We start from the raw sequence: 144179 nt of genomic DNA on the forward strand, positions 1-144179 counted from the left end.
CCTCCTTCTCCTCTCCTCCTCCTTTTTGTCTCTCCTCCTTCTCTTCTCCTCCTCCTTTTCTTCTTTTTCTACTCTCCTCGTCTCCTCTTCCTTATCCACTCGTCCTCCTTCTTCTCTCCTTTTCTCCTCCTACTTCTACTCTCCTCCTTTTCTCCTCCTCCTGTCCTCCTTCTCCGCTCCTCCTTTTTCTCCTCTTCTCCTCCTCCTTCTCTCCTTCTCCTTTCTTCCCTCTCTTCTCCTCATTCTCTTCTCTTTGTCCTCCGCCACTTCTACTCCTACTGATATTTTACTGCTCCTCCTCTTCTTCTCCTCTCCTTTCTTTTTCTCCTCCTTCTCTTCTTCTCTCCTCTTCCTCCTCCTTTTATTCTCTTCTCCTTTTCCTCTCCTCCTCTTCCTTCTTCTCTTTCTTCTTTCCGTTTTCTCCTCCTCCTTCTCCTTTCCTCCTCCTCTTTCTCCTGTTCTCCTCCATCTCCTTCCTCTTCCTCTCCTCCTCACTCCCTCTTCTCCTTCTCTTTTCTTTCTCCTTGTCTCCTCCTCTCCTTTTCCTTCTTCATTCCTCCTTTTGTCCTCTCCTCCTACTCCTTCTTCTACTCTCTTCCTCCTTTTTCTTCTCTTCTCCTCCTTCCCCTCTCTTCCTCCTCTCCTCCTATGCTCCTTCTCTTCCTCCTTAACTCCTACTTGTTTTCCTCTCCTTCTCCTTCTTGTTCTCTTCTTCTTCTTCTTTTACCCTCCTCTTCCTCCTCCTCCTCTGCTCCTTCTCCTCTCCTTCTCCACTCATCCTTCTCTTCTCCTTTATCATTCCTCTTTCTTTCTCCTCTTCTCTTGCTTCTTCTCCTCTCCCTCTCCTTTTCCTCCTTCTCTTCCTTCTCCACTCCTCCTTCTCCTCTTCTCTCCTTCCTTCTACTCCTTCTTCTACTCTCCTCCTCCCCCTCTCCTCCTCCTCTTCTCCTCTCCTCCTTCTCCACTCCTCCTCTTTTCTTCCTTTTTTTTAGTACTTCTTCTGCATTCCTTCTCCTCTCCTTTTTCTCCTTTATTTTCTTCTCCTCCTCACCTACTTTTTCTGCTCTCCTCCTTCTGCTCCTTCTTTTCCTCTGCTTCTCCTCTCCTCCTCCACTTCTTTTCCTCCTTCTCTTTTTTCCTTCTGCACCTTCTTCTCCTCTCCTCCTCCTCTCCTTTTTCATCTTTTCCCCTCCTTCTTCTCTCCTCCTCCTTTTCCATTTCTCCTCTCCTGTCCTCCTCCTCCTCTTCACCTCTTGTCCTCCTCTCCTTCTTTTCCTCTTCCTCCTTATCCTCTCCTCCCCAACCTCGTTTTTCTCTTCTCCTACTCCTCTTCATTTTTTCCTCCACCTTTTCTTCTCCTCCTCTTCTCCTCTTGCTCCTTCTCATTCTTCCCTCCTTTTTCTTTTCCCTTCATCCTCCTCCTCTCCTTCTCCCTTTTACTCCCCTCCACCACCTCCTCTCCTACTCCTCTTTCTTTTCCATCTCCTCTCCTCCTCCTCCTTTTCCTCTTCTCCTTTTTCTCCTCATCCTTCTCTTTCTCCTTTTTGTCTCCTCTTTTTCTCATCCTCCCCTCTTTTTTCTCTTTTATTCCTCCTCCTCCTCTCCTCCTCCTTCTCTTTTCCTTCTCCCCCTTCCTCTCCTCCTTTCTTCCACCTTTTCCTTCTCCTCTCCTCCTCCTATCTTTCTCCTCTCCTCCTCCTATCCTTCTCCTCTCCTCCTGTTCCTCCTCTTCCTCTCCTCCTCCTTTTATACCTCTCCTCTTTCTCCTCCTCCTTTTTTCTTCTTTCTGCTTCTCTCCTCCTCCTCTTCCTCTTTTCTCCTTCTCCTTGTCCTCCTCTCCTCCTCTCCCTCTCCTTTCCTCCTCTTCCCCTCCTCCTCTTCCTCCTACTCTCTTCCCCCTCCTTCTACTTCTTTTCTTCGTTTTCCTCCTACTTTTCTCCTTGTCCTGAACCTTTTCCTCCTTTTTTTCTCCTCTACTTCTCTCTGTCCTCTTCTCCTCCTCCTTCTCTCTTCCTCTTCTCCTCATCCTCCTTTTTCTCTCCTCCTTCTCCTCCTCCTCTACTCTTTTTCTCCTTTTCCATTTTCTCTGCTCTTCCTCTCCTCATCCTCCGTTTCCTTTTTTTCTCTCCTCTTCCTCTCGTCCTCCTTTTCCTTCTTCTCTTTTCCTCCTCCTTCTTTCTCCCCCCTCCTCTTTCTCCTCCTCCTGCTCTTCTCCTTCTCCTCTCCTCCTCCTTTCCTCCTCCTCTTTTCCTCCTTCTCTTCTTCTCCTCTCCTCTTCCTTCTCTCCTTCTCCGTTTCTTTCTCCTCTCCTCCTCCCCTTTCTCCTTTTTCTTTCTGATCCTCCTTCTTCTCCTCCTCTTCTCCTTTCCTCCTCCTTCTCTCCTTTTTCTACTCCTCATTCTTTTCATCTCCTTCTCTTTCATCTTCCCTTCCTCCTTCTCCTCCTCTTTTGTACTCCTTCTCCTCTCCTACTTTTCCTTTTTCTTTTCTCCCAAACTTTTCCTTCTCCTCCTCTTCTTCTTCTCTTCATCTCCTACTCCTCCTATTTTTTCTCCTCCTCTCTTTTCTCCTCTCCTGTCTTCTTTTCTCCTCCTCCTCCTTCTTCTCTCCTCCTCCTTTTTCTCCTCTCATCCTGTCCTTCACCTCTTCATCTCCTCCTCCTTTTTCTGCTTCCCATTCTCCTCCTCTCCTCTTTTCTCTTCGTCTTCTCCTCCTCTTTCTTGTCTCCTCCTCCTGTCCTCCTCCTTCTCTCCTTCTTCTTTTCTTCCTTTTTTCTCCTCCTCTCCTCCTTCTCATTTTTTCCTCATTCCCTTCTTCTCCTCCTCCTCCTTCTCTTTTTTTTTTCCCTCTACTTCCTCCTAGCTTCCCTTTTCTCCTCTCCTTTCCTGGCCCTGTTGTCCTCCTCTCCTTTTTTTCCCTCTACTTCCTCTCTTTTTACTGTCTTCTTCTCATTTTCTCTTCTAGTTCTTCTCTTTCCTCCTCCTTTTCTTCTCTTCTCCTCCTCCTCTTTCTTCAGTCCTCCACTCCTACTCCTCCTCTTCCTGAGCCACTGGTCATGCCAAACAGCACCCAGCACACGTAGTGGCAGCCTCTTCAGTGCTGCGCTAGAAAGACCTGATGTGCATTTATATTAGCTTTTGGAGGATAGTAGTAATCCGGCCTAACTTGTTTTTTTAATATATATATATATATTTTTGTATATATTTGTATATATATCTATATATAATATAGATATATATATAAATGAAAACAAAATCACATTCTTCCCTTTACAATTCCCTTTCCCTCACCTTCCACTTCTATTAAATATACTTCAGTAACATTGTGTACAGGTGCAGAGACCACTACATATCTAAAACAGAAAAAAAACTCTCAAATATATGGGAATGCACTGGCAACTCTGCCTTTGCAGAAATCATTTTGTTTCCTCCAGACAGAAGTATCTCATTATTTTCAGCTTTCCTATCTGAAAAGCAAACTTTGTTTCCATTGACTTTGAAAGGGCTAAGTTTAAATCTAAACTCTTAAAGAAGAACGAGGGTTCAATTTTCTATTAATGAAAATCCCAGACAGGTTTTTCAGCCTACCAAATCGTTATACTTTTTATTCACTCTTCTCTCTCTCTCCGCAACCACCATCACCACCCACAAAAGAAGAAAATCCCTCCAATGTTCCCGGTTGTGTGCTGCTGCTAGCTCCGATGCTGTTTAGAGTTTTGTAATGGAGTGTGAACTGCTGCCCCAGATCTGGGCTCGTGCTCTATCTCCTATCCAATAAGGAGAGAAAAAGGACAAATCCGCTGAGCAGGGAAAAGTTCTTTCTGCCTCATTTATAACCTCTCATGGATGCAGAGCTGAGGTGCACGGGGCCCCTGCCAAGTGGCCCACTGGCCAGCGCGTTCTGTGCCGGGCGGGGTTCCCGCGCCCAGCAGGTCTCCGCCCTGCCTGGAAAGGAAGTGGCCCCGTCAGGCAGTGGGATCGGTCGCTGTGTTGTTGAATGTATTTGAAAACTCCATAGGAAATAAGAGTTCTAGAACTCATCAGCTTCTACAATAAATGAAATGCATTGGCTCTGTAAAGCTGTTTTGGTAGGTGGCTCAGTTTTCCCAGTCACCGCCTCAGTTATTTAGGAAATTCGCTCTGATGCTGTCATCTGCCAGTCTCCCTCATGTTTTCAGGTTTGTGGAGTATATCTTTTAAAAAAATTCTTTGAACAAGCTCTTACTTGCTTGACAGTTAATGTTTTTGACCATGAATGCAAAATTCTTATTTTGCATATAATATTCCCTTATTTTCATTTCTCAAGGTTTTGCAAAATTCTGTAAGAATTCTGTAAGAGTTATGTAATAACTATCTGCCCTTTTCAAACAGCAGTGTTTGTGAGCCAGGTCTTCTGCCCATACATGTCCTCTTGAGAGTGGATGTCAGCCAGCTACCCTAGCTGAGAGGGATGGGGATAATACAGGGATGCAATAAAGGAGATACCAATAATTTCTATGATCTGGGACCCCTGGCCTCATACCAGAACTGTCTAGTATACTTTTAGCAAACAAGTGCCACTGATCTGCGTTTTCTCCTGCCCTCCCACTTTCCACTTTATTACACAAGCAGGAGGTATGCAAGGGAGAAGGCAGGAAGATGAGGAGACTGAATTCCAGAAAAGAAAGTGCTGCCTGCAGTAAGCAGACAGTTGCCCCCAAAGTGGTGTGGGCCCCCACTTACCTTAGAGACATGTGCAACACTTGAGAATAGTTGTTTTATAATTCTTAAATCAGTGAACAGACTGTAAGCATCCCATTGATGTCAGTTGCCAGGTGTCCAATGCCTGTTCTCTGCAGCAACCTTTGTGGTCCCATACCTGGGAGTGAGTTCTGTTCCTGCAGAATGCCCTGTGCATTCTGGTGCTTTTGTGCCCTCTCTTCTAACCTATAAACTGGCAACTCTAATTCTGTATTTTCACTTACAATTTTTCTGAAGCAGTAATCCTTTGTCATCCTGATCACACTACAAGTTCCTCATCCTGCAAGTACTTGTAAAAATAAAAGTAATGTCCATTCCTTCTGGAAGGTGATTGCCATGCACACAATCTACTAGGCCAGAAACATTACTGCTGGCTGTCCTGATGCAAGTCTCTCTCACCCCCATGTCCAATCAGTCACCAGGGTCTCCCCAAAACCAGGCTCCAGTCACTGACTTTGGCTGTTTAATCACTTCAGATCTAAGGTCCTCATTGAGTCATAAGCACCTCTTAAGTTAATTTTCTGCCACCAGTTTCTCCCTACTGCTGTTAATCTTCCACCCTGCTGCCAGAGTCATCATCCTCAAAAACTAAAGCTGCTTTCATTGTTTGCCTGCCTAATAACATCTCTTGGCTCCCTGTTGTCTACAAAAGGAAAAATCCAAACTCCTTCACTTATTTTAAAAAGACCCTCATCTGCTTCCAAACCAAATTGCTAGTCTGGGCTCTTGTCTCTATCTTCCACATCACTGCCACACTGAGTAATTCTTTACTGCCTCTGCTTTTGCATGGTTTGTCCTTTTTGTTGTGTCTCCATCCCCTTCCCCCAGCAAAGAACATTTACTCTTCACTCTTCTGTTGAGACCCATCTCAAATACTACCTTTTCTAGGGAGAATTCTGCCTTCTGTTCCTAATAACTTTCACCCCCATCTATCAAGTATGTCTGCCGTAATTCGTCTGTTAACATGTTTCTCCCACCTCAATAATATTTTTTCCATCTTCTGTACCTAGCACAATTGCATGGTTGGTGCTCACTGACTACTGCATGTTTGTTTATTTATTTAATTTATTTGAGAGATGGAGTCTTGCTCTGTTGCCCAGGCTGGAGTGCAGTGGTGCAATCTTGGCTCACTGCAGGCTCTGCCTCCCTGTTTCAAGCAATTCTCCTGCCTCAGCCTCCCAAGTAGCTCAGATTACAGGCACCCACCACCATGTCCAGCTAATTTTTGTATGTATTTTTAGTAGAGACAGGTTTCACCACATTGGTCATGCTGGTTTCAAACTCCTGACCTCAGGTGATCTGTTGCAGGAAGTCAGGGACCCTGAATGGAGGGACTGGCTGAAGCCATGGCAGAAGAACATAAATTGTGAAGATTTCATGGACATTTATCTCTTCCCCAATCAATACGCTTGTAATTTCCTATGACTGTCTTTACTTCAATCTCTTAATCCCGTCATCTTCATAAGCTGAGGATGTATGCCGAGACCTTGTGATGATTGCGTTAACAGCACAAACTGTTCATAAGGCATGTGTGTTTAAATAGTATGAAATCTGGGCACCTTGAAAAAAGAACAGGATAATAGCGATGTTCAGTGAACAAGGGAGATAACCTTAAAGTCTGGCTGCCTGTGGGCTGGGCAGGACAGAGCCATATTTCTCTTATTACTGAAAACAGGTAAGAGAAGTTTCCCTGAATTCTTTCCCCAGTAAGGAATATTAACAATTAACAGACCTGGGAAAAGAATGCATTCCCAGGAAAAGCTTCTGAAATGGCCGCTCTGGGAGTGTCTGCCTTATGCAGATGTAGATAGGGATGAAACACGCCCCAGTCTCCTGCAGCACCCCCAGGCTTGCTAAGATTAGGAAATTCCAGCCTGGCAACTCTAGTCAGACGGGTTCTCTGCTCTTCAACCTTGTTTATCAATGACAATGCATGCACAGCAAGACATGGAAGTCCATTAGTGATTCTAATTTCACCCTGACCTTGTGATCTTGCCCTGACCTTCTGCCCTGTGATCTTTTGTTGTGCTTGAAGCATGTGATCTCTGTGACCCACACCCTATTCCTACACACCCTCCCCTTTGAAAATTGCTAATAAAAACTTACTGGTTTTGCAGCTCAGGGGGCATCATGGAACCTGCCGTAATATGATGTCTCCTCTGGACACCCAGCTTTAAAATTTCTCTGTTTTGTACTTTTCCCTTTATTTATCAGACCAGCTGACACTTAGGGAAAACAGAAAGGGACCCACATTGAACTATCGGGGGCAGGTTCTCCCAATAGTGATCCACCTGCCTTGGCCTGGCAAAATGCTGGGATTACAAGCATAAGCCACTGTGCCTGGACTTGCATGCTGATTTCTAATATAAAAATGAAATTTTTGAAGATTTTGGAGAATACCCTCATGTAAATTGGAAGCTAAGGCCTAACTATTACTGCACATTCAGCAAAGGAAGTGGGCATAAACTAGCAACTTTGGCACATCTGTCATGCAGTAGTTTGCTGCAAGGTGGAAAAGATTTAGGTGCTTTGGTGGAAAAGACTGTTGAATTACAGAAATTCTAAAACAAAAGTTGGCTCAGTTTAAAGAGAAAAGAAAATGCTTGTTAATGCCTGGTTGCACTGAAAGCTGTCACACTGTGGCCTTTAATAATTATAAACATTTTTAATGGATTTTGGGTTGAACTTTAAATTCAATTGGAAAAATAAATGCACAGATAAAGAACCCAGATCATTTCAGAGCTCCAATGTGTGAATCCATTTTCTCTACTTATTTAGAGTTTTATTTCATTAGTGGCATGAGTAAATAGGAGTGTTGCTTTGTATATAATTTAAATTCTCTTTATTCCATTACTTCTTGGTTTTAAAATTGAATGCAAAACCAGAAACCTACAGGGTATAAATCTTGCTTGATGTGTGTGTGTGCAATGTACATACTTGATAATAATTGATTATATATCATATTTATAAAAAGAATCATTTGTACTGTTTTAGGAGAACAAACTTTACCCTGATACTTTATTGTTAAAAAAAACAAAGCACTTCTCTAAATACTAAAAATCCAAATTTTAACTTTCTTTTAAAAGAGGTACAGATATCTTCAGAAATAAACGGGATACTCAGAAGATAAGGTAGGTATTCTGAAACACAAGGTGAAACATTTGAATGGGTTTTCTTGTCAAACAACAAATTTTTAACAAAGAAAAAGTTTGCATTGTGGGTGAAATGTTCTTAGTATCTTTTATACAAGATGAAATCCTGACTGATTAAAGATACATTACTAACTTTAAATGTCTTTCAATAAGTGCTTACATACTAACTAGTATTTACACTTATACCTGGCAGATACACTTAGATATAATATTCTAACTTAGTTTCATGTCTGAGGAGGCTTGTATATTTTCCTCTGTGATACAGAAAATAGACTTTTTAAGCCATTTTATCTTTCAGAGTTCTAATTGATCATTCAGTGGTTTATAATGGTTTAATTAACAACCCAAACAGGTTTTCTGTGATTGGGTTAGTTAAATCTATATGTATTTGGTTAAAATATTCTACTTCAAAGTTTTAAACCAAGAGTAACTAAAAGATGTCTTAACTTGTGTTTCTCTGAATTTGATTTGTATTTATATTATGAAAATACGTTTTCAAAGAACCATTTTTGTGTTCAAAACTTATTAAGGTTTCACAACTTAATTTTCCTAAGTACAATTTTTTTTTTTTTTTAAATCAGACTTAGGCTCCTTTTAGAAAACACACTGTTTTTTACTACCAAATTTACCATTCCCTTTTTTTTTTTTTACATTTAGAGATTTGGATTTATTCCATAAATATTAAAATATCTGCTTGTGAAGGTTCTGTCTTTACCACCAAGCCTACTTGTATGGCAAAGACAGACAGTTGCTAATCTGATGAAAGATCACATTGAAAGAGACTCATCTAGCCACGAACAGGTCACTTCTATCTGTATTAACTGCTCAAAGTTAAGTGTGACAAGAACCTATAAAGTAAACTTTGGCCTTTGTGTATGGGAGAGGAATGGAGGATGCCGGGATGCAGGTCAAGGAGGGTATCCTGTGGAAGTAACATTTCAGCTAATATCTGAAGGATGGGTGACAGGAGAAAAAAGAAAGCTTCAGAGAACAGCCGGTACAAAAGCCCTGAGGCTGAAAAGGTGGATGTGTCCAGGGAAACGGGGGAAGTACAGTGTGTTTGGAAGAAGAAAAGACACTGAATGAGGTGAATGACAGGAATGATGAAGTAGGTAGGGGCTAGAGCCGATTGTAAGAACTCTGGAAAACTTTGAAAACTGTTGGGCTAAACAGAAGTGTGATGAAATTTGCATGCTAAGGACTATTTTTACCCAAGTAGTAAATAGACCTGGTAGAAGGAAATAATGACTGGCCTTCTGTTTGGAAGAAGATCAGTTAGAAGGCTAGTTTATGAAAACTTTGAAAAGCAATGGTGGCCTGCAGCATAGTGGCAGTAAAGATAGGAGCTCAGATGGATCTGATAGAGGTTTAAGAGGTAAGAGAGGCTTGCCGATGGGATGGTGTGGGGAAGGGATAGATAACTTCCTGATTTTGGATTTTATAGCTGGATGGATGGTGGTGCCTCACTGAGATTGGAATGCTGGATTAAGCAATGTATATGAACAAGGCATGTTCCCCACCCTTTAAAGAGTTATGTATGTTTTCCATGTTTTCAGCTATTTCTCCACTTATAATGTGTTTTAGTTGGTTAAAAATTATGTACCTGGCATGGATGATGCATGAAATGTACTTATGTAACTGATAAACCAATGTTATATTCTTACATATGAAAATAATTAAATGGCTTTCTCCTATTCTTTTCCTTCTTTCCTTTTAATTTATTGATACTAAAATGCAAAGGAAAGATTTCTTGTAGATGGCCTGAGCTTTTGGATGATTTTCAGATGAGATGTACACCTAAATGTTAAGAGTGCTGAAGTCTGTGTTTGATTTAGTGATGCTTTATCTGTTTGACTTCTAAGCATAGGATTCATGAGAAGAGACTTTGAGGAAGAAGCAAGCTAGGACTCTCAGGATGGCTTAAGCCCATCAGAGCAGTTCTGATGCTAATTAGGAGCATCGGAACTCCTTTCAAGGCCTGATTTTTCAAGTCATTTCTTCATTGAAAGCCCATAAAGAACATAAGTGGTCTTGTACCCTTAATGTCTTAGAGATACATCAATATTTTGCTTCACCAGTAATCTGTGAAAATGAAGTTTATTTAGTAAACAGAAGTTGTTGCTTATCTCCTGGATGCTAAGATCTTCACTAGCTCTGTCAGTGCCAAAGAAAATGATTCATTTTACCCCATCACAAAGAGTGAAACTTATTTGCACAGAGTGTTTGTCTAGCCAGCATTTAAATACTTCTGGTGATGAGAGACTTGCTACCTACCCCTAAGCAGTCCTTGAGATTCTACTATATTTTTTAATGGCAAACAAAGTATTTTTGAAACAAAATAGTGATGTGTTTTCTGCTGAGTTGGTACATGCTAGAAGCTGGAGTGCAGGCAGGCTGTCCTATGCTTTATGCAACTCAGGGAGACAGTGTGCAATCTGACCCCCAGAGAGTTCCATCAAGGCATGCCTCAACTACTCAGTGAGTGGCCATCTCCTACCTTAAGATTTCTGTTCCTGAGAAAAAAAAAAATCTGTTTCACTTGGCTACACAGCCATCCTCTTCCGTGTGAGCTGGGCCATCATCTTCTAAGACCATCTCACATAAAAGTTTTACTGGGACTCTCGGCCAGGCACAGTGGCTCATGCCTATAATCCCAGCACTTCAGGAGGTGGAGGTGGATCACCTGAGGTCAGGAGTTCGAGACCAACTTTGTCAACATGGTGAAACCTTGCCTCTACTAAATATATAAAAATCAGCCAGGCATGGGGGCAGGTGCCTATAATCCCAGCTACTTGGGAGGCCGAGGAAGGAGAATCTCTTGAACCTGGGAGGCGGAAGTTGCAGTGAGCCGAGATTGTGCCACTGCACTCCAGCCTGGGTGGCAGAACAAGACTTCATCTCAAAAGAAAAATAAAAAAGAAAGTCTTCTAAGACCATCTCACATGAAAGTCTTATTGGGATGCTCATTTTGGGTAATGCCTGTCTCTGATGTCATCCACATAACTCACCAAAATCGGAGGTGAGCCCCACTGTGCTCCAAAGATGTCCTCTCTTATGGTATTAATCCTGACAGATGTAACCTGAACATCCCTTTGGGCCCCAGGTAGCACTGATTTTCCCATTTTGGGGAGAATATGATTTTTCATCTCTTGCTTGAGCCCATGGATATTTCTGCATCACCACAACCATAAATATCATTAGGACAGACACCACACTTCATTCCATTTCTATATGGGATAAGATAAACTGAATATGAAGGAATAGTATTTTAAAAAGCCCTCCCTACTCCTCACTTTTTAAAATTGAAATAACTTGGTGAAGGGTGCTGGGAAGAATACTTCTAAAACTAAGGTAAGTATGTTTTTTGAAAAGCTAAATCTTAAAGTACTCTACAAATAACTCAGTTTTTTGCCTCACTGTGACCCAAGCATGTGTGCATTTAGAAGTCTAATTACAAGTGAGTCATAAATATGTCTTACCAGATAATTACCATGTTGTGAATACCCAAAATTGGAATCAATAGTATGTTCAGAAACAATTTGTGGTGACAAGTATATATGAGACAACTTTTGGATAAGCCACTCACAGCTACTTATTTTGGAGAGTGCTGGATAGTGGTGACCACACATGCTATCTGTTGGGTGATGTAAGTTTTCCTAAATATTTGTGTATTTGCACTGTTATGGTGCTGCTTCCTCAAGGCCCTGGTGTGTTACATTTTCTATGCTTTGGAGTATGGGCATGTCTTACATATGGCTGTCTCCTGGATATGTTGGATCATCTATTGTGGTAAGATTAAGTGAATGAAAGTTGAATATATTTGCTGTGAAGGCCATGAGGAAATTAATAAGTTAAAAAAAGAAATACATGTTTGAAATTTGAGTTTACTTCAGAGAAATTAAAAATTGTATCTGGTATTACAGGCCATGCGATGTGTCTTATGGTTGTCTGTAGTATGCCTATTCTTTGCATGCCCAAAGCCAGTGTCATGTTGCTAAGAATGTGAGATCAGGATATATGCTGTAAAATTACTCTTTCCTCAGGAAAGTGGATGCTCTGCCTTGGAATTCTCGAGAGAGTGTGTATGCATGTTTGGTCTTTTTGTAACAATAAGTGCTGAAAACCGTGTAGTCACTCATCTTCTCAGTTTCTCATTGATTTGGCTTATTTTTTAAGTGGCTCCAGATGTAGATGTGGTGGGCATGGTGGTCTGTGTGTTCTGAAGCTTTGTGCCTTTGTTACTCTGTTCTGCACTGGAGAGTGGATACTGTGCGGTCATGTGTTTGTTTTGTGTTATGCTAAGGAAAAGGGAGAAGTATCAGTGAATTGGAGAAGTGGAGTGGTTAACAGTGGTCAAATTCTTTTGTTTAGAGATTATTTCATTATTATCTTTACAGTAAATGGAATTTTGTAAGGGTGCCATTTGCACAGCTTGTTTCTGGGAAGTCTGATAGTAGCTAGGGCTGTCTCTGGTGTCTCTTCAGAAAATTAAATAAAAAGAAATCCACTCATAAACACCAGAAACTAACAATGAATCTGTCTAGAATACTTTTAAATAAGTTTAACCTACAGTATTCAAGTTGCAGACAAACTTTGGTGAAAACCATTTCTTAGCCAGGTTTGTCTGTATTTGCATTAAATCATATAAACCAGAAGTTAAATCTTTCTGTTTCTCTTCTACCTGTGCTAGACCTATTAATAGATAGGAATCCAGTCTGGTAAGTCAATAATCAAAAGTTGTACTTTAATTTTCACCCTTTGTTAGTTGTTAGCTTTTTTACATAGAAACACACTCCGCATGATGGCAGTAAGAGCAGAAGTCATAAGATCTACAACTACTGAGCACTAGCTACCGGCATCCTAATTGTTTTTTTATGCATCACCTTTTTCATTCATTACAATTCTATGACAGAGGGATGTAGATGTCATTATTATCCTCAGGATTCATGTGAGAAAATAGAGACCCAGAGAGACGGCCAGCTATTAGAACTCAAACTATTAAGTTTGTTTCCAGGGTTGTGCTTCTGACCCCTGCCAGACTACTTACCATAGAGACACGATTCGTTCACCAAAAAATACTAACTGAAAACCTCCTGTGTGCAGAGTTCTCCCCATTAGGCACATCAAGGGAAAAGATGGGCACACCAAGGAAAAAGTGTAAGTGTGCCAGGACAGGGTTCTGGTTTCCAGAAATAAATCACAGCTTACCTATTCAATGGCTCATTTTAACTAATATTTGATGACGTAAGTTAGACCTTCCCTTGTGTGATGATCAGGAATGAAGACTGGTGTTCTGTGGACTGAGGGGCTTGCAGAGGTCGTGTTAGTACATGAACTGACTGACTTGGATTTGTGTGGCCTTAAAGAGGGGGAGTTCAACAAGACACTAAAGCAGAATGCTGGCAGACTGAGACCCACTGGGAAAGTAGAGTGAAACCCTGAACAAAGCCTATCAAGGATCAAATTTTTACTATGTTCTCATTGGAAAGGATAGTGTGTGAAAAACAGGTGGTCTTTCACATGGGGGGAAATATTCCAGAAGTGAAAAAGGGTGGGCATGGACTCTGCGATTCTGCTGGTCTTCTGTGTGGTGGGTAGTGGGGGACTCTCTTATCTCTTGAAACCGTTTCTGTGGACACCCACTTTTAACCTCACTGAAAGTGCTGAGCCCTGTTCAAGAACTCATATGAAACCTACTTTTGAAGAGACTTGAAACTGTAAACTCGTAAGTGTTTGAGAAATTTAGTTTTGCTTTGGGTAGGGCCAATGCCTTGAGAACAGGTCGATTGGTTTGTTATAATAGGTTATTGTTACTTTACATATTATAGAAACTCAAGATTTTGCCTCAGAATTTGCATTGGGATGATCCTAAGAAGTTCATAACATGTGATATGAGCCAAGTAAAGGCAACATTTGAATTGACTACTAATCTAATCTAAAGATTTGTCCAAGATCAACTGTGATAGCCTCTGGGAGGTATTATTTCTTTGTTGTTTTGCTTTTTAAGCTGGAGGAGCAACATGTACTGCAGGACAGCGAGAGGAAGGCCTGTGTGTTTTGAGTGTGTTTGAGATGAGGTCACCAGTGCGCCTAGATTCTTTTATGCGGGTGCCTGAGCAAGTTATGAAATTGGCAAATCTTGCATTGTGATAGGCACTTGAGGGTCTGTTTCCTGTTTCTTCCTATCTGTGGATAAGGACTATTTTGAAACCAGGAATACAGAATTGAAGTCATGCATGCTACCAGCTCAATTTTAACTGACTTATCTTCTGTATTTACTACTAGTATTATTATTATCATTGTTATTTTTCTCATGACATTGGGAGAGTTTCAGCAAAACAATAGTGGAAAGCAATCTGGATGAGTAGACCAGAATTCTGGCTCCTTTCTTTTCTCATCTGCTGAATATTGCTTTCAGCAAGCTTGCATTGGGAATAATTTTTTGACATCCAAACCTAGTCCCAGGCTCTAGAACTGCAAAGATGGATATAATATGGTTCTAGTTCTAAAATTCACCAGTGCCTCACAACCAGCAAGAACAAGTGGAGAACTGGCAAGTGAGAAGCTGCAGTGGAAATAAAAGGTGATACCCTCAAATGTACAGGTTTTTCATGTGTAGAAGAAGATTGTGGGAAAGAACAAATGTAAATTCAGGCAAAAAAGCAGTTTAAGTACAGGACTTGAAGTATTAAAATATAAGGCTTGAGGACAGGGTAGGACAAGAAGTAGAGTGTGACAAGAGAATATAGTTTGGGAGTGTTGTGTAGAGATGGCGTGATAAGAGATATTGGCCTTAGGAAAATGGATGGGAGCTCAGCTGTGTAGGCTGTTGTAAGCCATCAAATGTTTTGGAGTAGGGCTGTAATGTGAGCAGCTCTGTGTTTCAGAGAGAACACTGCTAACCTTTTAGAAAGTTTAAGCTTGAAAAAAGACAATGTGTTCAGCAAAGTGCAGTACAAACTTGTACTTTGGTACCCTTTTTGAAAGACTACATTTTCCCTTTTTTAAAAGACTTTTCAGCCCAGAATATATGGCCTGCCTTCCTACACATGTTTAAATAATAATAGAAAGGTGAGAACATTTATTTTCCACAAATCAAATTCAATTAGACAATGGTTAAACTTCCCTAATTGTGTTTACTAATTGGTACTTATTTAAACTCCTTAGAGAGTAGACATCTTTAGAAGGGAGGGACTTCCTTTCTCTCAAAAACATTGAATATGAACACTAGGAGCTGAATGGAGATATGTGTAAAATAATTTTGAACAAAATGATTACTATAACGGGGATACCAAAAACTTACACAAATCAGTAAAAAGTTAAATAATTCAGTAGCAAAATAAGCAGAAGATCTTACTAGATAATTCAAAAAGTAGTACACTAAACATATATAAAACCAAGTTACCTAGTTACTAAAATGTGTATTAAAATAATGAGATGCCAGTTTTTCACACATTAAAAAGGAATTTATCTTTAATTGGAATTAAAAAAAATTTTTTTATTAAACTTTAATTTCTAGGGTACATGTGCACAGCGTGCAGATTTGTTACACATGTATACATGGGCCATGTTGGTATGCTACACCCATTAACTCATCATTTACATTAGGTATTTCTCCTAATGCTGTCCCTCCCCCCGCCTTCCACCTGATGACAGGCCCTTGTGTGTGATGTTTCCCACCCTGTGTCCAAGTGTTCTCATTGTTCAATTCCCACCAATGAGTGAGAACATGCAGTGTTTGGTTTTCCGTCCTAGTGAGTTTGCTCAGAATGATGGTTTCCGGCTTCATCCATGTCCCTACAAAGTACATGAACTCATCATTTTTTTATGGCTGCATAGTATTCCACAGTATATATGTGCCACATATTCTTAATCCAGTCTATCATTGATGAATATTTGGAATGTTTCCAAGTCTTTGCTATTGTAAATAGTGCCATGATAAACATACATGTGCATGTGTCTTTATAGCAGCATGATTTATAATCCTTTAGGTATATACCTAGTAATGGCTGGGTCAAATGGTATTTCTAGTTCTAGATCCTTGAGGAATCGCCACACTGTCTTCCACAATGGTTGAACTAGTTTACAGTCCCATCAACAGTGTAAAAGTATTCCTATTTCTCCACATCCGCTCCAGCACCTGTTGTTTCCTGACTTTTTAATGATCGCCATTCTAACTGGTATGAGATGGTATCTCATTTGTTGGTTTTGGTTTGCATTTCTCTGTTGACCAGTGATGATGAGCATTTTTTTCATGTGTCTGTTGGCTGAATAAGTGTCTTCTTTTGAGAAGTGTCTGTTCATATCCTTTGCCCACTTTTTCATGGGGTTGTTTGATTTTTTCTTGCAAATTTAAGTTCTTTGTAGATGCTGGACATTAGCCCTTTGTCAGATGGGTAGATTGCAAACATTTTCTCCCATTCTGTAGGCTGCCTGTTCACTCTGATGGTAATTTATTTTGCTGTGCAGAAGCTCTTTAGTTAAATTAGATCCCATTTGTCTATTTTGGCTTTTGTTGCCATTGCGCTTGGTGTTTTAGTGATGAAGTCCTTGCCCATGCCTATGTCCTGAATGGTATTACCTAGGTTTTCTTCTAGGGTTTTTATGGTTTTAGATCTAACATTTAAATCTTTAATCCATTTTGAATTACTTTTTCTATAAGGTGTAAGGAAGGGATCCAGTTTCAGCTTTCTATATATGGCTAGCCAGTTTTCCCAGCATCATTTATTAAATAGGAAATCCTTTCCCTGTTTCTTGTTTTTATCAGGTTTGTCAAAGATCAGATGGTTGTACATGCGTGGTGTTATTTCTGAGGGCTCTGTTCTGTTCCATTGGTCTATATCTCTGTTTTGGTACCTGTCTCATGCTGTTTTGGTTACTATAGCCTTGTAGTATAGTCTGAAGTCAGGTAGCATGATGCCTCCAGCTTTGTTCCTTTGGCTTAGGGTTGTCTTGGCAATGCAGGCTCCTTTATGGTTGTGTATGAACTTTAAAGTAGTTTTCTCCAATTCTATGAAGAAAGTCATTGGTAGCTTAATGGGGATGGCATTGAATGTATATATTACTTTGGGCAGTATGGCCATTTTTATGATATTTATTCTTCCTATCCATGAACATGGAATATTCTTCCATTTGTTTGTGTCCTCTTTTATTTCATTGAGCAGTAGTTTGTAGTTCTCCTTGAAGAGGTCCTTCACATCCCTTCTAAGTTGGATTTCTACTTATTTTATTCCCTTTGAAGCAATTGTGAATGGGAGTTCACTCACTATTTGGCTCTCTGTTATTGGTGTCTAGGAATGCTTGTGAGTTTTGCACATTTATTTTGTATCCTGAGACTTTGCTGAAATTGCTTATCAGCTTTACTAGAGTTTGGGCTGAGACAATGGAGTTTTCTAAATATACAATCATGTCATCTGCAAACAGGAACAATTTGACTTCCTCCTTTTCTAATTGAATACCCTTTATTTCTTTCTCCTGCCTGATTGCCCTGGCCAGAACTTCCAACACTATGTTGAATAGGAGTGGTGAGAGAGGGCATCCCTGTCTTGTGCCAGTTTTCAAAGGGACTCCTTCCAGTGTTTGTCCATTTAGTATGATATTGGCTGTGGGTTTGTCATAAATAACTCTTATTTTGAGATACGTCCCATCAATACCTAGTTTACTGAGAACTTTTAGCATGAAGAGGTGTTGAATTTTGTCAAAGGCCTTTTCTGCATCTATTGAGAAAATCATGTGGTTTTTGCCTTTGGTTCTGTTTATATGATGGATTACGTTTATTGATTTGCGTATGTTGAACCAGCCTTGCATTCCAGGGATGAAGCCAACTTGATCCGGGTGGATAAGCTTTTTGATGTGCTGCTGGATTTGATATGCTAGTATTTTATTGAGGATTTCTGCATTGATATTCATCAGAGATATTTGTCTAAAATTCTCTTTTTGTGCGTGTGTGTGTGTGTCTGCCAGGCTTTGGTATCAGGATGATGCTGGCCTCATAAATGAGTTAGGGAGGATTCTCTTTCTCTATTTATTGGAATGGTTTTAGAAGGAATGATACCAGTTCCTCTCTGTACCTCTGGTAGAATTTGGGTGTAAATTTATCTGGTGTTGGACTTTTTTTGGTTGGTATAGGCTATTAATTACTGCCTCAACTTCAGAGCCTGTTATTTGTCTATTCAGGGATTCAACTTCTTCCTGGTTTAGACTTCGGAGGGTGTATGTGTCCATGAATTTATCAATTTCTTCTAGATTTTCTAGTTTATTTGCATAGAGGTGTTTATAGTATTCTGTGATGATAGTTTGTATTTCTGTGGGATCTGTGGTGATATCCCCTTTATCATTTTTTATTGCATCTATTTGATTTTTCTCTTTTCTTCTTTATTAGACTTGCTAGCAGTCTATCAATTTTGTTGATCTTTTCAAAAAACCAACTCCTGGATTCATTGATTTTTTGAAGGGTTTTTTGTGTCTCTATCTCCTTCAGTTCTGCTCTGATCTTAGTTATTTCTTGCCTTCTGCTAGCTTTTGAATGTGTTTGCTCTTGCTTCTCTAGTTCTTTTAATTGTGACGTTAGGGTGTCAATTTCAGATCTTTCCTGCTTTCTCTTGTGGGCATTTAATGCTATAAATTTCCATCTACACCCTACTTTAAATGTGTCCCAGAGATTCTGGTATGTTGTGTCTTTGTTCTCATTGGTTTCAAACAGCATCTTTATTGCTGCCTTCATTTCATTGTTTACCCAGTAGCATTCAGGAGCAGGTTGTTCAGTTTCCATGTAGTTGTGAGGTTCTGAGTAAGTTTCTTAATCCTGAGTTTTAATTTGATTGCACTGTGGTCTGTGGTTTGTTATAATTTCTGTTCTTTTACATTTGCTGAGGAGTGCTTTACTTCCAACTATGTGGTCAATTTTGGAATAAGTGTGATGTGGTGCTGAGAAGAATGTATACTCTGTTTATTTGGGGTGAAGAGTTATGTAGATGTCTGTTAGGTCCACTTGGTGCAGAGCTGAGTTCAAGTCCTGGATATCCTTAACTTTCTGTCTTGTTATCTGATGTTGACAGTGGTGTGTTAAAGTCTCCCCTTATCATTCTGTGAGAGTCTACATCTATTTGTAGGTCTCTAAAACTTGCTTTATGAATCTGGGTGCTCCTGTATTGGGTGCATATATATTTAGGATAGTTAGCTCTTCTTGTTGAATTGATCCCTTTACCATTATGTAATGGCCTTCTTTGACTCTTTTGATCTTTGTTGGTTTAAAGTCTGTTTTATCCGAGAGTAGGATTGCAACCCCTGCTTTTTTTGTTTTCTATTTGCTTGGTAGATCTTCCTCCATCCCTTTATTGTGAGCCTATGTATGTCTCTGCACGTGAGATGCATCTCCTGAATACAGCACACTGATGGGTCTTGACTCGTTATCCAATTTGCCAGTCTGTGTCTTTTAATTGGGGCATTTAGCCCATTTACATTTAAGGTTAATATTCTTAAGTGTGAATTTGATCCTGCCATTATGATGTTAGCTGGTTATTTTGCTTGTTAGTTCATGCAGTTTCTTCCTAGCATTGATCGTCTTTATGATTTGGCATGTTTTTGCAGTGGCTGGTACCTGTTGTTCCTTTCCATGTTTAGTGCTTCCTTCAGGAGCTCTTGTAAGGCAGGTCTAGTGGTGACAAAATCTCTCAGCATTTGCTTGTCTGTAAAGGACATTATTTCTCCTTCTCTTAGAAAGCTTAGTTTGGCTGGATATGAAATTCTGGGTTGAAAATTTTTTCCTTTAAGAATGTTGAATATTGGCCCTCACTCTCTTCTGGTTTGTAGAGTTTCTGCTGAGAGATCCGCTGTTAGTCTGATGGGCTTCCCTTTGTGGGTAACCCAACCTTTCTCTCTGGCTGCCCTTAACATTTTTTCCATCATTTCAACCTTGGTGAATCTGACAATTATGTGTCTTGGGGTTGCTCTTGCTCTTCTTGAGCAGTATCTTTGTGGTGTTCTCTGTATTTCCTGAAATTGAATGTTGGCCTGACTTGCTAGGTTGGGGAAATTCTCCCAGAGAGTATCCTGAAGAGTGTTTTCCTACTTGGTTCCATTCACCCCCTCACTTTCAGGTACATCAATCTGATGTAGATTTGGTCTTTTCACATAGCCCCATATTTCTTGGAGGCTTTGTTCATTTCTTTTTACTCTTTTTTCTCTAAATTTCTCTTCTTGCTTCATTTCATTCATTTGATCTTCAATCACTGATACCCTTTTTTCCACTTGATCGAATTGGCTACCGAAGCTTGTGTGTGCATCACGTAGTTCTCATGCCATGGTTTTCAGCTCCATCAGGTAATTTAAGGTCTTCTTTATGCTGTTTATTCTAGTTAGCCATTCATCTAATCTTTTTTCAAGGTTTTTAGCTTCTTTGCAATGGATTTGCACATCCTCCTTTAGCTCGGAGAAGTTTGTTATTACCGATCTTCTGAAGCCTACTTCTGTCAACTTGTCAAAGTCATTCTCCGTCCAGCTGTGTTCTGTTGCTGGCAAGGAGCTGCATTCCTTTGGAGAAGAGGCACTCTGATTGTTAGAATTTTCAGCTTTTCTGCTCTGGTTTCTCCCCATCTTTGTGGTTTTATCTACCTTTGGTCTTTGATGATGGCGACCTACAGATGGGGTTTTGGTGTGGATGTCCTTTTTGTTGATGTTGATGCTATTCCTTTCTGTTTGTTAGTTTTCCTTCTAATAGTCAGGACCCTCAGCTGCAGGTCTGTTGGGGTTTGCTGGGGGTCCACTCCAGACCCTGTTTGTCTGGGTATCACCAGTGGAGGCTGCAGAACAGCAAATGTTGCTGCCTGATCCTTCCTCTGGAAGCTTCGTCTCAGAGGGGTACCAGGCTGTATGAGGTGTCAGTTGCCCCTACTGGGAGTTGTCTCCCAGTTAGGCTACTTGTGGGTCAGGGAGCCACTTGAAGAGGCAGTCTGTCCATTTTCAGATCTCAACTCTGTGCTGAGAGAACCACTACTCTCTTCAAAGCTGTCAGACAGGGATGTTTAAGTCTGCAGAAGTTTCTGCTGCCTTTTGTTCAGCTATGCCCTGCCCCCAGAGGTGGAGTCTACAGAGGCAGGCAGTCCTCCTTGAGCTACAGTGGGCTCCACCCATTTCAAGCTTCCCAGTCACTTTGTTTATCTAGTCAAGCCTCAGTAATAGTGCATGCCCCTCCTGCAGCCTCGCTGCCACCTTTCAGTTTGATCTCATACTGCTGTGCTAGCAGTGAGCAAAGCTCCATGGGCATGGGACCCTCAGGACCAGGCACATGATATAATCTCCTGGTGTGCCATTTGCTAAGATTGTCGGAAAAGTACAGCATTAGGGTGGGGGTGTCCTGATTTTCCAGGTACCATCTGTCAGGGTTTCCCTTGCCTAGGAAAGGGAATTTCCCAACCCCTTGTGCTTCTCGGGTGAGGTGATGCCCCACCCTGCTTCAGCTCACACTCCATGGACTGCACCCACTGTTCAAAAAGTCCCAGTGAGATGAACCCAGTACCTCAGTTGGAAATGCAGACATCACCTGTCTTCTGCATCACTCATGCTGGGAGCTATAGACTGGAGCTGTTCCTATTCAGCCATCTTGAAACCCAGAAAATATTTTTTTTTTTTTTTTTTTTTTTTTGAGACGGAGTCTCGCTCTGCCGCCCGGGCTGGAGTGCAGTGGCCGGATCTCAGCTCACTGCAAGCTCCGCCTCCCGGGTTCCCGCCATTCTCCTGCCTCAGCCTCCCGAGTAGCTGGGACTACAGGCGTCGCCACCTCGCCCGGCTAGTTTTTTGTATTTTTTAATAGAGACGGGGTTTCACCGTATTAGCCAGGATGGTCTCGATCTCCTGACCTCGTGATCCGCCCGTCTCGGCCTCCCAAAGTGCTGGGATTACAGGCTTGAGCCACCGCGCCCGGCCAGAAAATATTTTTTAAAATAACATGTTCCACTGAACTCCTGGCAGATTTTGCACTGTGCATCAGCAGCCTTTAAAATGTGCTACATTTCTTAATATAGCAATTTAAACTAATATATTAATTTTGACATAATGAAGTAGAATCACTTGTCTGGGGTAAATACCTGAGGTTCACCATCTCATACCAAGGAAATCAAGTGCATGGACACACAAAAACTTGGTTTAGGAGCAGACGTTTAATAGGCAAAAGAAAGAGAAAGGAGAATAGCTCTCTCTCCTGAGAAAGAGTGGGACTTCCAGCTTGCAGAGAAGTGCATTGGATTTTACAGACTGCCTTCAAGAGGCAGTGTCTGATTTACATAGGGCCAAAGATTGGCTGGATCAGTTATGGATGTTTACACAGCTCACAAGGAAGCTGGCTTCCCCACCCTAATCTTTGATTATGCAAACGGAGCGTTTGCCAGCACTATGTTGCCTGCTTCTTACTCTACATGTGGTTTACAAAGAAAAGGGAAGATGGAGCCACCATTTTGAACATGTGTAGTTTCCAGGTAGCTCCTTTTCCTATTGGCAAAGGTGCCGGCATTTATTCATGCAAGCTTACAGCTTGCTTTTCTATGTCTGCAGCTCAATCTTACAGGCTGCTCTTTGTTAAACAGAAGAGCAGCTTTTTTTGTGGGCTTTTTATTTATAAAATTTGTGGGCTTTTTATTAAAAGGAAAACTTTACCAAGGACTTTTTTTTGCCCTCACTCACTATTGGCCTAAATAATTATTTTTAACTCCTGTATCAATAATAGTTAATGTCATGGGAAACATTTATAACGTATTTGTATGTATGAATAAGCAAGATAGCAAGCTCTAACTAGTGGTTGATTTTAATTTATTTATACAAATGTGTTGGGTACAAGCATAATTTAGTTACATGCATAGATGGCATAGTGGTGAAGTCAGGGCGTTTATGGTATCCATCATTCGAATAATGTTCATTATAGCTATTAAGTAATTTCTCAGCATCCACCCCCACCCTACCTTCTCACCCTTTCATGTCAGGTGTGCTGGTCCTCAATGACCAATACACCAAAGGTAAATGTATTGTTTTCTGAGACTTAGAATTAAAAATCAACCAAACAGAAAAGATGACCCCTAAGTCAATAAAACATTTGTTTTATATATATATATATATATACACACACACACACACACACACAAACAGACGTGTGTGTGTGTGTATATATATTACTTTATACTGAAGAAACTTATACAGAGTCTTTCCCATTGCACAAACCCAAAAGTAAAGCCAAATGGCTCTACATAATAAACATTATGGTAATAACTTCAAAAAAAAATTCCTCCAATGAATGTAAATTCAAAAATAAAGTGAAACAACTGTTTCTTCAGATGTGCAGAAATTAATATAAAGACACGTAAAGACACAGGAAACACAGAAAACCAAGGTTTATGACACTTTCAAAGGAGCATAATAATTCTCCAGTACTCTAAGAAGAAAAAAAATTTCATTTAAATGACTTTAAAATAGTTTTAAAAGACTTCAAAGCATAGATTTTAAAGAAGTTCAAAGAGACACAAGAGAAATCTGAAAACCAATACAACAATAAATAAATAAATGTAGAGTATGAATGGGAAATGTTCCAAGGAGATAGGTATCTTTTAATAGAAACTGAAACAAAAATCATGGAACTGATTTATTGAAGGAAAAAGAAAATACACTGAAAGATTCAATAACAGACTGAAACAAACATAAAAAGAATTTTCAAACCTTTAAACAGGTCTTTTAAAATAATATAGTCAGACAAAAATAAGGAGAAAAGAATAAAAAAGAATGAACAAAGACTTTGAGATGTTTCTGACCACATAAAGTGACTAAACTTCAAAATTATCAGTTTTTCTGAGAAAGAAAAAACATCAAAAAGTTTAGAAAACCCTGAGGAGTTGATGGGTCAAGCTGACGAGTTGATGGGTGCAGCACACCAACATGGCACAAGTATACATATGTAACAAACTTGCACGTTGTGCACATGTACCCTAGAACTTAAAGTATAATAATAAAAAAAAAGTAAAAATAAAAAAAGAAAAAAAAAGAAAACCTATTTAAGAAAACAATTGATGAAAACTTCCCAACTCTAGCAACTGAATTAGACATACACATACAGGAAACTCAGCAAACAAAATACAACAAAATACAAACACAATATATTGCAAAACAGACATCATCATGGCACATGATAATCAGAATATCTAAAGTCAAAGTGAAGGAAGTAATTCTAAAATAAGCAAAAAAAAAAAAAAAAAAAAAAAAAAAAAAAATAAAGTAATTTAAAAAAAAAAAAAAATAAAATTAAAAGCAGACTTCTCAGCAGAAACTCTACTGGCCAGAAGAAAATGGGATGGCACTTTTAGAGTGTTGAAAAAAAAAACTGCCAACCAAAAACTTTACATCAAGCTAGAACAACCGTCACAAGTGAAGAACATAAAGGCTTACCCTGAGAAATAAATGCTGAGGAAACTAATTACCACTAGACTGGGCCTATGAAAGATGTTAAAAAAAATTCTAATATAAAAACAAAAGATTGATATTCACTATTATTAAAACATATAAAAGTATAAAACTAACAGGTCTTAGAAAAAACAGAAAGTGAAATAAATCAAATCACAACATGACAGAATTTTATTAAACTACAAAGATAAAAATAATAAAACAAGAAAATAATTAACATTATGATACTAACAAAACCTTACATATTAATATTTACCTTGAATATAAATAAATACTTCATTGAAATGTATAGATTTGGTTGCGTGCGGTGGCTCATGCCTATAGTCCCAGCACTTTGGGAGGGCAAGGTGGGTGGATTATGAGGTCAAGAGATAAAGACCAGCCTGGCGAATATGGTGAAACCTCATCTCTACTGAAAATACAAAAATTAGCTGGGCATGGTGCTGTGCGCCTGTAGTCCCAGCTACTCAGGAGGCTGAGAAAGGAGATCACTTGAATAGGGGAGGTGGAGGTTGCAGTGAGCAGTGGGATGAGATCGTGCTACTGCACTCCAGCTTGGCAATGCAGCAAGACTGCATCTCAAAAAAAAAAAAAAATAGATTTATGAAATGAGTAAGAAAAAAATAATCCAACTCTATGTTGCCTACAAAAATCTCAGCTTACTTTTAAGAAACATACAGATTAAAGGCGAATGGGGGGAAATATATTAACACAAAGAGAAACCAAAAGTAAACAGAAATATCTATACTTACATCAAATAAAACAGGCTTTAAATAAAAAGCTGTAACACAAAGGATAAAGAAGATCATCATCCAATAATAAATAAATCATTTCAGCCAAAAGATATAATAATTCTAAATGTATACGCACCAAACATCATGGCACCCAGATTTTAAAAAGAAATATTAATAAATCTATACAAAGAGATAGACAGTAATACAATAATAGTGGAGAAATTAAACATTCTACTCACATTTGAGAGACCATTGAGAGGAAATTTGGCAAATCAACAAAGTATCCCCCAAAATCAAAGTTATATCAACTACCTACTTAGACCACAATAGAATAAAACTACAAATCAATATCAAGAAAAATTTCAGAAAGTATAAATTTACAAAGAATTTAAACAAAATACTACTCAACAGTGACTGTGTAAATGAAGTAATTAAGATGGCTGACCAGGGGTGGTGGCTCACACCTGTAATCCCAGCACTCTGGGAGGCTGAGATAGGTGGACCACCTGAGGTAAGAAGTTTGAGACTCGCCTGAGCAACATGGCAAAACCCCATCTCTACAAAAAAAAAGAAATATGAAAAAATAGCTAGGTGTGGTGGTGTACACCTATTGTCCTAGCTACTCAGGAGGCTAATATAAAATGATCGTTTCAGCCTGGAAGGCAGAAGTTGCAGCGAGCCAAGACTGTGCCACTACACTCCAGCCTGGGTGACAGAGTAAACCCCATCTCAAAACAAACAAAAAAAATTTTAAGATGAAAGTTAAAAATTTGTGGGAAAAAAGATGGAAATAGAAACACAATATAATAAAACCTGTGAGATACATCAAATATAGTACTAAGAGGGAAGTTCATAGCCTAAATACCTGCATCAAAAAAATAGAAAGCTTACATATTAAGGACCTGACATCACACTTCAAGTAACTAGAAAATTAGTAACAAATCAAATTCTAAGTTAGAAGAAGAAATAACAAAAATCAGAACAGAACCAAATGACATGAAGTCCAAAAACAATAAAAATGATCAACAGAATAAAGAGTTGGTTTCTCAAAAAGACAAAATTGGTAAATTGCTAGCTAGATTAACCACAAACAGAATAGAAATCTAAATAAACAAAATCAGAAATGAAAGAACAAACATTACAGTGGATACAACAGTAATATAAAAGATCACTAGAAACGATTTTAAACAACTAGACAGACACTCACAAACCTGAAAACCTAGAAAGAATGAATAAATTCATGGAAACAACCTCCCAAGATAGAGTCAGGAAGAAATAGAGTACCTGAACAAACCAATAATGAGTATCATGATTGAGTCGGCAATAAAAAAATGTCTTGACAAAGAAAAGCTCAGGACTAGATAAATGCACAGCAAAATTCTACCAAGTGTACAAAGAATAATAATCCTCCTGAAACTCTTACCAAAAATTGAGGATAATAAAATTCTTCCTAAGTCACTCAGAGGTCAGTATCACCCTGATACCAAAACTAGCCAAGGACACAACAAAGAAAACTATTATTATATTATTTATTATATTATTATTATATAAAATAGACAAATGTAAATCAAACTAAAAGTTTTGGCGCAGAAAAAAATCAACAGGATAAATAGGCAATCTACAGAATAAAAGAAAATATTTGCAAACTATGTGCCAACATGGAACTAATATTCAGAATTTACAAATAACTCAACTCAAAATATTACAATAATAATAATAAACAAAGAATTCTATTGAAAATTGAGCAAATAACATTACTAACCATTTTTCAATAAAGACATACAAATAGCCAACATGCATATGAAAAAAATGCTCAATCTCAACTAAAAATAAAACTACCATTTTTGTTTTATTTTCTGAGACGGAGTCTTAGTTGCCCAGGCTGAAGTGCAGTGGTATGATCTCAGTTCACTGCAACCACTGACTCCCAGGTTCAAGTACTTCTTCTGTGTCAGCCTCCTGAGGAGTTGGGGCTGCAGGTGAGAGCCACCACACCTGGCTAACTTTTGTATTTTTAGTAGAGACGTGGTTTCACCATATCGGTCAGGCTGGTGTTGAACTCCTGACCTCGTGATCTGCCTGCCTCCACCTCCCAAAGTGCTGGAATTACAGGTGTGAGCTACCATGCCTGGTCAGAACTATCATTTGATTCAGAAATCTCATCACTAGGTATCTACCCAAAGAAAAATAGTTTATTATATGAAAATGATACCTATACTTGCACATTTATTGCAGCATGCTCACAATAACAAACTGTATATACCAGAAAAGCTTAATATTCAAAATATATAGAAAATTCAAAGCAAAGGCAAGTATAATGATAACAATGATAATCCAACTAAAAAACAGTCAAAAGACTGAAAAAATATTTTGCCAAAAATATTTCCCAAAAATAACCAGAAAATTAATAACAAATCAAATTCCAAGTTAGAAGAAGAAATAAATAAAAATCAGAACAGAACCAAATGACATTAAGTCCAAAAACAATAAAAATAATCAACAGAATAAAGAGTTGGTTTTTCAAAAAGACAAAATTGGTAAACTGTTAGCTAGATTTAACCACAAACAGAATAGAAATCTAAATAAACAAAATCAGAAATGAAAGAACAGACATTACAATGGATACAACAGTAATACAAAAGATCACTAGAAATGATTATTTGTATATATTTGTATATTTGAAAATATTTGTATAGATTTATATACAATGACCAACAGATATATAAAAAAGTGCTCAATATCACCTACCAACAGGAAACTGCAAATGAAAACAATGATGAGTTATCACTTCAAATCTGTTAGGATTGTTAATATCAAAAAGAAAAAATAGAGAAATAAGTAACATCTGTCATTCATGTTCCTGAGATTTCTGAAACAAATCTTTTTTTTTTTTTTTTTTTTTTTTNAATGATGAGTTATCACTTCAAATCTGTTAGGATTGTTAATATCAAAAAGAAAAAATAGAGAAATAAGTAACATCTGTCATTCATGTTCCTGAGATTTCTGAAACAAATCTTTTTTTTTTTTTTTTTTTTTTTTGAGACAGAGTCTCGCTTAGTCGCCCAGGCTGGAGTGCAGTGGCGGGATCTCGGCTCACTGCAAGCTCCGCCTCCCGGGTTCACGCCATTCTCCTGCCTCAGCCTCCCGAGTAGCTGGGACTACAGGCGCCCGCCGCTTCGCCCGGCTAATTTTTTGCATTTTTAGTAGAGACGGGGTTTCACCATGTTAGCCAGGATGGTCTCGATCTCCTGACCTCGTGATCCGCCTGCCTCGGCCTCCCAAAGTGCTGGGATTACAGGCGTGAGCCACCGCGCCCGGCCCTGAAACAAATCTTAATATCACCACTGCTCTCACACATTTCAGACATGATGGGAAAAGAACACTTAAGAAATGATCTAACATGCAGTTCCTCAAAAATACTCAGAAATATTCTTATATTCCCCCGAAACAATGGAAGAGCAGGCATATCATACAGTACCTTATAAGCCATAAAGAGGACTTTAGCTGTCACAGTACCCTCTAAGGAAAATCACTAAATAGGAAGTAGAGTCCTTAGAGAATTTAAGGGTATGGGACAAAAGATGCTCCTATTTGAGAGCTAGAGAAATAAAAATGGCTTTTTAGGAAACCTTTCTATTGAAGCAAAGCATTCTATACCACATTTTAAGGTCTGGAATTCTTTTTGACCGTTGTACCCCTCATCTCTGTTATCTGCTTCATTCATGCTTACCTACCTGAGTATTTGACTACTGTCTCATGTCTCTTCACATTCCAGGGCTTTTATTTGCTCAAAGCAGTAGATCAGATCAGAGTTACAGACAACAAGGTCTGTTTTGTTAGAAAAATTAGCATGACTTTCTGGGATTCTCCAGTTACCAACCTAGTACTATGTTCAGTAGAGAGGAGAGAATATAATGAAAGATTCTAGAAATTTAATTCCAAAATACTGTTTTCTGACAGAAACCTTTGAATATTTAAAACATATGTGACATTTCTGGGTCCTTAGCTGTACTATCCAATACTATTGAATTTAAAATTAGTGCTGGATATTGGATTTTAACATTTGTACAACAATGTTTAATGCCACTGAATTTCTAGAATTATCATTAATCTAGAGTGAAGGATACATATTAGCTCAAGAAAGGGGAAGGTTCCTGTTAATATAAAACATCTTGAAAATTTTCTTATCTATTCCAATAAACCTTCAAGTTTTTCTTAAAAGTATTAATCTAAAAATAATTTATGCAGAGCAAAACCTCCCAAAATCATTCCACAGAAGGAGAAAATAGAAGCCTTATGGTATATTAGAAAATCTGGGGGATATTTATTCTCACCAAGAGACCAGGTTTCTGTAGTTCTCTAACTTTGCATCTCTATACAAATTTCACTGAGCAGGATTCAGACATACCCACTCCTCCTGAGAGAATTCTATGGCCAAAGCCTTGAATGTTAACATTTCCTAAGAAAACCAAAACACCCACACATATTTAGCAAATGGCCATGGGTAGTATTGTTAATTTTACTCTAGGTGCTTGAGAGTTACGAGAGCTGCCTCTGTTTTACATGAGAGACTGGAATTATCCCATAAAATATTGTTAAATAGAGAAAGATTCTCTAATGTAGTTTTGTATTCTGAGGAAATAAAATGAAAAAAGATCCACAAACCAATGTAGGTACTATAGTTTTCTAAATAATACAGCATAAAATTTATGGCATAAACACAAGCATATACAGTTTTGAGTGCCATATTTACATTATACACAGTAAGTTCTGTCTAGTTCTCACATGGAGAAGTCACAGTAAGTTAGAAGGTACCTCTCAAATTTTAATGCATACATCAATGAACTGCAGATTTTGTTAAAATATGGATTCTAATTCAAGAGGTCTGGGACGAGATCTCAGTTACTGATTTGCTAACAAACTCACAAATGACATAAATGATTCTAACTTAAGGAAAATACTTTGTAAAACATCTAGTGATAGAACCTGGGTTTTATCCCCATGTATATGAGCAGTGAATGAAGATGACAGCCTTCATCTTCCAAAGCAAGATATAGACAAGAGAAACTATTAAGAAAAGGGATGTAAGAAAAATGGATGTGCTGTGGTCAAGAATAAGCTGAGGTAAACATCTGGCTCAGTATGACTCAGTGAGTTTGAGTGCAGGTGCACAATTCTCATTATGTAACCTAGTTACATAAGCTCACACTTGGCTCTGAGCCGCTACTCTGTGTAAGGAGTACACAGACAGGTGGATAGGAGGGGAAGAGAGAGAGTAAAACTGCTGATCCTGTACATATGGCTCATGTCCAGGCTTCTGCCCAGAGAGATAATAAAGCCATATCAAAACTGCCTACAATTCCTTGAGTGTTTTTCCAGTAACCCACCACTCGCCCACTGACTTATGTCAGACCTCAGCTTGGGCTGGAACCTGACACTTGGCATGACTGGGGAGCTTTCAGATTAAATGTGATTGTTTATGCACATTAGTCAGAAAATCTCTCCAAAATACCTGTTAATAATACAGTTTTTAGAAAGTAATCTTAAAGTGACGAATTCCTTCAGAAAACACGTTAACCAAGTGAATAAAATGAATTGGACAGATTGGCATCGGGTGCTGATACATATAGGAGGATGCAACATGACTTCTGTGAGATTACTGGCCAAAAACCATAAATTATTATTTTATTTATTTATTTATTTATTTTAAGATGGAGTCTCTCACTCTGTCACCCAGGCTGGAGTGCAGTGGCGTGATCCTGGCTCACTGCAAGCTCTGCCTCCCAGGTTCACATCATTCTTCTACCTCAGCCTCCTGAGTAGCTGGGACTACTGATGCCCGCCAACATGCCTGACTAATTTTTTGTATTTTTAGTAGAGACGAGGTTTCACTATATTGGCCAGGATGGTCTCAATCTCCTGACCTCGTGATCCACCCGCCTGGGCCTCCCAAAGTGCTGGGATTACAGACGTGAGTCACCATGCCCGACAAAAAACATAAATTATAATCTGAATCTAATCTTGAAAAACATGTTTTATGCAAAGTTCAAGCCACATATGATGCCCATGTTTTGTAATTTCTAGTAGTCTATTTAAATAATATCTCTTCAGCATTCTAGAAGGCACATTTCTTTGAATTAATTCCTTTACATACATATCTTTCTAAATTATTCCAGGCTATTAATTCCATTCTTTTCCAGTTGGAATTTTAAAATTATGTTCTTCAGAGAGCTGATGAAGCATTCAGATGGAACCTAAACGGTGCACTTTTCTCCCTCACTGATATCTGAGGACCCAGCAGCAACCCTAATAAGAATGTTTTATATCCCTGAAAGATTCTCTCGAAAGCTTAAGGGAATGAATAACTCCACCTTCCACAGGCTTAATCCCAAGGCACAAAGCCACCTGCACCAGCAGATTGAGTCAGCAAGACAGCAGAAGCAGGAAGAATTGGCGGGAAGACACATACCCCCGAAGATGGAGAGGGAGGCCATCTGGGTATGGCAGCTGGACAAAGGAAGCTCCTCAGCCTCCAGTCGCCTCTCTGTGCATGCCCCTTGGTCACTGATCTCACCTACCAGTAAGTGTCCCGCGAGCCCAGTTAACAGGGAAAAATCGACACAGCCTCTCTTGGTTTCTCCGGTCCAAAAATCCAGCGTTGGTCCAAGAAGGCTCTGGCATGTGCCAGGCATTTGCTGATCATCTGGTCTTAGGGGGATGCCTCTAAGCCATTCCATCCCGTCCTGGGAACAAAAAAGGTAGTAGTGACAATCGCTCCTTTTATCGTCTCCCTCCAGCTGCCCAGGACAGTACCCTTTTCCCTGTTCTCTCTAGTCTAACCCCTGTTATGCGAAATTCCAAGTTTTCCATTCCAAAGTACAGCCTTGAAGGCTGCCTCATAAAAAACCTACAAACCTTAGGCTTCGGGCAAGATATCCGTGCCTTGTCTTGTTTTGCAATTCAATCTGGACACAATACGAATTGGATAATGGGTCCAAATGGCCCGCAAATGGAACACTGGACTTTACAATTTTAACTGACTTAATCAATTATTACTGATGGCTGGAAAAATGAGGAGAAATTCCTTATATCCAGGCGTTTTTTGCATTCAGATCACAACCCAATCTCTGCAGTTCTTGCTCACCTGTTCAAATCCTCCTCCTCTATTCTCGCCGCCCTGATCGCCTTCCTCCTCCAAACCCTACCTCTTCTTTGGATCCAGCAGACTGCCATCCACCCGTCTCAGCCCCTACCTCTTCCTCTCAACCATCTTCTTTCACCCCCAAGCCTCTTCTTTATCTTCTCAGCCACGATCTTCTCAGTCCCCATCTTCTCAGTGGCCATATTCCCAGCCACCATATTCCTAGTCAGCAGTATCCACTTCTTTTCCTACATCGTCCCCTCCTCATGACAATTCCAGTATTGCCTGTACCCATTAACCTCCCCCACCACCCTCTCCTGAGGCTTGTAAACCCATCCCGCCACCTTATACTCCTACCTATCCTCCCCTGCCTGTTAACTCAACCCCCCTTCCCCATTCAAACCCTCAGCAGGAACCACTTCCATGTTCCTCCTTCTCTCCCATCCATACTTGCTCAGGCACCATCTTTGGCCCATGCCTCATCCTTACTTCAGTGCTGGTGCTACAGTGCCCCCTTCAGGAAGTAGCAGAAACTGAACATACTGTTAGAGTTCATGTTCCCTTCTCCCTCACTGATCTCTCTCAAATTAACAAAAAGACTCAGTTCATTTTCAGAAGACCCTACCTCTTATATTGGAGAGCTTCAGTATCTCACCCAGTGTTATGAACTAACTTGGCATGACCTCTACATTATCCTCTCTGCCACCCTCTCCGCAGAAGACCAGGACCGTATATGGACCCTAGCTCAGGTGCATGCCAATACAATTCATAACCAGGCTCCTGCACAGCCTACTGGTGCAGAGGCGGTTCCCAACGAGGACCCCCACTGGGATTATCAAGACGTGGTCCCTGGATGCCACCATTGAGACAAGATGATTGTGTGTCTCCTTGCAGGACTCAAAAAGGGCGCCCATAAAGTGGTAAACTATGAAAAACTTTCAGAAATCACCCAAGGTCATAACGAAAACCCAGCCCTTTTTCTCTCTTGTTTAACTGACACCACGAAAAAGTATACCAACCTAGACCCAGCTAGCCCAGAAGGAACCACTAAACCTTTCTCTCTATATACTGATGAATGGTGTGGAGTTGCAGTAGGTGTTCTAACCTAGTCTAAGAGACCCACCCTCCAGGTTGTTGCCTACCTCTCTAAATGGCTTGAAGCCACAGTTCTAGGATGGCCTGCCTGCCTCTGAACATTGGCAGCAGCTGCTGTCCTCACCCTTGAAAGCCTAAAACTATCTCTCCAAGCCAACTTAACAGTTTATTCAACCCATAATGTCAAAGACATGCTAGCTCACCACAGTGTACTAGGTTTCATCTCTCCCCCATGGCTCCTCTAACTGTATGCTCTATTCATAGAAACTCCACACATCACCATGCTAACCAGCTCCCGTCTAAACTTGGCCACGCTCTTACCTGAAGCTACCACTGTCCAAGATCCTATACACTTCTGTGTCAACATGTTCAAACCTTTCTTATAGCTTTTCCAAACCTAACAGAGCAACCCCTTCCAGATGCCTTCTTTACTTGGTTTGTAGATGGCAGCTCCTTCCTACATCAAGGACGCCGGCATGCTGGCTATGCTATATTGTCACCCCCGCCACACACACTATTCAAACTAATCCACTCTTCCTAGGTACCACCTCCCAAAAAGCTGAACTCATCACCCTCATTCGAGCTCTCACTCTAGCAGTCAGACAACAGATCAACGTATATTCAAATTTTCATTATGCTTTCCACATAGTGCACTCACATTTATCCATCTGGAAAGAACAGGGTTTCCTAACTGCAAAAAACAAACAAACAAACAAACAAACAACAACAACAATAAAAAACACTCCTGTCATAAATGACTCTCATCAGCAAGCTCCTTCAAGCCACTAGACTCCTGTAGAAAGCTGCTATCATTTATTGCAGGGGCCACTAAATGCCAGACAATCCTATATCAGCCAGAAATCTAGCAGATAGAGAAGCCAAACAAGTAGCCCTACAACCTGTGCAAGGCCACTTTCTGTGCCTGTCTTCGTTCTCTCTTTTTTACTCCCCAGAAGAAAAGGGGGACTACCAAGCCCAAAACCTTCAAAACCAAGGAACATTGTATGTCAAGGAAAGGCGCTTCATTCTTCTTCACAATCTCTATCCTCCAAAGCCTCCACAACTCTTTCCATGTCAATTACAAACCTCTCCTGCAACTTCTCCACCCTATCCTCACTTGTCTTCACCTTTCCAGCCATGTTTGAGAGATTACCCAGTCCTGCTCTATCTGCCAATCAGTATCACCCCACAGCTGCCTGTGGCCACCACCTTTTCCCACTCACTAAGCCCAGGGCCAGGTACCCAGGCAAGACTGACAAGTAGACTTTACTCACATGCTGCCCGATAAACAGCTCTGCAATCTTCTAGCCTTTGTCTGTACTTTCTCCAGGTGAGTAGCTTTCCCAACAACTTCAGAAGATGCAAATGTCATCACACAAACTCTCAACATGCACATAATTCTCCATTTTGGACTACCAACATTCATCCAGTCTGATAATGGGCCTGCCTTCCTCAGACAAAGTACCCAAGGTATCTCTATATCCTTACTTATAAAATGAGTTCTCCACACACCCTACAGTTCTCAATCTTCAGGCAAAGTTGAAAAAAATTATCTCTGTTGTTAAAGCCCAACTCACCAAGCTGGCTCTAGAAACCCTCCAGTGGTGGACAAAAAAATCTCCCTTTTGCCCTCATGAGATTCTGCACAACACCAAAGGCACAGTCTTTATAGTCCCTTTGAAATTATGTTTGGCTGAATGTTGCAGGAAGTCAGGGACTGGCTGAAGCTGTGGCAGAAGAACATAAATTGTGAAGATTTCATGGACAATTACTAGTTCCCAAAATTAATACTTTTATAATTTCTTATGCCTGTCTTTATTGCAATCTCTGAATATAAATTGTGAAGATTTCATGAACATTTATCACTTCCCCAATCAACACTCTTATAATTTCCTATGCCTGTCTTTAATCTCTTAATCGTATCATCTTCATAAGCTGAGGATGTATGTTGCCTCAAGACCCTGTGATGATTGCATTAACTGTACAATTGTTTGTAAAACGTGTGTTTTACAAATGAGATCTGATTGTAAAACATGGGTGGTTGAACAATATGAAATCAGGGCACCCTGAGAAAGAACAGAATAACGGCAATTTTCAGAGGACAAGGAAAGATAACCATAAGGTCTGACTGCCTGCGGGGTTGGGCAGAATACAGTCATAGTTTTCTTCTCACAGAGAGCCAATGGAAGGACATGTGAATGGGGGAAATATCACTGATTTCTTTTCCCAGCAAGGAATATTAATAATTGATAACCCTGGGGAAGGAATGTATTCCCAGGGGTAGGCCTATAGACGACCGCTCTGGGAGTGTCTGTCTTATGTGGTCGAGAGAAGGGAAGAAATATGCCCTGGTCTCCTGCAGTGCCCTCAGACTTGCTTGGATTGGGAAATTCCAGCCTGGTGAATTCTAGTCAGACTGGTTATCTGCTTGTGAACTCTGTTTCCTGTTAAAATGTTTATCAAGACAATGCATGCCCAATGGGACATGGACCCTCATCAGTAATTCCAATTTTGCCCTTGCCTTGTGATCCTGCTCTCCCCTTTTGCCTTGTGATCTTTTACTGCCCTTTGAAGCATGTGATCTCTGTGACCCACTCCCTATTCGTACCCCTCCCCTTTTGAAATCCCTAATAAAAACTTGCTGGTTTTGTGGCTCGGGGTTGCCATGATGGTCCTACCAATATGTGATGGCATCCCCAGAGGCCCAGCTGTAAAATTTCTCTCTTTGTACTCTTTCTCTTTATTTCTCAGACCGGCCGACACTTCAGGAAAATAGAAAAGAACCTACGTTGACATAATGGGGGCTGGTTCTCCCAATAGCCAAATTTTGTCTTGAGGCCTCCACTCTTCCCAGATTCTGAGCCACTAGGGAATTACCTCCCCTCCTTAATCCAGACACAGTCTTTCTTTCATGAAGCAGCAAATGAGGCCATGCCCCTCCCTGTCAACATCTCCTTGTCCTTTCAACATAACTGTCTTGCAGGCACAGATGTGTTTATCTGCCAACCCAACCCTCACAAAAACCTACAACTGAAGTTGGCAGGCCCCTGCACTGTGATACTCAGCACGTTGACCGCAGTGAGAGTCCAAGGACTCCCCAACTGGATTCATCACACCAGGGTCAAGCTCACCCCCAAGGCTACTCCCTCCTCCAAAACATTAACAGTGGGAAACACTCTTGGAGTCCCTGCATGTAATAATAATTTAAAACAAACAAACAAAAAACAACCACGATCCTTAAAGGCAGGAGGAAGCCAAAGATGGCAACAGGATGAATGGCCTCCACAATGGATCATCAAATATTACGGTCCTGCCACTTGAGCTAAGGATAGTTCATGGGGTTATTGCACTCCCATATATATGTTAACTAGAATAATTAAGACTACAGGCAGTTTTAGAGATAATCACTAACCAAACCACCTCAGCTCTGGAAATGTTCACAGAACAACAAAACCAAATGCATGCGGCTATTTATCAAAACAGGCTAGCACTAGACTACTTATTAGCAGAAGAAGGTGGAGTCTGTAGTAAGTTTAATATCGCTAATTTTTGTCTTAACATAGACGATAACAGAAAAGTAGTACTGGGAGTCACTTCAAAAATCAGAAAAGTACCCATGTACCAGTCCGAACCTAGAAGGGGTGGGGCCCAACAAACCTTTTAGGAAGGTGGTTCTCTAATTTAGGAGAATTTAAAACGCAGGTAGGACCAGTAATCTTCATCACCGCGTTCCTGCTGTTGCTCTTCCGTGTAATCCCACTAATGATAAAAGCCACTAAAACTCCTGTTGAAACTAGTTAGCCACCAGACAATCCAGACAATGCTCCTGCTACAACGACACAATGGGTATCAACCTGTCTCTCAAAAATACCCCAAAAATTAAGTTTTTATTTTTTGAAGGTACCCATTCCACTCCTATGTCATGCCTGAAGTAGTTACCGAGAAAGTTGTCCCTTTTTTCTATGACCAAATAGACAAGAATGAAAGATTCTCCCTGGGGTCTGAAAGCTTAAGGGAATGAATAGCTTCTCCCTCCTCAGGCCCAGTTCCAAGGTGCAAGGCCACTTGTGCCAGCAGCATGCATCAGCAAGAGAGTAGAAGCAGGAAGAGATCTGGCCAGGAGACACATTCCCCCTTAAGATGGAGAGGGAGGTTGTCTGGTACTATGTAGCAGTCGCGTCAGACTGGGACACTTCCTGTTTACAGAGGACTATAAAACCCCTGCCCTGTCCTTACTTGGGGCTGAGACCATTTTAGGTCTCAGCCCGCCTGCACCCAGGTCCTCATTAAAACAGTCTGTTCTCCACATTGCCTCATCTTGTCTGTTGGCGTGCTCTCAAGGTTCGAACCAATACAAGAGCCTTGCAATCCCCACCTGCCCAAGCTGATCTGTCAACAAAGAAAATACTTTCATGCCGGGCAGTGGCTCAAGCCTGTAATCCCAGTCCTTTGAGAGGCTGATGTGGATGGATCCCCTGAGGTCAAGAGTTTTGAGACCAGCCTGGCCAACATGGCGAAACCCCATCTCTACAAAAACACAAAAATTAGCTGGGCACGATGGTACACGCCTGTAATCCCAGCTACTCGGGAGGCTGAGGCAGGAGAATCGCTTGAATCCGAGAGGTGGAGGTTGCAGTGAGCCAAGATCGCGCCATTGCACTCCAGCACGGGTGACAGAGCAAAACTCCACCTCAAAAAAAGGAAAAAAAAAAGAAAGAAAAGAAAATGTTTTCAATATTTCAGGGTATAAATTCAAGATGAGTATTATTTGTGATATATAAGAAGGCTGGATGGAGAGAATAAAGGCTCTGATAAATTGGGAAGAATTATTTTAAAGAGATCCTTTCACTGTCATGAGAAGAAAAGGGAAAAGGTAGTTGAAACAATCTTGTTAGGCAAAAGCATCAGAAGTAGAAATGTAAATGACTGCAATTCTAAATACATGAAATTCTAGAAGAAACTGTGAACACAGTTTTGACCTGGGACACTTATCTAAGAATCAACCATGTTTTCTCTCTTCTGTAATTCTTTCTCAGGTGAGATTATCTGAACAAATCACCACCTTCAGCTTGAGAATGTACCTTTAAAGGCATTAGGAACAGACCCTCTGAAGGAGGTAAACTGCTCCTACAGGACCCGGGAGACACCCCAAATACTGTGAGTGCCCCAACTGCAGAAGTGGGAACAAGAGACCCTCCTCTTCTGAACACACACCCCCATACAGGGTGCAGGAGGCAGCAGGGAGGCCCTAGGAGCTTGCTGAATCCCCAAGCAGCCCATTCCTGCCTGGCACCACAGGAATCCATCAGGAGGGAAGACAGAGGAGCAGGAGGTAAAACACCAAAGGGAGAAAGACTTCCCTAGCTGAACTTTGCAAGAATTTGAACAAGGCAAGAAGTCTCCTGGCCAGAACTCAGGGGGAGGCAAGAATCTGGCTTGCAGACTTCACAGGCAGGGAAAAACTAAAGCACTGTTCTTTCCCAGCTGGGAGGCAGGAAGCCTTACGCAATTTTCAAGCCCAACTTGCCCTCCACCTGGAAACAGACTCGGGGCTGTTGTGGGGGCAAAGTGAAATTGAGACCCACTCTTTGGTTTGCATGGGAGCTAAGTCGGGCTTGTAAGTGCCGGCTTTCCCCAGTTCCCTGACATCCTGTATGACTGAGCAGAGACATCCATAATCCTCCTAGGTACAAAACTTTAGTGACCTTGGAATCTCACCCGCACCCCTCACAGCAGCCGCAGCAAGACCCGTCCAACAAGAGTCTGAACTAGACACATCTAGCACCTCTCGCACCCAATTATTCTTCCCTACCCAACCTGGTGGTGGTAGACAAAGAACATAATCTTGCACTGCAGTCTTGAAGACAGAGCAAGACTCTGTCTCAAGAAAAATAAAAATTAAAAAAAAAAATTAAAATTAAAATAAAAAAACCCCACAAAACACCAAACTATGCAGGCAATAAAGAGCATGATGAATGCAATGCTACCGCACATTTCAATATTAATATTGAATGTAAATGGGCTAAATGCTCCACTTGAAAGACACAGAACTGCAGAATGAATAAGAACTCACCAATCAACTATCTGCTTTCTTCAGGACACTCAGCTAACATAACACATAAGGACCCAAATAAACTTAAAGGGGTGGAAAAAGGCATTTCATGCAAATGGATACCAAAAGCAAGCAGGGGTATCTACTCTTATACCAGACAAAACAAACTTTAAAGTAACAGTGATTAAAAGAGACAAAGAGGGACATTATGTAATGGTAAATGGCCTGGTCCAACAGAAAAACATCACAATCCTAAACATGTATTCATCTAACACTGGAACACCCAAATTTATAAAACAATTACTAACAGACCTAAGAAACGAGATAGACAGCAACACCATAATAGTGGCAAACTTTGATACTCCACTGACAGCACTAGACAGGTCATCAAGACATAAAGTCAACAAAGAAACAATGGATTTAAACTATACCCAGGAACAAATGGACTTAACAGATACGTACAAAACATTTTATCCAACAACTGCAGAACACACATTCTACTCAACAGTGCATGGAACTTTCTCCAAGATAGATCATATGATAGGCCATAAAATGATCCTCAACAAATTTAAGAAAATTGAAATTATGTCAAGCACTCTCTCAGACCACAGTGGAATAAAATTGGAAATCAACTCCCACAGGAATCTTCAAAATCACGCAAATTCATGGAAATTAAATAACCTGCTCCTGAATGAGCACTGGGGCAAAAAACAAAATCAATACAGAAATTAAAAAATTCTTCAAACTGAGTGACAATAATGACACAATCTATCAAAATCTCTGGGATACAGCTAAGGTGATGCTAAGACGAAAATTCATAGCCCTAAATGCCTACATAAAAAAGTCTGAAAGCAAAAACGGACCATCTAAGGTTACACCTCAAGGAACTAGAGAAACAAGAACAAACCAAACCCAAACCCAACAGAAAAAAAGAAAATAACCAAGATCAGAACAGAACAAAATAAAATTGAAACAAAAAAATACAAAAGGTAAATGAAACAAAAAGCTGCTTATTTGAAAAGATCAATAAAATTGATAGACCATTAGCAAGATTAACCAAGAAAAGAGAGAAAATCCAAATAACCTCACTGAGAAATGAAACAGGAGACATGATAACTGACACCACTGAAATACAAAAAAATCATTCAAGGCTACTATGAACACGTTTACACACATAAACTAGAAAACCTAGAAGAGATGAAAAAATTCCTGGAAAAATACAACCCTGCTAGCTTAAATCAGGAAGCATTAGACACCCTGAACAGACCAATAACAAGCAGTGAGATTAAAGTGGTTAATTTAAAAATTACCAACAAAAAAAGTCCAGGACCAGATGGATTCACAGCAGAATTCTACCAGATATTCAAATTAGTACCAATCCTCTTGACACTATTCCACAAGATAGAGAAAGGAGGACCCCTCCCTAATTCATTCTATGAGGTCAGCATCACCCTAATACCAAAACCAGGAAAAGATACAACCAAAAAAGAACACTACAGACCAATATCCTTGATAAATATTGATGCTAATATTCTTAACAAAACACTAGCTAACCATATCCAACAACATGTCAAAAAGATAATCCATCATGATCATGCTGATTTCATACCAGGTATGCAGGGATGGTTTAACACACACAAGTCAACAAATGTGATATACCACATAAATAGAATTGAAAACAAAAACCACATGCTCATCTGAATAGACGCAGAAAAAAAATTTGACAAAATTTAGCATCACTTTATGATTAAACCTCTCAGTAAAGTTGGCATACCAGGGACACAGCTTAATGTAAAAATAAAAGCTATCTATGACAAACCCACAGCCAACATAATACTGAATAGAAAAAAGTTGAAACCATTTCCTTTGACAATGGGAACAAGACAAGGATGTCCACTCTCACCACTCTTCTTCAACAGAGCCATGGAAGTCCTAGTCAGAGCCATCAGACAAGAGAAAGAAATAAAGGGCATCCAAATCAGTAAACAGGAAGTCAAACTGTCCATTTGCTGATGGTATGATCATTTACCTTGAAAACCGTAAGGACTCTTCCAGAAAGCTCCTAGAACTGATAAAACAATTCAGCAAAGTTTCTGGATACAAGATTAACGTACACAACTCAGTAGCTCTTCTATTCACCAACAGCAACCAAACAGAGAATTAAATCAAGAACTCAACCTCTTTTACAATAGCATAAAAAAATTAAATGAATATACCTGATGAAGAAGTCGAAAGACCTGTAAAAGGAAAATTACAAAACACTGCTGAAAGAAATCATAGACAACACGAACAAATGGAAACACACCCCATGCTCAAGCATGGGTAGAATAATTTGTGAAAATGACCATACTGCCAAAAGCAATCTATAAATTCAACACAATCCCTGTCAAAATACCACCATAATTCTTGACAGAGTTAGAAAAAACAATACTAAAATTCATATAGAACCAAAATTCATATAGAACCAAAAAAGAGCCTGCATAGCCAAAGCAAGACTAAGCAAAAAGAACAAATCTGGAGGCACCACACTACCTGATTACAAACTATATAGGCCATAGTAACCAAAAGAGCATGGTACTGGTATAAAAATTGGCAATAGTCCAATGGAACAGAGAACCCAGAAATAAACCCAAATAATTACAGCCAAGTGATTTTCAAAAAAGCAAACAAAAACATAAAAGTGGGGAAAGTACACCCTTTCAACAAATGGTTCTGGGATAACTGGCTAGCCACATGTAGGAGAATGAAACTGGATCCTCATCTCTCACCTAATAAAAGAATAAACTCAAGATGGATTAAGGACTTAAACCTAAGAAAAATTCTGGAAGATAAAATCAGAAAAACCTTTCTAGGCATTGGCTAGGCAAAAATTTCATTACCAAAAACCAAAGAGCAAATGCAATAAAAACAATGATAAATAGCTGGGACCTATTTAAACTAAAGAGCTTTTTGCATGGCAAAAGGAACAGTCAGCAGAGTAAATAGACAACTCACACAGTGGGAGAAAATCTGCACAATCTATACACCTGACAAAGGATTAATATCCAGAATCTAAAACAAACTCAACCAAATCAGTAAGGAAAAAAGAGAATAAAAACAACCCCATCAAAAAGTGGGGTAAGGACATGAATAGAAAATCCTCAAAAGAAGATGGCCAACAAACATATAAAAAGTGGTTAACATCACTAATGATCAAAGAAATGCAAATCAAATCCACAATGCGATACCACCTTATTCCTGCAAGAATAGTCACAGTCAAAAGATCAAACAACTGTAGATGTTGGCGTGGATGTGGCAATCAGAGAACACATCCATGCTGCTGGTGGGAATGTAAACTAGTACAGCCACTATAGAAAACATATAAATACATATGGAAAACAGTGTGGAGATTCTGTAAACAACTAAAAGTAGAACTACCATTTGATCCAGCAATCCCACTACTGAGTATCTACCCAGAGAAAAAGAAGTCATTATTTGAAAAAGGTACTTGCACATGCGTGTTTCTAGCAGCACAATTCACAACTGTAAAATCATGGAACCAACTGAAATGCCCATGAATTAACGGGTGGGTAAAGAATCTGTGAGATACATACATATGTGTCTGTGTATGTGTATGCGTGTGTACATATATATATATAGTAGGTATAATGTGTGTATATATATATATACACACATGTACACACATATATATGTTGGAATACTACTCAACAATAAAAAGGAATGAATTAACAGCATTTGCAATGTTGTGGATAAGACTGGAGACTATTATTCTAATGGTAAAACAAATATCATATGTTCTCACTGATATGTGGGAGGTATGCTATGAGGATGCAAAGGCATAAGAATAATGCAATGGACTTTGGGTACTTGGGGGGAAGAGTGAAAGGGGAAGGGATAAAATACAACATATATGGTGCAGTGTATACTGCTTGGGTGCACCAGGATCTCACAAATCACCACTAAAGAACTTACTCAACTAACCAAATACCACCTGTACATAAGTAACTTATGGAACAATAAAATTAAAAAAAAATTATTCTTATAATTACAGACAGGCTCACATAATGAATTCTTCATAAACTATTACACAGGCCAGGCCTGGTACCTCATGCCTGTAATCCCAGCACTTTGGGAGGCCGAAGTGAGTGATCACCTGAGGTCACGCTTTGGAGACCAGTTTAACCAACATGGTGAAACCTTGTCTCTACTAAAAATACAAAAATTAGCCCAGGCGAGGTGGCTCACGCCTGTAATCCCAGCACTTTGGGAGGCTGAGACGGGTTGATCATGAGGTCAGGAATTTGAGACCAGCCTGACCAAAATGGTGAAACCCCGTTTCTACTAAAAATACAAAAATTAGCCGGGCATGGTGGCACGTGCCTGTAATCTCAGCTACTCAGGAGGCTGAGGCAGGGGAATTGCTTGAACCTGAAAGGCAGAGGTTGCAGTGAGCCCAGACTGCACCATTGCACTCTAGCCTGGGAGATGGATTAAGACTCTGTCTCAAAAACAAACAAACAAACAACAAAAACAAAAATTAAAAAAAAAAACCTATTAAACAAAAAAGAAAATTAGGGTTCATCATGAGTGCCGGTCAAGTTAAAACAGAGAATTTGCATGGGGAGATTCTGAACCAAAAGATTGTACAGTAATAAATTCAATACAAAGCAGACAGCATAAATTTGCTTTCAGCATTTTTGAGAATTTTTGTTTTCTAGTAAATTAGACACCTTCTTAAAATGATTTATTTTGTTCCAGTATTGCTTTTTTTCTCCTATAGTTTCAAACTTATACTCAAACACACTCCAGAATTTATTTACACCTAAGATTTATCTTTAGACTAATAGATGTGTATTTTTAACTCAATCTAAATCAATACTAACAGTCCATATGTTCTTGCAGGCAGAGGCCACATGTTCAAAGAAAAATATATTAAAAAATTTTTAAAGATTTATTCGGGACTCAGAAATGTATGTATTTTACTTATGTTTGTATATAATTTTTATTATGACCATAAAAATAATCCTGTAGTCAATAATTTAATTGTACATTTAAAAATAACTAAAACTGTAGAATTGAATTGTTTGTAATACAAAGAATAAATGCTAGAGGTAATGGAGACTGCATTTAGTCTAATGTAATGGTTATATATTGTATGCCTGTATCAAAATATACCATATAGGGCATAAATATGTACACATATTAGGTATCCACAAAAATTAAGAATACATTTAAATGTGAAAATAAAAATAAAAATTTAACCTAAAGGAACAATATTCTTTAACTTAATGGCAATTAAGTCACTGGCAAAAAAGATTACAAGAGATGTCAATCCATTTATCTTACCAAACAGTATATTTTTACCATCTTTTACTTACACCCTTGAGTAAGGTGGAATAGGTTAAAGTTAGAGGCATAATAACACTTCATTGAATTCACTATAGTATTTAACATGTTAAAAATGTTGAGTTGAAAAGTTAAGTTCACATGTAATTTATAATTTTAAAATATACTGCAATATTTCATAAAAATACAATCATACTAAATTTTAACTAAAATTAAGAATGTTTTCCTTTCATAATAATGCAGAAGAATACTAATCTGAACACCTACCTCATGCGTCACTCAATATTACAAGTTAACCACAAAGATCCTCTCTACTTAAGTTTTCATCATGCATCTTACATTTTAATGTCCTTACCTTTCCATAGAAAAGGTCATAAATAATGCCTCTTCATATTTGTAATGCTTTTTCAGAATACTCTTCTTACTTTAAAGACATATTTTCTGATCGATCTTTTGACAGTAATTACACTTCTAATGTTTTTATTTAGTATGAACGCTCTGATTTTGAGTAAGATGTGAGCAGGTATTAATGGCATTTTTACTTTGTCTATATTTGTACACTTTTTCTCAAATATAAATGCTTTCTTGTTCATTAAGGTGTGAGCATTGGTTCAAAGTTTGGCCACATTGTTCACACTGGTAGTTTTCTCCAGTATGAATTATCTTACCTACAATCAAGTGTGACAATCATTTAGATGTTTTGTCGTATTCTTCACATTTCTAGGATTTCTCAGCAGTATGATTTTCTTGACGTTTAGGAAAGTTTGAGTTGTCAAAAGCACTGGCACATCTTTCAGGTTTGTAGAGTTTCTCTCCAGTATGAATAATCTTACGTCTGTTAAGAATTCAGGACTTTTTATAGACTTTTTACCACATTATTCACACTTGTAAGATTTCTCTCCGAGTTATCTTATCTGTAGTAAGGTGTGAAAACTGGTTAAAGGTTTTGCCAAATTTTTCCTGTTTGTAGGGTTGCTGTCCAGTATGAATTTTCTTATGTCTGATTAGGGCTGAGGACCAGAAAAAGGATTTGCCACATTCTTCACATTTGTAGAGTTTTACTCCAGTATGAATTACCTTATGTTTAGTAAAGGTTGAGGACCGGTTAAAAGATTTCCCACATTCTTTACATGTGTAGGGTTTCTCTCTAGTATGAATTTTCTTATGGTTAGTAAGGATTGAAGACTGGTTAAAGGCTTTGCCACATTTTTCACATTTGTAGGGTTTCTCTCCAGTGTGAATTATCTTATGTTTAGTAAGAGCTGAGGACTCTTTAAAGGCTTTGCCACATTCTTCACATTTGTAGGGTTTCTCTCCAGTGTGCATCCTTTTATGTCTAGTTAGGGTTGAGGATTGGCTAAATGCTTTGCCACATTCTTCACATTTGTAGGGTTTCTCTCTAGTATGAATTCTCTTATGTCCAGTAAGGGTTGAGGATGATATAAATGCTTTGCCACATTCTTCACACTTGTAAGGTTTCTCTCCAGTATGAATTATCTTATGTGTAGTAAGCTTTGAGGATCGATTAAAAGCTTTGCCACATTCTTCACATTTGTAGGGTTTCTCCCCAGTGTGCATCCTTTTATGTCTAGTTAGGGTTGAGGATTGGCTAAAGGCTTTGCCACATTCTTCACATTTGTAGGGCTTCTCTCCAGTATGAATTATCTTATGTTCAGTAAGAGTTGAAGATTTCCTAAAAGCTTTGCCACATTCTTCACATTTGTAGGGTTTCTCTCCAGTATGAATTATCTTATGTGTAGTAAGGGTTGAGGATTGGCTAAAAGCTTTGCCACATTCTTCACATTTGTAGGGTTTCTCTCCAGTGTGCATCCTCTTATGTGTAGTGAGGTGTGAGGGTTGGCTAAATGCTTTGCCACATTCTTCGCATTTGTAGGGTTTCTCTCTGGTATGAATTCTCTTATGTTCAGTAAGGGTTGAGGACCAGACAAATGTTTTGCCACATTCTTCACTCTCGTAAGGTTTCTCTTTAGTATTAATTACCTTATGTGTAGTAAGATTAGAGGATTGATTTAAAGCTTTGCCACATTCTTCACATTTGTAGAGTTTCTCTCCAGCATATATTATTTTATGTTTAGCAAGGGTTGAGGGAATCTTAAAAGCTTTGCCACATTCTTTACATTTGTAGGGTTTCTCTCCAGTATGAATTGTCTTATGTTTAGTAAGGGTTGAGGAATGGTTAAAAGCTTTGCCACATTCTTCACATTTGTAGGGCTTCTCTCCAGTGTGTATCCTTTTATGTCTAGTTAGGGTTGAAGACCATATAAATGCTTTGTCACATTCTTTACATTTGAAGAGTTTCTCTCTAGTATGAATTCTTTTATGTTTAGTAAGGCTTGAGGACCAGATAAATGCTTTGCCACATTCTTCACACTTATAAGGTTTCTCTCCAGTATGAATTATCTTATGTGCAGTAAGATTTGAAGATCGATTAAAAGCTTTGCCACATTCTTCACATTTGTAGAGTTTCTCTCCAGCATGTATTATTTTATGTTTAGTAAGGGTTGAGAGTCGCTTAAAAGCTTTGCCACATTCTTTACATTTGTAGGGTTTCTCTTCAGTATGAGTTATCTTATGATTAGTAAGGGTTGAGGAATTGCTAAAAGCTTTACCACATTCTTTACATTTGTAGGGTTTCTCTCCAGTATGAATTCTCTTATGTTTAGCAAGGGTTGAGGAATGGCTAAAAGCTTTGCCACATTCTTCACATTTGCAGGGCTTCTCTCCAGTATGTATCCTCTTATGTCTAGTTAGGGTTGAGGACCATATAAATGCTTTGCCACATTCTTCACACTTGTAAGACTTCTCCCCAGTATGAATTATCTTATGTGTAGAAAGACTTGAGGATTGATTAAAAGCTTTGCCACATTCTTCACATTTGTAGCATTTCTTTCCAGCATGAATTATTTTATGTGTAGTAAGGGTTGAGAATTGCTTAAAAGTTTTGCCACATTCTTTACATTTGTAGTGTTTCTCTCCACTATGAATTATCTTATGTTTAGTAAGGGTTAAGGACTGCCTAAAAGCTTTGCCACATTCTTCACATTTGTAGGGTTCCTCTCCAGTGTGTATCCTCTTATGTTTAGTAAGGGTTGAGGATTGCCTAAAAGCTTTGCCACATTCTTCACATTTGTAGGGTTTCTCTCCAGTGTGTATCCTCTTATGTCTAGTTAGGGTTGAGGACCATAGAAATGCTTTGCCACATTCTTCACATTTGTAGAGTTTCTCTTCAGTGTGTATCCTCTTACGTCTAGTTAGGGTTGGGGAGCAAATAAATGCTTTTGCTTTGCCACATTGTTCACACTTGTAAGGTTTCTGTCCAGAATGAATTATCGTATGTGTAGTCAGATTTGAGGACTGATTAAAAGTTTTGCCACACTCTTCACACTTGTAGATTTTCTCTTCAGCACAGGTTATTTTATGCGTAATAAGGCTTGAGAGTTGCTTAAAAGCTTTGCCACATTCTTCACATTTGTAGGGTTTATCTTCAGTATGAATTTTCTTATGATTAGTAAGGGTTGAGGACCAATGAAAGGTTTTTTCACATTCTTTACATTTGTAGGACTTCTCTGTAATGCTTATCGTATGTCTGTTTGAATTTAAAAATTTATGAAAGACTTTCAAATATTTACCACATTGAAATACTTTGCTCCGGGTAGTTGTGAAACACTGGTTAAGTTTACTATAACCTTCTCTGTGCACCTTACACTCATCCACACTTTTACAACTTTTTCTTAACTGTAAATTCTCATGTCCACATTTTTCATATTTTCTCAGTAATACTTTTTGAAAAGAATCTTCCATGCCCTGCTCTGGCCAAAAGTCTTGAGCAAAATGAGGACATATAGCTGAAAAAAAATTAAAAATAATAAATTACTCCACTGACCGGACTCAAATGAATATAGTTTAAAAATCTTACCTATAAAATTACACAAACTACATAAACAAAATAGCACTGCAAAATACCACAGGCCCTAAGTCTTTTTATTTATTTATTTATTTATTTGAGATGAGTCTCACTCTGTCGCCCAGGCTGAAGTGCAGTGGTGTGATCTCGCCTCACTGCAAGCCCTGCCTCCAGGGTTCATGCCATTCTCTTGCACAGGCCCTAATTCTTTCATAGGCATATATATGTAACAAAAACATACAGATCAAATTACGTCTATATTAATAAGTGTGTGCAGTGTCTTGGGTGAGCACAATGCAAAAAACCACACAGAAAAAAAAGAAATCCATTAAATTTACCCGACACAGCTTTTCCTGCTTCCCATTATAATAGAGTGCCTTTAGAGGTAAATTGCCAACTCTTGGTTTCTGTTTTAAAATTTTAGAAAGGTAAAATACTAGCCCATTCATTTTTATTTCTAGCTTTTAGGGGCTTTTCCTGACACTGGTTTCTGTCTCTTATGACATAAAGTGTTGAGAGAAACCATGGCATAATTTGGAATGACAGTTTGAGTGCTGAAACCAAAGAAAAATGTTACAGCAGCAGAGAGACCACAGTACCACAGAAAGGAAACAGGCATAGCAAGTGATTACTGACTCCTACAAAGTAACATGAGTAAACCCTCTTAATTAAAAATAAACACAAAATTTCAGACAACACATACCCTAAGAACATATTGGAGAAATTCCCCTAATCATTAGACAAGATAGTTGTTTTCAGACTATGCCAGGACAAAACTACATTATAAAGACTTTGACAGGTAGCTTTTTTTGATGTCCACATCTCAATCAAAGATTATAATATATACAAAATAGGGCAATATGATTCCACCAAAAATATAAAATTTTCAGAAAGAAACCATAAAAAAATATACATTAATTTTAAGAATTGATAATAAATTGAATAATACTGATTAAAATAGGAACAGAGACAACTACAGAGAATCAGGAAAATGAGGATGAGAACAAAAATATTTAAGATTTCAAAAAAACAGAAATTGTGGAGGTAAAAATATAAAAACTGATCCTAAAAGTAAGAAAAAATGATGTAAATATAAAGAAGCTCAACAAACTAGGATCACAGAAAGATATTTATAATAAACACATCTATAAGCACGATTTCAAAAGTCACAGACAAAAAAAAAAAATCTTTGAAGCTGCAAAATAAAACTGATGTGCCAGGCCAGGCATGGTGGCTCACACCTGTATTTTAGGCACTTTGGGAGGCCAAGGTGGACAGATCACCTAAGGTCAGGAGTTTGAGACAAGCCTGGCCAACATTGCGAAACCCCGTCTCTACTAAAACTACAAAAATTAGCCAGGTGTGGTGACGTGTGCCTGTACTCCCAGCTACTTGGGAGGCTGAGGCAGATCATGAGGTCAGGAGTTCGAGACCAGCCTGACCAACATGGAGAAAACTCGTCTCTACTAAAAATACAAAATTAGCTGTGTGTGGTGGCACATGCCTGTAATCCCAGCTACTCAAAAGGCTGAGGCAGGAGAATCGCTTGAACCCGGGAGGCGGAGGTTGCGGTGAGCCAAGATCGTGCCATTGCACTCCAGCCTGGGCAAAAAGAGCAAAATTCTGTCTCAAGAAAAAAAAAAAAAAAAAAAATTTGGTAGTTAATATGTATTAACATTTAGCTTTCAAGATAAAAACATTTAAGCAAAATGTTGCATGAAAATTTCAAGATGATTAATAAGACTACATATTTAAATATATTTTGTGGTAAATTTTGTTTTTGACAAGTAAAAATAATAATAACTAAAAGATGTATAGAGTTATGATAGTTTTAAATTATATTCACATTTAAAAGTGTTTCTCCCACAAAAAAAATATAGATTCATAAATAAATTGGATGTTGAAACTGTAAGAATTTTATGACTACTGAGCTACACAGGATTAGAAAATCATTCACAACAAACCTACACAACAAATATACAAGTTATAAAAAATACAAAGATAACATTTATACTGGCAAACAAATATAGAGATAATTCTATTGGAAAAAGACATATGGCTCAATCATATTTGATTTTGCTCCAGACTGTCTTAAATTGCATAAGTTACATATTGGCATGCACAATTATTATACTAAAATATCAAAGCATATATAGATGTGTGGTGGCATACCCAAAATATAAAACACAAAAATACAAAATTGCAAAACCAAATTAAAACATGGAATGTGAACCTTATTAGATACCATCAACTAGATTAACATATTAAGAAAATCTTAGAAGAATATGGAAAAAAATAATACAGAGGTTACTTGAAAATAAAAAAGGGTGAGAACTTCCCAAATTTTGATGTAACAAAAGAAAAAAAAAACTCTAACCAATAATACTTGATTTAAATTTATTTCACTTTAAAAAGAAGATGAACATAAAAAATTTCCAAAATAAAAAGTGAGAATGTTCATCACCACTAGCACAGTTCTACAAAAAAGTGCTACATGGTGTCCAGGCTCCGTGGGCTCATGCCTGTAATCCTACAGTTTTAGGAGGCAAGTCTGTTAGAACACTAGAAACCAGGAGTTTCAGATCAGCCTGAGTAACGCGAGACTCTGCATATAACAATAAGAAATGCTAACATGAGTCAGTTTTGTTTAAAAAAAAACTACTGGACAGTATCATAAAATCATATATAAAATAAAACTCTCTATTAAATGTAAATATACAAATACAGAAATCTTTACTATCATAATGATGATGCTTAAAACCCTGAAAGACCTTCCATAGAATATTTAAAACAGAATAAAAATGGTAATTGTAGACACCAAGATCCCATTTTCAATAATAAATAGAAGATTCATATAAAAAGGAATAAGAAAACAGAAAATCTAGACAACACTATACACTGTATTTATTATTCTGCATATAGAGGAATACCTGAGAGTGGATAATTTATAAAAAAGCAAGTTTATTTGGCTCACAATTCAGCAGATTGTATAAAAAGTGTGTGCCAGCATCTGCTTCTGGTGAGAGTGTCAGCAAGCTTACAATCATGGTGGAAGGTGAAGATTAATTGTACGTACCACATGATAACAGACAGAGCAAGTATGAGGTGAAGGAGCCAGGTTCTTCTAATAAACTAGCTTTCATTTGAATTAATAAAGCATACACATTTTGATTACCAAGAGGATGGTGCCAAACTATTCATAAAGACTTTGCCCCATGACCCAAACACCTCCTACCAGGTCCGACATCTAACATTTAGAATTAATTGTAGCATAAGGTTTGGGTAACATCAACATCAAAACCATATTGTAGACCAACTAGGTTTAACAGACACGTACAAAACTTTTCAGTCAAAAGCAAGGGAATACACAATATTCTTATTTGCACCTGGTGTATTCTGTTATGATACACACTAAGTTTTATTAAATTTAAGAATGTCAGGTGGGTGGTGTAGCTTATGCCCACAATCCCAACACTTAGAGAGACCAATGTGTGAGGACCACTTAGAGCTAAAAGTTTCTGGCCAGCGTGGGCAACACAGTGAGACCCTATCCCTACAAAATAATCAAATAATTATTTAGACGTGGTACTTTGTAGTCCCAACTACTTGAGAGGCTTAGGTGGAAAGATAACTTGAGCCCAGTAGGTTGAGGCTGCTGTGAGTCAAGATTATGCCAATACACTCCAGCCTGGGTGACAGAGTAAGATCCTGTCATCAAACAAAAACAACAAACACACACAAAAAAACAAATAAATTTAAGAAGATCAGTATTATCCACTTTGTGTTTTCTGATGAAAACTATATTAAACTGGAGATTAAAACTGAAAAATCCAAAAATACATTAAAATAAAACACTCTTCAACACATTTTTGCTCAGGAATAAAAAAATTTAATGTTTCAAAAATGTCAATACAACCTACAGTGGTAGACAAATTCAATATAATCTTTATAAAACTCCCAATAGTAGTTTTTTAAAGAAATATTGTTTGAGATGTTAAAATTTTATTATGAACTATAGCCAACCACCCACCGAAAAATACAAAGAGGCATTATAACTTCTGATTTTGAAACATATTAAAAGCAACAATAACAAAAACAATGTGGTACTCACACAAAGACAGATAAACAGATGAAAGAAGAGAGTAGAGCCCAGAAATGAACCCTTCTGTACATGGCCAAATAATCTCCCACAAAATTGACATGAGCACACAACAGAAGATAATCTTTTCAAAAAATTGTGTTAAAAACTGAATATCCATACTGATAAAATAAAGATCAATTATTTCCTTAAACCATATGTGAAAATCTTTTAATTAGACACAAGAAGATAACTTTTTTGTTGTCGTTGTTTGTTGTTGTTATTGTTGTTGTTTTGAGATTGAATCTCACTCTGTTGCCCAGGCTGGAGTGCAGTGGCACAGTCTCAGATCACTGCAACCTCCGCCCCCGGGTTCAAACAATTATCCTGCTTCAGCCACCCAAGTAGCTGGGATTACAGGCACTGGGCACAGCGCCTGGCTTATTTATGTATTTATTTATTTATTTTTTTGAGACGGAGTCTTGCTCAGTCGCCCAGGCTGGACTGCAGTAGCACGATCTCGGCTCACTGCAAGCTTCGTCTCCCGGGTTCACGCCATTCTCCTGCCTCAGCCTCCCAAGTAGCTGGGACTACAGGCGCCCGCCACCACGCCCGGCTAATTTTTTGCATTTTTAGTAGAGACGGGGTTTCACCTTGTTGGCCTGGCTGGTCTCGAAATCTTGACCTCGTGATCCGACCGCCTCGGTCTCTCAAAGTGCTGGGATTACTCGCGTGAGCCACCGGGCCCGGCGGCATAAATTTTTAATCTATTAAACACATATAGGGGAGGCAGGGCACTGTGGCTCATGCCTGTAATCCCAGCACTTTGGGAGGCCAAGATGGGTGGATCACGAGGTCAGGAGTTCAAGACCAGACCAGTCTGACCAAGATGGTGAAAACCCGTCTCTACTAAAGATACAAAAAATAGCCGGGCGGGGCGGTGCACACCTGTAGTCTCAGCTACTCAGGAGGCTGAGGCAGAAGCATCCATTGAACCCGGGAGGTGGGGGTTGCAGTGAGCCGATATCGCACCATTACACTCCAGCCTGGGTGACAGAGCGAAACTCCATCTCTGCCTCTCTCTCTCTCTGCCTCTCTCTCTCTCTCTCTCTATATATATATACACACATACATATATGAAACACATGACATTAGTCTTGGTGCCAAATTCTTAGATAATTAAATGCATGAGCAACAAAGAAAAAAAACAGAATAATTTTACTACACTACACTTAGAAATTTCTGCATATTTAAGTAAACATTTAATAGAGAAATAACGCCTACTATAAAATGGGTGAAAATATTTACAAATTACATGTGATAAGAGTGAATATCCAAAAAATATAAACAACTTGTAAAACGGAACAATAAAGTCGAGTAACTTTATTTAGAAATAGACAAATAATTAAAATAAAATTTCATTAAAAAATCAAATGAAAAATTTGAAAGGACACACAAAATTACTAATTTGTAGAGAAATACATTAAAATCACAATGAAAAACAAAATCCCCTCACATTCACTTAAATGGTCACTATCAATTTTTTAAAAACACCAAATCTGTTGATAATGCAATAAAAATGAAACCCTGGGCTGGGCACAGTGGCTCACACCTTAATCCCAGCACTTTGGGAGGCCGAAGCAGGCAGATCACGAGGTCAGGAGTTCGAGATCAGACTGCTTAACATGGTGAAACCCCGTCTTTACTAAAAATACAAAAATTACCCAGGTGTGGTGACATGTGCCTGTAATCCCAGCTAGTCAGGAGGCTGAGGCAGGAGAATCATTTGAACGCAGGAGGTGGAGGTTGGAGTGTGACAGTATCGTGCCACTACACTCCACTCTGGGCGACAGAACAAGAATTCGTCTCAAAAAAAAAAAAAGAAACTTATTGATTGTTGGTGGAAAGCAGGATACACCCATTATTTTATAATGTCATAAATATACTTTAAATAAAATTATCAAATACAGCAATTCCATTTATGAATCTATATGTAAAATATGCATCATAGGACCCTGAAGACATATTTGATACAATGGAATATTATTCAACCTTAAAAAAAAAAAAGGCTTGTCACATTTAAAGATACACTTTGAGATTATGTCAACTGAAATAAGCTAGTAACGAAATGATGAATGTTAAGATTTCACTTAGATATATAAAATAGTCAAACTTGTAAAAACAGAAAGTGGAAGGGTGTTTGTCAAGGGCTAGAGAGAGCATCAAATGGTGGGTAAATGTTATTTAATGGACACCGCATTTTAATTTTGCAAGATGTAAAATTTCTAGAAGTCCTTTGCATAACTATGTTAATACAGTTAACATGCCTGAAATATACAGTTTTGTTTTGTTTTGTTTTTTTGAGACAGGCTCTCAATCTGTCACCCAAGCTTCAGTGCAGTGGCACATTATGGCTCACTGCAGCCTTACACTCTCAGGCTCAAATAATCCTGCCCTTCAATCTCTCAAGTAGCTGGGACCACAGGTACACACCATCATACCTGGCTATTTCTTAGATAAAAATGTTTGTAGAGAGGGTGTCTCCATATTTTGCCCAGGCTGGTCTTAAATTTCTGGGCTCAAGAAATCCTCCTAGCCTCTCAAAATCCTGGTCTTACAGAAGTGAGCCACCACCATGCCTGGCCCTGACATGTACATTGAAATAGATTTAAGAAGTTAAATTATACGTTATGTGTTTTTACAACAATTATTTTTGAAAAAACTAGAAAAAATAAAGAACTGTAAATTTTCTTGAAAATTACCTTCAAATCACAAAAGGGTTTTTTCACACAAAGGAAATACGTATTCATCATTAAACACATGGTGAAAATAATGCTATTTCAAGGACTACTCACTAAGACAAGATAAAGCCAACACTGAAAATGAACTAAGAGGCTGGGCAAGGTGGCTCATACCTGTAATCCCAGCACTTTGGGAGGCCAAGGCAGGCAGATCACCTGAGGTCAGGAGTTCAAGACCAGCCTGACCAACATGAGAGAAACCCTGTCTCTACTAAAAGAAAAATACAAAATTAGCCGGGCATGGTGGTACATGCCTGATATCCCAGGTACATGAGAGGCTGACGCAAGAGAATCGCTTGAACCTGGGAGGTGGAGGTTGCAGTGAGCCAAGATCATGCATTGCACTCCAGCTTCAGCAACAAGAGCAACACTCCATCTCAAAAAAGGAAAAAAAAAAAAAAATGAGATAAGAAAGAATATATACAAGATAAGCTATAACCAAAATTGGGGTCATATTTATAGACCTAAAAACACACACATATATATAATCTGAGTGTGATACACATATGGCTCATTTATCTTTTAATTAAATCCCACATTGACTTCAAGTATACAAACAGAATTGCAAATTGTCTAAAATTATAACACATAAGTAAAACCAAAAACACAATAAACTGATATTAAGAAACTTACACAAAAAAATACACTAATGTAGAACTGCAAGAAAATAATGAAAGAAAGGTTTACTCATAAAATCTAGTTGGCAACATTAATGTACATTAACAAATAATTTGTCTAGAAAACTGCAATGTTTGACTGTAACTGTGCAGTCATGGAAGGCAGGCATTTTAAACTATCGTATCTATTGTATGGCAATAAAATCCCAGACAGAATGCAGTACAATCATAAATAGGAGATGCTAATGAGAAACTTAACAGAATAAGCATATAAAAGAAACTAGTGTCAATTTTTATGTTTTAAATATGTGCTATTTTTACACAAAATAAAACTACTGTAATTCAAGTTTAGAACCAAATATAGCCTTAAATTGCTAAATTATGTATATATTTAGCAGAATATGGTTAGAGCCTCATATATAAAACAAATATTTGAGGAATAAATTATTTGCTGACAAAAAGTGGCTGAAAATTCTGTAATTCCTATTAGCCTGCCTGCATCTAATTCAGGCACAACATGTACATTCTAGTATATTGTCCTAAATGTCTAAATCCAAAACTACAGACAAATTTGAAGTAGAAAATAAAAACAAAAATTTATATGGACAGTGACATTAATAAGATTAAAAAAAAAAAAAAAAGGTGCCCTATTTGCTTATCTCCTGACAGCAAGGAAATTTGTCAGCCATTCTTGACAAAAATGTGTTTGTGAGAGAACCAGGCATCATGGTTCACCCCTGTAATGACAGCTACACGGTACATTAAAGTTGGAGAATTGCTTCTGGTCAAAATATTAAGACCTGCCGGGGTTATGGTGCAAGACCCTATCTCAAAAATAAGTGTCTTTAAGAGAGCTGAGATCCAGGAAGAGTTATGAAACTCTGCTGAAGCACAAGATTGAAGGTAATCCTTTTTAGAAGGCAGGCCCTCATTCAGGTGGCAAACTACAGGACTACTGTTTTTGGCTACAGATGAGAAAATGTTCCACCTAACTTGGTTCCACTGAGAATTTTGAACTTTACTCTGTAACCATCCCAAATCCTTCCCAGCCACAGTCTGGGGGAGGTCCTGCCCTTCCAGAGGCCTGAAGAAAGACACCCATTTATAGCCATAATGGCAGGCCTGCAGACCTTGGTCTTTACTGTGGTCCCTGAAGCAGTTCCATGATTCAGTTCCAGCTCCCTGAGCCACAGTTCATGGCCTATTCTGCCTATGTAGAAACCCATAGTGACCTGGAAAAATCCTTTCTTGTACTCAGTGAAAGCCATGCTCACCCACATCCTGATATAAGGCCCACCATATGCAGGCCTGACTGCAGAAACCTGCCTTTGGGACTGCCCTGCACAGCAAAGTCCTGAAGGATATTCATTCTGTCCAAAAATTAAATGAGAATTACAACTATCCAAGCCCCTTTTAACAACACATCTAAAGATGGACCCTTGTGCAAGCCCAGCAGACTTAAGAACAAGCTACAACCCCTCTTCACTACAAACCCAGAGGGTATTCTATCACTATGGGGGCCCAACAAAAATAGACTTTTACTTTCTAAAACCAGTTTTTAAATACTTGAACAGGTGTTTGCTCCTTCAAGTTTACAGTCACCAATGCAAAACTATTGTTTCTTATTGTCAATGCTTCTATTTTAACATAGCACTGAAACTATGTGGAAAACGAAATAGTCAAAAGAAAAATTTAAAGTCATTGAAATTAAAGACCAATAAGTAAAATGTTGCTTTTTGTAGATCATGTAATTATATATATATAAAAACAGTACTTTAAAACCTGTTTAAACTAATGAATACACTCAATTAGCAAAATATAAAATTAACATACAAGTGTAAGTTATGGTTCCATACACTTAAAACAAACTATTTGATAAAATAGAGGGAAAAAAATGTTAATTACAATAGCAATGAAATAATCAATTTTAGAATGAATTTAACCAAGGAGCTCATAAATCTTTTAAGTGAAAGATATAGCAATGAAAAAAATTAGAGGACCAAAATAAACTTAAAAATATTTTACTTTTATTGAAAGAAAAAGTATTGTGAAACTGTCATGTTATCCAAAGTGATCTATAGATTCGATAAACTCCCTATCAGAATTCCATTATTTTTTATTCACAGTAATGAAAAATACAATCCTAAAATGTACATGAAACTACAATAAACTTTGAATAGCCAAAGCAATCTTGAAGAAAAAGAACAAAGCAGAAAGACATCAAATTTATAATTTCAAACAATATTTCAAGACCATAGTAATGAAAACAGGATGAAATGTGCAGAAAAATAAAGAACAACAACAAAAAAAACCCAATGGAACAGAAACCACTACTCTCACGCATTTCAGACATAATGCAAAAAGAGAACTTAAAAAGCAGTTTAAAATAGAGTGTCGCAAAATTATGCAGGTATCTGTCTGTCCACAAAATCAAGAAAAAAGAAGTCAGATTGTGCACTCATGTATGCCATGAACAGTACTTTGGCTGTCACTGTAAACTTGAAGAAAGATAATTGTAGGGAAAGTAGAATTCTTAGAGAATTTATAAGCACTAGCAGAAGTGAGAGTATAATTAAATAAAAAATTCAGGCTTCCCAGAAACTATTTCCTTTGGAACATAGCTTCTCAGATCATTTTAAAGACTTGCTTTCTTCTTGACTTTGGACCTCTCATCCATGTTGTCTGTTGTATTCACTCTCACCTACCTGGGGGTTTATCCACCATCTCATGTCGCTTCATATTCCAGGGCTCTTTTCCTTGCTCCAGACAGGTGATCAGGTCTGGCTTAGAGACAGCAATACCTGTTTTATTAAAAATAACTAACATGAATCTTGCTCATATTCTCCAATTGCCAACTTAGTAATGTGCTCAGTAAACAGGATATAATAGAATATTCTAATAAATTTATCCCAATATACTAATTTGTAACAGAAATGTCTACATATTTAGAAAGCATTTTGATTTTGCAGGTTCTTAATTTTACTGCTTGGTACTACTGAATCAAAAACTGGTGATGGCAATTAGATTTTAAGGTATAACAGTATTTTATGCCACAAAACTTCTGAAATTACCACTAATCTAAAGTGAAGGACACAGATCAGCTCAGGCATGTGGAAAGTTCAGGTCAAGATGAAACTTCTTGAAGAAATTCTTTTCTAAACCAACGAATCCCCAGGATTTTCTTGAAAAGAGAAATCTGAAAGCACAAATTTCCAGAAAACATTCTACAAAAAAGAAATGAAGCCTGTAATCCCAACACTTTGGGAGGCCGAGGCAGGCGGATCACGAAGTCAGATCGAGACCATCCTGGCTAACACAGTGAAACCCCATCTCTACTAAAAATACAAAAAAAAAAAAAAAAAAAAAAAAACATTAGCCAGGTGTGATGGTGAGCACCTGTAGTCCCAGCTACTCAGGAGGCTGAGTCAGGAGAATGGTGTGAATCCAGGAGGTGGAGCTTGCAATGAGCCGAGATCACATCACTGCACTCCAGTCTGAGCCATCTCAAAAAAAAAAAAAAAAAAAAGAGCAACAACCACCATTAGTCTATATTAGAAATTTAGTATTAAAATTTTCCTTACCCAGGAAGGCCAGGTTTCTGTAGTTCTCTAACATCACATTCCTATATAAATTCTGCTGTGCAGCATCCAGACGTTGCCACTCCTCCAGAGAGAATTCTATGGCCACATCCCTAAATGTCAACAGTCCCTGGAAAACACACACAAACGCACAGATTTACAAAATGGCTATGGGCAGAATTTTTCATTTGACTCAAGGTAAAATCAGAAAGTGACTAGAACTGGTTTGGACTTACAAGAGTGGCTGAAATTATCCAGTAAAATAATTGTCAACACACAAACATTTTGTAACATATTGTCTAACTCTGAGAAAAGACAGTGGCATAATATCCACAACATCAGTGTATATATGATACTTGTCTAGATGATAAAGTGTAAAATTGAGGGCACAAACACTAACAAGTACATTTTTGAGTGCTGTATTTACATAATATAGAATGAATTGTATATATTTTTTAGATGAAAAAGGCATAGTTGTTTATATATTTCCGACAAAATAGACATGTTGAGTTAGAAGGTACCCCTCAAATTTTAATGTGTACAATAAACTAGACATCTTGTTAATGCAGACTATTTTTTTCAGGAGATCTGAAATAAAGTCTGGGTTACTGAATTTCTAAAAAGCTCACTAGTAATGCCAATGTTTTGACCCCAAAAGACTATTTTGTCAAACATTCAGTAAGTGGAAGACCCTGTGTTTTCTTCAGTTTTTCTGGTCTGTAAACAAAGATGAGAGCTTTCATTTACCAAAAAAAAAATGCAAAGAAAACCTAAAACAAAAGGGCAGTTGCCAGAATAAATGTGATAGTTTATACACATCACCTGCATAAAGATACTTAATGATGAAGAGAAAAATAACTCTATAGTGAAAAAATCTGTAAGAGAGCTTATTAAGCAAGTGAGTTATTAATGTCAGTTGCACCAGAACAAGTTTCTGTAGTGTGCTCATGCATCCAGAAGGACATAGCATCACTACTGAGATATTGCCCCCACGGAAGTAAATTACAGTCTGAATTTATCCATACGAAAACATCAGTTGTATGCAAAGTTCAAGATACAGGTATCTTCCATGTTCTACAATTTTTAATAATGATTTTAAGTACTTTCTTTAACACCCAATAAGCAGGTATCTCCGGATAATTTTTTCCCAACTTTCTGGGTAACAAATGCTATCCCTCTTTATAGGAGCATTTTCTTAATCCTGTAATGCATAGAGATAATAAACAAAAAAGAACCTCAACATTGTATGTTATCCATCTTTACTAATAATCTCAGGTTTTCTCCATAGAAAGAGATTATCCACACCTTTCCATGTTCAACAGTCATAAAGAGAACATTTTTAATATTGCAGATCACAAATTCATGGTGAGAATTCTGCATGGCATATAAGAAGCCGTGATGCAGAGAAGGCTGTGGTAGATAGAAAAGAAATATTTTTAGAGGACCCTTGACTATCATAAGCATTTTTTTTTTTAACCGAGTTTTGTTCTTGTTGTTGCCCAGGCTGGAGTGCAAATGGCATGACCTTGGCTCACCAAAACACAACCTCTGCCTCCCGGGTTCAAGTGATTCTCCTGCCTCAGCCTCCCGAGTAGCTGGGATTACAGGCATGCACCACCATGCCCAGCTAATTTTATATTTTTATAGAGACAGGGTTTCTCCATGTTGGTCAGGCTGGTCTCGAACTCCCGACCTCAGGTGATCCACCTGCTCGGCCTCCCAAAGTGCTGGGATTACAGACGTGAGCCACCGCGCCTGGCCTATCATAAGCATTTTAAAAAGTAGTTAAGACAAACTCAATAGGGAGAAAAAACACAGGTATAGAAGTAAAAATTTGCAAGTACTAAACCTGTGGCATTCCATGAGGCAGAGAGGACATAGCTCTTGATCTGAGACATGTTTAGCTGAAAAAAAGCCATTTTTTCTCTTTCTCCTCCTCCTCTCGAATTCTTCCTCAGATGAGATTTTCTGAATTACATCTGCATCTTGAGAATTTGCCTTTAATAATTTGAGCACCACATGTTTACCTGTTACCACCACACCCAAAGGCAGAAGGCCCAAGACACAAAACCTCTACCCATTTCTGTCCTATATAACAGAAAAGATTCAGGAACAATCAGCTGAGAGATAAAAATACAAGTTTCTCTTTTTTTTTTTTGGTCCTCAGGTGCCCTCCCCTGCTACAGACACTGGCAATTTCTGCTACAGGAATATAAATATTGGCCACACTGTCCTGTCCTTACAAATCTAAATAGAACAGGTTCCTGGACCACCCTTTAGTGCAAAGGTAGAACTTAATGCTCATGAATGTATCTTGAACTTCTCATACTTGATTCTGGCACCTTAGAGTCATATGAGGCACTTAAGTAAAACAAATAGATGTTTTCTTCAGAACATTAAACAGAAACTGTAAAAAGGGCACAAGTAAAGAGATTCCTGTAAATTGGTCATGTGACTCTAAGTAGAAGCCTGAGCTTATAACCGCTTACCTAAGCATTGTCACTCAAGCTTTAATTAGCTTATAAATCATTAGGTAAACTTGGTCCCACTCTATGTAATGTGATTCTGCAGGTTTGGAGATGATCCATAAATGGGTGTTCTAAACAAGTCCCCTGTCAGTGCTGATGTCACTCTCCCTGGGCTCATTATTAGCATTCGTTACAAAAATGAGGCACAGCACAGATTCCCTTATACTCAGCACTCTTGTCACAACACAAAAACTTCTGATACAAATGAAGACAACCATTCTCTATCTTAAAGTATATTACTTGCTGGCTCTTTAAAGTTTATAGAGAAAACAGAAAGCAGCAATTTCTGAGTAAGTCTGCATTTGGAAAACAACATGTGCACATGTACTAATGCAATGTTTATTAAGCAGGTATTATGTAATCAATAGGATGTTATAGAGCACTGTGATAACTCATTATTTGATTTAATTCTAATAACAGCCTGTCAGTTGATACTGTCAGTTGATACTAAGTGTTCAATAATTCTAAGGATTTAGAATAAGGACCCAGCATTTTTATTTCTTCTTCTGTTTTTCTGTCACTAATTTTTTAAAAAATGCATAGAATACAATCTAAATATAGACAGATGAGAGGGATATAGATAGACTGTAAGGTAATTTAGATGAATTATTATGTTTATATTTACCATTTTGTGACTTGTGAATCAACTACTGCATCTGTAGGAACAGAAAACAGGTTGCTAAATGGAATGTCTCTGCAAACACTAGTTTTAACAAAAAATTTAAAAATTAAGACCCTATAATACATATTTTATATTTTCCATTTATCTGCTTTTGGTTTTCAGAAAATTGTGAGAACCAATTCTAAAAAGGCAACAGGATTCATCAGCCAAAACTCTGATCTCTTCTAATTAGTTCTGTGAGGCAAGACTCCAGGGTAGGGCAAAACCTAAATAAGGCTTTCAAAAGGGTGAATCTAAATAGGGCTGAAGCGGGGTGTAGAGCTGATGTAAAATTCTGTTCTTTATGCCACTGGGGAGTATTTTTAGTTCCGTTTCATTTTTTAAGCTCAGCTTAAAAAAACAAAATACCTTAAATCTCAGAGTTTATGTAACTGTAATCTTTTTTAGCCCCACTGCCCTTTCAATTTTTGATCACATACTAATAAGCAATTTAAACAAATCCCTTAAGGTTTTCTAGAATAATTTTTTAAACAATAAATAAGTATTCTTAGCAGGGCATAAAAAATACAATAATAACTCTTGTTTATTAATATATGTTCAGGTATAGACATCAGAAGTCACAAAAATATAAAGAAAATGGCCCAAATAAAGCCCGTATTTTTGCACACATCTATTTATTGTACCCACCATATGATGCATAATTAAACCACTTATCCAGTTGCTAGTCTACACTAAAATTTCTTGCATGGTAGGGACCATGACTGCTTCATCTATTTTTCCAATGAATATATGAATTGGAAGCAATTAGTTTATTCGTTTGAGTCTCCAGACCTCCTCATCATTTTTCACTCAAGTACCAGGGAATTAGAGAAACTCTCATCTGGGTACCAACCAAAGACATCTCTTGTATGAGGCGGGGAGCAAACAGAGGATGACTCATTTCTTTTACACTAAGACAGAAGCAAAATTAACCACTCTAGTCAGTCTGACACAATTCTGTTCTGGAGAGATTTTCAAATGTCTCAAAGACACCTTGGTGATTGTGAGAGCATTTCCAGTGACCCTGGGCTGATGGTCCAATAATAAACCAGCAAGAGAGACTCAGGCTGATTCTAAATAGAAAATGAAACTACCAAATAGGCAGAGACATAATTCCGCATGCATATTTAGTTGACAGCATGCATTTTACAGCATAACTGTGAGTTGACTGGAAGCCTGAGAGGGAAAGTCCCCTCTAGAGTAAAGCTTGGTTGGCACCTTATGTGTTTATATTATGTCTGGTAATTCTACAGTGTTTGGGAAATATAATTTTTATTAATTCTCTTCAGCACCACAGAAACTGCAGTAATGGAACAGAAAGAAAACTGTTTCATTACACAATTAAATCTGAATGTCACATGTATTACAATCCATCTGCTTAAGGATTGAAAAGAAATAAAGACGGTTACCATAATTAGTTCACAAGTAGAAGAATGTACAGTGCCATGTCATAGGTAGTCCATCCTAAATTCACCTGGTCACTGGGGAGGCCATCTCTGTATGCTAATTCATCATATTCAGTGACAAAATAAGCTTTTCACATCTTCATGGCAGAAGGTAGTTTTGCAACTTGAAGCCAGCTGCCTGCTGAATGTAGACTTTCACTCTTCTACAAGTGGTTGAATAGGGTGCTATCTGCCCGGCGCGCTGGCTCACGCCTGTAATCCCAGCACTTTGGGAGGCCGAGACGGGCAGATCACGGGGTCAGGAGATCGAGACCATCCTGGCTACCACGGAGAAACACCGTCTCTACTAAAATACAAAAAAAAAAAAACTAGCCGGGCTTGGTGGCGGCGCCTGTAGTCCCAGCTACTTGGGAGGCTGAGGCAGGAGAATGGCGTAAACCCGGGAGGCGGAGCTTGCAGTGAGCCGAGATCGCGCCACTGCACTCCAGCCTGGGCGACAGAGCCAGACTCCGTCTCAAAAAAAAAAAAAAAAAAAAAAGAATAGGGTGCTAATCTTTTTGGCTACTTGTATTTTAAAGCAGTGGCTCTCTACTCCCTGAGGACTGGGCTAGTACACTCCTGCTTCCATTCTTCTGGTGGCCAGTGTCCTCTTTTGTTTCCTACCATCTGCCACTGCAGCCCACAGCACAGTGCTCACGGCTGGCAGCTCAACTCAGGTGAATGACAATTGCCGCAGGAGCACTTCAGTGTCACATCAAAGAGTGAAGCCTGGCTGGGTGTGGTGGCTCATGCCTGTAATCCCAACACTTTGGCAGGCCGAGGTGGGCAGATCACGAGGTCAGGAGTTCAAGAGCAGCCGGTTAACATGGTGGAAAAAAATATATATATATATACACACACACACATATATATATATATATGCTGGGCATGGTGGGTGGGCACCTGTAATCCAAGCTACTCAAGAGGCTGAGGCAGGAGACTCCTTTGAACCTGGAAGGGGGAGGTTGCAGTAAGCCAAGATTGCACCATTGCACTCCAGCCTGGGCAATGGGGAAGAATCCATTTCAAAAAAAAAGTGAAGCCTGACTTGCAGAAGGAGAGCCTGCAGGCCTCCTGGGTAGAACTGAGCCTTCACAATAATGGGAATATGAGCATTATGTAAGCCACAGTTTCTATTTACAATGGTGACACGGAAAATATACTGCTGGATTTCCAGCATGCATCCAGATAGAGATAGCTCTAAGAGTTCTCACTGTGACAGCCCACAACTTTCACAGACATTATGGGATACTAATAGGGCTTCTAAAACAGATACACAAAGCAAACAAAAACAGCTCTCATTCCAAGAAAGATGATATTGAGAGAAAAAAAGAAGTTAAAAGCATCTTAAGAAAAAACTGAGATTACATATAAGATTGATCAAGTCAGCCAGAAAATATTCCTCTAAAAAGAATCTCTCTCTAAGTATCCAAAGTGCATAGCTACTCATAGCATGAGAAACATGAGTGTTATGAAGACAGGGGGCATATTATTAGCAGAATTTTAAAAGACTTTTTTTCCATCTCTGCTGCTCTCTAATCTGCTGCCCATTAAATGTGGCATCTATATAGAAATATATCTGACAACTACCACCAGCACTTTTTGATTAAAAAATAAAAATCTGACTGTGTTAATATAATGGAATATACGTGAGCCTGCAACATAGCTAATTAAAGAGTTATTACAGTTTTTGGGTGGCCAAATCACCTGCCTTTATTTGTCCTGTAATAGCAGCATTCCAATTTCTGAAATTAAACACACTAAAATTATACTTACCTATAACTATCCCTATTGGTTAAATTAATAATCATATCAGACTAATATCTACTGTAACAATTTGGTAGTAAATTTTCTTTGGATATTAGATATAAATATGTAATTATGAATAATTTTAATATACTCATAATGTATGTAGAATTTTTAAAATTTTTCTGTAACTATAATTCAGTTAAAAACTACATTTCAAAAGTATGAATCACAATGTTCAAACAACTAAGGAATTCATTCAAAGTAAATATCGTGGCTTTATACTCTTGTAGAAAATACAGTTGAATGTATATGAATGCAGGTTGTCTACAAACATTACACATAACTATGCTAATTGCACTGAAGTAATAAACAGAAACAAAGGTATGAAAATGCACTCCACACTTCAGTTTAAAACCTGAACTCTTTTTTTTTTTTTTGAGAGGGAGTTTTGCTCTTGTTGCCCAGGTTGGAGTGCAATGGCATGATCTTGGCTCACCTCAAACTCCACCTCCCAGGTTCAAGTGATTCTCCTGCCTCAGTCTCTCGAGTAGCTGGGATTACAGACATGCGCCACCATACCCAGCTAATTTTGTATTTTTAGTAAAGACGGGATTACTTCATGTTGGTCAGAATGGTCTATAACTCCCGACTTCAGGTGATCTGCCCGCCTCGGCCTCCCAAGGTGCTAGGATTACCAGCATGAGCCACCGCGCCCGGCCATAAACTGAACTCTTTTTGCTTTTGTAGTATAAATACTTTAGCCGGCAAATAATTATCATAGATAATCAGGTTTCTGTCAACTTACTCAGCATCTTTCCTATATTGCAAAATTTAATCCTATTTTTACGCTCAATTTTTGTGTGCTGTTGAAATGAGTGTTACTCTGAACAGATCTGTGTCAACTTTAAAAGACTAAAAATCATAAGAACAATCTTTTGCCAAAGCAAAAATGAAGCAATTAAATCTCAGGTCCCAGATAAAGATAATCCTGAGGGGAAAAAAAAAAAGACAAAAGGTTTATTTAGCTGTTAATATGATTTACATATATTTCAAAAAAAGGGAGATAAAAATCTACACATAATCTAAATGTTATAAGAAAAGAGATTTTAGTAAGATATTTTCTCTTACTTGTAGTCTCTTATTTCTAATTTATATTTACTTTTACAACAGCCACGTCTCTAAACATGTTCTCGCCGGGCGCGGTGGCTCAAGCCTGTAATCCCAGCACTTTGGGAGGCCGAGACGGGAGGATCACGAGGTCAGGAGATCGAGACCATCCTGGCTAACACGGTGAAACCCCGTCTCTACTAAAAAATACAAAAAAACTAGCCGGGCGAGGTGGCGGGCGCCTGTAGTCCCAGCTACTCAGGAGGCTGAGGCAGGAGAATGGCGTAAATCCGGGAGGCGGAGCTTGCAGTGAGCCGAGATCCGGCCACTGCACTCCAGCCTGGGCGACAGAACGAGACTCCGCCTTCAAAAAAAAAAAAAAAAACATGTTCTCGAACTCTTGGACATCTAAATTTTGCACACTGGGAGAGCACAAAAGAATGTTTATGGAAGACGAAACAGAAGAGAGAAAGGTGTTATATAAAACTCATAGGTTCAGATGAATAAAGCATGTTCTTAGAGACCTATGAAGAGATTTAGATTCTGACACAATAATAGTGGGAGACAACAACATCCCACAGGCACTAAAAGATAATTGAAGAAGAAAATTAACAAAATATTATAACCTAAACTCAACACTTGACCAAATAGTCCTAACTGGTATCTACAGAACTCTTCATCTAAAAATAACATAACATACATTCTTCTTATCACCACTCTAAAACTGACCACATACTCAGAAATAAAAAAATCCTCAGGAAATTCAAAAATCTCAAAATTATACAAACTACACACACAGAGATATTAGCACTGACCCCACAAAAATATCTTGAAGTCTACCATGAACACCTCTGTGCACACAAATGAGAAAATCTAGAAAAAAATGAAAAATTATTAAGGAATACATCCTTCCAAGAATGAACAAAAAAGAAATCAAAGCCCTAAACAGATGAATAAGAAGCTCAAAAATTGAATTAGTAATAAATAGCCTACGAACCAAATAAACTGGATTCTACCAGATGTACAAAAAAGTGCTGGTATTATTTCTACTAAAACTATTTTAATAAATTAAGAAAAAGTAACTTCTCACCAACTCATTATATAAGAACAGCATTATTATGATACCAAAACCTGGCAGAGATAAAACAAACCAAAAAAATTCAGGCCAATATCTTTGAACAATGATACAAAAATCTTCAACAACATACTGACAAAATCCAGCAGCATATCCAAAAGCAAACCCACTATGAGCAAGTAGAATTTATTTTGGGAATGCAAGGTTGGTTCAACATACACAAACCAGTAAATGTGATTTATCACATAAACAGAATTACTAAAGACAGAAACCACAAGATTACCTCAACAGATGCAGAAAAAGCTTTTGGGTAAACTTTAACATCTTTCATGTTAAAAATCCTCAACAACCTAGGCATTGAAGGTATATGCTTCAAAATAAGTTATCTATGACAAACCCTCAGCCCCAACATACTGAATGAACAAAACCTGGAAGCAGATGGGTACAGTGGTTCATTCCTTTAATTTCAGCAACTTGGGAGGCCAAGGTAGGTGGATCGCCCAAGGTCAAGAGTTTGAGATCAACCTGACTGACATAGCAAAACCCCGTCTCTACTAAAAATGCAAAAAATAGCCAGGTATGGTGGCAGATGTCTGTAATCCCAGCTATTCAAGAGGCTGAGGAAGGAGAATCGCTTGAACCCAGAAGGTGGAGGCTGCAGTGGGCCGAGATTGTGTGTGAGAGGCAAAGGGAGACTCTATCTCAAAAAGGAAAAAAAAAAAAAAAAAAAAGCTTGAAGCATTCCTCATTGAAAACTGGCATAAGGCAAAGATGCCTTCTCTTAACACTACTATTCAACATAAAATTGAAAGTCCTGGTCAGGGCAATCAGGCAAAAGACAAAAATAAAAGGCATTTGGCTGGATGCAGCGGCTCATGCTTGTAATCCCAGCACTTTGGCAGGCCAACACGGGTGAATCACGAGGTGAGGAATTCCAGACCAGCCTGACCAACATGGTGAAACCCCGTCAGTATTAAAAATACAAAAATTAGCCGGGCGTGGTGTCACGTGCCTGTAATTTCAGCTACTCAGGAGGCTGAGGCAGGAGAATCGCTTGAATCTGGGAGTTGGAGGTTGCAGTTAGCCAAGATCGTGCCACTGCCCTCCAGCCTGGGCGACAAAGCAAAACTCCACCTCAATAAAAATAAAAGGCATTTAAACAGGAAAAGAGGAAGTCAAACTATCCCTGTTTGCAGGCAACAGGATTCTACATCAGGAAAACCATAGAGTCTTGGCAGAAAAGCTCTTTAAACTTACAAATAACTTCAGTATAATTTCAGAACACAGCCCTCCATACCCAACCAATCCCGGGCTGCGAGGCACCTGGGGAGCTGCGGCCTGGCCAGGGCAGTGCACTCAGGTGGCCTCCCTTCCCTGTGGGTAACCGCTCAACACGCCGGAACCACACACAGCTAGAGCCACTTCTGAAGCCACTTGAGAAAAATGATGTGACAGTTCCTATCGAAAAGTATTCTTCAGAAACATACCATCTGTGAAAAAAGTGGCCCTTTTTTTCCGACTGCAAAACAGACATTCTCAAATTCCAAAATGCCAGCCAAGGCCCCAATTTACCTGAAAGCAGCTAATGACAAGAAAGGAAAGAAATTTAAACTGAGAGACATTCTGTCTCCCGATATTATCAGTCCCCCTCTTGGAGACTTTTGCCACACCATCCAAATCGGCAGAGGGCCAAGCACGACGTCTTTGGGGATATTTCCTTTCTTCAAGGGAACTATGAGCTTTTACTTGGAAACTAGGAGAAAGCACATCTGGATCAGTTCCCTGGGCATAATACCTTCTTCTGGTAAAAAGGCACCTCAGACTCTGTGTTCACAGAAACACCCTCCTCAGTGGTCAAAAATGCCATCTCCCTCACGATCACTGGAGGGTCCCAAGCTCTCATAATGCTCTTATTGTCACCGGTGAAATTTAATTCCAAATAGGAGTCCTTTGGACCAATAAAGCTGCCAAGGCTTAGCTGCAAGCCCATCATGGAGGAAAAAGCTTAGGTGAAAAGCAGTCTGTTGGAGAAAGGAAAAGTCCACCAAGGAGACACCTCATGGGGCTCCAGCGGTTCTGCATCTCAGTCCAGACAGGGCAGGGACAGCCACTCCTCCAGCCTGTCCGAATAGTACCCTGACTGGCCAGTCGAAGACGTGTTTCCCCATCCCGCGCCATGCGAGCTCATCAAGGGAAAGAGTACGTCAGAGGAGTCCCTCTCTGACCTTACAGGTTCCCTCCTCTCCCTGCAGCTTGATATGGGGCCCTCACTTTTGGATGAGGTGCTGAATGTCATGGAAAAAAGTAAGTAACAGGATGCCAACTTACCTCCTTTGGAGTGGAAGGTACAAAAACAAACTAAACTAACCACAGTTGAATAGAAGGGCTTCCGAAGCTGTATTTGCAGTTTTGTGATGGGTTTTCTAAAATAATATTCTTATAAAGTATTTCTTTTTAGCCTGTTATGCGTTGTTTGCAAAAACAATTTAGGAAAAAAAAAAAAAAAATCCTGTCTTGGCAAAACGAGGAAATCCGTCAGTCAGAACCCATTTTCAGCAGGCACTGGTGCTGTTTGGCTCACACATTGTTTGCAGACACACAAGAAATCTGGGTTGGCCAGGATTGGCACTAGCTATGAAGGGCTGGGCGAGTCACCTTAAGAAACTTTACAAAAAGAACTTTACAGCTCTCCAACATTTTCTGAGCAAGAGGAAGTAAAAATGTATTTAACACCTCAGCCTTTTTTCTAGACTCTTCTATATATTGCTTGGGCTCACCATAGCGAATTCTCTAGTGTTAAAACTTTTCTGTTTTCACATTTGAACTTTATGGGTTTTGGAGATTTTCTTGTAGTTCTTATATATCCCTCTTTATTATATCTATATTGCAAAATTTTAACTGTCAGCTACATGTTGGTAAGACACAGGCAAAATATTACTATAACTAAGTTATTTTTTAAAGTAAAAATACATTTTTACATGCCTTTGGCAAAAAAAAAAATTTTTAGGATGCAAAATAAATGGAAAAAAATTAGTAGCATCCCTGCGAATCAACAACATTCAAGCCAAATATGAATCATAAACATAACCCCATTCACAACTGCTGCAAAAAGAATAAAATATCTAAGAATACAGCTAACCAGGAAGGTGAAAGATCTCTATGATAACCTGATGTAAATGACGAGTTGATGGGTGCAGCAGACCAACATGGCACAAGTATACATATGTAACAAACCTGCACGTTATGCACATGTACCCTACAACTTAAAGTATAATAATAATAAATAAATAAATAAATAAATAAATAAAAGAAAAAAAAAAGAATTACAAAACAATGCTTAAAGAAGTCAGAAATGGCATAAATGGAAAACTTTTTGCTCATAAATAGAAAAAATCAATATCCTAAAAGTGATCAGACTGTCCTCCAAAATTTACAGATTTAATGCTATTTAATATCAAATGACCAAAATATTTTTAACAGAACTAAAAAAAAAAACTACTGTAAAATTCATATAAAACCAAAAAAGAGTCTGAATAGCCAAAGTAAACATAAGCAAAACAACAAAGCTGAAGGCTTTACATTACCTGTTTTCAAATTATACTACAGAGCTACAGTAAACAAAGCAACATGGAACTGGTACAGAAACAAACTCATAGATGAATGTAACAGAATAGGGAGCCCAGAAATAATGCCACACACCTACAACCACCTGATCTTCAACAAAAGTAACAATAAAACTGTGGAAGGAATTCCCTATTTAATAAATGGTTGTGGAATAACCAGCTAGCACTATGCAGAAGACTAAAACTAGACCCCTTTATTACACCATACACAAAAATCAACTCAAGATTAATTAAAGACTGAAATGCTAATTTTAAAATTATAAAAAACCCAGCAGATAACTGAAGAAATACCATTCTAGACATAGAAACTGGCAGCAATTTCATGATGAAAATACCAAAAGCAATTACAACAAAAGCAAAAATTGACAAATTGGACCTAAACTAAAAAGCTCCTTCACAGAAAAGGAAACTATCAACACAGTAAACAGACAACCTACAGAATAATGAAAAATATTTGCAAACTATGCTTCTGACAAAGGTCTAATATCCAGAATCCATTAGAAACTTAAACAGCTTACAAGAAAAAAATAATTAAAAAGTAAACAAAAGACATGAAAAACATGCTTTTCGAAAGAAGACAAACATTTGGCTAACAAGCATGTAATAAAATGCTCATCAATAATCATTAGAGAAATGCAAAGAAAAACCATGAGATACCATTCACACCAGTGAGAATGGCTATTAAAATGTCAAAAAGTAGATGCTGTCAAGGTTTCAGAGAAAAGGGAATACTTATACTCTGCTGTTAAGAGTGTACATTAATTCAACCATTGTAAGAAGCACTGTGGCAATTTCTCACAGAACTAAAAACAGAATTACCATTTCACCAAGCAACCTCATAATTGGGTATATACCCAAAGAAATATAAATTATTCTGTCATAAAGACACATGCACAAGCATGTTCACTGCAGCACTATTCACACTAGCAAAGACATGGAATCAACTTGAATGTCTATCAGTGGTAGACTGGATACAGAAAATATGGTATGATCAGACACAATGGCTCATGCCTGTAATCCCAGCACTTTGAGAGGCCAAAGCAGGTGGATAGCCTAAGCTCAGGAGTTTGAGACCAGCCTGAGCAACATAGAAAAATCCCATCTCTAAAAAAAATACAATAAGAAAAATTAGTTAGGCATGGTGGCACACACTCGTGGTCCCAGCTACTGGGAAGGCTGAGGAATGAGAGTATTGCTTGGCCCACCACGATGGCTTATGCCTGTAATCCCAGAACTTTGGGAGGCCAAGGTGGGTGGATCACCTGAGGTCGGGAGTTCAAGACCAGCCTGGCCAACATGGTGAAACCCCATCTCTACTAAAAATACGAAAATTAGTCGGCGCGGTAGTGGTGGGTGTCTGTACTCCCAGCTACTCGGGAGGCTGAGACAGGATATTTGCTTAAACCCGGGAGGCGGAGGTTGCAGTGAGCTGAGATGGCACCATTGTACTTCAGTCTGGGCAACAAGAGTGAGACTGTCTCAAAAAAAAAAAAAAAAAAAAAAAAGGGACGGGCACAATGGCTTACTCCTGTAATCCCAGCACCTTGGGAGTTGGAGGTGAGTAGATCACTTAAGGTCAGGAGTTCGAGACCAGCCTGGCCAACATGGTGAAATCCCATCTCTACTAAAACTACAAAAATCAGCCAGACGTGGTGGTAGGCACCTGTAATCCCAGCAACTCAGGAGGCCGAGGCAGGAGAATTGCTTGAACCCGAGAGGTGGAGGTTGCAGTGAGCCACGATCATGCCACTGCATTTCAGCCTGGGCAACAGTGAGACCCTGTCTCTAAAATAAAAAAAAATAATAAAAAAATATGATACATAAACATCATGGAATACTGTGTGGTCATAAAAAACAAACAAACAGAAAACAATAACCAAAAACAAGATTATGCCCTTTACAGCAACATGAAGCTGGAGACCATTATTCTTGGAAAACTAATGCAGAGGCCAGACGCAGTGGCTCACGCCTGTAATCCTAACACTTTGGGAGGCCGAGGCGGGCAAATCACCTGAGGTCATGAGTTGGAGACCAGTCTGGCCATTACGGTGAAACCCCGTCTCTACTAAAAAATATAAAAAATAGCCAGGCATGGTGGCGGGCACCTGTAATCCCAGCTACTTAGCAGGCTGAGGCTGAAGAATTGCTTGCTTGAATCCAGAAGGCGGAGGTTGCAGTAACCAAACATCGCGCCATTGCACTCCAGCGTGGGTGACAAGAGTGAAACTGTCTAAAAAAAAAGAAAAGAAAGAAGAAAGAAAGAAAGAAAGAAAGAAAGAAAAGGAAAGAAAAGAAAAGAAAAGAAAAGAAAAGAAAAGAAAAGGAAAGAAAGAAAGAAAGAAAGAAAGAAAGAAAAAGAAGAAAGAAAGAAAGAAAACTAATGCGGAAATGGAAAACCAAATGCAGGTTATTTATAAGTAAGAGCTAAATAATAAAAACATGAACACAGAGACAAACAACAGACACTGAGGCCTAGTTGAGGGTGGAAGGTGGCAGGAGAAACAGGGTCAGAAAAAAATACCTCTTTGGTGCTATACTTAGTACCTTAATTACAAAATAATGTATACACAAAACCCCCATGACACAATTTTAGCTGTATAACAAACCTGCACGTGTACCCCTAAACCAAAAGCAGAAGTTAAAAAAAAAACTCCCTGGGTGGGGAAGAGTGCAGTCCAGGTAGAAGGACCAGTTTGTGCTACAGATAGTGGCACTTGATTTATTTCTGGGTCCATGCAGGCAGATGAGTTTATGAACAGGTGGTCCAGAACCCTAGGTTGGTTGACAGAACAGATTGCTGCTGCAGATTCCGTGTCTGGAGGTGGGAATATGCCAGGAGACTTGGAGACACTTCTATATAAGTTTTTGGCAAAAAAACACTAGGATCAAAAATGCTGTAGTAAAATTCCTGAGTGTGGTTCACTGTCCTGGGAGAGGTGTGGACACATTAATGTCTAGTGAGTATGTTAGTTAGTGGGTAAAAATCTTGTGGTGGCAGCTGTGGCAAAAGGGGATCTGCCATCACAGCTCCCTTCCTCTAAGTTTTAGGTTCTCTGTCACTATGGAAGGGGAGCTGGAATCACTGAACAAGGGACAGTGTGACAGACTGTGTAGAGGAGAGCACAGCCTCTCATTCCTGGACACCCAGAGGTTTATTCTAATCCAGGAGTCTGTGATAGCTTTCTTCTAGCACCCAATCTGTAGAGTTTGTGAACACCAAGCAATTCTCCAACACCAACTTATTGTCTAACACTTGAATTCTGACACCACCAAGAGTCAGCACAGACCTTGATTCAGGGCTCAGTCTCACAACACTGTCCTCACTGCAGATGCCAGTCACAAACTCTGTAAGCTCATCTATGCTTCTGAGATACTGTTTAAAAACTGGGGACTCCCATAATGTTACTGAAACGTACTGATTTGATAGAGCTACTCACAGAACTCAGCAGAACACTGTAGTTATATTTACCATTTTCACATAAAAGATACAACCCAGGACAGGTGTGGCAGCTCACTTCTCTAATTCCACCACTTTGGGAGGCTGAGATAGGTGAATCACTTGAGATCAGGAGTTCAAGACCAGCCTGACCAACATGGAGAAACCCTGTCTCTAATAAAAATACAAAATTAGCCGGGCGTGGTGGAACATGCCTGTAATCCCAGCTACTCGGGAGATGGAGGCAGGAGAATCGCTTGAACCTGGGAGATGGAGGTTGCGGTGAGCTGTGATTGTGCCATTACACTCCAGCCTGGGCAACAAGAGTAAAACTCCATCTCAAAAAAAAAAAAAAAAAAAAAGGTACAACCCCAGCAAAGTCAAGTGAAAAAAATATGAGACCAAGAATAAAGGTGGAAAAAGATGAAGTACATAGATGATAAAAAGCTATGATTAATAAAATTCTCTATCTTTTGTATTCTCCAAAAACACTTTATGGGGAAAAAAAACAAAACAAACAAACAAACAAAAAACGCTTTTCATTATGATGCCCAAAACCACCATGCCTGACTAATTTTTGTACTTTTAGTAGAGATGGGATTTCACCATGTTGGCCAGGCTGGTTTTGAACTCCTGACTTCAGGTGATCCACCCACCTTGGCCTCCCAGAGTTCTGGGATTACAGGCATAAGCCATCGTGGTGGGCCAAGCAATACTCTCATTCCTCAGCCTTCCAAGTAGCTGGGACCACAGGCGTGTGCCACAATGCCTAACTAATTTTTCTTATTGTACTTTTTTTAGAGATGCATTTTTGTAGATGGGATTTTTCCATATTGCTCAGGCTGGTCTCAAACTCCTGAGCTCAGGCAATCCACCTGTGTTGGCCTCTCAAAGTGCTGGGATTAAAGGCATGAGCCATTGTGCCTGATCATACCATATTTTCTTTATCCAGCCTACCATTGATAGCCATTCAAGTGGATTCCATGTCTTTGCTATTGTGAATAGTGCTGCAGTGAACACTCTTGTGCATGTGTCTTTATGACAGAATAATTTATATTTCTTTGGGTATATACCCAATTATGAGGTTGCTTGGTGAAATGGTAATTCTGTTTTTAGTTCTGTGAGAAATTGCCACAGTGCTTTTTACAATGGTTGAATTAATGTAAACTGTTGACAGTGTATAAAGTATGCCCTTTTCTCTGAAACCCTGACAGCAACTATTTTTTTGCTCTCTTTTCTTACCTATCACACAGCCAGAAAAATGCTTTGCGCATTTTCTTTTTCTCATTAAAAATCAGTTGACTTTGTCTCCAGTGGTAAACATAAAATACTTCTTAATCAAACTGAACTTAAGTATATTTTCTTCCCACAGGCTCCTGAACTTTGAGCTAACCTCAGTCTGAGCTACCATACAACCCCATTTTATGTTTATCCTAAGAACATGCTGACCTCGGGGTAAAACGTTCTCTATCTAAAATCTGATTTTATTACCCTCCATGTAAACATTCCCCTCCTACCTCATTACTAATCCTGTTTGCTTTTCCCTAGGAAAAATAAAAGTCATTGTCTGCCTAATCTTTTCAATCTTTGAAAATCTTATAGTTGCTACTTCCTCCTGTTGCAATATTCCTTTGAAATTCAATTTTTCACATGTATCTAACTTTTATTTGAAAAAGTCTAGAAACTGCCTCAAAACAATTACTTCATCTTCAGCAAGACCCTCCTAATACCCTTTTACATTAACCTTAACTGCATCTGCGTGTGGGTTGCCAGCTTTCCAGGGCTCTAGATTCTCTCAGTAAAGAGGCTTCTTCCATAGCTGGGGTGAGCAGGCTAGGACATCTGCAGGGGAGGCTCCCCAAAAGGAACTAACTGGGCCTTTAAAATTAGGCTTAGCTTGGAGTCACTGGGCTTAAGCTTTAATTTCTATGTCAGAATTATTAACTTGGTTTTTGAAACTATAACTAGGTGGTAGAATAATTCAGCAAAATTACGCAAACAGTGTTCATACAAGGGAAGAAAATTTTAAGGTGCTTACATCTTACACCTCAGTAAGGAAAGCAAATGTATTTATTCCTTCCAGACGATAAATGTATTATGTTATTATTTGTATCAAAAATCATGTAGTAAACAATTAGCTGGGCACAGTGGCTCATGCCTGTAATTCCAGCACATTGGGAGGCCAAGGTGGGTGGATCACCTGAGGGCAGGAGTTGGAGACCAGACTGGCCAAAATGGTGAAACCCCATCTCTACTAAAAATACACAAATTAGCCGGGTGTGATGGCAAGCGCCTGTAATCCCAGCTACTCAGGAGGCTGAGGCAGGAGAATCACTTGAACCCAAAAGGCAGAGGTTGCAGTGAGTTGAGATTGTACCACTGAACTCCAGCCTGGGTGACGAGAGTGAAACTCCATTTCAAAAAATAAATAAATAAATAAAATAGTCACACGGGAACACTTCTAGGAGGTACTAAGTTTCATGACATAAAATTTAGCATTAAACTCAAAAATCAAAATACCAGGATATAGAACCAGGCACGGTGGCTCACATCTGTAATTCCAGTACTTTGGGAGGCCAAGGTGGAAGGATCATGAGGGCAGGAATTCGAGAGCATCCTGGGCCACATGATGAAACCCCATCTCTACTTAAAATACAAAAATTAGCTGCGCGTGGTGGTGCACCTCTGTAATCCCAGCTACTGGGGAGGCTGAGACAGGAGAATTCCTTGAATGTTTGAACCCAGGAGGCAGAGGTTGCAATGAGCTGAGATCACACCACTGCACTCCAGCCTGGGCCACACAGCAAGACTTCGACTCAAAAATAAATAAATAAATAAATAAATAAATAAATAAGAAAAAAAAAAAACCCTTAGGTCAAAAGAAGTGAACAAAGCTTTTCAAGGTACAGATGTCTTCCTCATGTGTCAAGTCAGGCCATTCAATTACTTGAGAGACTGTCCCACCCCATCAGGCTCACTTAAGTGCTCAATAACCTCCTCTCAGGAGACTCTTAACTATGCCCCCAGTGAGTGCCTCAGGAGCATTTTACTCTGCAAGTTCTTACACCATCTCACTGGGGTCAGTTTTTTGGGTTGGTTTTTTTTTTTCTTTTTTTTTTTTTTTTTTGTCTTTTGGAGTGGTGGGTATCTTTTTTCTAGAATTTTTTTTTTTACTTTTTTTCTTGTACTATTTTTCTGCTCCCTAAAGGAATCCAGGAGGCAGAAATTATTTGTTTTCTCCTCAATACTAGTATCTGATTGGCTGACCAGCAATGTGTCTCCAAGAAATGAAAGCTGAATTGGGTGAAGGCAATATTAATGTCTCAAGGAATTAACTTTAAAAAAAGGTGCACCAGGAAATGCCTCTTAGCCTCTGCGCATCCACACGCACACTTGAGAAGCTACACTCAATACCTCAGGTTGTCCTAGGAGAGAATATGACCCAGAAGCTGATATTCACTAGACACTCTAGCAGACATAGCCATGGTGGGTGTCTTGGTTTATCCCCATACAGTACTGAAACCCAGGTTCAAGCAAAAACTGAAGGGTAACTGAAGACACATCACCCTATAAGGTTTCCAAAAGGAAAACCTGACCCAAAAACATTCTGATAAGACATCTGTGTCTAGGGAAAATAGAAGAAAAAAATGCACAGAGATATTTTACAATACAGTGTCAGGAGATTATTATTTGCTTTCTTCTCATAGGAAATATTTACAAAAAGAAAACAAATCTTTTTAAATGTGCCATCAAATGCTTTGTCAAAAAAATAATTAATTGGCCAGATGCGGTGGCTCACGTCTGTAATCCCAGCTCTTTGGGAGGCTGAGGCGGGTGGACCACTTGAGGTCAGGAGTTTGAGACCAGCCTGGCCAACATAGTGAAATGCTGTCTGTACTAAAAATACAAAAATTAGCCAGACAGGGTCGTAGGCGCCTGTAATTCCAGCTGCTTGGGAGATTGAGACAGGAAGATCATTTGAGCCCAGTAGGCAGAGGTTGTAGTGAGACATTTTAAATGTCTCAACATTTAAAAATAAAAATGATTAAAATAGGTATCAAAATGTACACTACAGGACAAATAGTTGATAAAGTGAATTAGGGAGGAGAAATTGGCATTTGGGGATGTCAGATGAAACTGGAAATTTAGTATTTTACTGCAAGCCAGAGTTAGTCTGGAGGAATAGGGGATGAGGGGTGGACTTGAGGCCCTGCTTGGGACACATGTAAAAAATTCAGGGAAAAATCAGTCCCCTGTGGAGTGTGAAAATCATTAAGTGGCAGGCAATTAGACTGAGGTGTCTCTAGTCCCCGGATTTCTACTTCTGAAAATAAAAATCTAAACTCAAGAGCACTTTTTGGTAAATTACTACATTGGCAGAAACAAAATTTAGGCTTAACCAAGTATAAAATGCCAATTAAGCTCTGATTACATAACCAGGATATTTCTACCTTGATTGTAAAAACTAAGAAACGAGGCCGGGAGAGGTGGTTCACGCCTCTAATTCCAGCACTTTCAGAAGCAAAGGTGCGTGGATCACCAGAAGTCAGGAGTTCGAGACCAGTCTGGCCAACAAGGTGAAACCCCGTCTCTCCTAAAAAAAGAAAAAATTGACCTGGTGTGGTGGCAGGCGCCTGCAATCCCAGCTACTAGGGAGGCTGAGGCAGGAGAATTGCTTGAACCCAGGAGGCAGAGGCTACGGTGGGCTGAGATAATGCCATTGTACTCCAGCCCGGGTGAGAGAGCAAAACTCCTCCTCAAAAAACAATACAAAACAAAAAAAAACCCTACATAACTGTACCTAACAAATTACTGAATTTGGTTCTTTATCATGAACCTTATAAAAATATTTCCTTCAAGTCCTTTCATAGACCACAGATTACAAACCATAGCTGGGTGCTCTAAAATTTTTGAATCACTCTTTAATTATTTAATATTTTCGAGGTGACGTCCATAAATTTTTAATAGGAAAAAAACAGGCCCTGGGAAGCCCACGGACTAAAATTCTTCCTATTCATGAACCAGCACCCCGAGTCAGGATTCTCCCCTGACAACCCTCCCGTTGTCCCTGCACAATCTGGAAGAGACGTGGCGCTGCCGGTGCAGAGCTGCCCAGAGAGGGCTCCAGGCCAGGGCACAGTCACTGAGCAGGGAAGAGACAGGACGCCCGGAGCCCAGCTGTCAGCGCAGCCGCCATCTTATCGTTGAAGGGGACTGAGGCCGAGCTGGGCAAGGAGAACTCGGGGCACAGATCGTGGAGCTGAATACCGAGAGGCCCGAGTCCCGCCACAGCCGCTTCCCACCGGTTTCAACCAGCCCCGTTCCCTCTCTCGGGACGTCGCACCTAGTACTCTCACCATTTCTAGGTTTCCAGGGGTTCCTGGCGTCTTCGCTGTGGATCTCCAATACCTGCAGGTCACAGGGCCACATAGGCTGCGCTTCCTGGAGCACAGGATACAGAGCAGTGAAGAGGGGACCTAGAGCTCCAGCGGCAGCGAGAGACAAAGGCCCCGCCACATCCCGGAAGCCGCCCTGTCTGCTCCAGCTTTGTGCCTGATTGGACAGTTCCCAGTCCAGCTTCCCTGATTAGATAACGTTTAAGACCCCGCCTTCTCGGGCCCTGAGTGACAGAAGATGTGATCAGACACTGGACTGAATGAAGGAGTGCCAGCCTAGGCTGCAGCCTTTTCAGGCAGGGCTTCCTCCCTGAGCTCAGCCAGGCCCACCTCAGAGCATGGGAAAATCCTGTCTCTTCTTTGCTCTCTTTTTCAATGCACTCAAAGTGTGAACAAAAATATTTTATGTATATTAATAATACATAAAATTTTTTTTCCAGAGAAAATCAACTTTTACTTTGTTAATAGTGTATTATCAATAATAAAGTCAATTTGATAAAACGTTGTAAGTCCCTCAACCGGGCACCGTGGCTCACACCTGTAATCCCAACACTTTGGGAGGCCGAGGCAGGTGGATCTCTTGAGGTCAGGAGTCCAAGACCAGTCTGGCTAACATGGTGAAACCCCATCTCTACCAAAAATACAAAATTAGCTGAGCGTGGTGACACGTGCCTGTAATCCCAACTACTCGGGAGGCTGCGGCAGGAGAATTGCTTGAACCCGGGAGGCCGAGGTTGCAGTAACCCTAGATCGTGCCAATACACTCAAGTCTGAACAGTAAGAGTGAAATTTTGCCTCAAAAAACACGAAAAATAAAAAATAGCTGAGCTACTCGGGAGGCTGAGGAAGGGGAATCGCTTGAACCCGGGAGGCAGAGGTTGCAGTGAGTTGAGATCATGCCACTGCACCCCAGAAAAAAAAAAAAAGAAAAATAAAATAAAGTACATTGGTCTTTTTGACCTCTCTAGATTTTTATACATATTTTATAATTTCTTATAATTTTTTAATTTTTTTCTTTTTTTTTTTTTTGACAGAGTCTTGCTCTGTGGCCCAGGCTGAAGTCCAGTGGCGTGATCTCAGCTCTCTGCAACCTCTGCCTTTCAGGTCCAAGGGATTCTCCTCTTCAGCCTCTCGAGTAGCTGGGATTACAGGCGTGCACCACCATATCCGACTAATTTTTTGTATTTTTAGTAGAGGGTAGAGATGCGGTTTCACCATGTTGGCCAGGCTGGTCTCGAACTCCTGGTCTCAGGTGATCCACCTGCCTTAGCCTCCCAAAGTACTGGGATTACATGGGCAAGCCACGATGCCGGTCCATTTTTTAACATTTTATATTTTATTTTAATCTACATTATTTTTACTTTTCAATTTGAAACCACCTTTAAGTAATTTCAAAACAGACAAATGTTTCTAACCTTTTTCATCAAGAGCATATTTTTCTTTTGTTTATACACTCTCTATTTTCTTTTAATTTCCGAGATAGAAGCTTGTTCTGTCACCCAGGCCGAATAGAAGCTTGTTCTGTCACCCAGGCTGAAGTGCAGTGGCATGATTTCGGCTCACTGCAACCTCCACCTCCCAGGTTCGAGCGATTCTCCAACCTCAGCTTCTGGAGTAGCTGGGATTACAGGAGTGCACCATCATGCCCGGTTTATTTCCTTATTTTAACCAGTGACTGGAATTTGCCATGTTGCTCTGGCTGGTCTCGAACTCCTAAGCTCAAAATGATCTGCCTATCTCAGCCTCCTAAAGTGTTCGGATTAGAAGGCATGAGCCATGATACCTGGCCTTAAACACGCTCTTTGAATAATTAGTTTTTTTTACATCTAGTAGTCTTAGTTTTTCATATATATATATATAATTACATTAACTCTTAAACTAATTCTTAGTGAAATCCCCTAGGAAGTAATTTTGAACTGTTTTATTTATGTATTTTAATGTTAAATACAGTGAGTTCTAAATTTCTCTTCAAAGAATCAGTATGTCAGTATATTCAGCTCTCTTGTTCTTTATTCTCCATTTTAAAGTTTAACTTCTTCATTGTTTATGTCTCCAGTTTTAGTAAACAACCTTCTTACCAGTACTAATCAGTAGTTTACATCCGTACCCCTGGTCACCTGCTCTGACCTGAGTCACCTTTGGTCACCTGTTCCATAAAAGTATTTCTCGCCCAAACTGCTCACCTCACCACTCTGGCTTGTACACCTCCTCTCTTTAAAACAGCCAATGGGAATTACTTTAGACTGTGCAGTCCAACCCTAGTCAACAGGGGAATGACACAGCAGTAGGGGCTACCTGTGTCAGGGCTGAGAACCCCTTTCCCTCCCTTCTTCAGGTGTGCTCTTGCCATTGCTCCATTCGTGAGATGCACCCTTCTATAAAAGTAAATATTGCCTTGCTGAGAAAATTTACATTCAAGTACTATTTCTTTTGCAGCACCAAAAGTTTGCTTCTAACATTTAATAAAAGATGTTTTTTCAAATTTTCTCTTAGCTAACAAATCTAAATATAGTTAGCTTTTTTATAACATATTAAAGATTCTGAGCTGGGTGCAGTGGCTCACGCCTGTAATCCCAGCACTTTGGGAGACTGAGGTGGGTGGATCACAAGGTTAGGAATTGGAGACCAGCCTGGCAAATATGGTGAAACCCCATCTCTACTAAAAAATACAAAAATTAGACAGGCGTGGTGGTGTGCACCTGTAGTCTCAGCTACTCAGGAGGCTGAGGCAGGAGAATCACTTGAACCCAGAAGGCAGAGGTTACAGTGGGCCGAGATCGCACCACTGAACTCCAGCCTGGTAATAGAGTGAGACTCCGTCTCAAAAATATAAAAAAATAAAATAAAATTTAAAAATTCTGGTCAGGCATGTTGGCTCATGCTTATAATCCCAGCAGTTTGGGAGACCAAGAAATGAAGACTGTTTAAGCCCAGGAAATTGAGATGAGCCTGGGCAACATGCCAAAAACACATGTCTAAAAAAATTTTTTTTAATTAACTGAGCATGGTAGCCTGCACATTTAGTACCAGTTATTCAGGAGGCTGAGGGAGGAAAATTGCATAAGCCCAGAAGTTGAGGCTGCAGTGAACCCTCATTAAGTCACTTCACTCTATTCTGGTGACAGAGACCCTTTCTAAACAAAACAAACAGCCAAAACATAGAAAGTTAAACTTAAGGGGTTTTGTGGGTTTTTTTGTTTGTAATTATTAATACTTCCAAAGTTTTTAAGGTACAGGTGATGTTTGGTTACATGGATAAGTTCTTTTGTAATCATTTCTAAGATTTAGGTGCACCCATCCCCCAAGCAGTGTGCGCTGTACCCAATAAATAGTCTTTTACCCCTCACCCCCTCTCCTGCCCTTTCTGATGAGTACCCAGAGTCCATTATACAATTCTTATGCCTTTGCATTCTCATAGTTTAGTTCCCACTTATAAGTGAGAACATACAATGTTTGATTTTTTATTCCTGAGTTACATAGAATAATGGTCTCCAACTACATTGAGATTGCTGCAAATGCTATTATGTTATTCCTTGTTATGGCTGAGCAGTATGCATTGGTATACATATGCCACATTTTCTTTTTCCACTCATTAGCTGATGGGCATTAGGCTGCTTCCATATTTTTGCAATTGCAAATTGTGCTGCTATAAACATGCATGTGCAAGTGTCTTACTCATATAATTTCTTTTTCTTCATGTAGATACCCAGTAGTAGGATTGCTTAATCAAATGGTAATTCTACTTTTATTTAATGAATCTCCATACTGCTTTTCATAGTGATTGTACTAGTTTACATACCCACCAGCAGTGAAAAAGTATTCTTTTTTCACCACAGCCATGCCAACATGTATTATTTTTTGGTGTTTTAATTATGGCTGGTTTTGCAGGAATTAGGTGGTATCACCTTGTGGTTTTGATTTGCATTTTCCTGATCATTAATCATTGGCAATGTTGAGCATATTTATCTATGTTTCTTGGCCATTTGCATATCTTCTTTTGAGAATTAAGCCTCATCTGTCTTTGTTTTTTGTTGCATGTGCTTTTGGGTTCTTGCTCATGCACTCTTTGCAAAAGCCAATGTCTAGAAGAGTTTTTCCAATATTCTAGAATTATTATAGTTTCAGGTCTTAACATTTTTGATCCATCTTGAGTTGATTTTTGTTTTGTTTATTCTTGCTTTGGCTATGCAGGCTCATTTTTTGTTTCATATGAATTTTGTTTTTTAGTTCTGTGAACAACTGTTATTTTCATGGGAATTGCATTGAATTTGCAGATTACTTTTGGTAGTATAATCATTTTTACAATACAAATTGTACACATCTATAAGAATAGGATGTGTTTTCATTTGTTTGTGTTATCTATGCTTTCATTAATTTCTTTTTTTTTTAGACGGAGTCTCACTCTGTTGCCCAGGATGAAGTGCAGTAGCATGATCTTGGCTCACTGCAACCCCTGCCTCATGAGTTCAAGAGATTCTCCTACCTCAGCCTCCTGAGTAGCTGAACTACAGGTGTGCGCCACCACACCTGGCTAATTTTTGTAGTTTTAGTAGCTACGTGGTTTCACAATGTTGGCTAGGCTGATCTCGAACTCCTGATCTTGTGATCCACCCACCTCAGACTCCCAAAGTGCTTGGATTACAGGGGTGAGCCACTACACCAGGCCTCTTTCAGCAATGTTTTATGGTTTTCTTGTAGCAATATTTCATCACCTTTATTAGGTATATTCCTAATTATTTTATTTTTGTGCTGCTGCTTTAAAAGGGGTTGAGTTTTCGATTTAAATATCAGTTTGGTTGCTGTAGGTGTATACCAATGCCACTAATATTTGCACATTGATTTTGTAGTCTGAAATTTACTGATTTATCAGACCTAGGAGCTTTTTGATAAGTATTTAGGGTTTCCTAAGTATGTAATTATAACATCAGTGAACAGTGGCAATTTGACTACCTCTTTACCAACTTGGGTGCTCTTTCTTTCTTTCTTTTCTCCAATAGATCTGGATAGGAATTCCAGTACTATGTTGAATAGAAGTGGTGAGAGTGGGCACTATGGTCTTATTCCAGTTCTCAGAGAAAATGTTTTCAACTTTTTCCCATTCAGTGTAATGTTGGATGTGAGTTTGTCATAGATTACTTTAAAAAAATTTTTTGGAAGATTGATTCTGAGCCAAATATGAGTGACTATGGCCTGTGTGTGATACAGCCTTCAGGAGGTCCTGAGAACATGTGCCCAATGTGGTCAGGGTACAGCTTGCTTTTATATATTTTGGCATGAGACATCAATCAAATACATTTAAGAAATACATTGGTGGCCGGGCAAGGTGGTTCACGCCTGTAATCCCAGCACTTTGGGTGGCCGAGGCGGGTGGATCATGAGGTCAGGAGTTTGAGACGAGCCTGGCCAAGATGGTGAAACCCCGTCTCTACTAAAAATACAAAAATTAGCCAGGTGCAGTGTTGGGTGCCTGTAATCCCAGCTACTTGGGAGGCTGAGGCAGGAGAATCACTTGAACCCTGGAGCCAGAGTTTGCATTTAGCAGAGATTGCACCACTGCACTCTAGCCTGGGCAACAGAGAAAGACTCTGTCAAAAAAAAAAAAAAGGCAAAAAGAAAAGAAATATATTGGCTTGGTTCAGAAAGGCAGGACAACTCAAAGCGGGTGGCTTCCAGGTAAATTTAAATATTTTTGTGGTTGACAATTGGTAGAATTTATCTGAAGATCTGGGATCAATGAAAAGGAAGGTTTAGGTTAAGGTAAAAGATTGTGGAAACCAAGTTTTATTGTACAGAGGAATCTCTCAGATAGGTGACTTAAAAGAGAGAGCAGGTTGTAAAATGTTTCTTATCAGACCTAAACAGGTGCCTGGCTCTTAGTTGATTATCTCCTGCATCTGCAAAAAGAAAAAGGAAAATAAAGAGGAAAGGGGATTCTCTATAGAATGTTAATTTTTCCCACAAGAGACTTTGTGAGGCAATTTCAAGGTATGACAAGGAAATATATTTTGAGTTTAAATATTTTTTTCTTGTCTCATAATGTTATGCCAGAGTCAGACTGAAAAGTAAGCCCTGACACATAAGGTCAAATAAACCCCATCTGATGAGAATTTGTGGTTTGTAGGGCATGAATCCCTAGACCCCTTATGTAGGAATCTGGGCAAAGTAAAAAAATTAGAGGGCAGGCACGGTGGCTCACACCTATAATCCCAAAACTTTGGGAGACTGACGCAGGAAGATCACAAGGTCAGAAGTTCGAGAGCAGCCTGACCAACATGGAGAAACTCCATCTCTACTAAAATTACAAAAATTAGCCGAGTGTGGTGGCACACACCTGTAATCCCAGCTACTTAAGAGGCTGAGGCAGGAGAATCACTTGAACCCAGAGGCTGAGGTTGCAGTGAGCCGAGATTGTGCCACTGCACTCCAGCATGGTGACAGAGTGAAACTCCATCTCAAAAAAAAGAAAAAAAAAATGAAAAAACGGAGCTTCGTCCTCAGTCCCTCTTCTTGGCCAAAAAGCATTCCACAGAATGCATATGCAGGCCAACAGCAGCAGGTCCCATGGCACTAGGAAGGGTTACTCCTACAGTTGTCTGATCTGGTCATTAGGTGAGGTCCCACAATGCTAGGAAGGCTCTATCCTAGAGTAGTCTGGCCGGTGGTAATAGTTTTAAATATTAGCAATCTGGATAATGCAGGGAGGACATGGTATGACCTGATGTAACAGCCAATTGTTTAAGGGGTGAGATGGAGTCAGACCAAGGGTATAATCAAAACCAAAAATAAAAGAAAAAAAATGCCAGATCAAATCTATTTTCTGGGCTATCATGATTCAGGTCTTTAATTCTACCTTTCCTTCTACTGTATCTGGCATAATATTTACAAGAAACATATAAAAAGATAGCAAGGATTAGGCAAACAAGATTATAGGTAGAGTCAGAGGGCAGTAAACAGCCTAACCAACCAAAAAACCACTGCATGCATCTTCATAGTTTTTGATCAGACTCACAGTGCATTTACCCTTCTTATCAAGTTATTTGGATCTTGTGATAAATGTTGAGAATTGTAGGACCAACATTAAATTAGAATTAAATAAATTTAATCTATTTTCCAGCCAATTTATCTCCATAGGTATAGTATCCTGAGGAGGGTATAAATTAAATGCAAGCAATGCCTGGTCCTTGGTGTCTAAATTGTTATAGACTTGTTAACAGTAGACAAATATATTTTTCCCCCAACTTTTGTATGGCATAGTATACTGGTATCTGGGATAGAAAAGGTTTTGTCACAGGAGAAGTCATATAATTCTAGTGTCAGTTTTCCCTTGGCAAGATTCCCTATGGCTGAGGGCCTTAAGAGTCAAAAGACTTACAGCCAATTAAGTGTTCCAGGGCAGATAGGAATGGATGTAGACAGGCGTTTTTTACTTCTTAAAGTTATTTTAAGTTAAAAGTACAACAGCAAAACCAAAAGAAAAAGTTACAAGACTGACTTATATATTTTTTTTCTTTTAGACAGAGCAGTGGCATGATCCCAGCTCACTGCAACCTCTGCCTCCCAGGTTCAAGCAATTCTTCTGCCTCAGCCTCCTGAGTAGCTGGGATTACAGGTGCCTGCCAACATGCAGGGCTAATTTTTATTTTTTTAGTAGAGATGGGGTTTCACCATGTTGGTCAGGAGATCTCGAACTCCTGACCTCATGATCCACCTGCCTCAGCCTCCCAAAGAGCTGGGATTACAGACGTGAGCCACCACGCCCACCCACGACTTTTTGAATGTCTGATAGAATTGAACTGTAAATGGATCTTGTCCTGAACTTTTCTTTTTGGCAATTTTTTTTTCTGAGTTTTGCTTTGTCACCCAGTCTGGAGTGCAGTGGCACAATTTTGGCCTACTTCAACCTCCACTTCTTGGATTTGATTTTCCTGCCTCAGCCTCATGAGTATCTGTTACTACGGACACAAACCACCATGCATGGCTAATTTTTGTAGTTTTAGTAGAGACGGGGTTTTGCCATGCTGGCCAGGCTGGCCTGAAACTCTTGACCTCAAGTGATCCACCCAGCCTCGGCCTCCCTGAGCCACTGCACGCAGCCGGCATTTTTTTTTTTTTTTTTGAGATGAAGTCTCACTTTTGTCCTCCAGGCTGGAGTGCAATGACGCGGGATTACAGGTGTGAGCCACCGTGCTCGGCCTTATGGTTTTGTTTTTGTTCTCCTAAACTATTTTGGGTTTCTTATTTGGTTTTGTTTTTATTGAGACTGAGTCTCACTCTATCACCCAGGCTGGAGTACAGTGGCGCGATCTTGGCTCACTGCAACGTACGCCTCCAGAGTTCAAGCGATTCTCCTGTCTCAGCCTCGCAAGTAACTGGGATTACAGGAACCCACCACCACGCCTGGTTTTTTGGGTTTGTTTTTGTGTATTTTTAGCATAGACTGGGTTTCAACATGTTGGCCAGGCTGGACTGGAACTCCTGACCTCCTGATCTGGCCTCCCAAAGTACTGGTAGAGTGTGTTTAAGTGGATGACAATCTTTGCTATTGGCTGGGTGTGAATATAAGTTTCACAATCTTACCTGTGTGGTTGGCCCTATCAGGGCACTTTGAGGACGGTAAATGGTGTGCATGAGAGCTGCAACCTGCTCTGCGAACTTTGTGCTGCCCTGGACCCATGATCTTATGTGGTCAACATCTCTCCAATTGGCTGAGTCCAGAGAGGAGAGTCTTCACGTGCCTATGACCTGGGCTTAAAAATGAGTCGCCATCAGAGCTGCGGCCCCATGTTCACATGTGAGAGTCACAATTTCGACTGTGGACTGCATCTGTCCATGAGAATTATGGGTTTTTTCCATGTGTGAGGATGACAATTTTAAAAATTGGCAGGGTGTGCTTACATGAAATACAATCTAACCTGTTTGCTGGGACCTGTGATGATATGCTCTGTACCATCCGAGTGCTTTATACAATAAACGAGAGAACGAGAGAGTGGTAATTCTCTGTAACCTTCATACAGAGAGGAGACCCGGGATTCTACTTTTTTTTTTTTTTTTTGAGAGAGTTTTGCTCTTGTTGCTCAGGCTGGAGTGCAATGGTGTGATCTCAGCTCACTACAACATCCGCCTCCTGGCTTCAAATGATTTTCCTTCCTCAGCCTCCCAAGTAGCTAGGATTACAGGCAAGCCCCAACATGCCCTGATAATTTTGTATTTTTAGTAGAGAAAAGGTTTCCCCACGTTGGTCAGTCTAGTCTTGAACTCCCGACCTCAGGTGATTCACCCACTTCGGCCTCCCAAAGTGCTGGGATTACAGGCATGAGCCACCGTGCCTGTCCCCTTTACTCCTTTTTCTAAGCCTAGCTGTGAGAGACACTATCTCTTCTATTGGCCGGTACAAGGTATTAGAGCCATCATCAAACCTATGAGCTGGGCCGAGATATATGTTACCAACGAACTTGTTGGCAGAAAGCACCCAGGAGAGTCACATCACCTGGATGCTGGGCCACTGATCTGTAAATTTTTTCCCTGAGGGCTGTGGCAAGGCAGGGGAGTCACAGCATCTGGGTTTTCACCCAGTGGCATATTACAATTTTTTCCCGAAAGTTATGCACATGCAGGAGAGACACATCACCTAGTGGCTGGGCCCTGCAGTGTGTCACAGTCTTTCCTGCGGGCAGAGTGCAGGCAGAAAAGGCATCACATCTTTTATGTAATGGATGCAGATACATGTCACAAGAACACCTGTAGACAGGGCTGAGGCAGGAGCCTCCCAATTTTTAAGTGTTTTGCCCAGTGAAACGTCACAATATTCAGAATATGTGGTTGCTAGATAGAAGAGTCACATGACCTAAGTTCTGGTTTCAGTGATATGTCACAATCTTTCTTTTTCACAGGGTTCACGGAGGACAGAAGTCATATCACGGAGATGAGTAAAAATAAATGTCCCAATAACCCCAGGCTCATGGTACATGTGAGAGAGCTGGATCCCACATGTGTTGAACCCAGTGACATGTCAAAATATACAACTTATGCAGGGCCCAGGCAGGAGAAGACAGTATCTTCACCTAAGTGTCAAGCCCAGTGACACATCACAATACCTTCTGTGACAGAGTCCAAGCAGTGGGGAAAAGTCACATTACCTAGATGCTGAGTCAAAAAATATGTCACAAAAATCACTGAGGGGAGGGCCCAGACAGGAGAGTCAAATTACCTAAATGAGGGGCTCAGAGGTATGTTGCAATGACCTCTGCGGGTAGGACTCAGAAGAAACAGGGGAGTCACATTATCTAGGTGCTGAGTAAAGCAGTATGACACAATCACTCAATTTGATATACCCAGGCAAAAGAAGAGAGTCATATCACGTAAGTGCCAGGCCAAGTGATGTGTCACATTCCTCATTATGGACAGTTCCTAGGAAGAAAAGGAGAATCGCATCATCTAGGTGATGGACCTAGAGAAGTCACAATAAGTTGTATGAGCTGGGATCATGCAGAAAAATCGAATAACTTGTGTGTTGAGCCTAGAGATAAGTCACTCTCTTTTCTGTGGGCATGGACCAGGCAGGGGAGGAGAGTCATAATACCTAGGTGCTGGGCCCAGAGATAGATCACAATCTCTACTATTGGTAAAGCCCAGGCAAAAAAGGAGAGTCACATCAAATAGTTCATGGGCCAAGAGATATGTCACAATGCCCCCAGGAGGCAGGGTTTAGGCAGGAGGCAAATTACATTGGTGCTGATCACTACGATATGTCACAATGTCTTTTAAGGGCAGGACCAGGCAACATAACTTGCTGATGGGCGTAGTGATATGTCATTTTTTTTTCTGGGCAAAATCTAGGAAAAAGAGACAAGTCACATCAGCTCTGTGCTGAAACTAGCAATAGACATCATTATCCCACAGTGAACAAGGACCAGGCAGGTGAAAAGATTCACATCACCTAGGTGATTGGCACAAACATATGTCAAAATATCCCTGGAAGGCAGTGGCCAGGCAGGAGAGCTACAACACCTGGGTATTGAAATTAGCTATACTTTACCATAGCCTAACTAGACAGGGCACAGGTGGCAGAGTTCCATCAGGCAACTATAGGTGCTGAGGCTGGGTGCTGAACCCAAGGATATATCACAATGTTTCTGTGGGCAAGGCTCAGGCAGGAGAAAAAATTCTTCTTCCTCTTCTTCTTTTCTTAGATGTAGTCTTGCACTATCACCAGTCTGGAGTACAAAGGCTCAATCTTGGCTCATTTGCAAACTCCACCTCCCAGGTTCAAATGATTCTCCTGCCTCAGCCTCCCGAGTAGCTGGGATTACAGCCACTTGCCACTATACCCAGCTACTTTTTGTGTTTTTAGTAGATACAAGGCTTCACCGTGTTGACCATGCTGGTCTTGAACTCCTGACCTCGTAATCCACCTGCCTTGGCCTCTCAAAGCGCTGAAATTACAGGCGTGAGCCACCTCACCTGGCCAGAGAGGAGAGTCACCTCTTTCTAGGTGATGAGGCCGGAAACATGCCACAAAGCCTCCTGTGGGCAGTGCCCAGGCAGGAGCCTCTCATCCCCTAGGTGTTGGGCCAAGAGATATGTCACAATACTCTTAATATTCTATGCTCTGGCAATAAAGGCAAGTTACATCAACTAAGTACTAGGTCGAGGGATATGTCACAATTCCTCTTTCATCAAGGCCCAGGCATAAGTGGAGAGTCACACCACCTGAATGATGAATGAAAAGATACATCATCTTACCCCTGTAGCCAAAGCCCATGCAGGAGAGTTACATCACCTAGGTTTTGGCCAACATAAATAATGTAAGCAGGGTTTAGGCAGGAGAAAAGAGTAACATAAATAATGTTGTCAACATAAATAATGTAAGCAGGGTGTAGGCAGGAGAAAAGAGTAACATCACCTAGGATCCTGGCCAAGCAATATATCAAACTCTCTTTTTGGGTATATTTCAAGCAGTAGAGAGTCACATCACCTAGGTTCTCAGTCTAGCAATTATGTCACAGTGCCCCCTGTGAAAATGACTGAAGAATAAGAGGAGAGTAACATAACCTAGAAGCTAGGCCACGCTGTGTGTCACAATCACACCTGTGAGCAAGGCCTAGGCATGAGAGGAGAGTCACATCAAGTTAAGTACTGGGCCACGCGACATATCACAATCCCCATATGGACAGGTTCCAGGAAGATATCACCTAGGTGCTGGGCCCAGGAACATGTGACTATGTCTCTTATAGGCAAACACAGGGTAGGAGAGGGGAAGGGATAACATCAAACATCTGATGGGCCAAGAGATATGTTACAATGCCCCCTGTGGGCACGGTCCAGGCTGGAGACACATATCACCTTGGCATTGGGTCCATGAATATGTGACAGTGCCTTCTGAGGGCAGGCCCAAGGCAAAAGAGTAACATTATGCTGCTGGGCCCAGCAGTTTGTTACAATCTCTGCTGCAGTTGAAACCTAGAAAGAAGAGAAGAGTCAGGCCGGGTGCAGTGGCTCATGCCTGTAATCCCGGTACTTTGGAAGGACAAGGCGGCCGGATCACCTGAGGTTAGAAGTTCGAAACCAGCATGGCCAACATGGTGAAACCCCGTCTCTACTATAAATACAAAAATTAGCCGGGCGTGGTGGCACATGCCTGTAATCCCAGCTACTTGGGAGGCTGAGGCAGAACAATTGCTTCAACCCAGGAGGCAGAGGCTGCAGTGAGCTGAAATCAAGCCAGTGCACTCCAGCCTGGGCAACAGAGTGAGACTCCATCTCAAAAAAAAAAAAAAAAAAAAGAAAGAAAAAGAAAAGAAGAGTTACACCAGCTAGGTGTACTGGGCCTAGCAATATGTCACAAGATGTTTTGTGAGAAGGAACTAGGCATTAAAAGGGAGTCACATCACCTGGGTGATGAACACAGAGATATGTGACTCCTGCAGGCAGAACCCAAACAAGAGAGTTACATTACCTGGGTTTTAGACCCAGCAGTATGTTATAATGACCCATGTGGGCAAAGCAGAGGCAGGAGAGTAACATAACCTAGAGGGGATGGCAGCGGTATTTCACAATTCTCACTGTGGACAGCACCAAAGCAGGAGAGAAAACTCCCATCACTTGGGTGCAAGGTCCAGTGATATGTCACAATGCCCCATATGAAAACACAGAGGCAAGAAAAGAGAGTCACATCACCTAGTTTCTGGTCCAGCGATATGTCACGATTCCATCTGTGGGTTAAATCCAGACAGGAGAGCAAACTCACTTAGGTTCTACACAGAGGCATGTGTCACAGTCACACGTGCAGGAAGGACCAAGATGAGATTAACAATCCTGTACACATCCTGCTTCTGTGTGCAGCAGCAGGCAGGAGAGGAGACTCACAATACCCAGGTGCAAGGCTCTGAGATATGTTATAATGTCTTTTTCGGGAAGCACCCAAGGCAGAAGAAGAGTTATATCACTTAGGTGCTGGGTTCAGCAGTACGGCACAATCCTATTTCTAGGCTGGGCCAATTCTGAAGAATCACATTACTCAGGTGCTGGGCAGAAGTGTGTGTCAAAATCACACCTGAAGGCAAGACCAGAGATGAGATTAACAATCCTATACATACCCTAATTCTTTGTATGAGAGTCAACACCACCTGTATGTTGGGTCTAAGTATGTAAGTCGCAATTTTTAGAATGAATTGAATCACTGAATGAGAAACTCAATCCCTCTTACTGGCTGTGTCCCCTTAGTGGAATCAGACAAACAGGTGTGTTCAATCTTGGTCTGAAAGTCACCAACTTGCCTTTGGACTGGATTCACTTACAAGAGTAAATTTTCCAACTTGCGACTGTCTCTTCATATGAGATTCAGAACCTCCAGTGGACTGTTCTTGTGAAAAAATGATAATCTTTACTGTCAGCTGGGTGTACATGAATGCCAAACCTCAACTGTACACTGAGTCTAGTTAGAACACTCTCTGTACCAATTGAGGAATTTATAAGGTATGCATGACAGTTGCAATCTTTGGTGACTGGGAGACATTTGTGCCGCTATGGACCCATGATCATACCTGTGGCTCTATGCCCAGATATGAGAGTTAACACCTCTGTAATGGCTGGGTCCAGATATGAGAGTTGTCACCTGCCTATAAGCTAGGCTTACTAATGAGTCACCACCTCATGTTGCCTGATGTTCACATATGACAGTCACAATTTCAACTCTGCACTGCATCGAACTGTAAGATTTAAGACCTCACCAGTAGGCTTTGTCCATGGATGAGGGCGACAATCTTAACAACTGGGAAACTGTGTGTATATAAAACAATCTCATCTGTTTTCTGGACCCTGTTACGACAGTCTCTGTACCACTTGAAGGCTTTATACAATATGTGAGAGAGTGTAATTTTCTTTGACCTTCCTACAAAGGGGAGAGCCAGAATCTTACCCATTTTCCTAAGCCCAATATGAGAGATAGTATGTCTCCTATTGACTGATTTCAAATATGAGAATCAACATCGCACCTATGATCTGAACAAAGACATATGTCACAATCTCCCCTGTGGATAGGGAGAGAGCAGGAGACTTATATCATCTGCGTAATAGGCCAGGTATATGTCACAATCTTCTCTGAGAACAGGCACAAGGCAGAAGAGCTAAAAACTGGGTGCTTAGTCAGGCATATAGATTTTCTCCTGAAACCAGGGCACAGACAGTAGAGTCACGTCACCTGGGTGCTGAGACCAGTGATGTATCACAATGTTCCCTGTAAGCAAAGCTCAGGCAGGAGAAACACATCACTTTTCTGTGCCAGAAGATAAGTCACAATCTCTCATGAGGAAAGTCTTGGCATAAAAGGAGAGTCACATCAAATAGTTGATGCTCTTAAAGATATGTCACAATGCTCTGTTGTTACGGTCCATACAGAAGACTCATGTCACCTTGTTGCTGGGCCCAGCAATATGTCACAATGCCTTTTCAGGTCCAGGCCAAGGCAAAACAGTGACGTCACATTGGTGTAGAGCTCCACAATATGTCTCAGTCTCCCTTGCCAGCAGAACTTATGATGGAAGAAGAATCACATTGTTTGGTACGGAGCCACATGGTACATCACAAACTCCCTCTGTGAGCAGGGATCAGGTAGAAGACAGCCATATTATGAGGGTGAGGTGTGAAAATACATGTCACAATTCTCCTTGTGGGCAGTAGAGTTGCATTACCAAGGTGTTGGATCCAGCAATATGTCACAATTGCTTATGTGGTCAGGGGACAGGCAGGAAAGTCACAAAACCTGGGTGTGGGGCCCAGAGATATGTGACAATGCATTCTGTGGGCAGTACCGAGGCATGGGCGGAGACTCTCATCACCTAAGTGCAAAGCCCAGCGATATGTCACAATGCCCCCTGTGAGCAGCACCAATGTAGAAAAATAGAATCACATCCCCTCAGTTTTGGGTTCGGCAATATGTCACTATTCCATCTGTGGGCTGGTCTTAGGCAAGAGAGTCAGATTACTCAGGTGCTGGGCAGAGAAATATGTTACAATTAAACCTGTGGGAAGGTGCAGGGATGAAATTAACGATCCCACACATGTTCCGGTTTTAGGTATAGGAGGTTAACCCTTCCTATATGTTGTATCTAAGGACAGAAGTTACAATCTCAATGGTGAACAAAATTTGTACCTGACAGCCTATACTCCTGCTGTGGACTTTGTCTAATTAGTGAAGTCACAGCGTCATAGGTGTGCTGATTCTTCCTCTGAGTGTCACCAACTCACCTGTGGACTGGATCCAAATATGAGAGTCAATTTTTCCACCTTTGACTTCCTCTATGTGTGAGATTCAGAACTCACAATGATGATGTGTACTGTTTGATGGGTGTTCATATGACAGTAAAAGTCTCCCTTGCGTGCTGGGTCTTGTTAAGTACACTTTTTTTTTTTTTTGAGACATAGTCTCATACCGTTGCCTGTGCTGGAGTGCAGTGGTGCGACCTTGGCTCACTGCAAACTCTGCTTCCCGGGTTCAAGTGATTCTCCTGCCTCAGCCCCCTGAGTAGCTGAAATTACAGGCGCTTGCGAGGGATCAGTCAGAATAGTAAGAAAAACTATAGGGAAAGGACACAAACCTTCTGAAAGGTCAGAAGGTTCTGCAAAGCCCCAGGGGAGAATAGCTGAAGGCAGCTGTTCTATAACCGTGAGGCAGAGGGCCAGGAGTAGGTACAGCGGAGTGCAGGGGAATTTATCTTAAACAGGCTTGTTTACTTATATTGAACTGACCTTTCATCATCCATGGGAGTGACATTCCCTGAAAGGGGAACAATAAATGTTAATTACCTACAGGTTGTGTTTGCTCCAGGTTTTTGGCATTGTGCCTGCACTGAACGAAACCAAGCAGCTCCAGCTTCTTGGGGCAGCTCTCTGGTCACTAGAGCCAGGCCATTATCTAGCTGCTGTTACTCTGCATACCTGTGTCTGAGTACTAATTTGATCCATCGGCCAGGGCCTGCAGGACAGACCCAGCAGGCGGCCACCACCACGCCCAGCTAATTTTTTGTATTTTTAGTAGAGACAGGTTTTTACCATGTTGGCCAGGCTTATCTCAAACTCCTGACTCATGATCCACCTGCCTAAGCCTCCCAAAGTGCTGGAATAACAGGCGTGTTACACTAGTACACTCTCTATACTATTCAAAGGCTTTATCCAGTATAAATAAGAGTCCCAATTTACTCTAAAATCATGTTTGTAAGTACCCATGACCGTACTTGTGGCTGTAAGCCCAGGTATCAGAGCCAACATCTCTCCAGTTGGTAGCGTTTATATAGTAGAGTCCTCATCTGCTATGTTCTGAGTTTAGAAGTGTGTCATCATCTTAACTGTGGCCAGAGGCTCACATATGACAGTCACAATTCCAACTCTGGACAGTGTTTGCATTTGAGATTCAAGAACTCAGCAATGGGCTATTTTCATGTGTGAGGGTGATCATCCTAATGGCTGCTGAGGTGTGCATATAAGAAATAATCTCACCTTTGTGCTGTGCCCTGGGATAACACTCTTTGTAACACTCGAGGGCATTATATGATATGTTGGAGTGTGGCAATTCTTTATGGCCTTCATAAAAAGAGAAGACCAAGAATGTGACTCATTTTTCTAAGTTGAGCTATGAGAGACAGTATTTCTTCTAATAGCTGACTAGAGGTAATGAGAGTCATCATCACACTTATAAGCTGACTATAGTACACATCTCCATTTAATCTGTAGGTAGGGAGTTAGCAGGAGAGTCACATCACCTGGGATTTCAGCCAAGGGTATCTTACAAGCTTCCCTGAGGGAAGGAACCAAGCAGGAGTGTCACATCACCTGGGTGCTCAGCCAGGGATATGTTACAATTCTCTCCTGAAAGCACAGTACAGGCAACAGTCACAACACCTAAGTGCTGAGCTCAGCACTATGTCACAATGCTCCCTGGGGGTAAGACAGAGGCAGAAGAGCCATATTACCTGGTGTCTCATTCCAGGGATATGTCACAATCTTTCCTGTGGAGGGCAGGTTGCAGGCAAGAAGTGTCACATCTTTTAGGTCATGGATGCAGATATATGTCACAAGGTCCCTGTGGGCAGAGCCCAGGCAGGAGCATACAATCCCATTAGTAGTGGGCCTAGTAATATTTACAATACCCATAATATGTGAGACCGAGGAAAAACAGGAGAATTGCATTACCTAGTTACTGGGTCCAGTGATATGCCACAATCCTCCCTTGCCCTCTGTGAAATGAGAATAGACTCACATTACCTAAATGCTGGGTCCAGCAATGAAGCACAATCCCATCTGTATGTTGGGCTCAGGCAGGAAAGTAAAACTATTCAGATGCTAAAAAAAGGTGTATGTCACAAACACACCTGAATTAAGGTGGAGGTATGAGATTAACAATTTCACACATTTTTTAGTTCTAGCTATGAGACATAATACCCTCTGTATGTTGGGTGTAAGTACATGAGTGACAATCTCAATGATGGTCTGAATTTGTGTATGAGAAGCTCAATCCCTCCTGCAAATTGTGTCATTTTACTGAAGTCACTGACTCACAGCAGTGTTGAATCTTGGTCTCAGAGACACTAATATCTCTATGGACTGAATTAACATATGAGATTCAATTTTCCAACTTTTGACTGCATCTGCATAAGAGCTTCAGAACCTCAACAATGAGCTGTGTTTATGTGGAAAGATGACAGTGTTTACTTTGGCAGCTATGCATATGAGTGTCACAACCTCTCCTGTGTGCTGAGTTCTGTTAGGACATTCTCTGTACCTCTTGACAACTTTACACGGCATGTGAGAGAGTGTTAATTCTTTATGATCTTCATACAAAGAGGAGATCCAAGACATTACTCATTTTCCTGACCCTGGCTATGACAGAGAGTGTATCTGCTACTGGTTTTTTCGAAGGATGAGAATCATTATTGCACTTTTAAGTTTGGGCAAGGTATGCATCACAATCCCACCAATGAAAAGGGACTGGCTAGTAGACTCACATCACCTGTGTTTTGGGGCAGTGATATGTCACAATCTTCTTTGAGGACAGGGACAGGGCAGAAGTGTCACACCACCTGGGTGCTCGATTGGGGATATGTTACAATCTCCTCCTGAAAGCAGAATACAGTCACCAGAGTCACATCACCTGGATGCTAGGCCCAGTGATATGTTACAATGATCTGTGGGCAAGGACCAGGCAGGAAAAACACATCACCTGATTGCTGAGAATAGTGATTCATCACAATCTTCCCAGTGGTCAGGGTGCAGGCAGAAAAGGGGGGATTAAATCTCCAAGATAATGGATACAGAGATATGTCACAAGGCCACTTATGTGCTGGGCTCAGGCAGAAGCCTCCCATCTCATGTGTGTTGAACTCAGTGATATGTCACTATATCCAAAATATGTCAGAAACAAGAAAAATAAAAGGGTCACATCACCTAGGTGATGGAAAGGAGATATGTCTTAATACATCTGTGGGCAGTTCCCATGCCATAAAGTTGTATCACCTAGGTGCTGAATCCAGGCATATGTCACAACACACAATGCATGCAGGGCTCAGGCAGAAGAGGAGAGTCATAACACATAGGTGGTAAGTCCAGCAACACATCACAAGTCCCTGCTTGGGCAAAGCCATAGAAAAGAATCGCATCACCTATGTACTGGGCTCAGTAATATGTCACACTACCCCATTATGGGGAGGGCCCATGCAAGAGGGCCCATGCAGTGGTATGATCTCAGCTCACTTCAACCTTTGCCTCCTGGGTTCAAGTGATTTTCCTACCTCAGCCTCCTGAGTAGCTGAGGCTACAGGTGTGCACCACCATGCCTGGCTAATTTTTGTATTTTTAGTAGAGACAAGGTACTACCATGTTGGTAGTACAACATGGAGGGCCCATGTAATGGGTTCAGCAATATGGCACAGTATCCATTCTGGTGCAAGAGAGTCACATCTTCTAAATTATGGGCAACAGAGCCAGACTCCATCTCAAAAAAAATAGTCACATCACCTAATAAGGGGTCTCAGAGATAAGACACTATGGCCCTCATGGGTAGGGCTAAGTAAGAAGTGTGCAGTCACATAACCTTTGAGCTGGGCCCAGCTATGTGTCAAAATTACTCCAGTGGGCAGGGCCCAGACCTAAGAAAAGAGTCCTATCATGTAGGTACTTGGCCAAGCAATATGTCACAATCCCCACTGTGGACAGGTTCCAGGAGAAGAGTCACACAGTCTCAGCAACTGGCCCAGATATATCTTACAGTGACTTTTGGGAGCCAGCAGAAGAATCTATCACCTGTATGCTAAACTCAGCAATAAGTTACTCTCTCTTCTGCGGGTGAGGCCCAGGCAGGAGAGGACAGTCAAATCACCTTGGTGCTAGGCCCAAAGATATGTCACAATCTCTTTTTGGGCAATGTCCAGGTAAGAGAGAAGAGCCACATAAAATAGTCAAAAAGGGCCAAGTGAAATGGCTTACCCCTGTAATCCCAGCACATTGGGAGGTTGAGTTGGGCAGATCGGCTGAGGTCAGGGGTTTGAGACCAGCCTGGCCAACATGGTAGTAACTTGTCTCTACTAAAAATACAAAAATTAGCCAGGCGTGGTGGTGCACACCTGTAGCCTCAGCTACTCAGGAGGCTGAGGTAGGAAAATCACTTGAACCCAGGAGACAAAGGTTGAAGTGAGCTGAGATCATACCACTGCACTCCAGCCTGGGTGACAGAGTGAGACTCCGTCTCAAAAATAAAATTAAAATAAATAACATAAAATAAGTAAAATAGTCAAAGGCCCCAGATATGTTACAATATACCTTGTAAGCAGGATCCAGACAGGAGACTCATATCACATTTGTTCTGGGCCCAGCAATACATCACCATGCCTTCTTCTGATGGCAGTGCCATGACAAGAGTAATGTCACCTATTAGGCCTAGTGACATTTCACAATATCCCCTGCAGGCAAAACACAGGAAGAGGAGAAAAGTCACGTTAGTTAGGTGCTGAGCCCAGTGATACGTCACAATCTCTTCTGTGAGCAAGGGCCAGGCAGGAGAAGAGAGTCACATTACCTGTGTGATGGGTGCAGGGTTATGTCACAATGTCCTCTGTAGGCAGGACCCACGCAGTAGAGTTACATCACCTGGGTGTTGGACCCAGCAAATATGTCACAATGGCCTACATGGATGGGGCACAGGCAGGAGAGTCACATAACCTATGTGCGGGGCCCAGTGATATGACACAATGCCCCCTGTGGAAGAGCCAAGGCTGGAGAGAAGATTCACACCACCTGGGTACAAGACCCAGCAATATGTCACAATGTCCCCTGTGGGCAGTGCCAAGGCAGTAGAATAGTTACATCACTTTGGTGCTGGGTCCAGTGATATGTCACAATCCCTTCTGTAAGCTGGGCAGGAGCATCAACGCACTCTGATGCTGGGTAAAGTCATATGTCATAACTACACTGTCAAAAATGTTCAGGGATGAGATTATACATCTGGACTGGGAAGAATCAACTCATCAAAAATATGACCAGATCGTGCATGGTGGCTCCCGCCTGTAATCCCAGCACTTTGGGAGGCCAAGGCAGGAGGATATCTGGAACCCAGGAGTTTGAGACAATCCTGGGGGCCATATGGTGAGACAACACCTATATTAAAAAATAATAAAGTTACATATATATATTTATATATATATAAATATATATATATATATCCAGAACCTGAAAAACATAGCAAGAACACGTCTCTATCAAAAAAAAAAACAAAAACAAAAAAACACACCCACACACACAAAAGAAAAAAAGATAGATGATTGATTGATAGACACAAAGACAGACAGATAGATAGATATAGATAGAACCAGTCATGGTGGCTCACACCTGTAAGCTCAGTAATTTGAGAGGTTGAGGCCAGCAGATCGCTTGACCGCAGGAGTTTGAGATCAGCCTGGAAAACATGATAGAACCCTATCTCTACAAAAATAAAAAGTAAAATATACAAAATAAAGCACCGGTGTGGCGGTGCACGCCTTGAGCCGCAGCTACTGGGAAGTGCGGTGTCTGAGACAGGAGGATCACCTGAGCCCAGGGAGGTCGAGGCTGCAGTGAGCTGTGATCATGCACCCGCACTTTAGCCTGGGTGAAAGAAATCGAAAACAACAGCAACTTCAGTGTACAGGAAGGAGCGCAAGAGAGAGCAAGAAGAAAAAAGAAAAAACCGACACAACTCAATGTACTGTGAAAACAAATTCAAAGTGAGGCTAAAAAAAAAAAAAAAGAAAGAAAAAGAAAAAGAAACAGAAAGCTCCTGAGAGCCCCAGCTATTTGGGAGGCCAAAATAAGAGGATCACGTGGATGAGCCTAGGAAGGTGAAGAGCGCAGTGAGCCATCACTGAACTCCTCTGTTGGACCTAAGCTGTACTGCCCCGGGGAGGGCCATCTGGTCCACCTTAAACATTTCCAGCTGGCGACCAAGTCCTACGCTCGTGGCCAACATCCTGTAGACCTGGCAGCCAGAAAGACAAGCCAGCCGGTGGTGGAGACAGAAGCAGAGGCCCACCAGGTCTACCCTACAGGCCACGTGTGGCTCTTCACGGCCTGAAGCTGTCCCCGTTGGAACCTTATTTCCACCAAGGCGGCCCACCTTGACAGTCAGCCTCTAAGTCCGCCGACCTTTCTTCCTAAGTTTTGAATCCCTGGTCCACCCAAACGAGAGGCCAGTAGCCACAACCACTGGCCACAGCTCGCCACCCACATCTGGTCACCTGGCGGCCTGCCCGAGAAGCCACCGGATCCACCCTGCAGGCCATGTGTGGCGCTTGCCCCTGAAAATGTGCCTCTGGCGTCTAAGTGTGGGAGCTTCCCATCACTCCCTGGGCGACAGAGCAAGACTCCATCTGGGGGGGAGGGGGAAGAAGATGGAGAAGGAAGGCACGGAGGGAGGGAGGGAGGAAAAGGAAGAATGAAAAGGAAAAAGAAGAAAATAAAAGAAGACAGAGCATGGTGGCTCCAACCTGTAATCCCAACACTTTGAGAAGCTGAAATGAGAGAATTGCTTGAGTATAGAAGTTTGACACCAGCCCCGGGAACACAGCAGAAGGAAAGGAGGGAGGAGAGAAGAAAGAAAGATAGGAAGGAAGGAAAAATAAAACCAAAAAAGTTCAGGGAACATCATTTGCATGGATGATCAAAGGTCAGTTCCTGGTCAATAAAGTAAACAAGCCAGTTTAAGATAAACTCCCCTACACTCTGTTGTACCTACTCCTTGCCCTCTGCCTCAGGCTTATAGAACAGATGCCTTCAGCTATTCTCCCTGGGGGCTTTGCAAAACCTTCCTACTAAAAATACAAAAATAGGCGGGCCTCGAGGTGCCTGCTTGTAGTCCCAGCTACTAGGGAGGCTGTGGCAGGAGAATTGCTTGAATCTGGGAGACAGAGGTTGCAGTGAGCCGAGATCATGCCACTGTACTACAACCTGAGTAACAGAATGAGACCCTGGCTCATAAATAAATAAATAATAAACAAATAACTTCTTACCTAAATCTAGATTCATCATATTTTACAAAATCTAGAAACAACCTCAGAACAATAACAACTCCATTTCCAGAAAGAGCCTCCCAACCCCACCTTTGTGCCAATCCCAACTGCATCTGCCTGTGGATTTCAAGGTTTTCAGGGCTTTGTGGCTTCTCTAAGTATAAAGTATAAAGGCTCTATCCATGGTTATTTTGTGCAGGCCAGGACATCTGCAGGGGAGGCTCCTCAGGCAGGACCACTGCTTCTTCAATGATCTCCATTTGCAGGCAAAACTATCCTTAGCTTGCAGTAACAGTTCAGGCTTCTACTTCCCAGTCAGGATTATTCACTTAGTTTGAAATAAGAAAATGATCAATGTATGGCCAGATGCGAAGGCACATGTCTGTAATCCCAGCACTTTGGAAGGCTGAGGCAGGCGGATCACTTGAGGTCAGGAATTTGAGACCAGCCTGGCCAATATGGTGAAACCCCATCTCTACTGAAAATACAAAAATTAGCCAGGCATGGTGGCACACGCCTGTAATCCCAGCTTTTTGGAAGGCTGAGGCATGAGATTCCCTTAAACCTAGGAGGCACAGGTTGCAGTGAGCCAAGATCGTGCCAATGCACTCCAGCCTGGGCAATTGAGTGAGACTCAGTCTCAAAAATAAATAAATAAATAAACTAAAAAAAAAAAATGACCAATGTTTTAAAAAGTACAAAATCACTCGAACACACTGTTTATAGAATAGTGTAAGGAAATTGTAAGACTTAAATTTTCTACAGCTGGGCATGGTGGCTCGCACCTGTAATCCCAGCACTTTGGAAGGCCAAGGCAGGAGGATTGCCTGAGGTCAGGAGTTCGAAACCAGCCTGGCCAACACGGTGAAACCCATCTCTACTAAAAATACAAAACTTAGATGGGCATGGCAGTGGGCAACTGTAATCCCAGCTACTAGGGAGGCTGAAGCAGGAGAATCACTTGAATTCAGGAGGCAGAGGTTGTACTGAGCCGAGACTGTGCCACTGCACTCCAGCCTGGGCAACAGAGCAAGACTCCATCTCAAAAAAAAAAAAAAAAAAAGTATCTGTTCTTTTCATATGATAAACATCTCATTTAAATATTTCCATGATAATTTAATAAACAATCATATGTGAACATTTCTAGAAGATGTCAAGTTCCATCTCATAAAATTTAGCATTAAACTTGGACAGCTAGACAACAGATTACAGAACAGAGATATCCACCATTACAAATTCTAGACTCTGCAAAAAAGAGGAGCTGATGGTTTGAGAAATATTTACAATGCACCAATTAATCTATCACATATGCTTGTGGAAATGATGTATTCGTTTTGTATAGCCATAATTAAAAAAAGATTTTTCCTATTTCTCTTCTCTGGTAGTATTCCCAAAGCAAAGCCCTGGGGTTCTATTTAAAATCACGCAACCAGGAAAAGCAGACATGAGAAATTTGCTACACTCACTCTGGAGAAGATAAAGATAAATAAGAATCTTTAAGAAATAAAATATATAGGGGGGCAGAGCAAGATGGCCGAATAGGAACAGCTCCAGTCTCCAATTCCCAGCGCAAGCGACAGAGAAGACAGGTGATTTCTGCATTTTCAACTGAGGTACTGGGTTCATCTCACTAGGGAGTGCTGGACAATGGGTGCTGGTCAGCTGCTGCAGCCCGACCTGCGAGAGCTGAAGCAGGGGGAGGCATCCCCTCACCTGGGAAGCGCAAGGGGGAAGGGAATCCCTTTTCCTAGCCAGGGGAACTGAGACACACAACACCTGGAAAATCGGGTAACTCCCACCCCAATACTGCGCTCTACCAAGGATCTTAGCAAACGGGCACACCAGGAGATTATATCCCACACCTGGCCGGGAGGGTCCCACGCCCACGGAGCCTCCCTCATTGCTAGCACAGCAGTCTGCAATCTACCAGCAAGGCAGCAGTGAAGTTGGGGGAGGGGCGCCCGCCATTGCTGAGGCTTAAGTAGGTAAACAAAGCCACTGGGAAGCTCGAACTGGGTGGAGTTCACAGCAGCTCAAGAAGTCCTGCCTGTCTGTGTAGACTCCACCTCTGGGGACAGGGCACAGCTAAACAACAACAACAACAACAAAAAAGCAGCTGAAACCTCTGCAGACGCAAACGACTCTGTCTGACAGCTTTGAAGAGAGCAGTGGATCTCCCAACATGGAGGTTGAGATCTGAGAACAGACAGACTGCCTGCTCAAGTGGGTCCCTGACCCCTGAATAGCCTAACTGGGAGACATCCCCCACTAGGGGCAGACCTACACCCCACACCTCACAGGGTGGAGTACACCCCTGAGAGGAAGCTTCCAAAGCAAGAATCAGACAGGTACACTCGCTATTCAGCAATATTCTATCTTCTGCAGCCTCTGCTGCTGATACCCAGGCAAACAGGGTCTGGAGTGGACCTCAAGCAATCTCCAACAGACCTACAGCTGAGGGTCCTGACTGTTAGAAGGAAAATTAACAAACAGGAAGGACACCCACACCAAAACCCCATCAGTACATCACCATCATCAAAGACCAGAGGCAGATAAAACCACAAAGATGGGGAAAAAGCAGGGCAGAAAAGCTGGAAATTCAAAAAATAAGAGCGCATCTCCCCCTGCAAAGGAACGCAGCTCATCGCCAGCAACGGATCAAAGCTGGACGGAGAATGACTTTGACGAGATGAGAGAAGAAGGCTTCAGTCCATCAAACTTCTCAGAGCTAAAGGAGGAATTATGTACCCAGCACAAAGAAACTAAAAATCTTGAAAAAAGAATGGAAGAATTGATAACTAGAATAATTAATGCAGAGAACGCCATAAACGAATGGACAGAGATGAAAACCATGACACGAGAAATAAGTGACAAATGCACAAGCTTCAGTAACTGACTCGATCAACTGGAAGAAAGAGTATCAGCGATTGAGGATCAAATGAAGGAAATGAAGTGAGAAGAGAAACCAAAAGAAAAAAGAAGAAAAAGAAATGAACAAAGCCTGCAAGAAGTATGGGATTATGTAAAAAGACCAAATCTACGTCTGATTGGGGTGCCTGAAAGTCAGGGGGAAAATGGAACCAAGTTGGAAAACACTCTGCAGGATATCATCCAGGAGAACTTCCCCAACCTAGTAGGGCAGGCCAACATTCAAATTCAGGAAATACAGAGAATGCCACAAAGATACTCCTAGAGAAGAGCAACTCCAAGACACATAATTGCCAGATTCACCAAAGTTGAAATGAAGGAAAAAATGTTAAGGGCAGCCAGAGAGAAAGGTCGGGTTACCCACAAAGGGAAGCCCATCAGACTCACAGCAGATCTCTCGGCAGAAACTCTCCAAGCCAGAAGAGAGTGGGGGCCAATATTCAACATTCTTAAAGAAAAGAATTTTAAACCCAGAATTTCATATCCAGCCAAACTAAGTTTCATAAGTGAAGGAGAAATAAAATCCTTTACAGATAAGCAAATGCTTAGAGATTTTGTCACCACCAGGCCTGCCTTACAAGAGACCCTGAAGGAAGCACTCAACATGGAAAGGAACAACCGGTACCAGTCATTGCAAAAACATGCCAAAATGTAAAGACCATTTAGGCTAGGAAGAAACTGCATCAACTAATGAGCAAAATAACCAGTTAATATCATAATGGCAGGATCAAGTTCACACATAACAATATTAACCTTAAATGTAAATGGACTAAATGGTCCAATTAAAAGACACAGACTGGCAAACTGGATAAAGAGTCAAGACCCATCAGTCTGCTGTATTCAGGAGACCCATCTCACATGCGGAGACATACACAGGCTCAAAATAAAGGGATGGAGGAAGATCTACCAAGCAAATGGAGAACAAAAAAAATCAGGGGTTGCAATCCTAGTCTCTGATAAAACAGACTTTAAACCATCAAAGATCAAAAGAGACAAAGAAGGCCATTACATAATGGTAAAGGGATCAATTCAACAGGAAGAGCTAACTATCCTAAATATCTATGCACCCAATACAGGAACACCCAGATTCATAAAACAAGTATTAGAGACCTACAAAGAGACTCAGACTCCCATACAATAATAATGGGAGACTTCAACACCCCACTGTCAACATTAGACAGATCAATGAGGCAGAAAGTTAACAAGGACATCCAGGAACTGAACTCATCTCTGCAGCAAGCAGACCTAATAGACAACTACAGAACTCTCCACCCCAAATCAACAGAATATACATTCTTCTCAGCACCACATCACACTTATTCCAAATTGACCACATAATTAATTGGAAGTAAAGCACTCCTCAGCAAATGTACAAGAACAGAAATTATAACAAACTGTCTCTCAGACCACAGTGCAATCAAACTAGAACTCAGGACTAAGAAACTCAATCAAAACCGCTCAACTACATGGAAACTGAATAACCTGCTCCTGAATGGCTACTGGGTACATAAGGAAATGAAGGCAGAAATAAAGATGTTCTTTGAAACCAATGAGAACAAAGATACAACATACCAGAATCTCTGGGACACATTTAAAACAGTGTGTAGAGGGAAATTTATAGCACTAAATGCCCACAAGAGAAAGCAGGAAAGATCTAAAATTGACACTCTAACATCACAATTAAAAGAACTAGAGAAGCAAGAGCAAACACATTCAAAAGCTAGCAGAAGGCAAGAAATAACTAAGATCAGAGCAGAACTGAAGGAGATAGAGACACAAAAAACCCTCCAAAAAATCAATGAATCCAGGAGTTGGTTTTTTGAAAAGATCAACAAAATTGACAGACCGCTAGCAATACTAATAAAGAAGAGAGAAAAATCAAATAGATGCAATAAAAAATGATAAAGGGGATATCACCACCGACCCCACAGAAATACAAACTACCATCAGAGAATACTATAAACACCTCTACGCAAATAAACTAGAAAATCTAGAAGAAATGGATAATTTCCTGGACACTTACACTCTCCCAAGACTAAACCAGGAAGAAGCTGAATTCCTGAATAGACCAATAGCAGGCTCTGAAATTGAGGCAGTAATTAATAGCCTACCAATGAAAAAAAGTCCAGGACCAGATGGATTCACAGCTGAATTCTACCAGAGTTACAAGGAGGAGCTGGTACCATTCCTTCTGAAACTATTCCAATCAATAGAAAAAGAGGGAATCCTCCCTAACTCATTTTATGAGGCCAACATCATCCTGATACCAAAGACTGGCAGAGACACAACAAAAAAAGAGAATTTTAGACCAATATCCCTGATGAACATCGATGCAAAAATCCTCAATAAAATACTGGCAAACCAGATCCAGCAGCACATCAAAAAGCTTATCCACCATGATCAAGTGGGCTTCATCCTTGGGATGCAAGGCTGGTTCAATATATGCAAATCAATAAACGTAATCCAGCATATAAATAGAACCAAAGACAAAAACCACATGATTATCTCAATAGATGCAGAAAAGGTCTTTGACAAAATTCAACAGCCCTACCTGCTAAAAACTCTCAATAAATTTGGTACTGATGGAACGTATCTCAAAATCATAAGAGCTATTTATGACAAACCCACAGCCAATATCATACGGAATGGGCAAAAACTGGAAAAATTCCCTTTGAAAACTGGCACAAGACAGGGATGCCCTCTCTCACCACTCCTATTCAACATGGTGTTGGAAGTTCTGGCTAGGGCAATTAGGCAAGAGAAAGAAATCAAGGGTATTCAGTTAGGAAAAGAAGAAGTCACATTGTCCCTGTTTGCAGATGACATGATTGTATATTTAGAAAACCCCTTCGTCTCAGCCCAAAATCTCCTTAAGCTGATAAGCAACTTTAGCAAAGTCTCAGGATACAAAATTAATGTGCAAAAATCACAAGCATTCTTATACACCAGTAACAGACAAACAGAGAGCCAAATCATGAATGAACTTCCATTCACAATTGCTTCAAAGAGAATAAAATACCTAGGACTCCAACTGACAAGGGATGTAAAGGACCTCTTCAAGGAGAACTACAAACCACTGCTCAGTGAAATCAAAGAGGACACAAATAAATGGAAGAACATACCATGCTCATGGATAGGAAGAATCAATATCGTGAAAATGGCCATACTGCCCAAGGTAATTTATAGATTCAATGCCATCCCCATCAAGCTACCAATGAGTTTCTTCACAGAATTGGAAAAAACTGCTTTAAAGTTCATATGGAACCAAAAAAGAGCCCGCATCTCCAAGATAATCCTAAGTCAAAAGAACAAAGCTGGAGGCATCACGCTACCTGACTTCAAACTATACTACAAGGCTACAGTAACCAAAACAGCATGGTACTGGTACCAAAACAGAGATATAGACCAATGGAACAGAACAGAGCCCTCAGAAATAATACCACACATCTACAGTCATCTGATCTTTGACAAACCTGACAAAAACAAGAAACGGGGAAAGGATTCCCTATTTAATAAATGGTGCTGGGAAAATTGGCTAGCCATACATAGAAAGCTGAAACTGGATCCTTTCCTTACTCCTTATACAAAAATTAATTCAAGATGGATTAGAGACTTAAATGTTAGACCTAATACCATAAAAACCCTAGAAGAAAACCTAGGTAATACCATTCAGGACATAGGCATGGGCAAGGACTTCATGTCTAAAACACCAAAAGCAACAGCAACAAAAGCCAAAATTGACAAATGGGATCTAATTAAACTAAAGAGCTTCTGCACAGCAAAAGAAACTACCATCAGAGTGAACAGGCAACCTACACAATGGGAGAAAATTTTTGCAATCTACTCATCAGACAAAGGGCTAATATCCAGAACCTACAAAGAACTCAAACAAGTTTACAAGAAAAAAAACAAACAACCCCATCAAAAAGTGGGCAAAGGATATGAACAGACATTTCTCAAAAGAAGACATTCATACAGCCAACAGACACATGAAAAAATGCTCATCATCACTGGCCATCAGAGAAATGCAAATCAAAACCACAATGAGATACCATCTCACACCAGTTAGAATGGCGATCATTAAAAAGTCAGGAAACAACAGGTGCTGGAGAGGATGTGGAGAAATAGGAACAGTTTTACACTGTTGGTGGGATTGTAAACTAGTTCAACCCTTATGGAAAACAGTATGGCGATTCCTCAAAGATCTAGAACTAGAAGTACCATATGACCCAGTCATCCCATTACTGGGTATATACCCAAAGGATTATAAATCATGCTGCTATAAAGTCACATGCACACATATGTTTATTGTGGCACTATTCACAATAGCAAAGACTTGGAATCAACCCAAATGTCCATCAGTGACAGACTGGATTAAGAAAATGTGGCACATATACACCATGGAATACTATGCAGCCATAAAAAAGGATGAGTTTGTGTCCTTTGTAGGGACATGGATGCAGCTGGAAACCATCATTCTCAGCAAACTATTGCAAGAACAGAAAACCAAACACCGCATGTTCTCACTCATAGGTGGGAACTAAACAATGAGATCACTTGGACTCGGGAAGGGGAACATCATACACCGGGTCCTATCACGGGGGTCGGGGGGAGGGATTGCATTGGGAGTTATACCTGATGTAAATGATGAGTTGATGGGTGCAGCACACCAACATGGCACAAGTATACATATGTAACAAACCTGCATGTTATACACATGTATCCTGGAACTTAAAGTATAATAATAATAAAAAAAAAGGAAAAAAAAGAAATAAAATATATAATATACCTTTCATAGTCTGACTTTTTAAACATCTTTTAAACTCTTCTGATAGAATGTAATTTACAGTTATTAAAAAACTGAAATAGAAACAAGTCAAAAAATCTTTCCAAGGTGACAAACTCAGGAAGAAGCACATGTCACAATGCCTAATTTTTTGTATTTTTAGTAGAGACGGGGTTTCACTGTGTTGGCCAGGCTGGAAATAATTTTTTACTCTGGGGACAGGCATGGTGGCTCACATCTATAATCCCAGCTACTTGGGAGGCTGAGGTGAGAGAATTGCTTGAACCAGGGAGGCAAAGATTGCAGTGAGCCGAGACTGCACCACTGCACTCTAGCCTGGGAAACAGAGCAAGACTCTTGACTCAAAAAAATCTATATACTCTGCACCAGCAGCATTAACACAAAAAGTTCTATTAAACCCTGACACCCACTCAAATGTCACCTCCTCTATAAAGCCCTCCTTGATTTTCCCACTGCTATGTCACTGGCAGAATTGATCACTATTACCATTCAGCTCCTTAATACTTTGTAAGTCTTTTTATGTACAAGTATTGTTCTCCAGAATAAATTAATCATTTACACACCTATCCATGCTAATGACCTATAAACTCCTACAGGGCAGGTATGTTGAACCCTGTTCATCTGTGTAATCCAAACGTCTGATACTTAATAGGTGTCATATACACATAAAATCAAAATGCTGTCAGGGAATTATTGGAAAAGCTACCAAATTCTTTTAACTTTTAAGTTCAAGGGTATATGTGAAAGCTTTTTACACAGGTAAATGTGTGTCATGGGGGTTTGTTGTGCAGATTATTTCATCACCCAAGTATTAAGGCCTAGTACCCATTAAATATTTTTCCCGATACTCTCCCTCCTCCAGTAGGCCTTAGTATGTGTTCCCATCATTTGACTCTCACTTATAAGTGAGAACATGTAGCAGTTTGTTTTGTTTTGAGATGGAGATTCGCTCTTGTCATCCAGGCTGGAGTACAGTGGCACTGCAACCTCCGCCTCCTGGGTTCAGGAGATTCTCCTGCCTCAGTCTCCTGAGTAGCTGGGATTACAGGCACCTGCCACCACACTGGCGAATTCTTTGTATTTTTAGTAGAGATGAGGTTTCACCATGTTGCTCAGGCTGGTATCAAACTCCTGACCTCAGATGATCCACCTGCCTCGGCCTCCCAAAGTGCTGGAATTACAGCTGTGAGCCACCGCATCCAGCCAGTATTTAGTTTTCTATTCCTCTGTTAGTTTGCTAAGAATAATGTATTGTGGCTCTATCAATGTTCCCGCAGAGGACATGATCTCATTTTTTTTTCATGGGTGCACAGTACTCCATGGTGTATATGTACTACACTTTCTTTATCCAGCCTATCATTAGTAGGCATTTAGGTTGATTCCATGTCTCTGCTATTGTGAATTGTGCTGCAATGCACATAAACATGCATGTGTCTTTATAATACAATGATTCATAGTGCTTTGGGTAAATACCCAATAATGGATTGCTGGGTCAAATGGTATTTTGTCTCTAGGTCTTCGAGGAGTTGCCACACTGTCTTCCATAATGGTTGAACTAATTTACACTCCTACCAACAGTGTATACGCTTTCCTTTGTGAAAAAATAATTTTAATTTTCTAAGAGGTTAGCTTTTTAAGACAAATGGTAAACAAGGAAACTGTCCACAGGCCTAGGCCATCCAGCTGCTCTTCCGAGAGGCTACACTCTTACTCTTCAGGCTGTCCTCTAAGAGATGATCCAGAGGATAATATTCATTAGATACTCCAAAGAGACATGGCCACTGTGGGCATCTTGGGTTATCTCGGACAGTTCTGAAAATCATGGACAAGAAAAGACTGGAGGGCTGCTGCAAAGGCCCCTGTAATTTCTCCAAAGCAAAACTTCAACCAAAAGACATACGAATAAGGTGTGTGTGCGCCAGGGAACATAAAAGGAGGAGAGTCACAGAGATTTTTTTTTCAACAGTGGAGTTCCAGAGGATTATTTTCTACTTTTTTTCTCATGTAAAATGTTTACAGACTTCGGAGGCTGAGACGAGTGGATCACCTGAGGTCAGGAGTTCAAGACCACCCTGGCCAACATGACGAAACCCTGTCTCTCCTAAAAATACAAAAATTAGCCGGGCACAGTGGTGGGGAGCCTGTAATCCCAGCTACTTGGGAGGCTGAGGCAGGAGAATCGCTTGAACGTGGGAGGCGGGCATTGCAGTGAGGTGAGATCACACCACTGCACTCCAGCCTGGGCAACAAGAGTGAAACTCCATCTCCAAAAAAAAAAAAAAAAATTGTATACAGACAGAAAAACAATTTTTAAAATCTGCCATCCACTGCTGTATAAAAACATGATTAACAATTAAAACACTGTGTTTGAAATGTAAAACAAAGGACAAATAGTTGATAGTGTTGTAAATCGGAGAGAGGAAGTTGTCCTCATTTCCACATTTGAGAATGTAGGAACAAAGGTGGAAATGTATAATTTTACTGCAAGCCTGAGTTAAGCTAGGATAAAGGGGTAGTGGATTAGAAGTCCTGCTTGCCATACATTAGAAGTCACAGAGGAAAACCAGTCCTCCTGTGGAATGTTAATTAAAAAGCAGGAAATTAGACTCAAGGGGCTCTAGTGCTCTGTGTTCATAAGTAAAAAATGTAAAACCTATCTCAAATTCATTTCTTAAATTATTTTAGGCAGAAACAAAATTCAGGCTTAAGTGATCATAAACCTGCAATTAACCTCTGATTTCATAACCAGGAAATTTCCACCTGAATCATACAAATAAGGGGACTACATAACTGTAACCAATTCTTGAATTTGGTTTGCCTTCTCACACGCCCTTATAAAAGCCTTCCCTTTTTGCCTTTCAGGTGACCCACATATTATGGCTGGGTGCTTTCCATTTCACTAATCACTACTCAAATGAACTCGTTAACGTTTTAACATTGACTCCCTTTACTTTTACAAGAGAAGAGGCTGGGCGCAGTGGCTCATGCTTGTAATCTTAGCACTTTGGGAGGCCGTGAAGGGCGAATCATTTGAGGCCAGGAGTTCCAGACCAGCTTCTACCATGGCGAAACCACTTCTCTACTAGAAATACGATAATCAGCCAGGCGTGGTGGTGCAGGTCGGTAATCCCAGCTTCTCGGGGGGCTTAAGCACGAGAATCGCTTGAACCTGGGAGGCGGAGGTTGCAGTGATCACGCATTGCACTCCAGCTTGGGCGACAGAGCAAGACTTTGTCTCAAACAAACAAAATGTTTAACAAAAGAGACTGGGAGCCCCACTGGCCACAGCTCCTCCTACGCACACACGAGTCGCGATTCTGCCCTGATGACTGGCCTGGCATCCCTGAACAATCTGGGAAATACTCGGGGCTGCGTGCAAAGCTGCCCAGGGAGCTCCAGACAGGGCGCCGCAGGGACTGGACGGGACGCGGGGGTCCCGGTGGCGGGCCCAGCCACCATCTTGCAGCCAGAGGGACCTGGGGCGGAGCTGCGCCAGCAGGGACTCAGGTCGGCAACCCAGGAGCGGTGAGGAGGCCAGTCCCGTCGGTTTCTCAGTCAGCTCTCCCCTCTTGGGATGCCCAACCCCGCACACTCGCCCGTTCCCACCTTCCAGAATGTCCTTGGCGTCTTAGCTGTGCATGTCCCAGGACCTGCAGATCACAGGGCAACAGAGGCTGTGACAGTCACCCGGGTGGGGGGCGAAGGGGGCAGGGGTGTAGGACTTTGAACAGCAGAAAGGGATCCCAAGCTCTGGCTGCAGCAAGAAATAAAGGCCCCGCCAATGCCGGATGCCACGCCCTCCTCTCCAACTGCACCACTGATTGGATAAAGCACCAGCATTCTCCCCGTACCACTCCCCCCACCCCCAGGAAACCAGGCTAAAGTAGGGGGGGGGAGTTAACCATAGGGAATTACAGCTAATTAAGAAGTAAACTGATACTTGAAGTGAGCTTGCTCTTTCTCTTACCTGGGTCTGCTTGTATAATGCATCTTACTTGCTACTTAAGGGTAAGAAAAAAAACATTTGGACTATTTTTGTTTGTTTGTTTGTTTTGAGACTGAGTTTTGCTCTTATTGCCCAGGCTTGAGTGCAATGGTGTGATCTTGGCTCACTGCAACCTCTGCCTCCCGGGTCCAAGTGATTCTGCTGCCTCAGCCTCCCCAGTAGCTGGGATTACAGGCGCATGCCACCACGCCAGGCTACTTTTTGCATTTTTAGTACAGATGGGATGTCACCCTGTTGGCCAGGCTGATCTCGAACTCCTGACCTCAGGTGATCCACCCGCCTCAGCCTCCCAAAGTGCTGGGATTACAGGTGTGAGCCACCGTGTCCGGCCCATTTGAACACATTTTAACAACTTTTTAATCATTTTGATAATGCAGGAAAGATCCTGCTCCCATCCCTGATCCCCTCTCTGATCATGCTGTACCACACTGCTGACCACATCGTGGGATGGTCATTAGGAATGGGGCAGGGGTGGGGGAAAGCGGTGGCTGAGAATGGTTAAGCAAAAATTATGCTACCCAAATTTGTTCATCTTAGAAAGGTTCCTCAGTCATTCTGTGTGACACAATTCCAGGGTAATTGTGTCCTGACTGCACTGCATCTCAGTCTGACTTCTCTTTTGTAAAATCCCTGGATTACACTCACTAACGGGGTATTTTATTTTCTATTTTATTTCTATTTGAAAATGGCCAACTGTCCTTTGTGGGTGTCCTGATTTGATTTGCTGGTTTAGACCCTGGAGATAAGGGTGAGGAAATACAGGGCCACATCAGAATAGCTTATTCTTATGTAGAGAATATATAGCCATTTTTTTTAAGACGGAGTTTTCCTTTTGTCGTCCAGAAGGGAGTGCAATGATGTGATCTTGGCTCACTGCAACCTTCTTCTCCCGGGTTCAAGCAATTCTCCTGCCTCAACCTCCCGAGTAGCTGGGATTACAGGCTCCCGCCACCATGTCCTAGGTCTGTCAGGGTTTCACCATTTTGGCCAGGCTGGTCTTGAACTCCTGACCTCAGGTGATCCACCTACCTTGGCCTCCCAAAGTGCTGGGAATATAGTCATGAGCCACCACGCCCGCCCAGCCAGGAATTTCTTAGTAATATGTAACAGTTTTCTCAGTACCCATTATATATACACACACACACACATATATATACACACACACACACACACATATATATATTTGCCCAGGCTGGAGTGCAATGGCGTGATATCAGCTCACCTCAACCTCCACCTCCCGGGTTCAAGCAATTCTCCTGCCTCAGCCTCCCAGCCTTCTGAGTAGCTGGGATTATAGGCATGCGCCACCACGCCTGGTTAATTTTGTATTTTTAGTAGAGATGGGGTTTCTCTATGTCGGTCAGGCTGGTCTTGAACTCCTGACCTCAGGTGGTCCGCCTGCCTCAGCCTCCCAAAGTTTTGGGATTACAAGCGTGAGCCACCACGCCCAGCCAATACCATTATATCTAACAGTGACAGCTTACAGGGCAGGAAAGGGACACATATGACACAACCTTAGAATTTTAATTTGGTCATAAGTTTTTTTTGTTTTGTTTTGTTTTTGGAGACAAAGTCTCACTCTGGTGCCTAGGCTGGAGTGCAATGGCACAACCATAGCTCATAACTTGGTTGTAACAGTTCCTTAAAATACATTTTTGACTGAGTTTGATGGCTAACACCTGTAATCCAAATACTTTCGAAGACCATGGTGGAATGATTGCTTAAGCCCAGGAGTTCAAGACCAGTCTGGGCCATGTAGTGAGATTCAGTTTCAACAAAAATTTTAAACATTGGCCTCGTATGGTATTGCATGCCTGTAGTCCCAGCTACTCGAAAGGCTGAGGTGGAAGCATTACTGGAGGTTGAGGCTGCAGTGACCCATCATTCAGCCACTACACTCCAGCCTGGGTGACAGAGTGAGACCTCTATGTGTACACACACAAACACAAAATCAAACACACACACACACACACGCAGAGAGAGACACATCCATATATATATATACACACATACATATATATGTACCCTATATATATAATCAATATGTATGTTGAAAGAAATGCACGCACACAAGAAAAGTGAAAGACTCTGGTGGGGAATGTGGTAAAAGATGAGTGTGGCTCTTACAACTCAGTGAGATTTGTTTTTCCATCATGAGGAACTGCCCCCCCACACTGAAACAACAACCCAGCACATGCCAGTTCTCATACTGTTTATACTTTGCCCAAAGGCAGCAGAAATAGGCCAACATCATGGTTTCCAACATGGAAGTCTATTCCCCACTGAGACCTTTTAAAAATGTTATTGTCTCAAGCCCTCTTCCTTCTAATAAAGTCTATACAAATACACACATAGAAGCCTGAAACTACTCTAAATAAAATACCAGATTTTTAAAATCCCATAAAGAAACAAGCAAACACAAAATCAACCACTTTGATTGAGGAGATAGTGGGATGGAGGGGGTTAGGAGGCTGCCTGCATCACCTCCAGGCCCCATGTGGAGGAGGGGATGGAGTCTAGGGAAACCCTGGGGAGTCACTTGTTCTGACTGGGCTTTCTCCTAGCTTGACACTTTGCTAACCATTTCCTGGCAAGAGCTTAGGAAACTCCTGCCCCTCTAGTGAGGCAGGGCCTCCCCTCACAGGGTATTGGCAAGGAGGCATTCTGAGACTGTGACTGAGAAGCTAGCACAGTGCTTGACAAGTACCTGTGGGAACTGTCCTCCTCTGTAACTACCATGTGGCCTTGGAGTGTTCAGATGGCCTGGCCTGGCCTGGGGCTTGGCGGAGTTGTTTGAGGGTCAGCTGCTTTAGGTTCCCACTTTCTCCTCAATCAAAGTGGCTGTTTTTGTGTCTCTTTGTTTATTTATGGTTTTTAAAACCTGATATATAAATAGAAAGTGCAGCCAGAGGTGCCAAGGGTCAGTGTCTAGAACTCTGCTGCTTGGGCTTGCTTGCTGTCCTGTGGCCAGGTGAACTCTGGGTGTGAGGTGGTTCCCACCCTGGATCTGCAATCCCCACCACCTCTTCCAGGCCCTGAGTAACCAACACAAAGAGGTACTAAAGAGCGGGTGAGTGACAGGCATGAAGTCCATCGAGGAAGATTTGAATGCTATCTGGACTGGGGCTGTCAGGGGTAGGAACTCTGGTGGCCTTGTCTTCTCATGGCCCCACCCACAGATATGACTGCCCTGTGCTGCTTCTCCAGCAGCCAGGTGTCCATGGCCCTGAGCGTGTCATGCCATGCTTGCTTCCTTATGCTGTTCATGTTTGGAAAAAAAAAAAAATTCTGAGATGGCGCTGCTGCATGTGAGTGCTGGAAATGGGGAGGCACCTTTGTCCTAGGGAATTAGGAGCTGACCAGATACCTCCTGAGTACCCCCTAGAACAAGTAGGGGGTGGTGCTGCACTAAGTGATGCCCGCCCCCCCATCCAAAAATGTGTTTGCATTGGCTCAATGAACATACAATGCAGAGACCTAAATGAAGACAGGTGAATGGTGTATGTGGACATCAACTTGCAGCTGGGAAACAGGTGCCTCTCATTCTCCCTTGCAAGTGTGGAATGTGTCCATGCCCATGAGTGCATAGATCTGTCCTCCTTAACTTGTTCACGACTCCAGATCAGTTCTAAGTGAATGACGTGCTGATGAGATTTCTTAGGTCATTTGTATGTTTGACATTGTGGCTGCTGCTTTTGCTGCCACTACCCCCAGGCCCAACCTGGCTTAAAGTCCAGGCTTTAGGTCAAAAAGATGAGGGCTTCCTGTGCTCTGGGATGGGAAGTTGGAGATCTGTGGTAAGACTGGGGGTTGGGTTACACTTAAGTTTTGTGCACGATGACAGCTGCAGTGGTTTTATTAGTTGTGATTGGCCTGGCCTGGTTTTAGCTCTGGGTGGAGGAAGGAATCAGCAGTGGTAGTTCCCCAGACATCCATGTGCTCAGCCCTGGCCTAACTGCCCTCAGGCCCAGCAGTAAGCACCACCACACAGTCTGACTTGCCTCCCTACTCCCTGCACCCCTGATGGGAATACCTTGGAGGCTACAATCTGAATGTGTTATTCTCTGTGCTTTAACCAGACCTGCTTAACACACAATGAGGGAGTGAGGGTAGGATGCGTGGGGGGCCTGGGGAGAACCAGAGTGGAATCATAAATCCTTTGAAAAAGTTAAAGATACAGAACTGATGGTAACCTCTCTATGAAGCCCAGCTCCCTACCCAATTCTTGCCACATAGCCCCTTCTACAGACACCAGCTCTGGGAGTGGTTGGGGATCCCTATAGGCCCCGGCTGCCCTCTGTCCCCACCTGCCTGTGCTCCATCTCTCTCTCTCTCTTTCTTTTTTTTTTTTTTTGAGACAATTTCACTTTTGTTGTCCAGGCTGGAGTGCAATGACACGATCTCGGCTCACTGCAACCTCCACCTTCCGGGTTCAAAGGATTCTCCTGTCTCAGCCTCAAGTAGCTGAGATTATAGGCTCATGCCACCATGACCAGCTAATTTTTGTATTTTCAGCAGACAAAGTGTTCTGCCATGTTAACCAGGCTGTTCTCAAACTCCTGACCTCAGGTAATCTGCCCACTTCAGCCTCTCGAAGTGCTGGGATTACAAGAATATGCCATCATGCCCAGCCCCTGTGCTCCTTCTCTTTGCCTGCTGTCAGGGCCCTAACATGGAGAAGGAGGCAGGCCCTCAGCCTCAGGTGTAGCTGAATGCCTTTTGGAGTGTTTGAAGTATGCCTTATGTCTTAGAAATTCTAAAAAAGTAAGATGAATTCCAATTCTAATGTCTGTTAGTTTTCCTGAGCCAACTGGAAGAAAAGTCTTTTTCACCTGAAATTTTCAAGTGACACGCAAGGATAGCCACCAGTGTCTTGGCCATGGAAGGCTCCTACGTGCTTCTTGCATCCAGTTTGCTTTGCAACCTCATGATTGTGTTGTCCTGAACATACTTTCTTCTGGTGAATATGGTTCACATGGTTAACATCACTTCATGGGATGGGGGGGGCATCATGTAGAGCTGAGAATGGATTGTCTTTAGTTACCATTGTGCCTCTTTGTCACCTGAGTGACTCATTTTTCCTGGCTGATTCTTTAAGTGTGTTAGTGTGGTCAGACATCATTGGACAATTCAAATCACAAGGGGCTGTTGTTATATAAAGCAAGCAAAGGCTTTAGATGTGAAATACTTCTTTTCTTTTTCCCTTCTTTTAGGGGAACTACTTCAATTTATTTTTTAAGGGTAAAAAGTGGTATCTCAGCAGATTTAGTGTGAGAATTTGCAGGTGCTAGGTGGTGGTTTCAGTGTGGATGGGCATTTTCCCAAGATGGAGAACCAGGTCTTACTGACTTGCAGGAGTCACACTTCCTCTTTTTCATACCCCCCACCGTGTGTGTGTGTGTGTGTGTGTGTATACACACATGTAGGTCTCACTCTATCCCCCACCATGTGCACGTGTGTGTGTACACATGTAGGTCTCACTCTATCAACCAAGCTGGAGTGCAGTGCTGAATAGTGGGTCACTGCAGCTTCAAACTTTTAGTCTTAAGCGATTCTCCAACATCAGCCACCCCAGTATCTGGGACCATAGGCATGCACCACCATGTCTGGCTCTTTTTTTTTTTTTTTTTTTTTTTTTGGTATTTTGTTAAAGTAGAGAAAGAGTATTGCCACGTTGCATAGGCTGGTCTTGAACTCCTGAGCTCAAGTGATCCACATACATTGGTCTCCAATCATGCTGCAATTACAGACATGAGCCACTGCACCCAGCCTAGTTTTATTATCTGATTACACAAGTGTATTTCTTCATAACAATTCACTGAGCTTTCCATGAATGAATAATTTGTTAATGTATTTCTCTATGCTTGTTACCTATCAATAAAAAGTTACATAGTATATATTTGCACAAAATGTGAGCTCAGTACCTCAAAATAACAGCAGCATTTGTATTTGTTTGTTTTATGGTGAAACACACTCAGAACATGATCATACATCTTTGCTATCATGACACCCTTAGTTCACAGTTTTCTTACGGTTCTACAAAGAACAGAAATTTTAAAAAAAACAAAACAAACAACAACAACAAAAAAAAGCAGTCTTGGGCCGAGCATGGTGACTCACACCTGTAACCCTAGAACTTTGGGAGGACGAGTCAGGAGGATCATGAGGTCAGGAGTTCAAGACCAGCCTGACCAACATGGTGAAACCCCGTCTCTACTAAAAATACAAAATTAGCCAGGTGTGGTGGTGTGCACCTGTAATTCTAGCTACTCGGGAGGCTGAGGCAGGAGAACCATTTGAGTCCAGAGGGAGTGGTGGTTGCAGTAAGCTGAAGTCAAAGCACTGCACTCCAGCCTGTGCAACAGAGCAAGACTCAATCTCAAAAGAAAGAAAGAAAGAAAGAAAGAAAGAAAGAAAGAAAGAAAGAAAGAAAGAAAGAAAGAAAGAGAAAAAAAAAAAGAAGAAAAGAAATTTATTCCCCACAATAGAGATCTATAGAAGATATACTGTAAAGGCTATGGTTACACAATAGATTTTAAATGTACTTAACTAAAGTGGTGTTAAATAATATTTCTTTTAATTACTTACTAGATGAACAGAGAAGTACCTGTGAAGCTGTAGTTGCACAAGGAGAAATACATGGGTAGACTCCCTGAGCCTACTCTGCATCCACAGAGATGCAAGTGTAGAGGATTAATGAACAGTGTGCTTGGTTGAAATGAGTAGAGCACTTATCTAGCTAACTATTTGACCTATTTAATTTTAGTTGGTTGTTCATGGGGACCCTGGCTAAAAAGCATGCTTCAAACTCTTGGTATTATCCTCCTGATAGTCAAAATGGTAGTCTCCCTACTGCACTGTATTCTCTCAAAAGTTATAAATTTTTGCATGTGGTCATCTCTAGAATGTCAGGTGTCCTCTTTTTAACTGGAATGACAGAAACTCAAAGATGTATGTGACTATGAAGACACCATAATCTATAAATGACATGACAAGGACAAAACCCCAAAATAGGCCAGGTGCGGTGGCTGAGGCCTCTAATCCCAGAACTTTGGGAGACCGAGGTAGGTGGATCAAGAGATCAGGAGTTCGAGACAATCCTGGTCAACATAGTGAAACCCTGTCTCTACTGAAAATCCCAAAATTGGCCAGGCACGGTGGCTCATGCCTGTGATCCCAGCGCTTTGAGAGGCTGAGGGCTGAGGCAGACTGATCATGAGGTCGGGAGATCAAGACCATCCTAGCTAACACAGTGAAACCCCGTCTCTACTAATAATACAAAAAATTAACCAGCTGTGGTGGCACACGCCTGTAGGCCAGCTACTCAGGAAGCTGAAGCAGGAGAAGCACTTGAACCCGGGAGGTGGAAGTTGCAGTAAGCCCAGATTGAGCCACTGCACTCCAGCTTGGGTGACAGAGCGAGACTCAGTTTAAAACAAGCAAACAAACAAAAATACCAAAATTAGTCAGTAGCCAGGCGTGGCGGCATGCACCTGTAGTTCCAGCTAATCAGGAGGCTGAGGCAGGAGAATCATTTGAACCCAGGAGGCAAAGGTTGCAGTGAGCTGAGATAGTGCCACTTCACTCCAACCCGGGCGACCGAGCAAGATTCAGACTAAAAGAAAAAAAAAATATATGGAAACAGAGTGGCACTAAGGCCCTGAGTTTTAATGACACTGTGACCTATGTGAGAACTTAAACAAATGGGGTAATTTTTTTTTTTAATTTTTTTTTTTTTTTTGAGACGGAGTCTCGCTCTGTCGCCCAGGCTGGAGTGCAGTGGCTGAATCTCAGCTCACTGCAAGCTCCCCCTCCCGGGTTTACGCCATTCTCCGGCCTCAGCCTCCCGAGTAGCTGGGACTACAGGCGCCCGCCACCTCGCCCGGCTAGTTTTTTGTATTTTTTAGTAGAGACGGGGTTTCACTGTGTTAGCCAGGATGGTCTCGATCTCCTGCCCTCGTGATCCCCCATCTCGGCCTCCCAAAGTGCTGGGATTACAGGCTTGAGTCACCGCGCCCGGCTTTTTTTTAATTTAAAAGTAAACTTTTGTCCGGAGCTGCGCGCCCCGGCCATAGCAAATAATAATTAATGATTAAACGCCCGAGCTCTATTCCTTTCCACCTTCTACCTCCTCCCTAGATTTGTTGTTTCTCTTTTGTATCAATACCTCATAAAAGATGGCGCTCTTCCTGTTTTTTCTTCACCTGTTTTTCCCCCGCGCCGCGAAAATTGTTACTTTGTAGCGCAGGCACCATCCTGCGCCCGGGAAAATTACCAACTGACAGCGCAGGCGCAACATGACGTCCGACCAGAGAAACCAATACCTACCTAGCCACACCCTCCGCGATGAGATCATCTCCGCCTCTGGCCCAACCCCTTCCCCTCCAAGTGTATATAAGGCATTGCATTACCGCCATTAAACGAGACTTGATCAGAGCACTGTCTTGTCTCCATTTCTCGTGTCTCTTGTCCCCCAAATTCCCACTCCCTCCTCCAGGGCCTGCTTCGACGATCCCGCGGGCCGGGATACGTGGCGCCCGAACAGGGACCTGGAAACGAGGGACTCCGTGAGGAAGAGGACGCCAAAGGACGGTCGACCGCTAACCCAGACAAAAGGAGTAAAACTCTTCCGATCTCCGCGGGAACCTGCCGCGTCAGAATCGAAGGTAAGTGGCGCGTCCGAAATGGGACAAGAATTAAGTCAGCATCAGATCTATGTAGGACAATTAAAAGAGGCTTTAAAGATACGAGGAGTAAAGGTTAAAGGTAATGATTTGTTTAAGTTTTTTGATTTTGTAAAAGACACTTGCCCTTGGTTCCCACAGGAAGGAACTATTGATATTAAAAGATGGCGTAGAGTAGGGGATTGTTTTCAGGACTATTATAATACTTTTGGGCCAGAAAAAATTCCTGTGACCGCCTTCTCTTATTGGAACCTCATTAGAGATTTAATAGATAAGAAAGAGGCCGATCCGCAAGTCATGGCTGCGGTCGCTCAGACAGAGCATATTTTAAAGGTTAGCTCCCGCTCTAACCTCGCAAAGCCTCCGCAAGATACGGAGGAGGATCTCATTTCCCTCGAAAGTGATCATGAGGAAATTAAGTCTCCTTCAGTAACAGATAAAGAAATGCCACACGAAAACAAACCAAAAAAATACCCAATTTTACAGATGCTTCAAAAAGAGGAGGAAATTAATAAGCCTAATCAATCAGACATAAATTGGGATGATTTAGAGGAAGAGGCAGCTAAATATCACAACCCTGATCTGCCTCCCTTTACTTCATACCCGCCCCCATATAATAAGACATATAATGAGGCTTCTGCGCCCATTGTTATGGCAGCAATAGATCCCAAAGAAGAATTAAAACAAAAAATTGCTCAACTAGAAGAGCAAATTAAACTTGAAGAGTTACATCAATCATTGATAATTAGGCTCCAAAAGCTAAAAACAGGAAATGAAAAAATACCCAACTCAGACGCTATGGAGGGTTCCTTGCGCCCACCTCAGCGGCCTGGACAACATGTTCCAAGAGGGGGGTTGGTTGCTAGCCGACGTAGAGAAGACTCCTCCCCCAAAGACGTTTTTCCGGTCACTGAAACCATAGATGAACAGGGACAGGCTTGGAGACATCATACTGGGTTTGACTTTACTATTATAAAAGAGTTAAAGACTGCTGCCTCTCAGTATGGGGCTACTGCTCCATATACTCTTGCTATAGTAGAATCTGTGGCTGATAATTGGCTCACTCCTACAGACTGGAATACCTTAGTTAGGGCAGTTCTTTCTGGGGGAGACCACTTAATTTGGAAGTCAGAGTTCTTTGAAAATTGTAGAGATACAGCTAAAAGAAATCAACAGGCAGGAAACGGTTGGGATTTTGATATGTTAACTGGTTCAGGTAATTATGCAGACACTCGGGCCCAAATGCAATATGATCCTGGATTGTTCTCACAAATCCAGGCTGCTGCTACAAAAGCCTGGAGAAAACTTCCCGTTAAAGGAGATCCAGGGGCCTCACTCACGGCAGTTAAACAAGGACCCGATGAGCCATTTTCAGACTTTGTGCATAGACTTATGACCACGGCAGGTAGAATTTTTGGAAATGCAGAAACGGGTGTAGATTATGTTAAACAGTTAGCTTATGAAAACGCTAACCCCGCCTGCCAAGCGGCAATCAGACCTTATCGAAAGAAAACAGATTTAACAGGATACATTCGCCTTTGTTCAGATATTGGGCCCTCATATCAACAAGGCCTAGCAATGGCCGCCGCTTTTAGCGGCCAAACAGTAAGAGACTTCCTCATTAACAAAGGTAAAGATAAAGGGGGATGTTTTAGGTGCGGTAAAAGGGGACACTTTGCAAAAGATTGCCATGAAAACCAAAATAAAAATCCAGAAGCGAAAATCCCAGGCCTTTGCCCAAGGTGTAAAAGAGGAAGGCACTGGGCAAACGAATGTAAATCTAAAACTGACAGTCAAGGAAATCCTTTATCTCCCAGGCAGGGAAACGGGATGAGGGGCCAGCCCCAGGCCCCGAAACAAGCATATGGGGCAGTCAGCTTTGTTCCAGCCAGCAACAGCAATCCATTTCAAAGCTTAGTAGAGCAACCCCAGGAAGTGCAGGACTGGACCTCAGTTCCACCTCCCACACAGTACTAACACCTGAAATGGGACCACAAACCTTAAATACTGGAATATATGGACCCTTACCACCTAACACTTTTGGGCTACTTTTAGGAAGAAGTAGTGTCACCATGAGAGGCTTACAAGTCCTCCCTGGAGTTATCGATAATGATTATGAGGGAGAAATTAAAATTATGGCCAGAGCTATTGATAATATTATTACTGTCCCTCAAGGAGTTAGAATAGCTCAGTTAATCCTACTACCTTTGGTTAAAACAGATAATAATATCCAACACTCTAATAGAAATATAAAAGGTTTCGGATCATCAGATATATATTGGGTGCAACCAATTACAAATCAAAAACCCTCTCTAACCTTATGGTTAGACGGGAAGGCATTCACTGGGCTAATAGACACAGGGGCCGATGTAACTATCATTAAACAAGAAGATTGGCCCTCTCATTGGCCTACCACAGAGACTTTAACTCACTTGAGAGGAATTGGGCAAAGCAGTAATCCTAAACAAAGTTCTAAATACCTAACATGGACAGATAAAGAAAGCAATTCAGGCCTCATTAAGCCATTTGTCATCCCTTACCTACCTGTTAACCTGTGGGGGCGAGATCTGCTCGCTCAAATGAAAATTATAATGTGTAGTCCAAATGATATAGTTACTGCACAAATGTTAACTCAAGGATACACCCCTGGTAAAGGTCTTGGAAAAGGAGAAAACGGTATCCCACAGCCTATACTGGTTTCAGGACAACTTGATAAAAAGGGGTTTGGAAATTTTTAGCTCAGGTCACTGACATACCTGCACCCCAAAGGTGCGCTGACCCCATTACTTGGAAGTCAGATGAGCCCGTTTGGGTTGATCAGTGGCCTTTACTCAATGATAAATTAAGTGCCGCCCAACAGTTAGTGCAGGAACAACTGGAAGCAGGACATATTGTAGAAAGTAATTCTCCTTGGAATACACCTATTTTTGTTATTAAAAAGAAGTCTGGTAAATGGAGACTCTTACAAGATTTAAGAGCAGTAAATATCACTATGGTCCTTATGGGTGCCTTACAACCAGGATTGCCTTCACCGGTTGCGATTCCTCAAAAATATTTTAAAATCATTATTGATCTTAAAGATTGCTTTTTTACAATTCCCCTTCACCCTGCTGACCAAAAAAGATTTGCCTTTAGTCTTCCATCTACAAATTTTAAGCAACCAATGAAGCGCTATCAATGGAAAGTCTTACCTCAGGGTATGGCCAATAGTCCTACCTTGTGTCAAAAATATGTAGCTGCTGCTATAGAGCCAGTCAGAAAAACATGGACACAAATGTATATTATACATTATATGGATGATATTTTAATAGCAGGAGAAATTGGCGAACAAGTCTTACAGTGTTTTGCCCAACTCAAACAAGAGTTAACAGCAGCCGGACTACAAATAGCCCCAGAAAAGGTACAATTACAAGATCCATACACCTATCTTGGTTTCCAAATTAATGGACCCAAAGTCATTAATCAAAAGGCCGTTATACGTCGTGATCATTTAAAAACTTTAAATGATTTCCAAAAATTACTGGGAGACATAAATTGGCTTCGGCCGTATTTAAAGCTCACTACAGGAGAGTTAAAACCTCTTTTCGATATATTAAAAGGAGACTCTAATCCAAAATCTCCCAGGTCCATTACCAAAGAAGCATTAATAGCACTCCAACAGGTAGAGCATGCCATTGCAACACAATTTGTTACCAGTATTGATTATTCTCAGCCATTAATATTCATTATTTTTAACACAACAATAACCCCTACTGGTTTATTCTGGCAGAACAATCCCATTATGTGGGTACACCTACCCTCCTCCCCTAAAAAGGTTTTGTTGCCTTATTATGATGCAATAGCTGATCTAATTATCTTGGGAAGAGAAAACAGTAGAAAATACTTTGGAATAGAACCCTCTACCATTATACAGCCCTGCACTCAATCACACATCCATTGGCTGTTACAAAATACGGAAGCCTGGCCAATTGCTTGCGCTTCTTACACTGGCACAATTGACAACCATTACCCACCTAACAAACTCATTCAATTTTGCAAACTTCATGCGTTTGTGTTTCCCCATATTACCAGTAAAGAACCTCTCAATGACGCATTACTAATTTTCACTGATGGATCTTCCACAGGGCTTGCCGCTTACACCTACAATGATGTAATCGTTAAATTCCAGACCACTTATACATCAGCTCAGCTGGTCGAATTGCAAGCTATAATTGCAGCATTATCAGCTTTTCCTTGTCAGCCACTTAACATTTACACAGACAGCGCCTACCTGGCTCATTCAATACCCCTCTTAGAGACCGTGCCTCAAATTAAACATATTTCAGACACAGCTAACCTATTTTTACAATGTCAACAACTTATTCAAAAAAGGACTACTCCCTTTTTCCTTGGGCATATTAGAGCACATTCAGGATTACCGGGACCTTTAACACAAGGTAACGCAACAGCCGACACGGCAACAAAAACCATAGCCACAGTCACTATAGACAATTTACAACAAGCACAAAAAGCACACGCCTTACATCATTTAAACGCCCAAACCTTAAGGCTCATGTTTAAACTTACCAGAGAACAAGCTCGACAAATAGTTAAACAATGCGCCAACTGCATAACGTATTTACCTGTTCCTCATTTAGGAGTTAACCCCCGAGGACTCATCCCCAACGAAATTTGGCAAATGGACGTTACTCACCACTCAGAATTCGGTCAATTAAAATATATCCATGTATGCATAGACACCTATAGTGGGTTCATTATTGCAACTCTCCAAACAGGAGAGGCCACCAAACATGTCATAGCTCATTTATTACACTGCTTTTCTATCTTAGGAATACCCAAACAAATCAAAACAGATAATGGCCCTGGTTATATAGCCAAAGCCTTTTTACAATTCTGTAATACCCTACAAATTAAACATACCACAGGCATTCCCTACAATCCCCAAGGACAAGGTATAGTAGAAAGAGCCCATCTGTCATTAAAAACTGTTATCACAAAATTAAAAGGGGGGAGCTGGTACCCCGTGAAGGGTACCCCCAGAAACATACTCAATCATGCCCTGTTTATCCTTAATTTTTTAAATTTGGACAGTCATGGAAAATCGGCTGCCGACCGTTTCTGGCATCCTGAATCTCAAAAACAGTTCGCAATGGTAAAATGGAAAGATCCACTTGATAATTCATGGCATGGCCCCGATCCAGTTTTAATTTGGGGAAGAGGCTCAGTATGCATCTTCTCGCAAAAAAATGATGCAGCCAGATGGCTGCCTGAAAGATTGGTAAGACAAATAAATCATAACCATTGTCAGTCCAGGGAAGATAAATCTCCCTGAGAAGTTTCTTCCTTTTTGTTTTTCAGAAAATGAAGCCTAAAATGAGATTCCTTTGGAAAATAATCGCTCTATATAGCATAGTGACAGTCTATGCAGGTTTTGGTGACCCTCGTAAAGCGAGAGAATTAATACGAAAACAATACGGCCAGCCTTGTGACTGCAGCGGAGGACAAATATCTGAACCTCCGTCAGACAGAATCACCCAGGTGACTTGCTCGGGCAAGACAGCTTACCTAATGCCAAACCAGTTATGGAAATGTAAGTCTACCCCAAGAGACACCTCACCTAGCGGGCCGCTCCTAGAATGCCCTTGTAGCTCTTTTCAATCTTCTATACATAGTTCCTGTTATACCTCCTATCAACAATGCAAATCAGGCAATAAGACATACTATACGGCCACGTTACTAAAAACACAAACTGGAGGTACCAATGACGTACAAGTATTAGGATCCACTAATAAACTTGTACAATCTCCTTGTAACGGCCAAAAAGGAAAGCCTGTTTGTTGGAGCACTACCGCTCCCATTCACATTTCTGATGGAGGAGGCCCATTAGATACTGCAAGAATTAAAACCGTCCAGAGAAAATTAGAAGAGATTCATAAAGCTCTATATCCTGAACTTCAATATCACCCCTTAGCCCTGCCTGAGATTAGAGATAATTTTAGGCTCGATGCTCAAACTTTTGATATCCTCAATGCTACTTACAATTTACTTCAAATGTCCAATACAAGCCTAGCCCACGATTGTTGGCTTTGTCTTAAAATGGGCCCCCCTATTCCTCTAGCTATACCTAACCTTTTGTCGTCCTATGTCAATTACTCAAATGAATCCTTGGTAAATAATTCCTGTCCTATTATTTCTCCCCTCTTAGTTCAACCGATGACGTTTTCTAATTCCTCTTGTCTCTTTTCACCGTCATATAATAACACGAAAGAAATTGATCTAGGCTATGTTGTGTTTGACAACTGTGCCTCCATAATCAATGCCACTAACCCTTTGTGTGCTGTAAATGGCTCGGTTTTCGTCTGTGGAAACAACATGGCATATACTTATCTACCTACAAATTGGACAGGGCTTTGTGTTCTGGCCACTCTTCTCCCCGACATTGATATCATCCCTGGAGATGAACCTATCCCCATCCCCACTATCGAACATTTTATTTATAGACCAAAACGAGCCATACAATTTATTCCCTTGTTGGCCGGACTAGGAATCACCACTGCTTTTACTACAGGAGCCACAGGCCTAGGAGTCTCACTAACCCAATATACCAAATTATCCAATCAATTAATTTCAGATGTACAGACCTTATCCAGTACTATACAAGATTTACAAGATCAAGTAGATTCATTAGCAGAAGTAGTTCTCCAAAATAGAAGAGGTCTAGATTTGCTAACGGCAGAACAGGGAGGGATCTGTTTGGCTTTACAGGAAAAGTGCTGTTTTTACGCCAACAAATCCGGAATCGTCAGAGATAAGATAAAAACGTTACAAGAAGAACTAGAAAAGCGCAGAAAAGGCCTGGCCGCCAATCCCTTGTGGACTGGACTCGATGGACTTCTCCCCTATCTCCTGCCATTCCTTGGTCCTTTACTTACTCTTCTACTCTTTCTCACTCTCGGGCCTATAATCCTTAATAAGCTTATGGCGTTTGTTAGACAACAAATCGAGGCCTTCCAGGCCAAGCCTATACAGGTCCATTATCATCGCCTTGAGATGACGGAAAATGGTGAGTCTTATTTACCTTAATAAGACCACCTCCCCTGTGTGCTGAACTGGACAGTCAATGACGGGTAAGAGGACACTATCCCCATCGGAGCCTAAGACAGGAGGGCCGCCCTTGCTGCTGCCTTATCCCATGACGGGCCTAGAAGATGGGGATGAGATGACCCAACCTAAGACAGGCGCAGTTCCCGAGGGGTCATTTCTTATCATAAAATAATAAAAAGGGGGACCTGTCCGGAGCTGCGCGCCCCGGCCATAGCAAATAATAATTAATGATTAAACGCCCGAGCTCTATTCCTTTCCACCTTCTACCTCCTCCCTAGATTTGTTGTTTCTCTTTTGTATCAATACCTCATAAAAGATGGCGCTCTTCCTGTTTTTTCTTCACCTGTTTTTCCCCCGCGCGGCGAAAATTGTTACTTTGTAGCGCAGGCACCATCCTGCGCCCGGGAAAATTACCAACTGACAGCGCAGGCGCAACATGACGTCCGACCAGAGAAACCAATACCTACCTAGCCACACCCTCCGCGATGAGATCATCTCCGCCTCTGGCCCAACCCCTTCCCCTCCAAGTGTATATAAGGCATTGCATTACCGCCATTAAACGAGACTTGATCAGAGCACTGTCTTGTCTCCATTTCTCGTGTCTCTTGTCCCCCAAATTCCCACTCCCTCCTCCAGGGCCTGCTTCGACGATCCCGCGGGCCGGGATAAACTTTAATGTCGAAAATGCAAACTTGGGGAGGGCAGAAAGATCACACACAAGGCTGTCACTTCACACTTGGAGGGTTGCACAGTGGCGGGGCAAAGGTGCTCCTCACTTCCCAGATGGTGGGGTGACCGGGCAGAGGCACTCCTCACTTCCCAGACAATGGGATGGCAGAGCAGAGGCGCTCCTCACTTCCCAAATGGGGTAAATTTTTTAAGCAAAATTATTTATGGCCGTCACTCCGGACTGAGCATGTGCACTCATCCCAGACAGAACAAAGCAAAACAAAATGAGTCACTCATGTTAAATGTGAGATAATCAAACCTAAAATTTAAGAAAATATGTAGATCTTAAAATAGACCAGTTTTTCTTTGGGAGGCCGAGGCAGGTGGATCACCTGAAGCTGGGAGTTTGAGACCAGCCTGACCAACATAGAGAAACACTGTCTCTTTGAAAAATACAGCCGGGCGCGGTGGCTCAAGCCTGTAATCCCAGCACTTTGGGAGGCCGAGACGGGCGGATCACAAGGTCAGGAGATCGAGACCATCCTGGCTAACACGGCGAAACCCCGTCTCTACTAAAAACACACACAAAAAATTAGCCGGGCGAGGTGGCGGCGCCTGTGGTCCCAGCTACTCGGGAGGCTGAGGCAGGAGAATGGCGGGAACCCGGGAGGCGGAGCTTGCAGTGAGCTGAGATCTGGCCACTGCACTCCAGCCTGGGCGACAGAGCGAGACTCCGTCTCAAAAAAAAAAAAAAAAAAAAGAAAAAAACAAAATTAGCTGGCCATGGTGGTGCATGCCTGTAATCCCAGCTACTCAGGAGGTGAAGGCAGGAGAATCGCTTGAACCCCGGAGGCAGAGGTTGCGGTGAGCCGAGATCGCGCCATTGCACTCCAGCCTGAGCAACAAGAGCAAAACTCCGACTAAAATAAACAAACAAACAAATAAATAAATAAAACAGACTGGTTTTTGTTTTCTTCTGTAAAGAACAGATTTCAAAACAGGGAGATCCCCTGTACTCTAACCCTTTAAAAATAATAATAGTAGCCGGACATGGTGGCACACGCCTGTAATTCCAGCACTTTAGAAGGTCGAAGTGGGTGGATTAGGAGGTCAGGAGATGAGACCATCCTGGCTAACACGGTGAAACTCCATCTCCACTAAAAATACAAAAAATTAGCCAGGCATGGTGGCACAGGCCTGTAGTCCCAGCTACTCGGGAGGCTGAGGCAGGAGAATCGCTTGAACCTGGGAGGCAGAGGAGGTTGCAGTGAGTTGAGATCGCACCACTGCACTCCAGCCTGAATGACAGAGTGAGACTCTCTCAAAATAATAATAATTATAGTAATAAAATAACAACCTGAAATTCTTGTTTCCATTTAACAAAACCCACAGTTCTGCTATGTCACAGCGGGATTTGAGACTACATAAGTACATTTCGGATGGTGACAGAGTGATATCAATGTCTAAAGTTTTGGTCTATTTCTGCCAGGGGCGGTGGCTCATGCCTGTAATCCCAGCACTTTGGAAGGCTGAGGTGAGCGAATCACCTGAGGTCAGGAGTTCGAGACCAGCCTGGGCAACACGGTGAAACCCCATCTCTACTAAAAATACAAAAGTTATCCAGGCATAGTGTTGCACACCTATAGTCTCAGCTACCCAGGTGACTGAGGCAGGAGAATTGCTTGAACCTGGGGGATGGAAGTTGCAGTGAGCCGAGATCATGCCACTGCACTTCAGCCTGGGTGACAGAGCAAAACTCTGTCTCAAAAAAACAGAAAAAAAACCCCAAAAACAAACAAAAAGGTTTGGTCTGTCTCTCAAAATTGAGAAGATGACCAATAAGGAGAAATTGTTAAATTAATTATACCCTAAAACTGCCCCCTTTCCTGTTTAATTTTAGTCAACGATTTTTGCTTTTTTGTTTGTTTACACAGTAAACTAAAACCTAACTGGATATGTAAATGGACTGTACCCATTCTTGTACCAACCACTGTGGTTTGGCCAATAATAGGATGTCAACTCTTCAAACCATGTTCAAATAAGGCGAACCCCAAGCTGTGATCAACCTGGCTGTTTCTGTACCTCATTTCCATTTTCTGTATGTCACTTTGCTTTTTCTGTCCATATGTCTTTTTCCACCACATATGGTGGCTGGAAATCTCCCTGAGCCTACTCTAGATTCACAGGCTACTCAATTTGGAAATCACTCTTTGCTCAATTAAACTTTGTTGTATTTAATTTCTCTAATTATTTTTATTTTTAAAAATTTCCTCAAATTTTTTCTATCATTGAAAATGAATAATATGTCCTTGGGGTTTGATTTTCTAAACTCATCCCTCAGCTATTTTTCCAAATTATTTTGTCCTTTGAAAATGCTTCTGCAATTTTTTTTTTTTTTTTTTTTTTTTTTTTTTTTGAGACAGAGTCTCTCTGTATCTGTTGTCTAGGCTGGAGTGCAGTGTGCGACCCCAGCTCACTGCAACCTCCGCCTCCCAGGTTCAAGCCCCTCCCAAGTGGCTGGGACTACAGGTGCATGCCACCATGCCTAGCTAATTGTTTGTATTTTTAAAGACAGGGTTTCATCATGTTAGCCAGGAAGGTTTCGATCTCCTGATCTCATGGCCTACCTGCCTCAACCTCCCAAAGTGCTGGAATTACAGGCATGAGCCATTGTGCCAGGCCTGCAATTTTTTATTTTATGACACAGAGTCTTTCTCTGTCACCTGGGCTGGAGTGCGGTGGCGTGATCTTGGCTCACTGTGACCTCTGTCTCCCAGGTTCAAGAGATTCTCCTTCTTCAGCTTCTCAAGTGGCTGGGATTATGGGCATGCACAACCATGCCTGGCTAAGTTTTGTATTTTTAGTAGCGATGGGGGTTTCACCATGTTAGCCAGGCTGGTCTTGAATTCCTAGCCTCAAGTCATCTGCCTGCCTCAGACTCCCAAAGTGCTGGAATTACAGTACATTTTTTTTTTTCTTAAGACAATGTCTCACTCTATTACCGTGGCTGGAGTGTAGTGATGTAACAAATCATGGTTCCCTGCAGCCTTAACCTTCCAGGCTCAAGCAATCCTCCTGCCCCAGCCACCTGAGTAGATGCCACCCATGCCTGGCAAATTTTTTCATTTTTATATTTCATAATGAAAGGATTTGACTATATTGCCCAGGCTGCACTTAAACTCCAAGCTCAAGTAGTTCTTTCATCTTAGCCTCTCAAAGTGCTAGAATTATGGGTGTGAGCCACTGTGTGCTTCTTCAGTTTTTCAAGAGAATTATTCCCAATAATAAACTGTACTATGTGTGGGCACAAATCTAAGAGAAATCTGGCTTCTACTGTAGAATTGTCACTCTCCAGGATTTCAAGGATCTGTGGTGTCTACTTTAGTATTATAATTTGATCTATGGAGGTGCATGGGAGTTGGGGTCAGAGAGAGTTGATCCTGAGTCTCAGCCTCACCATTTAGCAGTTGTGGGTCTTTAAAACAGTTTTGTTTTTGTTTTTTTGAGAGGGAGTCTCACTCTGTTGCCCAGGCTGGAGTACAGTGGCGTGAACTCGGCTCATTGCAACCTTCACCTCTCAGGTTCAGGCAATTCTGCCTCAGCCTCCTGAGTAGCTGGGATTACAGGCATGCGCCACCACGCCCAGCTAATTTTTTGTGTGTTTTGAGTAGAGACGGGTTTTCACCATATTGGCCAGGCTGGTCTCGAACTCCTGATTTTGTGATCCACCCTCGTCGGCCTCCCAAAATGCTTGAATTACAGGTGCAAGCCACTGCTCCCAGTTGAACAAGTTTCTTGATGTGAAATAGTTGTATAAACCACATATGCAAAATGGCAGAATGATAGTGATTTCAAAAGTTGTAGCAATTGTTGTTGTTGTTGAGACAGAGTTTTACTCTTGTTGCCCAGGCTGGGGTGCAGTTGGAGGGATCTTAGCTCACTGCAACCTCTGCCTCCCAGGTTCAAGTGATTCTCCTGCCTCAGCCTCCTGAATAGCTGGGATTACAGGCTCCCACCACCATGCCCAGCCAATTTTTTGTATTTTTAGTAGAGACGGGATTTCACCATGTTGGCCAGGCTGGTCTCAAAATCCTAATCTCAAGTCATCCACCCACCTCAGAGTCCCAAAATGCTGTGATTACAGGCATAAGCCACTGTGCTTGGCCTCATTTTTTTTTTAACCTCTTTTATATTGATTTCCAGGTGCTTTCACAACTCTTCTCATTGAAATACAGAATCTGGTTTCCAAACCCTATATCTGGCTGGCCTTATTTGCTCAGGGCAATGGACACGTGAACATGACAGTGGGCTTGTTTGGGGCCTAGGTTCAAAAGGTTTTGAATGCTTCTGTTTTTCTTTCAGAATGCTGCCATCTTCTTGTGTAAAGCCCATGTTAGCCAGGTGGAGGATAAGATAACATGGGGAGGAGAAGCAAGGTGACAGTCCCAGAAGAAGACGCTCACCTTCAGAAGAACAGCTACCTAGTCAACAAACAGCTGATGATATATGTCTGAAGGAGCTCAGCTGAGGCCATAAGAATGGTCCTATTGAGCCCAGCATGAATGGCTGACAATCTCAGTTATGAGCTAAAAAGTTTTGGATGGTTTGTTATGTTGCAGTTCCTAACTAATACATGCACCCAGTGCAGACAGGATTCAATGACAGGTTGATTATTAGTTACCTTCTAACAATGGGCACCCTAAAAGTATGGATTTTTCTCCTCTAAAGTTGGATGTCTTGTGAAATAACATTGAGTAATGAAAATATACATGCAGATGTGTATGCATATAATTGGTCCTTATACTCACATAGTCACTCACTCCACAGGAGAAAACAGATAACCACAGTCTGACAATTAGGGCCAAGGCCAAATTGCAAAATAAGTTTGCCTTAACCTATTTTCTTCATATCTGAACATTGGAAATCAAGACTGTGGACAGATCTGAAAACAAAGAGTTTTCTTCTTCTTTGGCCCCAGCATTTATTTTTATTTTTATTTTTTTTTTGTTCACTGGAAGAAAGGTGGGCAACAAGTGGCCAGCAGTGGTGCACCTGTGGGTATTTTATTCTTGCTACCTTCTGCTCTTTCTATGGCCACTATCTGTTTCACCTTTGTAACTGAAGAAGTTGGTAGGGAGAGGCTTCACCTGTGGCAGAAAAGGGACGTTCAGGCTCTTCACCTCCACTGACGTTGGAGCTGTACTTCATTGTGGCAGCTATTGGCCATGTGTGGCTACTGGGTGCCTGGAATGTTCCTGCTTTGAACTGCAATATGCTAAAAAGGTAAAATACAGAGTTGGTTTTGAAGATTTAGTTCCAAATATATACACTTCATTGCTCATATATTAAAATAACAATATTTTGGGGGCCAGGCGTGGTGGTTCACACTTGTAATTCTAGCACTTTGGGAGGCGGAGGTGGGTGGATCATCTGAAATCAGGAGTTCGAGACCAGCCTGGCCAACATGGTGAAACACTGTCCCTGCTAAAAATACAAAAAAAAAAAAAATAGCCAGGTATGGAGGCGGGCACCTGTAATCCCAGCTATTCAGGAGGCTGAGGCAGGAGAATTGCTTGAACCCGGGAAGTGGAAGTTGCAGCGAGCCGAGATTGCGCCATCGCCCTCCAGCCTGGGCAACAAGAGTGAAACTCCGTCTCCTAAATAAATAAAATTTTGGCTATATTGGGTTAAATTGTTACAATCAATTTCACCTGTTTCTTGATTCGTTTAAAAGTTTGGCTACTAGAAAATTTAAAACTAACTGTGGCTCACACTTTACTTCAGAGGCCTGCCTCCTTTTTTAAAATCTCGGGGTCTGGATCACTATCAAAATCACTATCCACAAGCTCGAAGGTCCAGAAACCAGGATGGTCATAAAAGCTAAAATTTTAAAATAATTGTTATTATATATATTTTTATTTTGGAATACCCATAAAGTATATTATTTAAAATGCATATGATCTCACAAACAAGGTTAAATGCAAATACCCTCTTGGGTGGGCCTGGTTAAGCTCAGGGAGGTAGTCCTGTCTGAAAAAGCTGCAGCTTAGATCTTTAGTCTTCTTTCAGCTCAGTTATCTATCACATCTTCTGTCACTCAGGTCCTGAGGGGGTGGGGCTTTAATCATTATCCACTCAGGGACCCTGTGCTGCAAACTGACCAATCAGGCTTCCGAGTTTGGCGGGACCTTTGTCTCTGGCTGCAGCCGGAGCTCCAGGTTTTCTCCTCATTGCTGTGTCCTCTGCTCCTAGAGGCCCAGTCTCTGTGGCCCTGTGACCTGTAGGTGTTGGAAGATCCATAGCTAGGATCTTCAGGACCCCTGGAAGCCTAGAAATGGTGAGAGTGCTGGGTCCAACATTCCGAGAGAGGGGCAGGGCTGGTTGGAAGGGGTGGGAAGTGACTGTGGCGGGATTCAGGCCTCCCTGCAGTCAGCTCCACAGTCTGCGCCCCGAGTTCTCCTTGCCCAACTCGGCCTCATTACCCTTCATCCATACGTTGGCGGCTGCACCGATACCTGGGTCCCTGGGCGTTCTGTCTCCTCCCTGTGCAGTGACCGGGCCTGGAGCCCTATCTGCGCAGCTCTGCACCTGCAGCGCCGCGTCTCTCCCAGATTGTTCAGGGACCACTGGAGGGTCTTCAGGGGGAGAATCCTTACGGGTGCTGGGTTCATGAATGGGAAGACCTTTGTTCCGTGGCGCTCCCAGATTCTCTTCCCTTTTATTAAAAATTTATGGGAGTCAAGGCCGGGCGTGGTGGCTCACTCCTGTAATTCCAGCACTTTGAGAGGCCGAGACGGTCGGATCACGAGGTCAGGAGTTCGAGACCAGCCTGGCCAACATAGTGAAACCCTGTCTCTACTAAAAATACAAAAATTAGCCAGGCGTGGTGGCGGGTGCCTGTAATCCCAGCTACTCCAGAGGTTGAGGCGGGAGAATCGCTTGAAACCGGGAGATGGAGGTTGCAGTGAGCCGAGTTCACTCCACGGCACTTCAGCCTGGACAACAGAGTGAGACTCCGTCTCAAAGAAAAAAAAAACCAAAAAAAGGAGTCACTCATAAGTGCACACTTGTAATTTCAGCTACTCAGAGGCTGAGGCCGGAGAATTGCTTGAACCCAGGAGGTGGAGGTTGCAGTGAGCTGAAATCACACCATTGCATTCCAGCCTGGGTGACAAGAGTGAAAACACTGGAGCAAAATCCTGGCATTCTAAGGGGATAGACGTCCAGCAGAACCCAGGGAGTCTAACAATAGAGACACCTGGGCGACCCAGGCATCATAATGGAAGAGACACCTGGCCAACCCCAGGCAGTCTAATAATAAAGACACCTGGGAGATCCCAGGCATTCTAATGGCAGAGACTCCAGGCCACCACCAGGCATTCTAATGGAAGACACTCCTGACCAACCACAGGCAGTGTAAAGATAGAGACATCTGGGCCACCGCTGGAAATCTAATGGAAGAACCTTCAGGCCGACCTCAGGCAGTCTGATGATAGAGATACCTGGGCGACCCCAGGCATTCTAATGGGAAAGACTTCTGGCCGACCACAGCCAGACTAATTACAAAGACACATGGACGACCCCAGGGATTCTGATGGGACAGACTTTCCGCTGACCTTTGGAATTCTACTAAAAGAGATTTCACACTGACGGCAGAGAATCTAATGTTAGAGACAACCAGGGGACCCCTGCATTCTAATGGGAGAGGCTCCCAGTCAATCCCCAGTTGAATGATAGAGACACCTGGGCGATCCCAGGCATTCTAATGAGAGAGATGCCCTGCCAACCCCAGGCATTCAAATGAGGGAGTCACCTGGGCGACCACAGGCGTTTTAAAGGGATAGCCTCCCAGGCGACCCCAGGCAGTCTAATGATAGAGACACCTGGGCGCCCCCAGGGATTTTAATGGGAGACACTCCCACCCGACCCCAGGCATGCTAACGATAGAGACACCTTGACGACCACAGGCATTCCAGTGATAAAGACACTGTACTACTCCAGGCATTCTAATGGGAGAGACTCCTTGCAGACCCAGGGCAGTCTAATGATAAAGACACCTGGGTGACCCCAGGCATTCTGATGGGAAAGTTTCTCGGCCGACTCCAGGCAATCTAATGATAGAGACACCTGGGCAACCCCTGACATTCTAATCAGAGAGAATCCCAGCCAACCCCAGTCATTCTAATGGGAGAGACTCCTGGTCTACCCTAGATAGTCAAACACCAGGGTGACCCCAGGCATTTTAATGGGAGAGACTCCTGGCTGACCATAAGCAGTCTAATTATAAAGACATGTGGGTGACCCCAGGCATTATAATGGGAAAGACTCCTGGCCATTCCCAGGCAGTCTAATGATAGAGACATCTGGGCGTCCCCAGGCATTTTTAATGGTAGGGATTCCTCTCTGACCCCAGTCTAAATATAGAAACACCTGGAAGACTACAGGCATTCTAATGGTAAACCTCCCCGGCCCCCCAACCACAGGCAGTGTAAGGATAGAGATTCCAGGGCAACCCCAGGCATTCTAATTGGATAAACTTTTGGCCGACCCCAGGCAGTCTAATTATAAAGACACCTGTGCAACGACAGGCATTCTAATGGGAGGGACTCGTGGCCCACCACAGGCATTGTAATGGGAGTGGCCCCTGGCTGACCCCAGGCAGTCTAATGACAAACACCTGGGCAACCCCAGACATTCTAATGGGAGAGACTCCCATGGAACCCAGGCAGTCTAATGATAGCAGGCATTCTAATGGGAGAGAATCCCGGCCGACTTAAAGCAGTCTAATGATAGATACACCTTGGTGACCCCAGGCGTTCTAATGGGAGAGACTCCCGGCCGACCCCAGACAGTCTAATGATAGAGACACTTGGGCGACCCCAAATATTATAATGGTACTCCTGGCCAACAAAAGGCAGCCTAATAATAGAGACACCTGGGCGACCCCAGGCACTCTAATGGGAGAGAATCCCAAGCGACCTCAGGAAGTCTAATGATAGAGAAACCTGGCCGACCCCAGGCATTTTAATGGGAGAAACTCCCAGCTGACCACAGGCAATCTAATAATAGAGACACCTGCGTGTGCAAAGGCATTCTAATTGGAGAGACTCACAGCCAACCCCAGGCAGTCTAATGATAGAGACACCTGGGCGACAACAGGCATTCTAATGTGAGAGACTCCCGACCAACCCCAGGCAGTCTTATTGTAAAGACCCCTGGGCGACCCCAGGCATTTGAATGGGAGAGACTCCTGGGCGACCCCAGGAAGTCTAATAATAGACTTGGTAACCTTAGGCATTCTAATGGGAGTGACTCCAGGCCAACCGCAGGCAATCTAATGATAGAGACATCTGACCAATCCCAGGCATTCTAATTACAGGGACACTTGAGCCACCCCTGGCACTCTAATGGGAGAGAATTTCAACTGACCACAAGTAGTTTAATGATAGAGACATGAGGCCTACGCCAGGCGTTCTAATAACAGAGATTCATGGCTGGCCCAAGGCAGTCTAATGATAGAGACACCTGGGAGACCCCAGGCAATTTCAAGAAAGTGACTCCTGGCCAACCATAGGCATTCTAATGATAGAGACACCCGGGTGACACCAGGCATTCTAATGGGAGAGACCTTGGCGGAACTTAGGCATTCTAACAGAAAAGAATCCTGGCCTACACTAGGCAGGCTAATGATAGAGGCACCTGGGAAACCCCAAGCAACACATTGGGAGAAATGCCCAGCCAACTCCAGACAGTCTACTGATAGAGACACATGGGTCATCCCAGGTATTCTAATGAAAGAGACTTCTGGCAGGCCAGAGTTTTTGGTTTGTTTGTTTGTTTTGTGAAAAATATTTATTCTGAGAATCTAAAATCTGGACAAAGAATATTGAACTTTAGAAAAAGCCTACACAAAATTATCTTATTTCTTCCCTAATACATTAATAATCTAATAATGAGGTGAAAAAAAAGTCCTTTAAAAATAACATTGCTCCAGTTTGCAAGTTTGTCATTTAAAATGTCCCTGTGCCATTGAGGTATAGGCTGCAAACTTTGGTAAAATTAGAAAAATACAAAAACAAAACACCCAGACGCTAACATAATATCTTTCTTGATACACATACAGTAACTACAAAAACTTTATTTAGAAAACGTGTTTATTAAAAATCCCTCTTGTAAGTTCTCAATTGCAGAGTTAAAAAATTGAATTTAAATTATCTGTAAGACTCAAACTGTTCCCAAGCACCGACCCAGTTTCAGGAAGAACTGAACGCAGTTTCTAGAATCTGGTTGGCATTTTCAATAATTCAGTGCTAACAACAAAGATTGTCGTCTTTACAAAGAAGGAAGGCTGGGCGCGGTGGCTCATGCCTGTAATCCCAGCACTTTGGGAGGCTGAGGCGGGTGGATCATGATGTCAGGAGATCGAGACCATCTTGGCTAACACAATGAAACCCCGTCTCTACTAAAAATACAAAAAAATTAGCCGGGCGTGGTGGCAGGCGCCTGTAGTCCCAGCTACTTGGGAGGCTGAGGCAGGAGAATGGCGTGAACCCAGGATGCAGAGCTTTCAGTGAGCAGAGATCATGCCACTGCACTCCAGCCTGGGCGACACAGTAAGACTGAATCTCAAAAAAAAAAAAAAAAAAAAGGGAAGGAAGCAAAGACATTTGAGCATGGCTTCATGTGCTGATGTTCATCCGTGGCCACCTTCATCAGACAGCATCAGCCACGTACCTGGCCCCACGTGAAGCAGAGTGCAGAGTCCCCTTGACGCCATTTCTGCCTCTAATAATAGAGACACCTGGGGACCCTAGGCATTTTAATGGGAGAGAATCCCAAGAGACTCCAGGAAGTCTAATGGTAGAGAAACCTGGTCGACCCCAGGCATTTTAATGGTAGAAACTCCCAGCCGACCGCAGGCAATCTAATGATACAGACACCTGAGGGCACCAAGGCATTCCAATGGAAGAAACTCCTGCCAAACCCAAGCAGTCTAATAGAAACATTCTGGCAAAAGTTTGGCATTCAAATGAAAGAGATTCCCAGCTACCCCAGGCAGTCTAATAATAGAGATACCTGGATGAACCAGGCATCATAATGGAAGAGAAACCTGGCCGAACAGAGGCAGTCTAATGCTAGAGACACCTGGGTGACCCCAGGCATTCTACTGGGAGAGACTCCTGGCCTACCCCAGGCAGCCTAATGATAGAGACAGATGGGGCATCCCAAATATTCTATTGGAAGAAACTTCTGGCCACCCCAGGCCATCTAATGATGGAGACACCTGGGAGACCCCAGATATTCTAATGGGAAAGACTCCTGGCCACCCCAGACAGACTAATTATAAAGACACATGGGAAACACCAGGCATTCTAATGGGAGAGACTTTTGGCTGATGCTAGGAATTCTGATACTAGAGACTCCTGGCTGACCCCAGGCACTCTAAGGATACAGACACCTGGGCCAACCCAGGCATTTTAATGGGAGAGACTACTGGCCAACAGCAGGCAGTCTAATAACAGAGACACCTGGGCGACCCCTGGCATTTTAATGGGAGAGACTCCCGGCTGACTCCAGGCAGTCTAATGATTCACTCAGGCAATCTCAGGCATTCTAATAAGAGAGACTCCAGGCTGACCGCAGGCATTTAAAAAATAAAAACACTTGGGCAACCACAGGCATTCTAAAGAAAGAGACTGCTGGGCGACCCTAGGCAGTCTAATAATAAAGACACATGGGCCACCTTAGGCATTCTAATGGGAACGACTCCCAGCTGACTCCTGGCATTGTAATGACAGGGACACCTGGGTGACCTCAGGTGTTCTAATGATAGAGACACCTGGGTGACCTCAGGCACTTCAATGGGATAAATTTCTGGCTGACTCTAGGCAGTGATGATAGAGACACTTGGGCCACACCAGGCATTCTAATAAAAGAGACTCCTGGCTGATGCCAGGCATTCTAATGGGAGAGACTCCTGGCAGACCCTGGCAATCTAAGAATAGAGACACCTAGGCAATCCCAGGCACTTTAATAGGAGAGACTCATGGCTGTCAGCAAACAGTCTAATGATAGAGATAACTGGGCAATAACAATGCCTGGGCAATGCCAGACATTTTAATGAAGGAGACTCCTGGCCAACCCCAGGCTTTATAATTGGAGAGACCCCTGGCTGACCCCAGGCGGTCTAAAAATAGAGACTCGGGGTGACCCAGGCATTCTAATATTAAAGACTCCTG

At 41.3% G+C, this 144179-nt stretch overlaps 1 protein-coding gene and 1 pseudogene across 2 annotated transcripts; one reads left to right on the plus strand and one right to left on the minus strand.

The window, feature by feature from the left end:
• Positions 1-24851: 24851 nt before the first annotated feature.
• Positions 24852-80809, minus strand: LOC112612054 (zinc finger protein 91-like). 2 transcript variants are annotated; one of them, XM_025366099.1, is made up of 6 exons: positions 80729-80809; positions 59699-59825; positions 58823-58918; positions 48269-48562; positions 45052-48199; positions 24852-24906 (listed from the first exon to the last, which is right to left on the minus strand). In XM_025366099.1, the coding sequence occupies exons 1-5, from the start codon at positions 80747-80749 to the stop codon at positions 45576-45578; spliced, it is 3162 nt and encodes a 1053-aa protein (XP_025221884.1). In that variant the 5' UTR covers positions 80750-80809; the 3' UTR covers positions 24852-24906; positions 45052-45575. The 2 variants fall into 2 exon arrangements, with proteins under 2 accessions (XP_025221884.1, XP_025221883.1); XM_025366098.1 differs by lacking the exon at positions 24852-24906 and having other exon boundaries at positions 44340-48562.
• LOC112612068 lies at positions 69809-70572 on the plus strand (annotated as a pseudogene).
• Positions 80810-144179: the final 63370 nt, after the last annotated feature.

Source organism: Theropithecus gelada, chromosome 19, assembly GCF_003255815.1.
Source record: "Theropithecus gelada isolate Dixy chromosome 19, Tgel_1.0, whole genome shotgun sequence".
NCBI classification, from domain to species: Eukaryota; Metazoa; Chordata; class Mammalia; order Primates; family Cercopithecidae; genus Theropithecus; species Theropithecus gelada.

Excerpts from the sequence above, each read along its gene's own strand:
- LOC112612054 (XM_025366098.1), bottom strand. The coding sequence starts at position 80,749 with ATGTGGCCCTGTGACCTGCAG. Across the intron at positions 59,826-80,728 it reads TGTGGCCCTGTGACCTGCAG|GGACTGTTGACATTTAGGGA; the intron begins GTATTGGAGATC and ends TGTGTTTTCCAG. Across the intron at positions 58,919-59,698 it reads CAGAAACCTGGCCTTCCTGG|GTATTGCTGTCTCTAAGCCA; the intron begins GTAAGGAAAATT and ends TTAATAAAACAG.